Source organism: Leucopleurus acutus (genome assembly GCF_964270905.1).
Source record: "Leucopleurus acutus genome assembly, chromosome: 11".
Lineage (NCBI taxonomy): Eukaryota > Metazoa > Chordata > Mammalia > Artiodactyla > Delphinidae > Leucopleurus > Leucopleurus acutus.
Window position 1 is genome coordinate 87,005,564 of NC_139152.1, and position 144,179 is coordinate 87,149,742.

At 39.0% G+C, this 144,179-nt stretch overlaps 2 protein-coding genes across 4 annotated transcripts; one reads left to right on the top strand and one right to left on the bottom strand.

The window, feature by feature from the left end:
* Nucleotides 1-765: 765 nt before the first annotated feature.
* WASHC4 (WASH complex subunit 4) lies at nucleotides 766-52,925 on the top strand. 3 transcript variants are annotated; one of them, XM_082850643.1, is made up of 34 exons: nucleotides 766-884; nucleotides 4,091-4,230; nucleotides 5,169-5,222; nucleotides 5,319-5,384; nucleotides 6,141-6,186; nucleotides 6,655-6,722; nucleotides 9,950-10,032; nucleotides 11,660-11,702; nucleotides 12,148-12,251; nucleotides 12,843-12,963; nucleotides 14,381-14,504; nucleotides 14,609-14,736; nucleotides 15,587-15,747; nucleotides 20,599-20,725; nucleotides 24,646-24,771; nucleotides 26,805-26,912; nucleotides 27,427-27,573; nucleotides 27,698-27,777; nucleotides 29,120-29,225; nucleotides 29,782-29,898; nucleotides 31,050-31,218; nucleotides 31,495-31,649; nucleotides 33,352-33,426; nucleotides 35,123-35,227; nucleotides 37,804-37,938; nucleotides 39,831-39,939; nucleotides 42,032-42,098; nucleotides 42,599-42,685; nucleotides 44,616-44,763; nucleotides 47,071-47,167; nucleotides 47,752-47,948; nucleotides 48,286-48,385; nucleotides 50,317-50,392; nucleotides 50,728-52,925. In XM_082850643.1, the coding sequence occupies exons 1-33, from the start codon at nucleotides 824-826 to the stop codon at nucleotides 50,382-50,384; spliced, it is 3,522 nt and encodes a 1,173-aa protein (XP_082706769.1). In that variant the 5' UTR covers nucleotides 766-823; the 3' UTR covers nucleotides 50,385-50,392; nucleotides 50,728-52,925. The 3 variants fall into 3 exon arrangements, with proteins under 3 accessions (XP_082706769.1, XP_082706770.1, XP_082706768.1); XM_082850644.1 differs by having other exon boundaries at nucleotides 51,622-52,925; XM_082850642.1 differs by having other exon boundaries at nucleotides 50,317-52,925.
* A 6,211-nt stretch (nucleotides 52,926-59,136) lies between these two features.
* Nucleotides 59,137-112,319, bottom strand: APPL2 (adaptor protein, phosphotyrosine interacting with PH domain and leucine zipper 2). Its single transcript, XM_082849888.1, has 21 exons — nucleotides 112,180-112,319; nucleotides 105,586-105,684; nucleotides 94,959-95,018; nucleotides 94,340-94,411; nucleotides 89,514-89,601; nucleotides 85,953-85,994; nucleotides 85,778-85,836; nucleotides 84,520-84,666; nucleotides 81,073-81,155; nucleotides 77,236-77,394; nucleotides 75,581-75,769; nucleotides 74,408-74,450; nucleotides 74,268-74,324; nucleotides 74,079-74,167; nucleotides 68,799-68,954; nucleotides 68,584-68,636; nucleotides 66,421-66,595; nucleotides 62,717-62,753; nucleotides 62,361-62,501; nucleotides 61,515-61,562; nucleotides 59,137-60,239 (listed from the first exon to the last, which is right to left on the bottom strand). The coding sequence occupies exons 1-21, from the start codon at nucleotides 112,231-112,233 to the stop codon at nucleotides 60,105-60,107; spliced, it is 1,986 nt and encodes a 661-aa protein (XP_082706014.1). The 5' UTR covers nucleotides 112,234-112,319; the 3' UTR covers nucleotides 59,137-60,104.
* Nucleotides 112,320-144,179: the final 31,860 nt, after the last annotated feature.

The window sequence follows — 144,179 nt, forward strand, 5'->3', positions numbered from 1 at the left end:
ATTACTCCCTATTCATGGACGTTTACCTGGATTCTTACTAGTATCTATTAAAAACCATGCAGCAATGAACACTGCTGTGCAAATACTTGTAGACACGTAGCCTTACTGGGTAACACGGATCCTTGTTCACCGAAAAGCCAGTTAGTGGGTAGGTACCTTTTAGAACCCACTTAAACAGCGCTTCTTCTTCCCCCCTGCCTTTTTAAGAAGAGGTGGGTAGAGAGCCGGTGAGCGCAATATTAGCAGAGAAGTAAAATTCCTCGCTTAAGGTGTTCGTAAAGTAAACTCCTCCTCTTGCACACCGCTTTTTTTCTCAAGAACAATCTGCATAAGGCGTGCAGAACAAGAGGTCGGACGGTGACTACCGGGAAGACGTAGGATAAACGGGCTTCTGGGAAGAAGCGCCTGGACGGCGACGTCCTAGAGAACCGCATCTGCTGAGCCCCGACCCCATCAATTTTGCCCTTTTTAGGCTAGACTGAGGGAGCACTTCTCCTAGTATTAAAAATGGCTCGAAGATAGCAGAGCGAAATTGAAGGTATTGATGTGGCGTGAAAAGTGAACTGAACGGTGGCGAGGCCCAAACAGCAACGGGAGGACACCGCGAGGACCACCGCCGGCGCCGCGGCAGCCTCCTCGAGCCACCACGGAGGACTCGCTTTCCCAGCGGCCCCCGCGACCCGCCGGGGCAACGAGCCCGGCCGGCCCTCGCGAGTGGGGGCGGGACTGAAGCCGGAAGTCACGTGCGGTTACCGCCGCCCGGTTGAGGCCGCCGTCGTCGCCAAGGCTGTTTGGGGCTGTGACTGTGGGAGGCACCGGAGTGATGGCGGTGGAGACTCTGTCCCCGGACTGGGAGTTCGACCGCGTTGACGACGGCTCACAGAGTAAGGGAGCGGCAGGCAAGGGTTGCGGGTGGACGCTCCCCGGCCCGCCTCAGCCCCGGCAGCGCTCCTGCGGGAGGGCTCTGCGTCGCTGTCGGCGCGCAGCCGTCCGCTTCGGGACATTTTCTGCGCCCCGGGGTGTGAGAGGGACGCGCTCGCGAACCTAACTTTCCGGGTTGGGATCCCCGGCGATGCTGGGTCAGGCCCGGCCACGGCTCGGCCTTCGGGGCGGTGACTGTCCTGGGGAGCCCGCTGTGGTCCTGGGGAGCCCGCTGTGGCCCGGGGGGCGCGGCGTCCACTTTGTGCAGCCGGGGGCTCGGGCGGGGCGCGCCCGGGGAGGGCCCGCAGCCCGGGGAGCGGAGGCTGCCTTGTCTCTGGCCGCCCGGGGCTTTCGCCAGATCTTCAAAGCGTGCAGTGGTAGGTGAGGCTGAGGTCCAGGTTCCTGTTTCGGTTTCCTGTCTTTCTTCGTTTTCCTCCCAAACCAACTTTTGGAAGTCTGAGTGTTTTTACCTTCATATTCATATGCTTATCTTCTCTAGAAGATAGCGAAAAAGAACTCATTTCGCGGTAAAAAAATAAACACGTGAATGTCAAGTTTATCTCCTCCCGTGCCTTTTATTTACGTTAAGTGGTATTTTTCAAAAGTGATGTCCTGTAGTTTCCAGCGCACCTAAAAAGGTTTCAGAAATTACAGCAAATCTGCTTCTGATTTTACTTAATAAAATTGGATTGTCTCATTTTAACCTAGCAAATTCAGTTCCACGCAGCAAAATTTAGAGGCCAAACTATTTCAGTGAAACTTTACCTAAGATGAATGCAAATTGGTGATCTGTTTCTGACCTTTGGTGATATGAATCTGCGTAGGTGATATAAGAGAGATTGGAACATACTGCTTGTGAATTTGTTTTTTTAATGTAGTTTTCTCAAAAGGTGAATGTAATTTTTAAAAATTAGGGGTAGGGCTTCCCTGGTGGTGCAGTGGTTAAGAATCTGCCTGCCAATGCAGGGGACACTGGTTCCATCCCTGGTCCGGGAAGATCCCACATGCCGCAGAGCAACTAAGCCCGTGCGCCACAACTACTGAGCCTGCGGTCCAGAGCCCGCGAGCCACAACTACTGAAGCCTGCGCGCCACAACTATTGAAGCCTGCGCGCCTAGAGCCCGTGCTCTGTAGCAAGAGAAGCCACTGCAGTGAGAAGCCCACACACCGCAACGAAGAAGAGTAGCCCCCCACTTGCTGCAACTAGAGAAAGCCTGCGCGCAGCAACGAAGACCCATTGCAGCCCAAAATAATAATAAAATAAATAAATTTATTTAAAAAAATTACGTGTAAATTTTGCATAATTTTACAAAAGACAGGCACATTAGATGTAATTAGGTTTTATTAGCCTCTCAAAGAAGCATGAGCTTAATTCAGGATGGTTAGCAGTTTTTCACAAAACATTCCATAAGTTATAAGCTCCTATGCAGCATGAAAAAATGATCCTGGTGGTATTGAATCTTTCAACTTGTTTACAGAGAAGATAACTGTATTTACTGTTAAAGTGAACTGCATCTTGTCGTGTATGAAGTTTTATGGACAGAGGTTCCCTACTTTAGTATCTGCAAAATATTGGAATGAAAATATGTTTTGGGTTTGAAAAATGGTTCAATCAGAATGATCTGATTCACTCAAAAGACTTTCCACATGCCAGGAACTGTGGTAGGTATTAGGGATACAAAGATAAAACAAGGAATTAAGTCTGTTGGAAGAGATAAGCATGTAAATAGGTTTTTGCATTTTTTACTCTTGAAGAATCATTATGGAGTTCTTATTTCAAATCTTTTTATTTTAACTTTTACCAACTTAAAAATTTATCAGCAAGGAATGTTAATGTTATTACAGGTTTTCTCTTGCCTGCTACTTTATGAATTTCCAAACAGACTAAATGAATAATTCATTGGCATGTTTTTCTAGCATTGCGATTAAGAACTCATTTGCTGTTTAAACGCAGCTTTGGTCATTTCCCACGTAACTGAAAATTAGACATGTACTTGGGATTTCGAGAATCTTCATGCAGTTTTAAAAATTTAAGCTGTAGGGAAGAGTGGACTTCTCTTCTCTGTGCCTTGTTTTCATTAATTTTTGGAATATGAATCATATCTAGACTAATTTTTTTCCAGAATTGCCTAGATGAATACTATAATGAGATGGGAACCTTAATGAACTAATTGATCCACCTGATTTGGAGCATTAGTTGCAAAATAGGGGAGAATGTGAAGCTAGGTCTTTATCCTTAATGAGTTAGAACATACCTTATCTTAGAGTTGCTTGGCATTGCTAATTTGAGGAGAGAAAATTTTTATTTTTTTTAGAAGACAGCGATGGAATAAAGTAATTCATATCAATAAAAGAAACTGAGTTGGAGTTGAATTTGCTGCCTTTGGAATGAGTAATGAATTCTTATGTTTAATAAGGTGGAATATTTACTGTCATTAACTTTGCTGAGTAGGCAAACTTTTATTGTCCAGTTTATTCCAGTGAGTTCCTAGAGTCATCTATTAATGTGTAAATTCTGTAAATATCAGCACAGTATTCTGTACTCACTGTCCTTTAGTGGCTTTTCCAATTCTGTTATGATAGTTAAATAATTAAAACAAAATATCTTGGTAAATTTGAGGCATTACAGGAATAATATGATGAAGCAGGTCTAAAACCATTTAAAAAACAATATTTAGGTGTATTTTTAGATGTAGTTTACTGTGTAATTAAGCATTACATTTTAAAATTTTGCTTCTATGACAACACAGATTTTTGCACCTAAATCAGGTCATGATTTTTTTTTTTTTTTTTTTGCACAAAAAAGTTGTTTATGACTGAAACATAGAATCAGGACATTGAGTTGTCTAAGGCATTATTCACATATTTTAGATTTTGGAGTAAACGGTATAGTAACTTTTTCCTAGTATTTTAAAGTTGCAGTTTTAAGATGATATCTCTAAGTGGTAACATCTACTGTTTTTTACAATTATCGTATCTGTTTGGAAAAGATTGAAAGTTCAGTTATTGTTTAACTTTAAAACTTTATTTTCAAGAAGTCCAGACATTCCGAAGTGATACATTAACAATGCTTAGTATCTACTTTGCTGTGACTTTTGAGATTATTTGAAGTAAATGTCTTGTAATTCATTACTTATACTTCTTACAAACTTTTAAAATTTAAATTTAGAAATTCATGCTGAAGTCCAGCTTAAGAATTATGGGAAATTTCTTGAGGAGTATACCTCTCAGTTGAGAAGAATTGAGGACGCACTGGATGATTCAATTGGAGATGTTTGGGATTTCAATCTTGATCCTATAGCATTAAAGGTTTGATTTTGTTTTATTTTTTAATTTATGTATACTTTTTAAGGACATACTGTATCTTGAAAACAGTTTTCAAAATTGGGATATGTATTTTTATTATTTGGAATCTAAAAGAACTAAAATAAACTTGGAGAAAAATGGTTAATTTCCGTTTCTCTAAGCCATGCATGTGTTTTTGTTTTCCTTTTCAAAGAATGACACAAACTCAAAGTCTTCAGTGTCAAAGAATGACACGAACTCCAACTCTTTGAGCTAACTTGTTTTTCATTATCAAGAAAATGAAGAGGATTGGAATAGCATATTGAAGCTTTACTTGTTTTTTTAATTGAGGTTATTTTACATACAGTGAGAAGCATAGATTTAAAATACTGTTCAGTGAATTTTACCAAGCACCTATTCCCATGTATCTCATATCCCAATCAAGATACTGAATATTTCCATGATTTCCCAGAAGCTCCCTTATGCTATTTAGGGGACCTTAATATGGGAGTGATTTTTTTAAGATATAAAATAAGTCACTCCTGCTCTGTTCCATTTTGAGGTAGTTCTGTTTTATCTTTGAAACTGTTGGCGCTTAAGTCATAGCTAACATTTATTGAGTACTTATTATGTGCTAGACAACTGTCCTAAGTCGCACGTTGACTTACTTTAATAACAGCTTTCCTGAGATGTAATTCATATATCGTACAATTCTTTGGTTTTTACTGTATTCATAGAATTGTGCCACCATCACCAGAGTCAACTTTAGAACATTTTCACCAGCCCAAAAAGAAATCCCATAGCCATTAGCAGTCACTGCCCATCTGGTGTGGTGCTAGTGCTGAGTACAGGGTCGAACACAAATTTCCATAGAAGAGAGATAGTCTCTCAGTTCGTGTATTTAGAATTTTCATGATTTTTTTCAAATTAAAAAGAAATTTTATTTTCCTTTGTTTCTATAGCTTTTGCCTTATGAACAGTCTTCCCTTTTGGAACTCATAAAGACTGAAAACAAGGTACAGATTCCTAAACCTAAAAATCTATTTTTAAAATGCTTTAGTTATCTGCTATAATTTACTTTTTTCCTTTTGTGTTTTTACTCATGAAACTAGGTCTTAAACAAAGTCATCACTGTTTATGCTGCACTTTGTTGTGAAATCAAGAAATTAAAATATGAGGTAATTATTTGTACTCTTAAGACCTTAAAAACATGATTTAAAAGCAAATATGTGCTTATATGTGTACAGTGTGCATAAATATTTAGTGAATGTTGAATGAACTGTATATTTATAATAGTAGTAATAATGAGTACCATTCACTGGGTGTTTACTGTGTACCAAACATCATGCTAACCCCGTTAATGCTAATAACCACCCAGGAGGTATGTGAGGAATAGATGAGGAAACCAAAGCTGAAAGAGTGTCACTCAACCTAACATTTTACTGGTAATAATGGTTTGAGTCTGGGTCTGCATTCCTTCTGTGTTACTTGTCATATATAATGGCTTTCTGGATATAACTGATTTTTTTTTTAAAGCTTTGCATTTTTAATATGTTCTGTGTTTCCTCACCCATGAGCCATTAAAACTCTGGTAGAAGATGGTAAACTTCATCTTTTTTTCTCTACCTTTTTGATACTATGTGGTTGCTTTTTCTCTCATGAACTAGTGGGAGGATGTGGGAAATTACAGAGTGGTCAGATAAGACAAAGTAAAGGCTAAAGAAATCAAGAAATAAGGTTGAGTATCAGTAAGATCTTTGGTACTCTAAAGATAAATTACATTTACCTATATTGCAAGCAGTTTTTGACTTTAAGTGAATTTATGTATGTGATGTAGTCATCTGCTTACTATTAAATAGGGATAACTAAGAGAGCTTAGGAATTTAAAAACAAAATAGCAACCTTATAAAATTATTTTAATTTTTTTTAAACAGGCTGAAACTAAATTTTACAATGGTCTCTTGTTTTATGGAGAAGGAGGTAAGTTTTAAAATTTCACATTGTAATGTTGTGATGCTTTTTTTTTGCGATTGAAATGAACAAAAAGTTAACTGGCAATTCTAGGACTGTCATGATCATGTGAAGTATTAGTGTGAGAAAATTAACATTCAGATTTTTTGTCGGTTTATATTTTTGTTTGGTAAACAGGTAAAAAAAACCTCAGTGATGAAGCAGCAGCAAATTCTGTATGAAGTTTATTTTGATATTTTTATAAATTACAAAGCACTGTAGCTAGATGAGGATTTTCCTTGAATTCATTAAATAGTGAAACAGATGGTTACTTTTAATTGTGTGATTAATGATTGTTTCATTTTTCTCTTCAGTGTAAAAATTCTGTTTTCAATACTGTGCAGATTAGAAGATGTCCTAATGAATAAAAATCACATTTTTTCTTTTGGTGTTGATTAAAATAAAAAATTGAAATATTCTTCATGTTGCCTTTTAAAGCTACAGATTCCAGCATGGTGGAAGGCGATTGCCAAATTCAGATGGGGAGATTTATTTCATTCTTACAGGTAAATGGTTTTTACTTTTTATTGAGCCTTTTCTTTGAAAAGTTTGAGTAAATCACACATAATCAGAAAAGAGTTATGAAACCTTCAAATGCTAAGAATGTGTACTGTGAGGGTAAGATACTTAGTTGGAGATGGATTAAATTGATAGTTAAGGAGATTGTAATTCCTGGAAGATTTTCATAGCATTTTTAGTAAGATAAGCTATCAAAATAAGTTTCTTCGTATAATTTCATTTATGGACAGTTTATCACCATGCCTTTTAAAATAATTTAAATTTTGTACCTGGTAGGAAAGGATACTTTATGTTTGAAAAAGTTGTTAATGGAGATCATTAAGCTGTTATGTGAGCTATGATGAGGTTTAAAAGCAGCAGCACATGATGCTTCTAACCAGATGTTTCAGTTTAGATATGCTTTTCATCACTGCAAAGTTTTAGTTATTCTAGGTCTTTTGGTTTATCAAAAGAATGAAATAACTTCTGTTTCTCTGTTATAAAAGCAATGCTTATATAATATGACAAAGGCAAAAATTGGAGATAAGGGAACAGTACTCATAATCTCACTTACCTTCTGATTGTTGGATATAAGATTTGATATATTTCATTGAATCACGCATGCTACTATATTCAAATCTTTTATATCTTTACTACTTTTTTTGGTCTTCTTACCTAACAGAGCATTTTGTTGAAAGTATCCTCTATGATGGTTTGTGTCAGTCAGGGTTCAGTCCAGAAAACAAATCACATGAGGTATTTCAAAAGGGGAGATTTAATAGAGCTACCATATGATCCAGCAATGCCACTCCTGGGCATATATTCTGAAAGACAAAAACTCTAATTCAAAAAGATACATGCACCCCAGTGATACAGCATTATTTATAATTGCCAAGTTATGAAAGCAACCTAAGTGTCCATCAACAGATGAATGGATAAAGAAGATGTGGTACATAGATACAAAAATGGAATAATACTCATCCATAGAAAAGAGTGAAATAATGCCATTTGCAGCAACAGAGCTGGACCTAGAGATTTTCATACTAAGTGAAGTAAGTCAGACAGAGAGAGACAAATATTATGTGATATCACTTATATGTGGAACCTAAAAAATAATACAAATGAATTTGTTTACAAAACTGAAACAAACTCACAAACATAGAAAACAAACTTATGGTTGCCAAAGGGGAAAGGTGGTGGGGAGCGATAAATTAGGAGCTTGGGATTAACAGATACACAATACTATACATAAAATAGGTAAACAACAAGGATTTACTGTATAGCACAGGGAACTATACTCAATCTTTTGTAATAACCTATAATGGAAGAGAATCTGAAAAAAATATATATAATTGAATCACTTTGCTGTACATCTGAAACTAACTATTATAAATCAACTATACTTCAATTAAAGAAAGAAAGAGAAAAAAAAAAGGAGGAGATTTAATATAGAGAATTGGTTCCATAAGAATTGGAGGGCTGAAAGAAAAAACAGTGAGGTAAGCCAGAGGAAGCAGATATCACCTCTACATCTAGGGTAAAAAAGGGAAAAGTTTCGGGTTGCCAGAGTCTGGGAGCTATAGGAGGAGGAGCCCTAGGGAATTAGTATCATACCTCTGAGGAAGCAGTGCTGCCTGGTTGCTGCTGGTAGAGTTTAAAATTGAAGATTGGTTCTGTAGTGCTGAAAGAAGGAGGAGCCTGGGGCAAGCTGCCATTGCTGGGGTGAACTGTTCCTGCCTGGATTATGTTGATAAAAACAGCAAGAAATAGGAAGGATGTCCATTTTCTGCCTTCTAGTCTGCTTTTAATGCCACCTGTTGGCAGAACCTAACAGGAAGCCTGCTGGGCAGGAGTCTAAGAAATGTTAATTTACAAGGTTGAAGTGAATGTGTCAGTTTCTCTAGTTTTGTCAAATTTTGCATTTCTTATTTTGAGGATGTTTTATTTGGTGCATACAAGTTTATAATTGTTCATAATTTCCAGTAAATGGAATCTTTTATTGTGTGGTGATCTTCTTAAGCTGTGATAATAATTATGTAGGTAATAAATAGTTACATATATGGTCATTAGCTATAGTAATGCTAATAAAATCTGTTTGATATTAATATCATTGCCCCAGCTCTGTTTTAGTTAGCATTTTTTTAAAATTCTTTTTATTCTTTCAGCCTTTCAGTGTTATTATGTTTTAGTTGTGTTTCTTTAAAACTGCATCTATCTGGATTTTGCTTTTTTATATAATCTGAAAATTTCTGTGTTTTAATTGGTTAATTCTGTTTCTATTTCTGTCTTATATAAATAGTGTATTATGTATCTGGACTTATTTCTGCCTTTTTGTTTTGTGCTTTCTATTTGTCCTGCATTTTCTGTTCTTTCCTCTGCTTTTATTAGACTTTTAGAAGTTTAATAAGAAATGTAAAACTAGAGCTGTTTAAATAAAATTGAAATGTATTATTTTCACTTTCAAAAAATTTAAATTGTGGATCTAACAGCTGCATATGATTCCATTTTTAAACATTCAACAAATGTTTTATGAGCCTAGCATATGTTAGAAACTGTTCTTGGTGCTTGGGATACAGCAGTGCACAAAACCAACAGAAATTTCTGCCCTCATAGAGCTTACAGTTTAGAGCAGCCATAAGTTTAATTAGGTTCTAAATATTTTAGGATAGATGTGAGTTAACTATTTAATGACAAACATATTCCTGGGATAATTAATATTTCACTTGATGTGTGCCAAGCCTGTTCATAGATAAGGTTCAAGGTAATAAACATTTGAAGTTATTTCAGAGTGACTTCTGAAGACCCCTTCCCCTCATTGTCATACTTTCTAAACTGGCAGCTTCTGAGCTTCTTCATTCATTCAGATGTTCACTCATTTATTCATTTAATAGGCAGACATTTATTGAGAAGCAGTTGAGGGTTAGCCACCATACTGGGCAGTGGCCATTCAAAGAAGGAATAAGACAGTCTCTGTCAGTTAGGAGTTATATGAGTAATGAAAACAAGACTTAAAATAGAAGGATGAATGAAATGCTGTAGGGGCAAAGAGGTAGAAATAACGTTGGGAGGTGAATTAAGAACTGATTGCTTGAAGGATGCTTGAAGTTGTCTTTCTGCAGGTTAACTGGAGATTTTTAGTAGAAAACTATTTTGTTTAGCATTGTTACCATAAAAATTCAGTCAGAAATAGTGACATTTACTCAACTTGTAACATATACTCAACTTGTCATTTCAGGAACTGTCTTGTTTTGTTACGAGGTGCTATGAAGTGGTGATGAATGTAGTCCATCAGTTGGCTGCCCTCTATATCAGTAACAAGTAATGGATTTTAGAAATGTTTTTACATTTTTAATAGAGATGCAGGAAATGTTTTTCTTAAACTAGCTAAATATCTGAAAGTTTTTCATTTGTTCACTCACTTATTCACTCATTCCTTCATTCACTTATTCAGCGTTCTTTGAACACTCATGATGTTTTAAACACTACTTGATGTGTGTAATCCATAGGTTAGTAAGACAGTTTCTGCCATGGTGAATGAGCCCATTATCTGTCTGAACGAGAATGTTGACAGAATAATCTTAAAGAAATCTGATTGTATAGAAAAGGCTAATATAGAATTAGTATATGTACCAAGTTGTCTCTACTTATTTCCTCTTTCCTTTACATTGAAGGGTCCTTGGATTAGAATCATGTGACACTTTTCTTAAACTACAGAATCTTGGGGAGTGGGGCTAGGTAATCTACCCTGAAAAATTTTTGTGAGTAATTCTAATGCTCTTCCAAGTTTGGAGACCACTGCCCTAAATCAAGAAAAAGACCACATTTTCATAGAGCCCTTAGTATTCTTAACCACCACAAAGTAATATCTTGCATTTGATTAAAACTGTATATTTAAAAATTTTCCCATTTATTACTTAATTATAATGTTACAAAACTTTGTTTAGGTATATGACTAGGGAGTCTCAATTATGAGAAGAGAGATAACTGAAGCCCAAAGGAATTATTTGCCAAGATTCCATAGCAAGTTAGGTACTGCTTTTTTGGTCACCAGTCCATTCATTGTTGTTCTTACTATACCATGCTGCATCTCAACTCTCTTTATAAAGTGAAAGACTGTGTTAACTGTTTCTCATTCTCATGTTTTTCCAGTCAGTCAGTTATTTATTTTATGTTCGTGCTCTCACTGAAGTTCTCCTCATGGCAGAAGTGAATGAGAGCACAGCTCCCCCCAACCCCTGCTGTACTTGGTGTGTAATTCAAAGAGACTCCCCACTACCACACTGCTGCCCTTGAAAGAGGAAATTTGTCTGAATTTTGTGTTTAATTTTTAAAATATTCTATCTTGTGGGATATTTATATATGCTTTGATAAGTATTAATTTATTTACTGTTGAGTAGATTGACTCTCTAGGAAGTAAAATTGAATTATCCTGGGGCTTTTGACTTTGGTATAATCCCATTTGTATGCATTGTTTTTTCAGTAGGAATGAGAATGCTAGCAATAAATCCAACTGAAAAGAGGTCTAGTTCCCAAATGCCAGTTTGGGTGGGATAAAGATTCTAGTTGAAAATTGCGAAATTCTGATAGTTTAGAAAGAAATAAATACCAGTTTTGTTATTTCTTTAGCTCCATCCCAAGTTAGATCCTTTAGGTTTGAATGGCTAAGGGTTATTCATGGGTTGCCTATTGACATATACCTACCCACTGAGGAGTTGGGTGTAGGCAAGGAGAGCCCAGACTCTGTATGTACAAGTTATCTGCTTGGGAAAGTGGAATACGATAATAATTCTTTGGGTCGTGTAAATTTTAGTGACTAAAGCCTAAATAAAAATAAATACATATTAAAATTCCAAGAGCTTCTGCTGTTATGTGTTTTCCTTAAACATGAACTGTGACAAAAAAGGAGATTTTTTTTTTTTTTAACTTGGGTGTTATTTTATTACAGGATTGCACCCAAAATTATAGAGACAACTGGAGTTCATTTTCAGGTAAAAGTAATTTAACTTGACCTGTAAAATTGTAATTTTTAGTATATTTTACTTTGGAGTTTGTATGATTGGGGAGTACAACAATTATTGCAAGGCTCTTAAAGGAGTTCTTTTTTTTGCTTTTGTTCTCTTTTATCTGTGAAGTTGATGAGGCATTACTGACCCACTATCAGTGTAACTCTTCCTAGTATTGGCCCAATGCAGACTCTCCAGGTGGTCTCTTCAGAGAATCTACAGTATCACGATCAAGGATGAAATATTGGGTGAAGGGTTTCCCAATTTAAGGTTGATGGTTCCATCTGAGGATTAACAGTTTCATCTGTAGTTTAATTTACCCACTGCTTTAATTTAGTAATTAGCCCAAGTGTGTTTAACTTAAAAAATCCACATGAAGCTTAACTTCTAACTAGTGATTAAATGATAATCATTTAAGGTTTTTTGACAGACTATGTATGAGCACTTGGGAGAGCTGCTAACAGTTCTGCTTACCCTGGATGAAATTATTGACAATCATATCACACTGAAAGACCACTGGACTATGTACAAAAGGTGAGCCAATTACAATGTTTAAAATACTCTTACTTTGTATAGGTAATGTATTAGTAAAAAATGAATAAATATAAATAGTACAGATCCGTTAGGAGACCTGAAGATCTGTACTTAGAAGGATCTCATGTCAGATTTTCTTTGAAGACAGTAACCATTCTTTTAATTTCAGGTAGGCTTTTTGAGCGTATGATATACTTGTACAAAGCATCCTAATTCTTAAAGTGTAGTTGTTAATTTGACTATCTTAGGACTCAGATTCATTTTTTCCTTGTTCTATACGAATGATAGTTGTTTGTTCTCCGCTTGGTTTTATTTTATACTCCAGAACTTTTAAAAGTCAAGGCATTTTGTTTTATTCAATCTATAAGCATTCACTAAATGTCTTATCTAGAGAGCACCAGATATCTGAATTTAAGATGATATAAAAAGGTATGATTAGAAAACTAAATATGTTAGGATTGTTTTTGTTCAAATTTTCAAATGTGTAGAGCCAAACAAGTGATACAAATATAAAACTTTGATTTCTGGGAATATTTTTAATACAATAATTTATTAGGCAAATCAAAGGTCTTTCTCCTACTTTTCTACAAGGTTACTGAAATCTGTCCATCACAACCCTTCAAAATTTGGAATTCAGGAAGAAAAACTAAAGCCATTTGAAAAGTTCTTGCTGAAGCTAGAAGGACAGTTACTTGATGGAATGATATTTCAGGTATGAGTGCTGTATCAGGCTATAGTAAATGGGCTTATATTAGTAGACCCATCTCAGAATTGTTGTGGGTCACTTTTATAGCATATTGTTGTGACTATATTTTTCTTTAAAAGTGCTTAGGCTTAAAACATGGTTAATGTACTAAAATATAGTTATATCAGTATCTAGTAGGAAATGAAATTAATAGTATACTGGTTGTATTTGTGATAAGTGTTTTTTAAATTACGTAAAAGGATAAAACTGTTCAAGGGTTAGTATCTGAGTAGTTGTGTCAAGCATTTTGTTTATTGTTAACCTCTAGATTCAGGTTTGTAAGACAGCCTTTTATAAGTCTGTTTTAATTTCCTACTCGGAATATAATTTGCATCTGCACAATCCAGGTAGCTTCTAACCACGTGTGGCTGTTTAAATGTAAATTAATTAAAAAAAAAATTCATTTCTTCTGCTACACTAGCAACATGTCAAATTCTTAATAGCTGCATGTAATCTCATTATCACACTGTGCACCTTAAACTTATATATGTTATATGCCAGTGATATCTCAGTAAAGCTGGGAGAAAAGCCAGCTGTGGCTAACAATCGTATCAGACAGCACAGATATAAAACATTTTCATCATCACAGAAAGTTCTGTTGGATGGCACAGCTTTGGGTAGCATCCACCAGAAATTGCATTACAGTACCCTTGAACAATATGGGTTTGAACTGCACAGGTCCACTTAAATATGTATATTTTTCAATAGTAAACGCTATAGTATTACACAGTCCACGGTTGGCTGAATGCAAGTGTGCGGAGAAACCGTGGATGCAGAGGGCTAGCTCTAAATTATACGGGGATTAACCCCCACTTGTTCAAGGGTCAACTGTGTGTTCCATTTAAAATCTGATTCAAGGTTACCTTTAATTTATATTTTAGATGATCACAGTTTTTACAGAATGATCACAACTCTTGTTTATACCAACGTAACTGTTAATCTGTTAATTTCAGAAGAATTTTTTTGTTGATTCTTTTTCCAGGAGCCATTTCTACACATAATGTAATAAAGTGTTAGGAAAGTAATTGTAAACAGAAAAAGTCTCCTCTTAAAATTGCAAATTAAAATAATAAAGCATGCTTTCCCATGCTTCATCAGATACACCTTCTATAATCACTTGTGTGTATCTCTTCATGTAGAATTATAGATTTTGGTTCGGTTTTATTACTTTCACATAAGGGGTACTCAAATATGTAAGTACATATACATTTCCCATTCAGAAGGATTTAGATATTAGGTTAAGGTTAAAAACCTGAGCCTCAGTGTTAGTAAAATCAAAATGATGAATGTAGGAGTTTATCACTCTATATTTAAATCTGTTTAAAGCATATTAAGTCATAATAGCTTATGAGAGTGTAAATTTCTCTAAATGTTTCCTGTCTAGGCCTGTATAGAACAGCAGTTTGATTCTCTCAATGGAGGAGTATCTGTGTCAAAAAATAGCACTTTTGCTGAAGAATTTGCACATAGTATTCGCTCAATTTTTGCAAATGTAGAAGCCAAACTTGGTAATGTAACATGCATTTTTTGGTTTTCATTTAAAAGTTTTCATTTCCTTTAAAGCAGAATTTTAAGTATATTCTGTTTTTCTCTCATGTTATTGTTTTATAAGGCGAACCTTCTGAAATTGACCAGAGAGACAAGTATGTAGGAATTTGTGGACTCTTTGTATTGCACTTTCAGATTTTTCGAACGGTTGATAAAAAGTTTTACAAGTCTTTATTGGACATTTGTAAGAAGGTAAGAACTTGGAACTTCTATTTTTTTCAATTTGAATAGATGGAAAAGATTTGGGATAAAATTGGGTATTTTAAAATGTATTTTATTCCTGCTTACAAAAATAATAATTTTTATAATATTTTGTAATAATAATTACAAAAATAATATCATAATATTCATTTTAAAGAATATTTAAAATATTTAAGCAGTCCAGAAATAAGTAACATAGTAAATATGTTATAGAAAATACCCCATAATTCCACATTGTATAAATACATATTAGTGGATGCTTTTCCACATTTTTTCCTGTACATTAACTTGCTATTACTACTTCTTCCTCTTTCTTTTCCTTCGCTTTCTCTTCTTGCCACCCATTCTCATTATTGAAGTAGGAAGAAATTTAAAACAATTTTTTTCTCTGTCTTTGCTGTTTCCATGATGTGGCACCTTTTTTCAAAATTGAAAATTTAGATGGTTTATATAATCAAGTGATATATGACCATGAGAACCCAGCCATCTTGGATATTTATTTTGTATTTTTTCACTAAAATAGAGTGAAAGTAAAGGTCATGAAGACTCAAGTTTCTGTTTAATTTTTGCATATTTTTGTTCATCTGAAAATCTGTGAGAGTGTGTGTGTGTGTTGTTTAATATTTAGACAGAATAAAATTAGTGTCATGCTCCACACCAGATATAGGAATGCCTTTACTCTGTGCCACATTAACATAATTTATCTCATATTAATGAGTATCTTTTTATCATTATTTTTCTTGAAATAGGTTGTTTTCCATTGCATGTTGTAGGATTATTAAACAGTTTGTTGCTTAACCTGCATTTAATGATTTTCCTCCTCTTTCATTTCCTGTTTCAGGTACCAGCCATCACTCTGACTGCTAATATTATTTGGTTTCCTGACAATTTTTTGATCCAGAAAATACCAGCAGCTGCCAAACTTCTGGATAGAAAAAGTCTTCAAGCCATTAAAATCTACAGAGATACTTTCCTACAGCAGAAAGCTCAGTCCCTTACCAAGTAGGTTTTATAAGTACCCATAATGTAAATATTTAGATAGTTTATATTTTCAAATTTTATACTGATTCTAAATATGCAGAAAGCATTTGAATTATAAGATCAGACATAGTTACTCATTACCAGAGAAAACGTTGGGCAGTCTCAAGGAGATTTATTTTCTAGGAGTGTTTTTTGTTTTAAATGTTGTAGGCTTAAACTCAATTTAAGATGTAGGCAAATTATACTTTATGGAAACATAGATATGTGTGCATACATTCATATACTTTTTGTCAGGTGCATTAAATATTTTTGTGTGTAAAGTGAAGTCTCTGCAGTAGATGCCAGTTGATGACATTTAGAACATTGTGTGTACATGACTCAATGTTGATTTTTGCAGGAGTTGACTTTAGTTTAATGCACTCCTTTTTTTTATTTTTATGAAAGTAATGTATGCACATATTTAAGAAGTTAAGAAGTACTAAAGGTTCAGAGGAAAAAGATGATTGTCCTCTGCCCCATTCCCCCCTGTGCCTTCGTCCTGCTTCCTAAAAGAACACTTTTAACTCTTAGTTTCTTCTGATACTTACATCTTTTAGCTTATCTTACTGTGTAAAATTTCAGATATACACAAAATAGAGAAAATAGTATAATGAGCCCCCATGTTCTCATCACATAGCCTTAACAATTAAATTTACTGTACATTGTCACTTGAGTATACTGCTAAAATTTCACGTTGACTGGGATGAAGATTTTAAGTGAAGCGACACAGGACTCTGCCAGTGGCCCTGTACTGGACAGTTTTTAACTGTAACATGGTTAAAGGGTAATAGGGATATTTACCTACTTTCTGTTAATCTTGACTATTGAGGGGAAATTGGGTCACTCCTGTACAGTGGGGCAAAGAGGAGTATATCTGGAATATACGAGATCCCCTAAAGCACCTCTTAGTACTCCCAAGTCCTATAATTAAAGTAGGTGGAGAGTGACAAGTCAATTCAGGCAGGACTACTCATGGCAGAGATTTCAGGGCTCTCCAATACACTCTGAAACAGAGTTGAGGAGGGATAAAGACATAAGTTTGGATTTAGATTAAAGAGATGAGCTCAGTAGGATGGAGAGACAGGACCAGGCTTGGTAGCAGTAATTTTAAAAAACGTGTATGTTTTAGTTATCAGAGACTTCATATTCTTTAACAGTATGATGCAGTTGCTAAAACTGTCAGTTTGTACTTAGATTACATTAATAACTATACCCAAGTTATGGAAGCTAGTAGTTATAATATCTAGGCTAGGGGAATTGGTAGTTCCATTAAATTCTTATTGGTCAGATTATAATGAGTGTTTGGTGGTGCCACATTTTAAGAGTGTCACAAACGGTAGCATCTTCAGATGAACCTGATCAGGATGTTAGATCTGAGAACCATGACCTTTGAAGACTCACTGAAAAGTCTCTATATAGTTTGGCCTTTAAAAGAGAAATCTGAGGAATGATGTATTAGATTTCTTTAAATATTTGAAGGGCATTCAGGTTGAAGAGGGAACAGATTTGATCTCTGTGGCTCCAGGAAGTTGAATTAGAACCAAAAGATGAATGTGACAGATATTAATAATAATTGCCAACATTATCAAGCTTGTAACTATGTAGTAGGCATTATGCTAAAGCTTTAAACACATTGTCTTTTGTAAACCCTGTAACAGTCTTATATGGGAAATAACAAAGTCACAACTAGTATTTACCCTATGCTTTCTATAAGCCAATAACTATTCCAGGAACTTCATGTGTATCATCTTTTTTAATCATCAGAAAATCCTATGAGGTAGGTACTGTTGTCATGTCCATTTTATAGGTGAGAAAATTGAGACACAGAGGGATTGAACTTACCCAAATTGAAACAACTAATATGTGGCAGAGCTGGGAAGTCTAACTCTAGAGCACAAGCTCTTAACACTACCCTATAGTGTTTCTCTATATTTTTATCCCATTTTCAGGTAAGGAAAATGAGGCTTAGAGAAATGAACTTTGCCAGGTCACACAGCTGGGTACGTATCAGAGAAGGCATGCAAACCCACGCCCGTCCTACTCTAGAGCCTTTGCGACAGAGTTGTGTAGGCTGCCCTGAGAGGTAATGTACCCTTTCACTAGAGCTACGCAGGCAGAATAGAGATGACCATCAGTCCAGGGTGCTGGAGGAACTGAGTCTTATTATGTAAAAGATTGAATAAGTTGACTTTCAAAGACACCCCCCCTCCCCCGTTTGATAACATTTCAATATTTCTAAATTCTTTAATTTCAAAAACATACCTCTCTGCAGTCACTATAGAGCTCCTTTGAGCTGAAGAGGGCAGTGTCTTTTTCATTCTCTTCATTAACTGCCAAAGAAACCTAAAATTCACAACACTAAAATGAAACCCAGGAGAGAGGAGGTGGTGTGATCAGCATGAGCTTTGTCTGACATTTTAGAAGAAGTTGAGGAAGTGACTAAGGGCTGTCCCAGTCAGGCTCCAGAGTTCATCATGGAGGAAGAGGAAACAGTGGGGGACAGTTTTCCTGCCTCTGCACCATACATTAGACCCCACGTGGCCAAGTGCCCCCAGCCACCTCTTTGACTAGGGTCCAAGGTTTGTAGGTTGCTGCATTTTGCTTTTTGTTCACAACCATTTTGATGCTGGGGATACTGCCCTTGGAGGGTAGAGGTATGAACCTTTGTTTCAAACCCCCAGTTGACGTACAAGTGTTGACACTGTTGAGTGCTTTATATTAGGACAGGAGATTTGTTCTTTCTCCCTAGTGTTAGTCCTGTTTGTACTTTGAAATGAAGCTGACAATCTGACAGGACCCTTTTTGGACTCACTTTGTCAATTAACTTGGCTTTTTAAAACTTGAAGCAGTTTCATTTTTATATATTTACAGGAGATAAAGATTATCTGGTGTCTGGATGTAGGAATGATGGGTGGAGTGACAGACCTCTGCTTTATCCCGTGTAGTGTGACCTAAAACTCAGTGATTCTTGACTGCCCTTGACTGTGTATTAGCCGCCTTCTTAATGTTACTGACTGGATTGCCATCAACTTGATTGCTGTTATAGGCCTCTTCCTTCTGTCCCTGCTTGTGACTTTACTGTTCCCTTCTGTACATGGTATCCCTGCTTGGGTCCTGATCACAGCCTCTTCCTTAAAGTGCAGGCATTGCCCTAAGACTCTGCTCTTACTCTGCATTCCAGACTTCTAAATCAAATCATCCACAAGTCAAATAATACATTTTAGTGCCATTTGAGGCAAAGCCAGAAGTGCAGCTATTGGTTTCTTTTGTATAATGGAATCCTGGCTCAGAAGAAATAATTTTTATCAGATTTGATTGAATTAATTAAAATTAAACTTAATTTTTTTTTTTTTTTTTGCGGTATGCGGGCTTCTCACTGCTGTGGCCCCTCCCGTCACGGAGCACAGTCTCCGGACACGCAGGCTCAGCGGCCATGGCCCATGGGCCCAGCCGCTCCGCGGCATGTGGGATCCTCCCGGACCGGGGCACGAACCCGTGTCCCCTGCATCGGCAGGCGGACTCCCAACCACTGCGCTGCCAGGGAAGCCCAAACTTAATTGTTTTTAAAATAAAAGAAGTATAGCTTAAACAGCTTGTGGGCTAAAAGTTCTCATCTTGAGTAATTTGAAATGCATTGATACAGTGATTTAGTGTTAGTAAGCAGCCTGCATAGTAGAATTATATTATTGATTTAGTTTTTCCACGATGGGAAAGCTTCCTAGGTTTGGGATGAAGTCCTGGCTCGGCTGTGACCTAGTTATATGATGTTGGGCACATTACTTCTCTGTGTGTCAGTTTCCTCTTCTGTAAAATGGAGATCGTAATACTTAACCTCATAAGGTTAATGTGAGGATTTAATGAGTTAATTTGTGTAAAGTGCTTATAACAGTGGCTGGGCATATAGTAAGCATTCAGTAAATGTTAGCTTTTATATTCAGATTCTGACAGCTTCCATTCATCTCTGGTTCAAGCTGTCATCCCCTTTTTCCTGCATTATCACAGGAGCTTCCTAAGTGGTTTTCCTGCTTTTACCATTGTCCCCTTTATAGTTTATTTTCAGCATACCAGTCAAAGTGATATTGATCCTCTTCAGAGTTAGAGTAGGTCACTCTGCCCAAATCCTCTAGAGGCTTTCCACTGAAGTCTTTACTGCCCTACCAGGCATTACACAAACCCCCTTTCCACTCTCCACTTTCCTATTCCTCCACCCCCGCCAACCCCTGTATCTCTCTGATCGTTTCTGTTCTCATCTCTGCCCTCTGTGCTCCTGTCATACTGACTTATTTGTTATTACTTGAATATGCCAGACAGACTGCTGTTTTGGGATGATTGCATTTGTTATTTACTTTCCTAAAGTTCTCCTATATATTTGCATGGATTACTTATTCAACTTCAAATCTTGACTCAAAATCAGCTTTACAATAGGCCTACTTTGATCACTGTGTTTAAAATTGTACTTACCACCCCAGTGGCTCTTTTCCCTGCTATATTTTTTCCATAGCACATATCTGACATCTTACAGATTTCAGTTTCTGATTTCTTTATTATACAAGTCTCCTTTCTAGAATGTAAGCTTCGTGGGGGCAGAGATTTTTGTTTATTGTGTTTACTGCCCTTTTTTGTTTTTAGTACTGAGAAACAGTGCCTGGCATGTATAGGCATTCAGTAAATATTTGCTGCTTAAGTAAATTATATTTGTATATATGATATATGTATATATTGAAAACCAGAAAGATGAAGTGGCTGCTGCAGAGAAATACTCCATCCAGTATGAAGAAATGGAAGTAAATTTTCTTTCCTATGCTGAATAACCTCAATATTTTCCTTTGTTAGAGATGTACAGTCTTACTACGTCTTTGTGAGCTCATGGATGATGAAAATGGAATCTATTTTATCTAAAGAGCAGAGAATGGATAAATTTGCTGAAGACCTCACCAATAGATGTAATGTTTTTATACAGGTAGTTGCATCTTCTTACTTAGAATATTTGGGGTGGGGGTCATTTCTTTGTTAATCCAGTGTACAGAAGGTGCACTTAGAAAAAACTGTAAAGGGTAGGATGTGTTTTTGTTTTTAAAACTGAAAATTGATTTGGTTATGTATGTTTGGATCTGTTTGACTTTAATTAATGAATTTAGATTTTCTAATATATGCATTTAAATCTCTACACTCCCTCCAAGGCATGACTTTTTTGCTGTATCCCATAAGTTTTTTTTTGTTTATCCCATAAGTTTTGATGTGTTGTATTTTTATTATTCTTTAGTTCAGAATATTAAAAAACATTTATTGTGATTTTTACTTTGCTCTCTTGGTAATTTTGAAATAGAATTCTTAGTTTCTAAATGCATGAGGGTTTCCTAGTTATCTTTTTATTATTGATTTCTAGCAGTACTAAGATACTTGCAGTATTTTAAAGTTTGTTGAGGCCCATTGTGGCCCAGCCTGTGGACAGCTTTGGCAAACATTTCATGTATACTTAAAAAGAATGTAATTTGCTTTTTGTTGGTTGTGGTGTTATATATATATCAAGTAGGGTCATGTTTGTTAATGATTTTGTCTGAATATTCTATCAGTTACTGAGACAGCTGGGTTAGAATCTCCCACTATTATTGTGGATTTTTCTATTTATCCTTCGTAGCTTTGTCAGCTTTTGTTTTATATACTTTGAGACGAAGTAAGTGCATAACATTTAGAATTGTTATAGTTTACTGGTGAGTCAAACCTTTTATCATTGTGACGTGTCCCTTTTTATCTCTAGTAATGCTTTTTGTCATAGGTCTTTTGTGTGTGATAGTAACATAGCTGTACCAGTTTTCTTTTAATTAAGGTCTATATGGTCCATCTGTTGTCATCCTTTTACTTGCAGCCTGTTTGACTTCTTTATTTAATGTGGGTCTCCTATAAGCAGCCTGTATTTCTCCCCAATAAAACCGTTTTCTGTATATGTCAATACTGATATTTAGATTTAAAATTAGCACCTGATTAGTTGTTTTCTATTTGTCTCACTTGTTCTGTGTCCCTATCCTTTTCCTTTCTTGCTCTCTTTTGAATTATTTTTATTATTTCATTCTTCCTTCTATTGGTTTGTTAATTCAGTATTTTACTCTTTTTTTAGTGGTTAATGTAGAGATATTAAGGTGCATTATTGAACATTCAACTCCAATATAAATTAGTAGTTTCACCACTTTCCAGACAGTATAAGGATCTTAAGCCACTTGAATTCTATTTATCCCTCTCTCACCTGTGCTGCTGCTGTGTATTTTGATTCTGTATATATTTTAAATCTTATAAGGCATTGTTGCTGTTGTTTTTAATAGTATTCATTTAGATTTACCCATGTATTTACCCATTCTGTTGTTTTTTATCCTTCCTGCATCTCCTCATCTTTCTACTTGTAGTATACCTGTTAGTATTTCATTTAATTTTGTTTTTGTTGAGAAGTCAGCTGTCAGTTTTGTTGCTTTTTCAATATGTGTCTTTGTGTAATTGCTTATAAGATTTACTTTTTGGTTTTTAGCGATATTATTACTTTGATGAACCTATGTGTGGTTTTCTTTGTGTTTGTGCTGCTTGGGATTTGTAGAGCTTCTGGAAAATTCTCAGTCATTAACTCTTTAAGTACTATTTCTGTTCTCTTTCTGTTCTAATTATTTTTTCAGTTACATCTAACCTGCTATTAAACCCATCTGCTGACTTATTTTTTTCTGAGTTCTTAATTTTAATTATTTTACTTTTCAGTTTGTTTCTTTTTTATAGTTTCCAGTTGTTTTCTGAAATAATTTTGTGTTTTATTTCTTCAACATATTCAACATAACTGTTTTGAAGCCCATGTCTAATAATTTCATTATCTAGGTCTTTCTGTTATCTATTTTTTGTTGTTGTTTGTTTTTGGATATGTCTTATATCTTTGTATGCCTTGTTATTTTTAATAACGCATGTTGTACATGGAAAAACTGTAGATATAATTGAGGATCTGGGTATTGTTTTTCTTCCTCCAGAGAGGATTTAATTTTTGCTTCTGATACACAGCTAGTCTAGGACAAGCAGCACCCAGATCACCTCAGCCCAGTCATAGATTGAGATGACTTAAAGTGGGACCTAAATTCTATGATGGCTGTCTTTTCTAGTTCATGCTTACTTTCTAGGGGGAGTTTTTAAGAACCCAACTCAGAGCCTAGGTGATTTGCCAGGACCCCGTCCCCTCCTTGATGGGCCATGGACTCATATTTTTACCCTCCTTCCCTTGTGGGTTTGGCTTCTGTCTTTACTACTCTCTTTGGGAATGGGCAGATGCCTCTGTGGGAAAGCAGCCACAAATGCCAGGCTCATGTCTTTGGGTTTCTGTTTTCTCCCAGGTCTTGGCCTTGTATTTTCTTATTTTCTTGATAGCTCTTTGATGCTTTTCAAGAGATTTTAAAAATGTTTTGCCCAGATTTCCTAGTTGTTTTCTGTGGAAAGGTTGGTCCAAATTATTCTGCAGTTAACGGAAACAGACCCCAGACCTCCCCCCTCCCCATTTAGATGTTTAAAATACATCTTTTGTCAATGTCCTTCACAAATTAATGACCATCAAGGAATGGTGTGGTATTGGCCCGTGAGTTCTCTGTCCCCTTTCCCCCACAAAAAAGAAACTCCCTTTTTTTTTTACCTGCCTTAGAGTTATACTTTTGCTGTTCCTTGTCTCTGCTTTTTAACTTTTCCCAGTGCTGCGCTAGGGCAGAGTCTGGTGTAATAGTCCTGTAGCTGACAAGGTAAGACTTGTGGCTCTTCCCTGCATGTATGCCCCAAGCTTTGGTCTTATTGTCACCTCTTAGGATGCTACCTTCTCTCTCATTTCTTAGTTCTCTTAATTTTATCACATCTCTTCACCACAGAGCTATTACTGGTTCACAAAAATCCCCTCTCTCCCCATTGGGTATCACTCCTTTAGTGAGCCATTGTTACTGATGGTAGAGCAGGAGAAAAAGGTTGAGAATCACTGGCATATAGCTTCTGCCCTGGCTCATTGGATATATTCACAATAACGTAGTTCATCTCTAAACTGTACATGTATCTTTTTTTGGTCCTTCTTTATAAACCTAAAGAATCTCCATTGTTATGTTTCTCTGTGTCCTTTTTGGATCTAAATGAAAATATATGTGAGAGGTAATACCGTTTTTCCTGTTTTGTATTCTATACTGTTTCCCTGGGTTTACTAGCACTAAATTTTTTTTTTTAAACCTTAGAAGACCTGTGGCTTCCTTCATAAGTAGAAGGATAGGAGAGAATCTGTTCTTATTGGGCTGGAAAGAGAGAAAGACTGAATAGCACCAGCATAGCAGGGACATGGTAGCAGATGGCTAGTAGGGATTGTCCTGGGTGAAAAAGAAACGGGGATTCGCTTGGAACTGAGAAATACTGTTGGATATCTGTACCGGCCAGAGAGCAGCTCTCTTTCTCCTTCTCATTTTTCAATTCCTACTTCCTTAGAGTCCTCAGCTCTTGTCTTAAGCTGCAGCAGATAGGAGTCTTTATCCTCTTGCCTGGCAGGTAAGATAAGGATGAATAGATATCTTCCTGACATCCAAATCGTTCCTGTGAAAGTCTTGTTTTAATGGAAAGATTCTTTAACTGTGGTTATATGCTGTAATGTCAACCTTACTAAACTTCTGGTAAGTGATAGGTTACATAACTTTTAAGGGCTGCTTTGAAACTTAACAACCATGAATAACATTGTGTAAGAAAGAATATTTCAAAATCTTAAGAGCTGACTTTAAAATGAACTTTAAAAACACTAGTTATTGGCAAGTTGAAGAATTATTATTACATAGAGAATGAACTCTTGAAGAAATGAAACCTTTTCTTGTGATTATAATCAATGTTTTATATTATTTTTTATAGGGCTTTTTATATGCATACAGTATTAGTACCATTATTAAAACCACAATGAATCTCTACATGTCCATGCAAAAGCCAATGACCAAAACATCAGTTAAGGCATTATGCAGGCTTGTTGAACTTCTCAAGGTAGGTTTTAGATTATGTTACCTTGCCATTATAATTGAGAAATGACCCGAGCTTAAAGCAGGATTTTTTCTTTTGGTTAAGATTTGACTTCTTGATTATGAGAATAAAAAAATTATGGAAAAGTGTACTCATCTCTCAGTTGGATAACGGAACTAGCCACTGAAAGAAATTTCTGAGTAGTTTTCTATGAATGGCCAATAAACTTTATTAAAAGTTAACATGTAGTGAAAGAGAAAAGAAGGAAAATGAAAAGGTATTAGCCTAAGTATTGGTAAAGTTTTACTCACGGAAGTTTTAAGCATGTTGCATGAGTTTTAAAAATACATGAGACAGGCTTCCCTGGTGGCGCAGTGGTTGAGAGTCCGCCTGCCGATGCAGGGGACGCGGGTTCGTGCCCCAGTCCGGGAAGATCCCACATGCCGCGGAGCGGCTGGGCCCGTGAGCCATGGCTGCTGAGCCTGCGCGTCTGGAGCCTGTGCTCCGCAACGGGAGAGGCCACAACAGTGAGAGGCCTGCATACCGCAAAGAAAAGAAAAAAAAAACATGAGACGTTAATATTATTCTATAGTATTCTAATGCATATGAGGCTAGTCAGCAGAGGCTGTTTATTTTGTAATTTAGAGAAAGTGTTATAGTTTTGGGATTTGAATACTTTTGAAAATGTGGTAAAATGCTTCTTAGCATACTCTGTATAAATAAAAAAAAGAAACTCCTTACAGGCAGGAGAGCCCACTTTTAACCTTTTGTAAAAACTGAAATAAAGATTTGCTAGTAAATTTCTGCTAATAGTGGCTTTAGATTTGCTTAGGAAATAAAGATAGTTTGGAGATTGTGTCTTTAGATTTTTAGCATTTTTTTCTTTAAGGTATTACCAGTTATATTTATTTTTTATGAAATACAGAAGTATATATATGTATAGATGCATATATATCTTATATCTAATATATAAGCATAATTTTAAAAATAATAAACACTTAAAAACCTATCATCCCACTTAGGAAATAGAATGTTACCAATATTTTCAAAGCCCCTGTGTTGTCCCTCCCTGATCGCATCCTATCCTACCTCCTCAGAGGAACCACAGTCCTGAATTTTATCATTCCCTTGTTTCTTTTTAGTTTGCCACATATGAATGAATCTGTCAACCATTCATTGTTTAGTTATGTTTTTGAAATTTGTATTAATGTATTCTTCATGTATTCTTTGGCTTGGCTCATTTTACTCAAAATTTTTTATTTGAACTTAACCATGTTGGGATGAATAGCTGTAGTTCATTAATTTTCTTTACTGTGTAGCTTTCCTGGGGATGGACTTTTGGGTTTTTTTCCAGTTTTTGCTATTATAAAAATGTTGCCATTTTTGTATATGTCTCTTGGTGTAATTGTGCAGAAGTTTTTCTGAAGTATTGTATATCTGTGAGTGGATTGCTGGGTTCTGTGATATGTACATAATCAGCTTTTCAAGATGATGCCAGATTGTTTTCCCAAGTAGTTCTATCAGTTTACACACCTTCCACAATATATTAGACTTCCCATTGTTCCCTAACTGACCAACATTGGTATCATCGGCCTTTTGTGTGTGTGTGCACGTGCACATTGGTGTTTATAAATGATTTTATACTTAACATTCATTTCTCTGATTGTTAATGATGGTATCTTGTCTAATACTGTTAACTGTGTTTCTTTTGTGAAAAATATATTCATGTCTTCAGTTATCTATTGAAATTTTTGCCTTTTTTAAAAAAAAGTGTTTAATTTGTTTGGTGTCTTTACATATTCTGTGTACTAATCCCTTGTGTGTGGCAGATATTTTCTCATACATTGGCTTGTCTTTTAATTTTCTTTATAGTGACTTTTGATAAATAGAAATCATTAATTTAATATAGTTGAATTTACCAGTCTTATCCTTTATGGTAGTGCTTTTTGCATCTCATTTACAAATGTCTTACCTAGCTCAAGGTTATAAAGATATGCTATAATTTTACCTAAACGTTTTGAGTTGATTTTCATAAAATCACTTGTGATTCTTTTTAGGCAATAGAACATATGTTCTACAGGAGAAGCCTGGTTGTGGCTGATTCAGTCTCACATATAACACAGCACCTTCAGCATCAGGCTCTTAATTCTATTTCCGTGGCCAAGGTATGAAAGTTCGTATGTATTCAGCATAATTATATCATCTTTCTATTTTGCCCTTCCTGTTGTTTTATTTGTGTTTTCTAGTTAAACCTGTGTACTCCATTTCTTCAAATACAGTATTCTTGGTTATTATCTCCATGGTATTTTATGATTTTACTTAGAGTGATCAGGGTTATCTTTACTCTGAACTTGTAGCATTAACACAGTTCTATTAAAAAATGACATATTATGCATTTTTAAAATATGATGCATCTTCTTTTAAGAAATGATTTTCTTATTACATCAATACGGTAATTTTGAAGTATGCCTAGTAATTTGCTGTCCCTGACAGTGCTCAGCGATAATGTTATGGCAGTAAAGCATCTAACATTATCACAAGAAGCTGAACGGGGAAAGTATTTGTCTAAGTGCTCTTAAATTGAATCATGGAAAAGATAACTGAGAAATTTTTCTTCTGCATCTTTTGTTATTGCCTCGGATTTAAAGCTGATATTTCCTGTTTTCTTTTATCTTTAAGAAAAGAGTAATTTCTGACAAAAAATATAGTGAACAGCGTCTTGATGTGCTCTCTGCTCTAGTTTTGGCTGAAAACACTCTAAATGGACCAAGCACAAAGCAACGACGACTTATTGTTTCTTTGGCACTAAGTGTTGGCACACAAATGGTAAGTGTATTGCTATTATTTATGGAATAAAAGTGAGATCTGAGGTTTCACACTTCCCTTATTACTGACCTAAGAAACCTGTCTTACAAGTGCAATTTCTCTGCCTTTTTCCCCTCCCTGATAGAAAACATTTAAAGATGAAGAACTCTTTCCACTTCAAGTAGTCATGAAAAAGCTGGATCTTATCAGTGAACTTAGAGAAAGGTAAGTAGGTATATGTAATGATACTCAAAAGATAGGGGTAATGGAAACATCAGGGCTTTTTTTTTTTTTTAAGGATAGCAAGACAAGGAATATAACTTAGGTAGACCATTAGTTCCTTTTCATAACTTCTTTAGCGTGACTAAAAGTAGACTGTGACAAGCGATCATATTTCTTTAACTTTGCTTCTACAGCAAGGATGTAGCTTTTGGAAGAACTCACATGAGAAAATATGATATAGCCCTTAGAGCATCTGGCAGACCCTGGAACATTATTGTGATTGTTGTGATGTGTATCTGTGATGGACTTAAAATTGCTGCTTTATAACAAGACTTCATCTATTTGTGAGAGACTTAGAGCCATCTGACATAGTCTTCTGTAATTTTATTTGGGGCATGAATTTGAATTACATTGTTGGGTAGCCAATCACTAAGATGAATTAGGTTTTGGAAGCGTTATTTATATAGCTCCTGTGGCGTTATTGTTTTCTTTTTATTAAGCAAGCAGTAAGTTTCTTAATGGGAAAGTGGGTCTTCTGAATTTTGATTCCCAGCCGAATTAAGGTTTCAGCACAATTTGTATTTAATGCTCATATTTGTAACATGATGTTTTTGTTGTTCTGAGAAGCTCAGATTTTTGTAGTTAGTGGCATTTAACTTTCCACCCTTGGTAGAAATACTGAGCCTTCTTTACTCTAAGATACTTAATGATCATTTTGTTGCCTGATAATGTGTGAGATAGTCACTTAACACAGATTATAGACAGGTTGAGTGCGACTGGTTTTTGTTGTTGTTGTCATTGTTTTGGTCACAGTTTTTTGAAAAGTCTCCGTTTCAGCTTTGAGACAGGTGCATGTGATGCAGGTCTTGTAAGTCTAGTCATATCAAATAATATTGAAAATAAATTTATTTTAAACTCAAAGTTATCTGTATATATTTTTTAATACCTTTATTGGAGTATAATTGCTTTACAATGTTGTGTTAGTTTCTGCTGCACAACAAAGTGAAAGAGCTGTAAGTATACATATATCCCCATATCCCCTCCCTCTTTAGCCTCCTTCCCACTCTCCCTATCCCACCCTATATTGTTTCTTAAGTATGCTTTAAAACTGAAGTGTATTTGCAGAATTCTGACAGTGTCGGGTATTGGAGTGTTTTGTTACCGTTGTTCAATTTGAAAAATACTTATTTTGTTGCTTTTCTATACTAATTTTGGGTTAAATGATGTAAGGAAAACAAAAGAGTAAGACAGAGCTTTTACCCTTATGATACATAATGTCATTCCTCTTATTATTTTTTGGGGTTACTTCAATTTTGGTACCACTAATTATTACTTTACATTGTAGAGTACAAACACAATGTGACTGTTGTTTTTTATACTGGCATCGAGCTGTCTTCCCAATTTATTTAGACGATGTATATGAAAATGCTGTTGATGCAGCCAGATTACATGTAAGTAAAGAATAATGTAAAGAATAAACCCATCATTTTTTTGTCACTGTGTAAACCACTTTAATTAATTTTAAAATAGATCATTTAATAAACTGTTTTAAAACTGCTGATGCTGTTTTTTAATAGTGCTATGCATATTCAATAAAATTTATATAGTCTTAGATAAATTTTATATTACTACTAATGAATTAATATATATTTCACTCTTCTCATATTCCTAATCATTCTCATTGCACTGGGTTTTAGTTTGTGTCAAAATAATATGACTTATTTGTCAGTAAGTTATATGTTGTTCAGATCTTTCCATTTCTTTATGGAAATGAGTGTATTTGAATGATCAAGGTAGGAAAAGGATAAGTTAATGTGCATTTTTTGTATACTTAAAGTATATGCTTCTGAGAATAAAATTCAACTCTTACTTAGGAAAGTAAGATAGTCATGTGTAAAAAAGCCTTCAGATTGAGGTTTTGTCTTTTAAGGCAGGTGATTAACCTTTGTAATATAATTTAGAAATGTAATTTTTCTAAATTCATGTACATTCTACTTTTCATCTTAGTACATGTTCAGTGCTTTACGTGACTGTGTACCTGCTATGATGCATGCAAGGCATTTAGAGTCCTATGAAGTACTTCTGGATTGCTATGACAAGGAAATCATGGAAATTTTAAATGAGGTAACATATTTTGAGATTGAAAAGCTTAAAACATGTCTAGAATGCAATGTTTAGAAAAACTTTTTGGATTGAAGCAGGCTTTCACAAATTTAAGATTATTATTGTAAATCACAAAGGAACTATCACTATTGTGCTAAATTGGTCTTTAATTCCTAATTTTTAATATAGAAATCCAGGAATTTGGAAAACTTTTTTTACTTTAATAAGTAGTATATTTGAATTTAAAGTTCTGTTTGTTAGAAGAATACAAATGGAAAAGTTGGTTTGACTATTGTCTGCAGCTAATGGTCATATAGTTAAGGTATCTTAACTATTAATGTTTTATTGAATTTCATTTGGAAAGCTAATGACTGAAATATTTTATCTTTAAAAATATAAAGCCTATTACTTGTGTAACAGATAATTTGCAATATAGTACATCCGTCCCTGTTTTAATGAAGTGTGTATTATAAACACTGATATCTTTAAAATTAAATTTCCAACTAGCAGTATTTTTATATGGAGGGAGGAATTAAAAATGAGTAAACTTCACAATATAAACCTTATATAGGTTTGATAAAATTGTGCAATTTTTAAATATAATTTCTCATATTAAATACTTGTATTTAGAAAATAAGATACATGTCTGGCCAGTACTTAGAACCCCGTGGTACACGAGAAAAAATGATTAATTTCATTGCCTTTAGCTCAATGAGTTTTGTGATTTTTTTTTAATGATTATTACAAGGAAGCTTTAAAAAATTTTTCTCTCTTGCGTATTCTCAGGACCTTTCCTCCTTTGTTGCCAGTTTCTATAAATTTTTTGCTTTAAATTGTATATTCATATTCCTTGTAATGAAGCCATCCGACGTTAGCTTTTGATTTCTTTTTCAAGGGTGTTATACTTAAAATACTAATGAATTCATTAGAACTCATCTAACTGCTCCCTGGTCAAAAATAATCATTGATTTCAATAGATAGCAAAATAATTTCACTCTCCCAATAAAATAATATTTTACCATAGAGTATTTAGACTCTTAAACCAGTTTGACACATTTTTTCATCATTGCACAGATATTAAAGCTCTAACAGTGAGAACATAGACACCTAGAAGAATAATACAATTAGAATATTACTTTGAAAAATTAAGATAGCAATTCTTTTGTGAATAGCATTTGCTGGACAAGTTGTGCAAAGAAATAGAGAAGGACCTGCGACTTTCTGTGCATACTCATTTAAAGCTGGATGACAGAAACCCTTTCAAAGTTGGCATGAAAGACCTGGCCCTTTTTTTCTCTCTGAATCCAATTCGGTTTTTCAATCGTTTCATTGACATTCGAGGTGAGTGTTCTGGTTTCCTTCTTAGGGTCATATTCTATATCTGTTTGCCCTGTTAAAGAGCAAATAACAAAAACGAAACCTTGAGAAAATCTTTCTTTGTATTAGTGCATTTATTCTTGAATTCCTTTTTGTTTCTTCATTTTTATTTTCCTAGCACCTTATTTTAAAGGAAGAAATTTAATGTTCAAAGACAGGTTGTTTCCTTTTTAGTTTCATTTCTCTTCCTTTCCTGCTGTTCATGAATCAGAAAAGTTTTGATTGGTTTTTTTTTTTAAGCTTATGTAACTCACTACCTAGACAAGACTTTCTACAATCTAACGACAGTAGCTCTTCACGACTGGGCCACTTACAGTGAAATGAGAAATTTAGCTACTCAGCGTTATGGATTGGTTATGACTGAGGCACATCTTCCTAGTCAGACTTTGGAACAGGTATAGTATAAACTGTTCTTGGTATAGTCTGATTGTAGCATGATAACAGTATTTCTCTAAGAAAAATTCTTTCTTTTTATTTTATTTAGTACATGTTTATATTCCAAGAAAAAACCTCACACTTGAGAGGAATAAAAAATTAGATGGTGCTAAATTGCTTTATGAAAGAATTTACCACAGCCTTCCAAATGTTTATACTTTTCCTTTTGTTGAAAATTTGAAATATACATAGATTTATATACAGCTTTTCGGAAACGTGTCGGGATAGTGAAGTGACTTCTGCCGAATTTTAAAAAGTTTAATCAAGGTGACAGTTAAGGATTTTAAACCTAAATACAATATATAAGCTTTAATGTCTTAGAAAATTGGTTAAATTTATGTAATTGTATTTGTCTTAAAATGAGGAGTGCAAACAAGTATTTAGGTTTACTAATTCAATAAGCTGATTTACAGTATGGCAGTATCTCATGAGTGCAAAGGTTTGTTTTCAGTTAATGTGCATCTAATTCTTTCTAAGATAATCCAGATAATATTTACCAAGAAATCGTAATTCAGTTCCAAAAGTTGAAGATCATAATTTTTCATTCATCTTACTGCATATATAGGGACCAATTGCAGGATCAGTTTGTATATCCTTTCATTCATTTATTTATAAATTTAATATTTACTGAAAACATGCTAGACACTGAACTACATTTAGGGATACAAAAATAAATAAAAACAGTCTCAGCTCATGTGGGAGAAAAAAATGAGTAAATGAATTTTTAGATTAAAACATGAGAAAATTTATAATAAAAGCTTAATCAAAGGGGTATTGTGATATTACTTTGACCCCCAATTAGAAAAGCTGTGGAACAGTTTGTATGATACCATTAGGTATTAGAGTAATAACTGAAGAAAGAAGGATTCTTGTTAGGTAACTTGTATATTAAAAGTGGTCTAGTATGATTAAAAGAAGCATAAGGATTTGGAATTAGATTTTTTTAAATCCCTGGGTTCTGCCTCTTCCTAGTTTCCTTGCGGAACTCCCTTAGCTTCATTTTCTTCAGCTGTGGAATTAAGAATAATACCTTATATTGGTGAATTCCATATAAAGAACCTTGCACAATGCCTGAAAAATAGTATATATTTTATAAATGTATACTGTTTATATATAATACACATATTCTGGCTATTATATATAGAATAATAGCCAGAATCTGGCTGTTATTTTAGAACCTTTTAGAATCTAAAATAGAATTCTAAAATAATTAGAATTCTATAATAGAATTTTAAAATAATTAGAATTCTGAAATAGAATTCTAAAATTCTAAAATCTAAAATAGATTCTAAAATCTATTTTTATAATCTGGCCGTTAGTTTACTTTGCAAAAAATATAGAAAAGATCCTTGGGAAGACAAATATTCTCAAGAGTGGTGGCAAAATGATTGTGAGTCATGGATCTTTGAAATTTTAAATTTAACTGTTCCTGTCTACACAAAAGGAATAAGATAACAAGCAGTCAGATTTCCCCAAGCAGATAGTCCTAACTGTACATGTCTGAAGGCTCTTTTTAACCTTTGGTTGTACTTTTTGTATAGTTGTTCTTTAAAATAATTTTAAAATATTGGGAGACTTGGTATAAGCAGTAAGTCACTATGTTGATATGTCTGATTACTTTAAACTAATAATAATAGAACTTCTTTGTGGATTGTTTTGTAGGGCCTGGATGTCTTGGAAATTATGAGAAACATTCATATATTTGTGTCTCGATACCTCTATAATCTCAACAATCAAGTGAGTGAGTTTCAGAAAAAAATTTTTTTATATCTTTATTGGAGTATAATTGCTTTACAATGTTGTGTTAGTTTCTGCTATACAGCAAAGTCAATCAGCTATGTGTATACATATATCTCCATATCCCCTCCCTCTTTAGCCTCCCTCCCACCCTCCCTATCCCACCCCTCTAGGTTGTCACAAAGCATTGAGGTGATCTCCCTGTGCTATGCACCAGCTTCCCACTAGCCATCCATTTTACATTTGGTAGTGTATATATGTCAGTGCTACTCTCTCACTTTGTCCCAGCTTCCCCTTCCCCCCACACCCATGTCCTCAAGTCCATTCTCTACGTCTGTGTCTTTATTCCTGCCCTGCCACTAGGTTCATCAGTACCATTTTTTTAGATTCCATATATGTGCATTGGCATATGCTATTTGTTTTTCTCTTTCTGACTGACTTCACTCTGTATGACAGAGTCTAGGTCCACCCACCTCATTACAAATAACCCAGTTTTGTTCCTTTTTACAACTGAATAATAGTCCATTGTATAAATGTGCCACATCTTCTTTATCTATTCATCTGTTGATGGAGATTTAGGTTGCTTCCATGACCTGGCTATTGTAAATAGTGCTGCAGTGAGCATTGTGGTACATGACTCTTTTTGAATTACGGTTTTCTCAGGGTATATGCCCAGTACTGGGATTGCTGGGTCATATGGTAGTTCTACTTTTAATTTTTTAAGGAACCTCCATACTGTTCTCCATAGTGGCTGTATCAATTTACATTCCCACCAACAGTGCAGGAGAGTTCCCTCCCTTTTCTCCACACCCTCTCCAGCATTTTTTGTTTGTAGATTTTTTGATGATGGCCATTCTGACTGGTGTGAGGTGATACCTCACTGTGGTTTTGATTAGCATTTCTCTAATGATTAGTGATGTTGAGCATTCTTTCATGTGTGTGTTGGCAATCTGTATGTCTTCTTTAGAGAAATGTCTGTTTAGGTCTTCCACCCATTTTTGGATTGTGTTGTGTGTTTTTTTGATATTGAGCTGCATGAGCTGCTTGTATATTTTGGAGATTAATCCTTTGTCAGTTGCTTTGTTTGCAAATATTTTCTCCCATTCTGCGGGTTGTCTTTTTGTCTTGTTTATGGTTTCGTTTGCGGTGCAAAAGCTTTTAAGTTTCATTAGGTCCCATTTGTTTATTTTTGGTTTTGTTTCCATTACTGTAGGAGGTGGGTCAAAAAGGATCTTGCTGTGATTTATGTCACAGAGTGTTTTCCTCTACGAGTTTTATAGTGTCTGGCCTTACATTTAGGTCTTTAATCCATTTTAAGTTTATTTTTGTGTATGGTGTTAGAAGTGTTCTAATTTCATTCTTTTACATGTAGCTGCACCACTTATTGAAGAGGCTGTCTTTTCTCCATGGTGTATTCTTGCCTCCTTTGTCAAGGATAAGGTGACCATAATGTGCGTGCAAGAAAAATTTTTTTAATGTAGAAAGGCTGAGGGGCAAAGAATTGATTCTCAATAGTGCAAGTTAGTAAAATAAAGAAGACAAAAAATAATTGTTTAGAGATCATCTTGTTTATTCTTTTGCTTTGACTGTATTATCATTTTGAATGACTTTTCAATTATCTTTAATAAAATAAAATTGTAAAATTCTTGGGTTAACTGGCCAGTGTTTGCTACTGATTGTGTTTGTTTCATTACAGATTTTTATTGAACGAACAAGCAATAACAAACATTTGAACACTATTAACATTCGGCATATTGCTAATTCAATTCGAACACATGGCACAGGAATCATGAATACAACAGTAAGAACCTTCTGGGAGGGAGGTTGTGTGGGTAATAGACCCCTGTTGAATTTGGTAGTTTGAAAAGTAGTTTTTTTCATCAAATATTCTGGTAAATATACATTATTGCTTGTTTATATTATACCTTAATCTCCATTTTTCTGTTTGGTATAACTAAAATGTCTGTCACTGAAATTGTGTTAGATGTCATGGAAGCTTTGTAATTCAAAAGGCACCTTAGGGACTTCCTTGGCGGGCCAGTGGCTAAGACTTCTCCTTCCAATGCAGGTGGTGTGAGTTTGATCCCTGGTCGGGGAGCTAAGATGCCACATGCCTCGCAGCCAAAAAATCCAAAACATAAAACAGAAGCAGTATTGTAACAAATTCAATAAAGACTTTAAAAATGGTCCACATCAAAAAAATCTTAAAAACAAAAAAAGGCACTTTAGAATGTTTTACTGTCTTAAGATCATCATTATAAATAACATTGGAGATTTGAGGACATCAGCATTAAGTATATATCTGGGTGGATTGTTTGATATTTTCTGTAAGTTGCTTCTGAAAGCAAATCATTGATAGTTTATTTAACATCAGTCATGTTCTTTTTTTGGGAGGGCGTTTACTAGTTATTTGATATCTATAAAAATAGCAATTTTCTGAAAAAATATCTTGAATCTTCTTAGAAATGGGCATTCAGTCACTTGCAAGAATCATTTGAGCTTATATGCTATGTTTCCTTCAATGGAAAAAGAGAAGTCTTTAAATTTACCTGGTTTTCAGGCCACAGTTTCTCCTTGAGGAAAGAAGAATGCAAATGTTTAAACAGTAAAGTGTTCTTAAGCATATTTGAGTAAGGGAATAGGGAGAAGTTACATGACTGGAAAGTTACATAGGGACCATTTTAGTGTAGTGGGGAAGCCATAGAAGTCTTTGAGCTGATAAGTAATGTGATTGGAGCTCTGTTAGTGGTTATCAATAGAGGAAGGGGCCATAGGTAGTCAGAGTTTCAAATTTAAAACAAGGAGTTATCCATGTAGAGATGTCTGAGCCTTTCAGGATGAATAAACTCTGAACCTTTAAGGATCAAACTCTTCTTTGACCTCATCTGTCAAACACTCATTCATGTAACAGATATAATTATGCTCATATTTTATGTGTCTCAGGCACTGTGCTGGGCACTGGGATAAGAAAAACAGACATTTCCTGCTGTCATAGTAATTGTACTCTAGCAGGAAAAACAGTTGTTAATCAGTTAACCACACTAATGAATGTAAATTCCTGATGTCTGGTGATGATGAGGTGAGCATAGAAGAAATAAGAGTTACCTGGCAGAGTTACCCACTCTTAAGAATGGAAAGGGTATGGGCTTCCCTGGTGGCGCAGTGCTTAAGAATCTGCCTGCCAGTGCAGGAGACACGGGTTCGAGCCCTGGTCTGGGAAGATCCCACATGCCGCGGAGCAACTAAGCCCGTGCACCACAACTACTGAAGCCCGTGCACCACAACTAGTGAAGCCCACGCACCATAGAGCCCGTGCTCGGCAACAAGAGAAGCCACCACAATGAGAAGCCTGCGCACCACAACGAAGCGTAGCCCCCGTTCGCCGCAACTAGAGAGAGCCCGTGCAGCAACAAAGACCCAACGCAGCCATGAATGAATAAATAAATAAGTGTATGGAAAAGAATGGAAAGGGTAAAGAAGAGACTACTAAGACTACTACTGCTGAGGAGATCAAGAAAAAGCAATGTTTAAGCCACAAGAAAAGTTCTGAGAAAGCACGCATTTATATAACTGGGTGATGAAGACTGTTACAAAGGGCATACTTGTGCAAAAATAATTAGTAATATTTGAGGGTGGTGGGGATGGAAATTAGTACAAGGCTTTCATCTATAGGTCAGAATTAATCTTGTTATTTTGACTTTAATCTCAGCTCCAATCCTACTTTTTCCAGTGTTTTCTGAGTCTAGGTCAGGGCCTTTTAACCCATTCTCAGAACACCTATACTTCTCATTTTAGAAATTATTGCAGTTGAGATATAATAGTTTATTTAACATATACTTGTCTTAAAATGCCTGTCCTGCTAGAATATACACTTCATGATGATGACCATGTCTAGCATGAGAGCAGGTACATTGCCTTGTACATAAGAGGTGCTCAAAATATTTATGGATAAATAATTGAATGTTTACCCTCTTCCTTCAGGAAAGGTCTCTTGCACCATGTTTCTTACTTTAGTATCGTTTTAGACATGTAGATTAGTAATAAGTAATCTTATGAATGGTGGAACATAGAAGCTTCTGAGTGTGGTTTATGACTTGAAAACTAGAGCGTCAAATCTGGTTTATGATTCTCACTATAGCTCTTAGTCTTATTATGAAAGTATTTTCCATTTTTTTAATTTCTTTTTTCCTTTTGTGTCATAAAAATAAGGGGAGCTTTTAGAAAGCTCTGTAAACTTGGGCAAAAAAAACTTCATTTATTTAAATAATTCAGGTCCAACATGAATTAGACTTTATAAATAGATTATTTTATTCAGTAATATTGATTTGAAATTAATTTTCATAACATTCTCCAATTTTTGAAATTTTAATTTTATAGGTTAATTTCACCTACCAGTTTTTGAAAAAGAAGTTCTATATATTTAGCCAATTTATGTATGATGAACATATCAAATCCAGATTGATTAAAGATATTCGGTTTTTCAGGGAAATCAAGGACCAAAATGATCATAAGGTATTTTTACATCTTCTTTTTAAGGTAGTTTGATTTAACTGTTGAGTATATAAGCATACCTTATATTACTGTGCTCTGCTTTATTGTGCTTCTCAGATACTTCCTTTCTTACAAATTTGTTTGTGGCAAACCTGTGTTTTCAGATGATGGTTAGCATTTTTTAGTAATAAAGTATTTTTAAATTAAGGCATGTACATTTTTTTACACATAATGGTATTGCACACTTAATAGACTGCAGTGCAATGTAAACATAACTTTTATATGCACTGGGAAACCAAAAAATTCATGTTACTTTATTGCGATATTTGCTTCATTGTGGTGGTCTTGAACCAAACCTGCAGTATCTCCAAGGTTTGCCTGTATGGCAAATGTTTATGCTAAAATTCATTTTGGGTTTTTCTTCTCTTGGGTTGTTTTTTTCTTTATTATTTTTCACATAACGTCTCCTTGATTTGGCTTCCTATTTTCTATATTTTCCCTTGCAATTTCTTACTCTTTGCATTCACTGTAAACAAAAGTGTAAGGAAAAATTAAATGATCAATGTAGTCAGGTGTTACCTTTCTTTCTTTTAAAATAATACACAAGCAGAACATACTCATTTTGAAACATTTAGGCAATATAGAGTGCATAAACTAAATCTCCTCCTTCATTTCTCTTTCCTTCCAGTTCCATTTTCTGGAGGCAGTTGCTATTAACAGTGTCATGTGATGCCCTCCAGATGTCTGTGTGATAAACATGTATTTGTGCATTACAAATACTGCTTTTTTTTCTTAACAAAAATGGACTAAAACTAAACATACTGTTTTGTGGTGTGCTTATCACATGTCAGTACCTATAGGTGTACCTCATTCTTTTAAAGAGTTGATAGTAAAGATGTATACTGTAACTCCTTTAACCTTCTCCTACTGAGTGGATATTTAGTTTTTTCTGTGTTACAAATGGTGCTACACATAACATCTTCGAACATTTATCTGTGTGTTCAAGTATTTTTGAAAGATTCCTTGAAGAGGAAAAGGGCAAAGAATATGAGTATTTAAAATTCTGATACATATTGCCAAGTACTCTAAAAATACTGTACCAACTGACAGTCCCATCTATAATTTATAAGAATGTCATTTTCCCTTCACCCTCAGGGCTAAGTTTTCCCATAGTGAAATGAAGAATTGCAAGTGGTAACAGTACAGAGGCATATAGCCATGTGGATGGAGAACCAACAGGCTTAGATGGATCTTAACGTTTGATGTGCCGCATCCAGAACTGTCTTAAGCATCACCTAGTTCCAGCCCTTTTATACACTAGTTTAGTTCTTTTCAGTGTCAGAGCGGCAAAATATTACTTTCTGGTGAAATAATTATTAAAATTACAGATTACAGTTATCAGTACAAAATTATATTCACTCATCTTTATTGGAACAGAAGTTACTAGTGTTTAGAGAAATAAATAATAATACTGTTGTTGGATAAGTATTGTTTCCATTTTTTATTAATATAAAATGATTAATTTTCTAAATCTTTTAATGGGCTAAGACTTGAAAAATTATAAATCCCTGATACTTCTCAGGCCATGGAAACTTGGTCACACATTTCTGAACAAATGTTTCTAGGAGGAATTGATTTCTTTTATCTGTCTGACAGAGTTGTTGGGTCTAGGGAGACAAATAATGTTGGTGGAAAACCTAAAGTTGGTGGCATTAATAATTATTCTCCTTATTTAATTTGTATTTACCTTGAATATTGGTAGTTTTTGTGCTATAAATTTTTTGTCATTAGACTTCAGTGACTTTTTTTAAGCACAATGGAAATACAAAATTAGAAAGGACAGTGGTATTGGTAGGCATTTTACGTTTTAGGGGTCTTTGTTAATAATGGTAGTCTTCAAATTATCTCTCTAGTATCCTTTTGAAAGAGCAGAAAAATTCAATCGAGGCATCAGAAAACTTGGAATAACCCCAGAGGGACAAAGCTACCTTGATCAGTTCAGGCAGCTCATCAGCCAGATTGGTAAGTTATTGTAAAAGTGTTGTTGGGAAATAAAGTACAAACCCCAAGAATCTATCGCATATTTTAAGTATCTCATACGAATAAACTTCAGTATGTGAGTGCCTGAGTTCAGCTTTATTCCACTAATAATTTCCTTTTCTTACTAAAAGTTTTTCAAGTATGATTAGACTGTTGGTGCATAATAATTAAGAGATTGTGGATTAATTTAAATAAATGAAATATTTATAAATAAAATAATATAAATATTTTTGTGGATAAGCTCTTCAGTTAAATTAAAAATATAATAACTAACTCATCTCAAAGGCCATACTCATGGTAAATAGTCAACTGGTAACTATTTATTGGGTACCTACTCTGTTCAAGGCACTGTTTTAGACTTTTAAAAGTTAAGCCTAAATGCAAAGGTGTAAAATGTTTATGTGAAAAGTTAACTAATAATTTTTCTATGCTACATCATTTCATATTTATATATAATTTCTTGAGTTGTCCTTCTGCTTACAAGTAGAACTTGTCTTCTGAAATGTGTAATACTATATTTAAAAACAAGAACTGCATTTAAAAATAATCCTAGATTAAAAAAACTTTATGCTTACTAGAGCTTTTCACATGTATTATCTCTATTAATATCCACACAGTAACCCTTGAGATTGGCACGTAGTCATGTTTTTAAAGATGAAAAAAGAGAAACACAAGAGAGATAAGTGGCTTTGCTGGGACTTTTTTGGCTCCAAGTCCAAAGGTGTTTTGTATTCTTCACAGTTGCAGACACCAAGCAGTTAGTAAATTCTTACTGACTATAATTTGGTAAAATTGTGCCTCCTGAGATTCATTCATTCATTTATCAAACATTTATAAAGGCTCTGTTATACCAGATATTTTTCTAGATGCTGAGAATACAAATAGCCTTTGTTCTAAGGGGCTTTAAGTTTACTAGTGGGAAGGGTGTTATAAGCATTTAGTTAGGTAGTAAAGTCAGTGAGCACTAGCTTAAGTTTTATAAATTAATTGGTTTACATATTAGGCCTTTCTATTTTGTATTAGTACAAGAACTTAGAGAATTTTACCTTAGTAAATTTTTAATTTTAAACAATTTAATAATGAAGTATTTTCAAATAAGTACTTTTTTATTCATAGTAATATTTGATGACAGATTGTAAACGCTTGGAGCAATAGTTTTTAACCCTTTCTGAGAATCTGATGAAAACTCTGGATTGATTTTTGTTTTTCCCAGAACAATGCCCATATGCACGTCACGTACATTTTTGAGTATAGTATACTGGAGTTCAGATGCTCGAAGTCAGAGTCCATGGGCCTCAAATTAAGAGCTGTTTTTCTGGAGCAGTGTTGCTTAAAACTTCACTTAATTCATATACCAGTATGAGTTTTTTCCCCCATGTGAATACTGCCTGGCTGGATTCTGGCTACATTTTGAAGGTAGAGCCAACATAATTTGCCCATTGATTAGATATAAAGTGTGAGAGAAGGGAAAGAGTCAGGGATGACTTCAGCGCATTTGGCCTGAGCTACTGGAAGGATAGAATTGTCAGTTTCTAAGGTAGAAAATATAATTGGGGGTGAAGATCTTGAGTTTGAGTTGAACTTACTAAATTAAAATTTCTCTTAGACATGTAGGTGTAGGCATTGGATAAAAAAGCCTAGAGGAGTAGCCCAGATTGGAGATATTAGTTTGGGAGGCATCAAATAAGGATTTCTGAATATCACTTCCATCTGTGTGTGTGTATGAGAGTGAGAGAGAGACACAAACACATACTTAATGTGAGTGAAGAAATTATTGATATAGTAATAAAGTGATTTTTTAAAATGTAGTCAGCATTTAATGACTTTACAAGTGAAAGTTACATTTATTTTAAAAATATTTAATATAGATGTATATATATACCTTTATATTTTAAGTGCACAAATATGTAAGTTTTATTTTTATGGAGCAAAAACTGAAGTGTAAAATACAGCAAAATTTCTTGCTACTTAGGAGTGGAAACCTTGTAATTGCTATAAATAACTGTATTCCTGATTATTAGAACTTAGAGTTATTTGTATAAACATCTGATTTTTTTTGTGTGTGGTTTTTAAGGTAATGCTATGGGCTACGTACGGATGATAAGATCTGGTGGGCTTCATTGTAGCAGCAATGCCATTAGGTATGGATGCAAACATATTTTTGCCTTGTTTATGCCATTTAGAAATTTTATGTCATTTAAATATGTCTTTTTTATAAGTAATATTGTAGAGAGGGTTTTTTTCTTTTCTGTTGATACATTTTGAGGTCAAATATGGAAGAAAATCATTAGTTGTACTAGTTAAATTTTTTCTCAAATTTTAAGACTACAGCAGACCGTTGAAAAGCTTTATTTAGTTAACTTATAAATAAAGCTTATAGTTAACTTAAAGTTATAATTTCTTTTATTGGTACAGTTTGTGAGTGGTTCTATAGATTACATGATTTTTAAGGATAATTTGATTATTCATATATCTAAAATTCAATTGTGGAACTAAAGTGGTTATATTAATAATATAACTGAAATGCAAAATTCTTTCCAAAGATACAGTTGAAAAATTTAGAGTCTTATGGTACTGCTTTCATATCTGTGTCAGTTGCACATATTTAAGTTAATAAATTCCTTCCCAAATTCTTATGTAGATTTGTACCTGATCTTGAAGATATTGTAAATTTTGAAGAACTAGTAAAAGAAGAAGGTCTTGCAGAAGAAACATTAAAAGCAGCTAGGTAATCTAATTTTGGAATAATTTAAATTTGGAGATTTGAAAAGTGTATGTTCATTTAAATGTTAAAGACAAGACTAGAGGGTAATATATAAACTTATATGTCAGTGTTTTTACTCTGCAAGTAATGGTCTCAGTTTATGAAATACAATTTTTTCAAAACTACAGTATTCTGATGCCTTTCCAACTTCCCTAAAAGGAATCTTCTAGACCATGGGTTTCTAATACATGTGACTGTTGAACACTTGACACGTGGCTAGTCCGAATTGAAATGTGCTAAAGTGTAAAGTTCATAACTGATTTTGACGATTTAGTGTTTAAAAAAAGAATGCCAAATATCTCATTAATAAAATTCATTTCACTTATTTCTTTTTACTCTTTTTAAATATTTCTATTTGCCAACTAGTATTTCTAGAATACTAGTCCTTCCTTTCATGTAATCTGTAGCAGCAGTGTCCAGTACAGTAGTCACTACCACATGTAGCTGTTGAATACTGGAAATAGGGCTAATGGGACTAGGGAACTGAATTAAAATTTTTATTTCATTTAAATTTAAATAGCTAATGACTATCTTATTGGACAGTGCAGATCTACAGACTTGAGTAAATGGTGATTTTGGAAAACAATTTAAAACTTGAGAGAGGCATGCAGAATTGTTAAGAAAGTCTTTAGAAAACTAAGTTATAGTATTAATAATTGTAACACTTATTGAGTCAGGCATGAAAGAGCACCCCTGGGCAAAGTGGAGACAATTTGAATATCAAAAAGAATAATGGTAGAAATTGCTTATAATACATTGAATTTAAAAAAGAAACCGTGAGTATAGTGATAATAAGAAAAGTTGGAGAAGCAGAGGGAAAGTTCCTTTTTACAGTGCTAGCCAGCTAGTAAATACAGAAGGGATGAGAAAATTTAGGAAAAAAAACAGTTTTGCAACCATCACTGTAATACTTGAAATGAGACAAATCGTCAGTGGGTTCTAAAACATTTTTGGAGAACAGAGTATTCATTCACTATGAAAAAATTATCTCAGAAATTGATTATTAATCACAAAGGGAAAAAACATCTTCACAATGCAGAGACTGATGTATTCCACCTTAACCAAGTGATCAAACTTAGCATCACCAGTAATAGGACATGCTGACATTATAGGGCCCCCTGATGTAATGTAATGGCAAGTACCTATTTTGTATTCTCGCCCAAAATATTTACTCATCAAGTGAAGGAAAGTTCATGGCAGGTGAAGTCATGGAGTTATGAGGTTATGATAATGAGTTGATTATCTAAGTGGACATTAAGTCTTCCAGAATGATGAGGAGAACTGGAGTAGGTCTCATAGTCCAAGATAAACACATGTAGAGCAGTGGTTAAAACTGTTATAGATGCCTGCTTTCAGGAGGGGGTAGTTGGATATAGTTGGATCATGAGTCTCAAAGGAGAGATTTCTAAGACCGTCTAGTGGTGGGGGAATAATAATTTGAAAGTGGTAATAGCTATACATAAGGGATGTAGGAGAAAAAGCAGTTAATGTTTCTGAAGGTTAAGTGGGAAGCTAAGTTCTTCAAAAGGAGATGGGTTTCAGTTGAGGTAAGGAGGTATAGAAGAAGTGTTAGTGAAGAGATTTAAGATGAAAACGAACTTATTCACAATGAAATGGAATTCTACAGGGCTTATTGTGAGAAGAAGAAATAGAAAATTCTATAAAGTTCCAAGAGGCCCTACATATTCTGTTTTAGGGACTAAGTTAATTAAATCATTGATTAGCCTCTGTCCATAAAAAAATGAGTTCATTCTGAACCCCAAGGAAGTTTACTTAGAGATGTCTTATATTTCACATTTTTGAGTGCTCTCATCTAAACTAATGAGAAGTGGATTTTAAAAGCCACATCTTCTTTTGAGAAAGGAACCAAGTAAATAATTTTTTTGCATTTTAGGCATTTGGATTCCGTCCTCAGTGATCACACACGAAATTCTGCCGAAGGCACAGAGTATTTCAAAATGCTTGTGGATGTTTTTGCTCCAGAATTTAGAAGGCCGAAGAATATACATCTCCGAAATTTCTATATCATTGTTCCACCTCTGGTGAGTATTTTTAGTACCCAAAATGAATTTTTTGAAAAAGTATTAATAAATAGATCCAGTTTTTATTACAGCAGGAAATGCAAACAGACTATATTGTTGACTTTCTGGTTGTAGATAAAACTAAATGTGGTCTCAGTGAATGCGGCCTAGAATTTTTACTTATTAGCTATGTAGAATGAGACTTATTCATAGTTCAGATAGATTCTTATTTGTTCATAACAGCCAGAGAAATCCTAGTGTGATTTAAATTACTTGAGCATACACTATTTTACACACACACACACACAACACACGCACACACACACACACACACACACACACACACACACATAATCTTTGGGCTGAATTATACCATATAGTCATTTTAAGTGATTAGTGTAGACTGTTACAATATGAAGTATTTCTTAAAAGCATACTATTTGAGGACAACTTCTTTCTTTTTGGTAGTAAATATGAACATCTAAGCTAAAATTTTAGTGCTTTCTTGTTGTAGTATATGGTATGTTTTGCTCTAATTCTGTAGTTGGCATCTTAAAAATAGCTCAAGTTAACCAAAATTGCAATATAAAAACAATTGTCACAGTGGGGAAAATGGAGTTAAGAGATGAGAGAGGTATATATAGCAATAAGAGTTATTTTTCTATAAAGGTTTCTATAACAAAGCTCTTTCTTAAAAAATTTGTAAATGGATAGCTCTAAAATCTAAATATCACTGAGCAGATGTAGCTTTTGATTACATCTAACTTTGATCTAGTTATAACTTCACGTTGCTGCCTGAATTAACACATATGTTCTAACATATTTAAACCATTATTATCCATTGAAAGCAGCTGATGGTCTATGGACAGCTTTTTTCTTCACGGATTTTCCTTTCTACTGTTTTTTTTTATACGTTAATTGTTAATGCTCTCTTATAATAATTGTTACGTAGCAAAAATGTCCACAGTTATCTGATAGGCATTATCTTTTCATCTTCAGATATGAATAGAAGTGTCAGACTGGAGGCGAGTCTATCTTAGTTATACTTTGATAATAGTAGTTAACTCATGGTGAGTTCTCACCATCTTTCTTTAATTTGAAGTCATGGTAAACAGCAATGGCAAACCGTTGTGGGATTGAGGAAGAGTCTAGTTTTGCAGAGCTGCTGTCAGATTTCAGTTAGTGATGGAGAAAACAAGAGGGATTACAAACACTACAAAGAAGAGAAGTATAGGACACTATTCTTGTGTCCTTGAGTTTATAATCTAATTCCAGAAAGAAGACAAACAAATGAGATATCTAAAGATTTAAGTAACAGTTGACAAAGATTTTATAAAATGTCATTAATTGCCAAGTAAGTTTTACAGGCAAAATAAGTGGAACTTGATAATCTTGTTTACAGTGTAGGCTATTATAGTACTTACCACACTGTACCATAATTAGTTTTAAACAGGTCTCTCTATATCCCAGTGCTGTGCTATCCTTCTGTAGCCCCTAATGGCTACTTAAATGTAAATTAGTTAAAATTTTATGAAGAAATTCAGTTCCTGAGTTTTACCATACACATTTCAAGTGCACAGTGGCCATTATGTGGCTGGCTTACTGTATCGGACAGTGTAGATACACAGCATTTCTGTCATTGCCAGGAGTGCTGCTCTGTAGAGTGTGAACTCTTTGATGGTATTCATTTTTTTTATTGTAATTATTTAATAATGCCTGGTATTATTATTAAGTTTCAGTAAATATTTGTTGAATAAATGCTATGATTAGGTAAGGTATTTCAGAGGAGCTAAACTTTCAGGGAAGTGCTATTTTTGGGGGGAATTTGTTTATCCAAATGACTACTAAGCCTTTTAAACTGAGAATATGGTAAGAACTACTATTGTAAAATGAATTGGGTGGGCAGAAGTAAGGACTGCCATGCTTAAGAGTGCTTAAGCTTTTAAGTAAAGCAGGCCTACTTTTCTGACTACAACCTTGATTTAGAGTATGACTTTAGGCAAGTTACTAAACCACTCAAGTCTCAGTGCCTTCATTTGTTAAATGTGCATAATATTTTAGAATGAACCATACACAAAAGCGCTGTGCTTGGGTTAAGTGGTGATTGAGGGAGTGCTCATATTTAAAGGACTTGGAAAGAAGAGCCATTAAGAGATACTTACACAGATTATGACCTCACCAAGAGGCTATTTATACGAGGGAAATGTTTCAAATCAAAAGGACAGGAGCTTAGAAGAGATCCTGTTTATAATTTTTGAAATGTCTGTTTTAGGAACTGAAGATTTTTTAGCACAATTCTTTCTCTAATATGTTGTTATATCTTTTTAGACCCTCAACTTCGTAGAGCATTCCATTAGTTGCAAGGAGAAATTGAATAAAAAAAATAAAATTGGAGCTGCCTTTACTGATGATGGCTTTGCCATGGGTAAGCTTAGTGGAATTGTTTTCTCATGAATTTTATGTTTACCTTACAATGGATTTTTCAGAATGTTTGCTTGAGAATAGAGCTGTGTGCTCTTTGTAGATCTGTTTTTCATGAGCAGTGTTTACTGTATTTTTTGGCTGGGTCATCTGACTGACCATTATTTATACTGTTGTTCATGCTCCTTTGGTATTGCTAATCATTTAGAGTGGTTGGACCTAATTATTTAGGCTTTGTTTTTGTTGTGGTTTTATTTACAGTTTGAGCATCTTGTATTTAGTTTCCTGTAGCTTCCTAGTTGTTGTCTATTCAGCAGTGGAAGTTTTTCCCCACCTTTACAGCCATGTTATCTCCAGGTGATTTTCATAGTCATGTTATTTCTTCTTGATTGGCCTTTTTTTTAGTTCTTTATATGTTTTTAAGGAGGAATTAAGCCATGTTGCTAAACTTATTCATTTGTGCTGTAAAATGTAATTTGAAAGAGGATTAATTCAAAATGGTTAGCTTAATTTTAGGAATTATTGGTGGAGTAGAATATAACTTGTCTACACATTGTAATTTCGTTTTGGTTTTGCTGGTGACTCTAGGTGTGGCTTATATTCTGAAGCTTTTGGATCAGTACCAGGAATTTGACTCACTTCACTGGTTCCAGTCTGTTAGAGAGAAGTACCTGAAGGAGATAAGAGCAGTTGCTAAGCAACAGAATGTGCAGTCAACTAGTCAGGATGAAAAACTACTACAAACCATGAATCTCACTCAGAAGCGACTGGATGTTTATCTACAGGTAGACGAGAGTAACAGTCAGATCTGCTTTGACTTTTTTTTTTTGCTTTGACTTTTTAATATCCATTACTTGATCATTGAAGAAACATAAATCATATTGAAACTCCCATTTTAACAAGTGAGATGAATAGTGGTCATAAGAGTATATTTTTAAATGAATGGTATTTGGAAGCCATTTGACTCATATCTTAAAAAATGGGTGGATTACACAGTTCAGTTTCTGTATTTGCGATTTGCACTCACTAGAGCTTTTTAGAAATAATGAGATATTAAATATAAATTTGATGTTTTACTAAAGTATTTTCAGCTTTTATTTCTAATTTTTTTAATTTACTTAGGAATTTGAATTGCTCTGTTTCTCACTGAGCAGTGCAAGAATTTTCTTCAGAGCTGACAAGACTGCAGCTGAAGAAAACCAAGAAAAGAAAGAGAAAGAAGGTCAGTGAGTGGCTTAAATTTGGAAAGACCAATAAATCTGTCTTTAGTAGTAGACACGAATACCCCATTTTATCTAGTCAGACTTTTATTTTTGAAAAATAATATAGACCTAGAAATGTCTTTTTAAAGAAGTAAAGCCTAAGGGAATCATTTGTGAAACTGAAAAGAAATTTAACATAGATTATGCATTTCATTCTGAGATAACTCTTTATTCAGTTCATCTCTTAATTAAAAAAAATTTACCAAGTTTAGGGTTTTTTCTTTCACCCTTCAACTGTATCAGATAAGAAGGAACAAATTAGAGGAGGAGACTAAATGTTGGCTTAAGTCAGAGCTGCTGATGACTAGACACTGACTGAATGTATGGGACAGGTGATTAAGGAGACATAAAATAGGGCCATTTTAGTGTCACAGTAATAGCCTCCTGTGCTCCTCCATAGCCATGCCTTGGAGAATTAGAGAGCAGTAGAGCCATAATAGCTGATAGTCATTAAGGAGAGGATTCTGTCCGTTATATTCTTTGTGGGTGTAAATCGTTCAGCATTTCATACTTAAGGGACCCTCATGGTACATTTCTCTCAAATTTGAAATTTAGCAACAATTGTCTTCCCTGAAGAATGGATATTTCCTTTTTTTCTGTTATGGAAATTATGTAACTTAGGTTTCCTCTTTAGAAGCTTAAAACTAGGTACAGCAACATGACAGGTTTCATGTTTGCTCTTTTTCCTTTTTCTTACTTGTATTTCACAAATCAAGAATAAAAGATACTTCATAAAACGTGATGTTTTTATTAATCTTATTTTGCCAGTTAGATTTTAAAATAAATATGTTTTTCACACTGAATAGAGGTGATTCATTTGGGTAGACTACTTATATCAGTTACCCTATTCCCTGTTGATAATGTTCCATCAGTATTACTTATTAGCATGTGCAGGCATTTTTGGAATCTAGACTGAATAATAATCGTGTTCTTGAAGAATGACTGCCGGCTGTTACCTGGAAGATACTAAATATTTATTAAATAAAAAAATATGTGTGTTATGTTTGGGTTCATTTAAAAATAATATTTAGCAAAGCCATCTGGAAGAATCTGAGTCAGTATAATCTAAATTGTGAAGAAACTGAGTTATTGCTTACGTTCTGCTCAGGCCTTTCATGATGCCAGAACCTTGTCTCCAGCCTAGGTAACTGGGAATATTCTGCAGGTGGATTGGCCATTTACTTTAAGGCCTAAAGCATTAAGACAAAACAGACATTTCAGTCTTAGTGGAGCTCCTTGCTTTGGACTGCTGTTCTTAAGGAGCTTTCTAGGGTTTTGGGTAGTGTATGTCACTCACGTGCCTGATGCTGGGTGGTGGTTCTGTTTTAGGACTCTCTTTTAGCTAAAATTTGCTCAGAGATGTTGTCAAAGTTGCTGAAAACATTAGTTTTTCTCTGTTAATGAAATATATATATATGACATTTTTCACAAAAGGCAGAAATTCATTTTATCACAGTCATAATAAAAACTGCATTTAAAAATAAATTATAAATACAGTTGGAAAGTTATTCATTCTGGACAATTTTATATGTGAATTTGTAACCATGTTTCTATCAATAATAGCACTACAATTTCTTGGCCCAGCTGGGGGAAGGTGCAGTGTGAAACCCACCTCAGATGCAGTTTTGCTCTCTCACAATTCTCTACCACTATTACAAACCAGTCAAAACAATTACATTTGCAATATTTAGCCTAGATTTCTAAAAAATTAAGGTAAATAAACTACATATAATTTGTGATATTAGAGAAACATTTGGTGGATGTAGCATTTTCTTAATTTGAAATTTAGCAGTATAGTCCTTCTTAATTTTTTTTTTAGTCCTTCTTATTTACTTAATTCACTTTTTAAAATGAACATAAATATGTCCATTATTTTCACTCATGCTTCCAGAAGAGACTAAAACAAGCAACGGAGACCTGTCCGACAGCACTGTGTCTGCAGATCCTGTTGTCAAATGATACTGATGGTATGCGTTGCCCCTATGAAATCAGAATTGTATATGAAATGGATGTTAATAAGCTAATAACCAAGTGTTTCCTGGGTCACATCTCTGGGAAATATTTAGATGCTGCAACTCTCTAAGGCAGTGCTCTAAAGTTAAGTCCATTCTTCTTCTGAAGGCTCTACTTTTCAAAGGTTGAGAATGAGATTTTAAAATCAGATTTTTGTCTGGACTTTGGCTAGATGTGCCTGGGAACAGTTATTTGAAATGAAGTTTTAGAAGGGTTAACTTAAATTCCTAAACTGCCACCTCAGACCTCTTGTAATCTACATGAATGTTTATAATTTGTATTTGTATAGGTCTTTGATCCATATTTGTCTCAGTCATTGGAAATTCAGTGCATATACTATGTACAGCCAGTAATGTTTAAACAAAAGGAATTGAGCCTGAAATTCATGAAGCATACATATCAATATTCTTATAAAAGGGATATATGAAGATGGTTTTGATACTAGAGGTGAGGCATAAGTGTTATGTACCCTTTTTGTACAGTGTGAACTGATTCATTGTTAATTTCATGTGGCTCACTAGAGCTGCTGCTGTCTGTGGTGAGATATTTTATAACTAGTTTACATTGCTTTGAGAACATTTAACCTCCAAAAACTGCTTTAAATTTAAGATTTACTTAATACTCAAGGGGGAAGAAAATACAGATAAAGCCATAGAGTCCTGCTTGAAGCTTTACTTTTGGCTGAAGGCATTATGTATGATAGCAGAGAAAATTGAATGAATTCTTATTTCTACATCCAAACTCAGGTTTCTTCTACATTAGGTTGAACTGAAGTCTTGATGATGGTTTGGGCAGACTTTTTCTTTAAACCAAGTATAATCTAAGAAATCAGATTAAGCACTGTGCAGGCTTTTAAAAAATTACCACTGTGAGAATAAAGTTCTAATAAACTAAACCACTTACTGATTTAAAAGGTACAGAAAGATTTTGAGTAAATTTAGTTCCTGGCAAGCTATTAGCTTTATTTTTGTAAAGATTATATCAGTTAAATGGTTAATCATGGCCTATAATCTTTTAATATAATACAGTGATACCTTTACAGTGAAAACAAAAAAGTTTAAAACTTTATGTGTAATACTAACATCATTTTAGGAAACACTTGATTTTTCCATTGCACTTGCCTATTAAGCATTTCTTTGGGTAAATCCTGCAAGTAATTCTAACATTGTTGTTTGATTTCCAGCTTTTGGAACGGGTGTACAATGCCCTGTCTGTATTCATTGATCACGGTCAGGGTAACTTTCCCAGCTCAAGATAACACTTTCATTGTTAAAATTCAGAAGAAACAGAATAGGTAGGAAGTGTTTTTTGTTTATTATGTAAACATGATTTACAGAGTTATGTACAATGGATGGATTAAAGGCATTTAATATTTGTAATATGTACTAACTGTAGAAATGGCCCTAAAGCATGCTGCATAATTAATAATTTATATTTTCATTATTGTAAATGTTTATATTAATGATCTTGCATTTGATTGTATCAAATTGGTCACCATTTCATAGCAACAGTATTGTTTTTTCTGTTTTTCTTCTCTAACTTCCCTAAAATCATCTCCTTTAATAGAGATAGAAATTCTAAATAGAAGAGAATCAGATGTCTCTGTCATTATCCCCACACATGTCAGTTATTTTATCAATACTAGATAGAGTTCACATGCTGACTGCATGGATACCTACAATTGAGAAAAATGTGACAGATTATTATTTTGCCTTTAGTTCAAAATAATGTCACTGCAGTCTGGATGAGGTATAATAAGTTTACTTATTTGAAATAAAATCTCTGAAAAGATTAAGCATATTTAAATGCTGTTAAAAGTGCAGAGCAACAGGGCTTGAGTGTTTTACACCTAAGTTGATGTACACATTTAGATGACAGTTTTCCTTGCTGATGTATTGTTAATATTCTCATTTTTTTCAGACATACTGCAGTTTAAAAATCAGTGTGAGCATTTGTTGTAAACTCACAGAAAACTTAATGTTCAAATTCTCAGGAATTAAGGACTAACCATAACATTGTCAGTTCTAATTAAATTTTATAAAAGATGGCAAGTTTGTTATCTCCGTTAAGTGGGGCTTTCCTCTTCCCCAGTTCTAAGAGAATACAATATGCATTGATATAATAGAACATTAATAAATATAATTTCAAAAATTTACTTCCTCTGGATGTTTATGTTCAAAATTGAATGTCTTAACCCCAGTAGTTCTTATATTGATCTTTTTGGAGTTCCTTTTATCTAATAGTGTGTGGAATCTCTTTAAAAAAATACTTGCGTGCACATAGGCAAAATTTCAAGTATAAAACTGGTACTGGCTCCTCTTTGTGTATCCCAGGTGGACTTTCGTTTTCTTTCCTTTTTATATTCTTAATCTTTCTATTGCTTGCTATTTTCAAATAAAAGAACCCACATGAATGTTTAATTTTAAATCTTAATCCTGGGAAGGGATCTTTAGTTTGCAATGCTGTAGTGCCGTTTGCAGTCATGACTTGAACTGAAACAGTCGTAATAAAGGAAAGCCTTTTAAATACTGTGCTGGAGAAAAATGTTCTTGCTCAGAAAGTCTGATTGCTGCTCCTTCTGAGGAGAAAAGTTTGTAAGGTTGTGGGAAAGATGAGACAATACCATCACATACATTGTCACGTTACTCTTTTCTGTTGGATTGGCCAAACGTAAAAGGTAGACTTTAACCAATTTTAATAATTTTAGTTCTTCTTCCAGCTTAAGGTGCAGAAGTTTCAGACTGATGGTATACCTTTTCTTAACAGAGACTTAATGCTACAGTTTTTTGTTTTTAGATATTAGGAACAATTTAACAGGTTGTCAAAGACTTCAGTTTTAAAAAAGGAATCCAGAATAAGTGGGTCTATAGAGATTACATGAAGTCATAGGACTGTGCAGTGAACTCAGAGATGGTGACAGCAAAAGGAGAGTTTGGTTTATACGAGAAGTTCTTATATACTGTATGAAAGGTCGATTTGGACAAGTATATGGATATTTCCCTCTATTGTAATAGTTTGGTTCTTCTTTACCACCTAGTTTACCGGATAGCGCCGGTTGTTCCTATGAGTGGAGACATACTCAGGAAAGTAGATGAAATTTATCTCCCAATCAGTGCAGATCTGATGTCGTAATTCTGGGACCACCTTTAAGGACTGTACATTCTGTAGTGCAGGTAAGATCTGTGTGTATTGACACATTCTTTGGTAGTGCCCTCATTGTTATTAACGTGAGGGAAAAAAAGTTAGCACTTCTGTACCCGGAAGCACCAACTATATAAAATTAGTATTACAGTAATCATTTCAGAATGTGTACAAAAGGTAATAAGGCATTAAAGATGCACTTTTAAGTTGATGTGATTACTGAATATCAGAATAATCTTCAAAGATTAATGTATTGAGAGAAGCATTTGGAGATCGCTTTGTCTCTGGTTTTCTCTGTGTGCTAGTAATATAGCACATAGTGGTTAGAAGTGTAGATTTTGGAGCCAGACTGATTTGAATCCTGATTTGCTGCTTACAAGGTTACTTAACCTTTCTGTGCTTCATTTCCTCAGGCATAAAATGGTGTAATAATATAGCTCACAGATTGTTTGAGGATTTAATTTGTATAAAGTACTTTATTAGGAAACTACTATAAATATTAGCTATTATTATGATTGCTCTTACAAGCAGAAATATACTTGGCATATAATTATTAGCTGTTGAAAAGTTTGAAGATAAACTGTCTGTATTTGAGTTGGTCTCATAAAAACTATTTCTTTTTAAATGGCTCAGCTAAGTGTTGACAATGTAAGGCAGGTCCTGCTCTTCCCTAACGGTAATTCTGACAGGTGGCTAAACAACCAAAGGCAATGCTGGGAAATGAAAATTGGTGAGGCTAGCTTATTTATCCCAGGGATGCAAGGATTCTTCAATATATGCAAATCAGTCAATGTGATACACCATATTAACAAACTGAAGGAATAAAAACCATATGATCATCTCAATAGACGCAGAAAAAGCTTTTGACAAAATTCAATACCCATTTATGATAAAAACTCTCCAGAAAATGGGCAAAGAGGGAACCTAAACATAATAAAGGCCGTATATGACAAACCCACAGCAAGCATAATATTCAGTGGTGAAAAACTGGAAGCATGTCCACTAAGATCAGGAACAAGACAAGGATGTCCACTTTCACCGTTCTTATTCAACATAGGTTTGGAAGTCCCCTAGCCACAGCAATCAGAAGAAAAAAATAAAAGGAATACAAATTGGAAAAGAAGAACTGTCACTGTTTGCAGATGACATGATACCATACATAGACAATCCTAAAGATGCCACCAGAAAACTACTAGAACTAATCAATGAATTTGGTAAAGTTGCAGGATACAAAATTAATGCACAGAAATCTGGCATTCCTATACACCAACAACGAAAAACCAGAAAGAGAAATTAAGGAAACACTCCCATTTACCATTGCAACAAAAAGAATAAAATACCTAGGAATAAACCTGCCTAAGGAGGCAAAAGACTTGTACTCAGAAAACTATAAAACACTGATGAAAGAAATCAAAGATGACATAAACAGATGGAGAAATATACCATGTTCTTGGATTGGAAGAATCAATATTGTGAAAATGACTATACTACCCAAAGCAATCTACAGATTCAATGCAACCCCTATCAAACTACCAATGGCATTCTTCACAGAATTAGAATAAAAAAATTTCCAATTCGTATGGAAACACGAAAGACACCCCAAATAGCCAGAGCAATCTTGTGAAAGAAAAATGGAGTTGGAGGAATCAGGCTCCCTGACTTCAAACTATACCACAAAGCTACAGTAATCAAGACAGCATGGTACTGGCACAAAAACAAATATAGATCAATGGTACAGGACAGAAAGCCCAGAGATAAACCCACACACGTATGGGCACCTAATTTACAACAAAGGAGGCAAGAACATACAATGGAGAAAAAACTGCGTCTTCAATAAGTGGTGCTGGGAAAACTGGACCAGCTACATGTAAAAGAATGAAATTAGAACACTCTCTAACACCATACACAAAAACAAATTCCAAATGGATTAAAGACTTAAATATAAGACCAGACACTATAAAACTCTTAATTAGAGGAAAGCATAGGAAGAACACTCTTTGACATAAATCACAGCAGCGAGATCTTTTTTGATCCACCTCCTAGAGTAATGGAAATAAAAACAAAAATAAACAAATGGGACTTAGTTAAACTTAAAATCTTTTGCACAGCAAAAAAAACCATAAACAAGACAAAAACACAACCCTCAGAATGGGAGGAAATGTTTGCAAATGAAACAATAGACAAAGGATTAATCTCCAAAATATACAAACAGCTCATGGAGTTCAATATCAAAAAAACAAAAAATCCAGTTAAAAAACGGGCAGAGGACCTAAATAGACATTTCACCAAGGAAGACACACAGATGGCCAAGAGGCACATGAAAAGATGCTCAACATCACTTATTACTAGTGAAATGCAAATCAAAACTACCATGAGGTATTACCTCATGTCGGTCGGAATGGCCATTATCAAAAAATCTAGAAACAATAAATGCTGGAAAGGGTGTGGTGAAAAGGGAACCCTCCTGCACTGTTGGTGGGAATGTAAATTGATACAGCCACTTTGGAAAACAGTATGGAGGTTCCTTATAAAAACTAGAAATAGAACTACCATATGACCCAGCAATCCCACTACTGGGCATACACCCTGAGAAAACCATAACTGAAAAAGAGTCACGTACCACAATGTCTGTGCAGCACTATTTACAATAGCCAGGACATGGAAACAACCTAAATGTCCACTGACAGATGAATGGATAAAGAACATGTGGTACATATATACAATGGAACATTACTCAGCCATAAAAAGAAACGAAATTGAGTTATTTGTAGTGAGGTGGATGGACCTAGAGTCTATACAGAGTGAAGTCAGTCAGAAAGAGAAAAACAAATACCGTATGCTAACACATATATATGGAATCTAAAAAAAAAAAGGCTCTGATGAACCTAGGGGCAGGACAGGAATAAAGGGGTAGACGTAGAGAATGGACTTGAGGACATGGGGAGTGGGAAGGGCAAGCTGGGGCGAAGTGAGAGGGTAGCACTGACATACATACACTACCAAATGTAAAATGAATGGCTAGCAGGAAGCTGGTGCATAGCAGAGGGAGATCAGCTCCGTGCTTTGTGATGACCTAGAGGGTGGGATAGGGAGGGTGGGGGGGAGGCTCGAGGGAGGAGATATGGGGACGTGTGTGCATATGGCTGATTCGCTTTGTTGTGCAACAGAAACTAACAGTATTGTGAAGCAATTTTACTCCAATAAAGATCTATTAAAAATAAAATGCATGCTTAAGTCTTCAAAAAACTCATTTTCCACCCTCCCACCTTTCATTTACATGGCACTTATTTTCAGAGGGCCTTAATGTGCATTAACACACATTTCAGTTAAGTTGAAAGTCACCCACTCTTTCTAAACTTAAAAAATTTATTTAAAAACATGATGCATGTACAAGAGTATATAATATGTACTGTTTAGTGAATGAAAATAGAATGCTTGTGTAGACACCAGGTAGGTTAAGAGCTTATTGCTACCACCTTAGGTGCTCCCATCATTCCTCCTCAGGTCTCGGCTCCCCTTTCTACTGCAGAGGAAACCACAGTGCACTGGGCTTTTCTTGGGGGTTACAACCATCTATATTTTTAAAAACAATATGATGGTGTTTTGCATGTTTTTGTAAAGTTAATATAAATGTATTCTGACTTCTTTAATTCATTGTCATTTTTTAAATTCATCAGTGTTGATGCATATAGCTATATAGTTTATTTAGCTGTATTTCCCTCATATTGTGTTACATGAATACACAGATATTTAGTCTGTAGGTAAGATTTGGGTTATTTCCAAATTTGGGATACTATGAATAGTGCTGCTGTAATCGTCATTGTACATGTCTCTGGGTACGTGTGTTGAGTTTCTGCAGTGTGTGTCACAAGTGAATCTCCTAGGTGGTAGGGCCAGGTGTACCTGCAAGGTCGTTGGAGAGAATGCAAAACCGTGCTCCCATCCCAGCGGTAGGTGAGGTTATTCCTCATTGTTCCCATCCCTACCAGCAGCTTAATTTCTGCAGTCTGTAGTCAGTATCTGTGTGGTTAATTTGCACTTCCTTGATTTTTATATGATTGAGCATATTTCTGTTTAAGAGCCTTTTTTATTCTATAAAATGCCTTCATGACTTCTATTTTTCTTTCAATTTATCTTTTTCTTACTAATTGTAGGAATACTTTGTATATTCTGGATACTAATTTTTGTTGGTCATATGTGCTTGCTGAATATGCTCAGTTAATTTTGTGTTTTCATTCTGTGTTTTTTTGTGAAGTTAGTTTTAATGTATTGGATTTCAGTCTTTTGGTTTTTCATGATTTGCAGGCTTTGTGGCTTAGTTAAGCCACAGTTTTGTTTTTTTTTTTGGTAATACAGTCGATTTACAATATTGTGCTAGTTTCAGGTGTACAGCAAAGTGATTCATTTATATATATCAATTATTTTTCAAATTATTTTCCATTATAGGTTATTACAAGGTATTGAATATAGTTCCCTGTGCTATACGGTAAATCCTTGCTGCTTATCTATTTTACATATAGTAGTTATATATATATACTAGTATTTGTTATTCCCATATTCCTAATTTGTCTACCCCACCCCGCCTTCTCCTTTGGTAAAGTTTGTTTTCTTGTCTTAGTCTTTTTCTGTTTATAGATTTATTTATTTTTTAGATTCCACATGTAAGTGATACCATACGATATTTGTCTTTCTCTGACTGACTGACTTCACTAAGTATAATATCGTCTGGGTCCACCCATGTTGCTGCAAATGCCAATATTTCGTTCTTTTTTATGGCCGAATAATATTCCACTGTGTGTGTGTATTTATATATATGCACACCACATCTTTCTAAGCCAGTTGTCTGTTGATGGCACCTGCGTTGTTTCCGTGTCTTGGCTATTGAAAATAGTGCTGGCTGCATGTATCTTCTAAAATTAGTTTCCATCTTTTCCAGATATATACCCAGGAGTGGGATTGCTGGATCATATGGTAGCTCTGTTTGTTTAGTCTTTTTGTTTTCCATAGGCCACACATTATTAAAATTTTTTTAATTAAAAAAACTGATTGTAGTTTCTAACAATGTTGTTCTCCTCCCATCCTGAACAATCCTAAGCAAGAATTCAGGGGACTGTGGCTCTTGAAGCCTGTCAGAACTTACTGATCTACTATGATTACGATATAGAAATTTATAAGACATTAGTTAACACCGAACTGATGATTTTATGGTGTATAATTTCATACTGTTTTGACTAGCTCACTGTGTCTCTGACAGTGCACACATTATAGAAGTGGATTCCTCAGTTAAACCCTTTAACCTAATTTTGAATTGCAAAAGTTATTAATCCACCATTTTAAGAGCAGCACCTTTTAAAAACTTGGCATTGAGATCACGTTATTCCACTCATGTTGCATAGTACGTCCCCTCTGCTGTGATTTCATTATGATGTCCTGGTTTTCTTTTGGGAATTAACTGTTAAAGGTACAGAACCAACTTTAGTTTTTTTTCAGGGATGTTCTAGAAAATAACCACAAAAAGCAAAAGAAACAGAAAGATAGTTTTTATTTGCTAGCTTTTATTGCTAGGTTAATTTATTACAAAGAAAGTGATATTACTGTTGAACTTCGTTATAATTAAACATACTGTACCAATTAAAGATCATTATACTTGTTTCCTAGTGGGCTGGGATGCCTGGAACCGTCTGTGTCAGGATGGAAATTGGAACTTTTATACCAAGCCCCATGGCCAGCTGTGCTTCAAGTGAGTTTTAAAGTTAATTGATCCCTTCTTTAAGGAGGGTCTGGCTCAGAAGAAACAGGAATTGGTAGAGCTGCACCCTGTCCATGGTGATCCACCCCTAAAAACAGTATCTAAAGGACCATGAACTTCTGAATGCTGGTTCATTAAGGTTCCACTGTAAAACTAAACATCTTTTGTGGTACTCATCTGCTTGTCTTTTTATTGCATGATGTTTGGACAGTCACCAAAACTAGACCTGCATTTCTGCCAGTGCTTGAGCCTCAAAGCACAGGGCTCATCACCTAACTGCACAAATTAATGCTGTTAGGTCCAATTATGAGACAAACTTGATTATAAATATACAATTTTCAGAATGACAGGCACTTAAAGCTCATTAAGTAAAATACAAAAATAGATTATATTAATAGGAAATATTTAGTGTTTATCAAATTATAAATGTAGGCTTTTACCATTTTTTGAAAAGATACTGGAAACTGAAAAGAGATGACACTGAAATAAAGTGAACAATGCATTTTTCCCATAGCTTTCATTCTGAGCGCTGAACAATGCAATCTAAGAAAAGGACTTACCACAAAGCACCTAAAATAACATTTGTAGATGGGTATGTTGTCAACCATTTCTTACTGTTTCCCTCCCAAGTCTCAGTATCAAGGCATCAATAGTACGTTCCACAAGCAGCTGTCAGCATTCTGAAACCAAGTGGTGTGCCTGTATCAGAGAAGTTGAAAACCCTTAAGGAGGTAGCTCTCCTTCCTGGGTGCTCTTCACCCAAAGGCGCAAGAAGGTTATGCTTCAGATTCTGCGCCTCTATTTTCACTTGGACTTCCATCATTGTCATCTGGTTGATCGTTTAACAGTACATATTTTCCATCATTGGTTAGTGGTATGGACAGCATTAATTGAGCCAATGCTTCTGGATCCTGAAGTTACGGGAGTTTAAGAAAGAAAAGAAAATGCTTAAAATGCACTTAAAACCCCTTTGGCTTGGCTGTCATTATGTTCTGTAATCTAGCCTCATTCCTTCTGACTCGTCTATGTGCGCCTTCAGGTGGGTCTCCTTGAATCTCTAAAGAAACCCTCAGTTGAATTACTTCCTCCAGAAACTAGGCCAAGTTTCTACCTCTAAGCCAAAATATCATTACAGAGCCAGCTCAGAATCATCTTTCTGGAAAGAGTCCAGAGAGGAACTTCCCTCACAACTTTGACCTTGTCTTTAAACTCCTTTTCTTCCTTTTACTCTATACCAAGAGTTGGCAAACTATGGCCATTTGGCTCACCGCCTGTTTTTATAAATGAAGTTTTACTGGAACATAGCCATGCCAATTCATTTACATACTATGGCAGCTTTTGTGTTAACAACAGCAGAGTAGGGTAGTTGGCAACAGAGATAGTAAGCTGAGAAAGGTTTATTATCTGGCCCTTTACAGAAAGTTTGCCAACTCTGATCTACACCATAAAGTACAAACTTGCAGGGCTTGCTATGTTTTCATTATGTTGGTCTTAGTCCTTGATCTGTCTGCCCCTCCCTGATAGATTAGAACTGCACAAGTATGATACCCACTAGCTATTCAATACATGTTACTATTTACATTAACTAAAAATTTAAAATCCAGTTCCTTAGTCACACTAGCCACATTTCAATCTGCATATTAAATAGATCCTTTCCATTACTGCAGAAAGTTCTACTGGACAGTGCTGAACCAGAAGCCCCCTGTTCACTGCTGTAATTCCAGGGGTTTTCTTGTACAAAATTTAATCTCAAAAATTAGTTGGGTAAATGAAAGATTGCAAACTGCTGATAGGTCTGAGAGTCTTCATTTCCAATAAGCTTCCAGGTAACGTCTCAGTGTTGCTGGGCCTGTGACCACTCTGAGGAGGAAGACCTTAGAGCGTGTGGTAGATGCTGAGGTTTGTACCAGCTTCATTTGAAAGAAAGGAAATCTAGCCAACAACAACAGCAACAAAAAAACTGATAAAACAGTAGGAGGTGCAGCAGTGATACTTACTAAGAACTCTACGTGTTACCAGCGACCATGGAACTAGCTGATCAAAAATGCCTGGTAGTTAGAAGGCTTAAAAGGAAATCCCAAACTTGGCCACCCTGCCTAGTGAGCACCATTTCTCTTTTTGAGAGCTATCTAGGTGTAAAGATAGCCTTTGAGTTGTTGTTAAACCAGCACTAAAATGCACCTTACCTTCTGAACCTCAATGATTTCTTTTCCCAAGTTAATAGCATAACATATCTGCAAAAGACAAGAAAAGTAGTGTTTGGCAAAGGCAGAAAAGGATAAAGAATTTCAGAAAGAAATGTGATTATGAGAGTACAACGAGGTCACTGTCTGCTCACGTCAGCATGGGGACAAAGGACCTGGCTGTAGGAGACTCATCACACAGGGCTCTGAACACTAGCGTCCACCCGTCCTGGTCTCCTGTTGCCGGTTTGTGCGTACAAAGAATATCCAGGTTAAGTGAAAACTGAAGGTATTAAATCGTTTAAAGTTCTTACCGGGATACTTTTTTCCTTTCTCTCTTAACCATATTTAACCACTGCACGTTCATACACAGTGGTAAACAGATACTTCCTGAAAGAAGGGTTGATTCATTTTGATTAATTCTAAGTAGTGAATGCAGTTTTTCACACTAAAGAACAGTTTAGATATACTTTCCTGACATCTGCTTCCTTGGTTTGCTCTCTGAGAATAGATTTTCTCCATTGTAACTTTTGCTTTAATTTTTTAAAAAAGAATAAATTTGAGGGGAACTGCTTTAAACATTTCCGGATAGCTCTACTAAACACTTATATTTCACCATTAAGTTCTTCATTCACTCTATTTTGGTTGATATGTATTTTCCACAAGGAAATTATACTCCAGTTTTCTTTTGGTGGGGCCTTACTAGGAGGTATTATTATCTAAACTACTCAATGGGGACCTGAAGAATAGTCAACTAAATATCCAAGGAGGTTGTGTAAAATAACCCTTTAAGTATCTTTGTTTGGGCTGAAGTATTATGGAATCTTAAGATGAAGAAAATAACAAGACCTTTTCGCCTTCTGAGTTGCTTTCAAAAACATATGTGCTCAGGGACTCTCCGCCTGTGGATTCGGGCATGCGGACCACAAAGCCAACCAGTCTCTTGTTTTCTTGATGAGCAGCAAACTGGGTGACACTGGTGAGTTCAAACTAGAAAAAAATAGGAATAGACCTAATATCACACAACAAACTGGAATTAAAAAAGACAAGATCATTTTCCATGGCAAAAGTCATGAAAAAAGTACACTATTAGTGACATTTAATTTGGCAAATCAAATTTACTAAGTGCCTACTTTGTATTTCAGGTGGCTACAAAGGTGAATTAAGGAGTAATCACTAAAATTAGCATGCATGAGGGTACTTACATTGGCCCTTGTTACTTGAGTCTGAGGATCTATCAACCTGAAAATTTAAGAGATTCACTGTATCACAAATGTTGGGTAAAATTATATCCTTAGATGAGTTTGTACAAGTTCAGAATAAAATCACACAAAACCCCTCGAAATATGAAAATATAAGACCTAGTTGAGGGCGAGGTGAGATCGCTCCATGTGACGATCCAAAGGGAGCATGTGCCATGATTTCTGCCTTTGTTGAACCTGTGTAGTTAAACCTCAGGGTATCTTTAATGGAAGATTATAGCAAATAGAGAATTTCACAGTATTTTAGTGCTTAGCCAAAAAGGCTGCATTATAATTCTCTAGAAAATTCTCCAGAAAATTAATGTGGATGGATCTTATTCCATATAGCCTCCATCTCAGCACTTACTATCAGTCTGTTTCCCTTAAAGTACTGGATAAATGGATACTTTTAAGTTTAACATTTTTTTTTTTTAAACATGGGGTAGAGGTGAGACAACAGTGAAGGGATTTTAACAAAACTATTCCCTATCAGTTTGGGTGTAGGAGGAGTAACTTTAAGAAGGTATTCTAGATAAATTCTTTAACAACATTTTAAGCATCATCAGTGTCTCTGAGAAAATTAACTGCATTAGAGAATTTACTGCTGTTTTATATATAGATAAAAATTTCTACTTTCTAACACATGATATTGTGTATATAAATTATTATTGATTCACTGTAAGTTTCGTAAGTGAAAGCAAAAAATCTGTTAAAAAGATGGTTATAATTCTGTTTAAATGAAATGTCCAGAATAGGCAAATCTATAGAAACAGCAAGATTAGTGGCTAGGGCTGAGCAGGTTGCAGGGGAGAAGGGAATGACTACTAACAGGTATGGGTTTTCTTCGGGGGGATGATGAAAATGTTCTAAAACTGTTTGTGGTGATGGTTGCACAAATCTGAATATACTAAAAAACACTCTAAAGGGGCAAATTGTACAGTATGTAAGTTATATCTCAATAAAGCTGTCCCCCCCCAAATGGTTACAATTTGAAAGGTATGCAGTTATACTTGTTAAAGCATGGTGTATTTTATAATCAGAGGGCTTAAGACTGAATTCCAACCTGGCTACTTATTTATGATCTTGTGTAAGTCACCCTGACTTCTCTCAACTGCTTTGTAAAATTGGGATAAGAACCTCCATATTTCAAAGAGGTGGTTAAGAAAACGAGAAAATGTGTATGGAATTTTAAGCTACAAAGCTAAATAAATAAATTTTTATGTCCCTATAAATGAGTATGAATTTAATGAGTTTTAAAATTTACATCATCAATTTCCCTCGAGTTGGGATAACTTTAAATATTTTGTAAAATTTTTCTATAAATGAAGATTTAAACCATTCATATCATTTTGTGAGTAACTTTTAAGTTTGCTGTCTACATCAGGTAACCTGGATTTGCTTAAGATCTGATTTTCTGTGTGACTTCTAAATTGTCTCAAAACATAAATTCCCATACAAGGATATGTATGGTAAAATTTACCATTGTTGATATTTAACACATCACAACGTTGTACAACCGTCACCACTATCTAGTTCCTGAACACCTTCAGCACCTCAAAGGGAAATTCCATCCCTGTTACAGCATCGCTTCCCATTCAGCTTTCTTCTCAGCCCTTGGCAGCTTCTCACTGATCTGCTTTGTCTCTATAGATCTGCCTGTTCTAGATATTTCATATAAATGACCGTACAGTATGTGGCTTTTTGTGTCTGTCTTTCAATTAGCATAATGTTTTAAAGGCTCATCCATGTTGTAATATGTACCAGTACTTCATTCCTTTTTAAGGCTGAATAATATCCCACTGTATGTATATACCACATTTTGTTTATCTATTCATCTTTTGATGGACGTTTGGATTATTTCTACCTTTTGGCTACTGCGAATAGTATTACTATATGAACACTTGTTTTCAATTCTTTTGGGTATCTACCCAGGAATGGAATTCTATGTTTAAGTTATAGAGGAACTGCCAGATTATTTCCCACAGTGGCTGAACAATGTTATATGCCCACCAGCAATGGGTTCCAATTTCTCCACATCCTTGCTAACACCTGTTACTTTCTTTAAAAAAAAAAAAAATCCATAGCCATCCTAGTGGGTGTGAAGTGGTTCTGGATTTGATTTGCATGCCCTAGTGACTCATGACACTGAGCATCTTTCCATGTGCTTGTCGGCCAATTACATATCTTCGGAGGAATGTCAACTCAAGTAGACATTCTTCCATTTCTTACCTGGGTTCTTTCTTTGTTGGTTTGTGAGCGTTCTTTATACTGGGCACTGTGCCTCTATTAGGTAAATGATTTGCAGATGTTCCCTCCCGTTCTGTGGGCTGTCTTTGCACCTTCTGGGATAGTGTTGTCTGGTGTACGATGGTTTTTCACATTGCTTTTACATACATTTACTCTGATCTTTTTGGTGGTGATTTTAAGAAAGATTATCATAAGCTTTGTAGCTTATGAAAGCTTTCAATGCCTATGAAGGGTCCAGGACATACTTAGAGAAAATCTTTAAATAAATATAAGGCTTTATTCATAAGAACCTCATTCTCAGCAAAAGGTTTATAACAAATGAAAAGGACTGATTTTAATAAATGGAAGAAACTATATTCTGATTTTTGCCAAACTGCTAATTAACTTTTTTGAAACTATCATTTATTACTTTCTGTGCCCATCACAGCTGTAAGTGTTTTACATGAATTAACTCACTTATTCCTCATGACAATACCATGGGGTGTGGATATGGTGGTTTTCATTTTATAGCTGAAGAAACCGAGGCACAAAGGCTAAGTAACTTGCTCAAGTTCATACAGCTAATAAATGCCAAAGTCAGGAATAAGGCTCTAAAGCAGTGCTGCTCTGCTGTCCCACAGAAATTTAGTGTAAGCCTCATATGTAATTTAAAAATTTCTAGCAGCCACATCAAAAAAAGTGAAAACAGCTGAAATTAATACACTTTAATAGGTTGAAAATATTACCAGCTAGGTGCATTATTAATTTAAAAATTATTTTGCATTCTTTTCTGGGGGGGATAGTATGAGATCTTAAATGTTTGGTATGTGTTTTACACTTAAAACACTTCTCAATTCAGATGAGTTAGGTTTCAAGTGTTACATGTAGCTACAGTATTGTACAGCGCAGGTCTTAATGCCCATGGCAGCCACAGCTTGACTGTCGTTTGCCATCATTCATATGGATCTTATTACTTGAAACCACAAATCATGTAGCTGACATGACTTGGCTTCTTTATTTTCAGCCCAACAAACATTAATCAGATTTTCCTTGTGGTGGTCTAGTTATCTCAGGCAGGCTCATGTTCTGTTTTCATAGTTTTTAATTTTTATAAATAGTACTCTCAGAGATGGAAGAGAAAAAACAAAAACCCTTCCACTTGCAACCTCTGAGATACAGAGAGTAACTCTCGAGTGATGGCGTCTTTACGCCCAACAGGGTAGAATTCACTCACCACTAAAGATACCAGTTGCTAAAAATATCAGCTCTTGTCTTTAAGGGCACTTCGTCTAGCCAATGTATCTTATAAAACCAAAATGTAAAAAACAGCAGAAACATGAGTAGCATCTTTACTTACTGTGAACATTCTAGATGGTTAAACGTGCTTTCAAAGGGGAATCAGTCGAAGCTGTAAGAAAATCTGAAAACGAAACTGAATGTACCTCAGAGCTTGACTGGTGACCATCAGATGGGATTCTGTCATACGGAAGATGTTATGAATAGCCCGAGCAGCCAATACTTGTCTCATCGCTTCGTAAATCACTTCAGTAGTGTTGTCTGTTTTAACTGCCATTGATCCCAAAAACCGAACTATAAACATCTGTTGCAAAAGAGAATCTGCAAGAGAGCATTTTCTGCTCAGGATCATTTCACTTCCTGCCTGTCGATGCGCATACCAGAAGCACATGTGCTGGTCTGAGAATAGGCTGAAGACCTAGGGTTTGCCTTGCTTTCTGGAGGGCTTTCTACCAAAACTTCTGAATACTCTGCTTTTATATAAGCCACAAATTGCCAAAGCTCTGAATCTCCTATTGTCCATATTTTGTCTGTTTGGAACTATTCATTAGACTAGAAAAGCACCTCTTTTTCTTCATCTATAAAATGAAACCACACGAACATCCTTCTAGCATGAAAACTCTAGGTTGACTACACGTAAGTGGCAGTATATGCATCTTACTTTTTCTCTGAAAATAAGAGCTTTTCCACTAGACAATAGAAAATTCATTCATTACTTTGGCCTGCTGTAAAGTCCTCTTACAGAAGAAAATGTATTTGAAGAAATAAGACCTGATGTTGGGTTTCGTTCAAATCATGCACATCATTTATTACTGAAGGGCAGTGATGACGTTCCATAAACTAATGGAGACTGCAGAACTATTAGCTTATTTGATGCTAATGAGCTGGCAGTATTGGCTTCTTGATAATGGCACGTAACCTGACAAACTGAGTAACAGCAGCCACACCTGGAAGATCATGAAGAAGGTTTAAAAGATCCTTTTTTTTTTTTTCTGTAAGAACAGTAATTCACTTATCCACCATTTGAAACTAAGAACCTACTTTTTCTTCACTTGTCCTCCCTATGAGTATCCTTGCCCCTAAAAAATAAGGGTTAAAAAAACTTATTAGGAAAATATAACTGATATGTTGTAAATGGTTACTCCCATATGAAGCTAGTTTTTACAAGTCAGAAAGTTTTTTATGTAGACAGTTAAGAAACTGGACTGTGTGAGAAGTCAGCTAGATAGAGAGTCAGATTAGATGCAGAGCCTATTAACATCATTTTTTCTTTTTTTACCTAAAGCTGTAAGGAATGCCAGTTCTCAAGTCCTACTTTTAAATTTAAATAAGTGGCATTTCATTCCAATGACATTCTCAGGCTTCAGTCAAGGGCTGTGTTAAAATGAGGTCTTGCCCGCACTTCTAAATTGCCTTGGCTGGGAAGTGTAGCTCTTGGGAGTAGCAGGTTTTGGTCATTGTAGCTCTTGGGAGTAGCAGGTTTTGGTCAGCTCTACTGAGTATGTTCTTACGTACCTTGTAAGAATGTAAATCAAACACCAAAAATCAGAATCTGAATTTGAACAAATTAAATACCATTTTTTTTTCATGTCATCTTCAAATTTAAGAATGAGTTATTGGGACTTCCCTGGTGGCGCAGTGGTTGAGAATCTGCCTGCTAATGCAGGGGACACGGGTTCGAGCCCTGGTCTGGGAAGATCCCACATGCCGCGGAGCAACTGGGCCCGTGAGCCACAACCACTGAGCCTGCGCGTCTGGAGTCTGTGCTCCACAGCAAGAGAGGCCGCGACAGTGAGAGGCCTGCGCACCGCGATGAAGAGTGGCCCCCGCTTGCCACAACTAGAGAAAGCCCTCGCACAGAAACGAAGACCCAACACAGCCAAAATAAATAAATAAATTTATAAAAAAAAAAAAAAAAAAGAATGAGTTATTTGTGTTTTTGGTTTTCTAAAATGAAATAGCAAGTCTGTGACTCACCCAGATTTTATCCTCTTGGACTTTGTTTTGCAGTAATGTTATAGCAAATTTAGATTTGGCAGCATTTCTCTGCAGGAGCTACAAAAAGGGCATGGATGTGGCTGATGGTACGACAGCTGCAGGAAATCTGTCAGCCTCCCCTTAGTGTTTATGCCAGCATGGTCCTAACTGCATGTGTCCTAGTGAGTCTGCAGAGAACACACATCTGTGCATCATAATTTCAATTCATATTTCAAGTCAAAGCTCTTTAGAACATGACTTCACATCTTATTTCAACGGCCCTGGTCATTTTGTGCCGGGGAAAGAATAAGTACACAGAACTAGCCACTTACCTTCTGTTTCTGGAAACGTCTCATCCTCAGTTTCACCAAAAGGGTTGATACGCCTAGGGGAATAGCCAGAGTCAAACATCCTGACAGTTTCAGCTAAAGGGACACGTGACACTTGAACTCTAAGTCAGAAGGTGATAGTCTCTGGAGGTGGGTAGGGACACGAGATGTTAAATTTATTTTCAGTTCTCCCAGAGATAAACCCCCTTAGCCCATACCTGCTCCCTCTGTTCTGATCAAGGAATTCTGTAGCAGGAAGTACAATGTCAAACTGAATAGGTGTTCCAGGTGCAATTAGTTGTTCAGCTTCAGGTATGACTGCTGCTTTGGGAACAATCTTGTCATTTTCCACCTCTGAATTTTTCATGTTCTGGCTGGAGTACAAAATAGGAAAAAAAATTTTTTTTAAATCCCTTTTAACCTTAAGCTTTTACAATCAAATGAATACTTGTTGAATGCCGATGTAACTTTTACAAGTAGATAAGGGAGAAGATTTAACCCACTCTACCAATAAATCTTCGTAAAATGTCGTTCACGTCCATGGTTAAAATCCCTCAGATCTCCACATTACCTATAGCTTGTTCTGGTGCACAGCATTCTGCATTGTTAAGACTACTTATTATATTACCTGTTAATTTCCTGTTTGTATCTTTCTCTCGTTGAGACAGGTTTTTGAGGGTGGGAGCTATATAGCTAAATCATATTTATTACTTGGTATGTAGTAGGCACTCAAAACCGTTAGCTGAATGAACAATACATCTTGGCCTAGCATTCAACCACCTGGCTGTCCTTTCTCCTGAAGGTCTCCCTCTCCCCTCCCTTAATGCATCCTCCACTAGAGCTACACCAAACACCCACGTGCTTCTCATTTCCAGCTCCATCGCAGGTCTGCTGCTCACTCACTCTCTCCTGCACGTCAAACACCAGCTCAAATTGCCACTCATCCGCTAGGCCTTTCAAGCCAGCCTGACCCTCTCCTTCCTCTGCAGTCCTGTGGTTCTTCTCAGTAGGCCACGAGGACAGTCTTGGATCTCTATGTGCCTCCTGAGCTTAGCACTGTGCCCACATGTACTGTTTTGAGACTGTGGCACGTAAAAGGAGAGCACGGTCTGTAGTAATTAATGTGCCTCCATGTTTCTCTTCCAGTGTCAGAATGCTGTAATTTAACCTTTCATGTTTATAATCTTTTCTCCCCAGCTAGAGTGTAAAAACCTTTGAGGGGCAAATCATGTAAAAGTATTTTGATTTCTTACATTGTTTGAACCATAAGAAGACTCTCAATATCTTTCCATTCATTTGATATTTTGTATATCAGTATTGCAAATTTCTCAAGTATGTCAATAAGTAAATAGGTTGTATGGGGCTTCCCTGGTGGCACAGTGGTTGGGAATCCGCCTGGCAACGCAGGGGACACGGGTTCGAGCCCTGGTCCAGGAGGATCCCACATGCCGCAGAGTGGCTGAGCCCATGTGCCACAACTACTGAGCCTGCGCTCTAAAGCCTATGAGCCACGACTACTGAGCCCACGTGCTGCAACTGCTGAAGCCCGTGCGCCTAGAGCCTGTGCTCCACAACAAGAGAGGCTACTGCAACGAGAAGCCGGCACACCACAACGAAGAGTAGCCCCCGCTCGCCACAACCAGAGAAAGCCCATGCGCGGCAGCGAAGACCCAATGCAGCCAAAATAAATAAATAAATTAAAAAAAATAGGTTGTATGGAACTGTTATAGTATCAGCTGACGAATGAGCATAATGAATGGAAAATGGATACAAGCACAATAGACAGAATGGTAGATGGTCACTGCAAGGAGAGATGCTTAGTTTTTACCTCCGTTATTAACAGAAAAGGAAACAGGCCTCTAGAGAAGTTGAGTGGTAATCCTGAAGGCACTCAGTTATCTGGGGTCAGCTAGATTAAGAACTGAGGTCTCCTCACTGCCAGCACAGCGCTCTCCCACAGTGTCACACTGCCTCAGTAACCAAAATCAATCACATCTGCTCTATGAACCAGTCTTTAAGAGAGGAGTATGATACAGTAAGTGAAGCACTGGAGGAAGGGGTGAGTAGAAGCTTCAAGGGAAGGAAGCGAGTCCCAAGATTTTGGCTCCCTAGTGGGTATGAGGGGAGATCACACAAGGAAGACAGGACGGGGCCGGGCTGTTAACACCATCGGGTGAGGTCTAACTGGACTCTGCATGTAGGCGGCCACTGAAGACTCTTCGAACAGAGGAGTGAAATGATAGAAATTAAAGCATCACGTGTGATCTGCATGTCACCAACTCGAATGGACACTTTGGGATCATCATCCCGTTTGATCTCCCGAAGCATCTAACATAACTGACCTCTCCTCCGTGAGATTCTCCTTCTTGGTTTGTGCTGATGCCACACGTTATAGGTTTTCCTCCTACTCTTCTGCTGTTCCTGAAGTGTTTTTTGCAGGCTCCTCCTCTAATCCACATGTTGGAGCTCTTTAGACTTCTGTCCCAGGCTCCACTTCCCTCCCTCTACACTCTCCCTAGCTGACCTCTTCCACCACCACTTCCATGCTGATGGGCTCCCAATTCAGACTCAGCCCAGACATTTTCTTTGCCCTCCAGACATATATCAGTTGACTACTTGACAATTCACTGGAATGTCTCACAAGCCTCTCAAACTTATGTCATAAACCGAACTCCTGATACTACCAACTCTTCATGTCTTCATGGTGGTGTCATATCGCCACCAACTGCCAAGGTGTTCAACCCAGACTGTGGTCATCCTTTGTTTGTTCCTTTCTTTCCACTCCACATCTCACATAACAAACGTCCTACAGATTCTGCCTTCAAAGTAAGTCCCCAATCCACCTACTTTTCATCTCCTCTGCCATGATCCGTTTAAGACACCATTGTGTTCTCCTGGACTATTGCTACAGACTCCTCACTGGACACCTGCTTGCCCAGCTCTGCCTTGTGTGTCCTCCACAGCAGCCAGAGCTGACCTTGGAAAATGTAAAGTGGATCATCTCTCTTTCTCTCACTCTCTCACACACACACCCCTACCTCTAAAACCCTTCCAGAGCTCCCCAAACCCCTGCCCTGACTTCCTTCATGATCTGTCCCTACCCCCCTCCCTCCCAACCTCGTCTTGCTCTATGACCTCCCTCTGCCGACCACTGTCTAGTTACAGTGATCTCCTTTCAGTTCCTGAAAGACACCAAGCTCTTCTCTGCCATTCAGCCTCCACAGCTGGGATCAGGAATGCACTACCTCTGGCTCTTTGCAAGAGAGGCTACTTCTCATCTCTTACTTCTCAATTTAATTATCTCTACAGACAGGCCCTAAATAGGTCTCCTCCTCATTCTCCATGACAGCACCCTCATCTTTAACATAATAGTGCTTTCCTGTATTTTAACTCAGTATTTGTTTACCTTTTGCCTGTCTTCTCCTACAAGTCTGTAAGTTTCACGATCTAGCTCAGCGCCTGGAAACATACATCTGTTGAACAGCTGGATAAGTGAATGAATATTACATATAAGTAACCGCAGAACGAGGGAAGGCCACGTAGGAAATCTGCTTGGAAGTGAACGGCAGTTTGTTCCCAAGAACAGAGTTTCTCTGCTTCATTCTCCCACTGTCATCAAAACACCTCTTTATTCCTAATGAGCTGACCCTAAGAGAGATGCTAGCCCGGCCCTCCACTGCTCTGGGGCCATCATCTGGCAGCCACATCTGTCACCCTTCCGATCTTTGCATTGATTCAGCTGTCTGGCTACACTCATTTTTTTTCCCTAGGGATTCTTCTGCATCCCTTCTATGGGTTCCTTTCTAAGAATGTGATTTACTTATTCTATTGTAGAACAGAGGAGAAAAATCAGTTACTGAATAAATAAATCTGAGCTGCAGACTGTTTTTTTTAGAAAACCAATCACACCTTCTGATTACACCCCAGAAAGACAGCATTTTAGAGCTGGAAGAGGCCTTGGAGGTGGTCTGATTTCTCTCATCTTATATCACAAAGTTGAGGAGACAGAGGCCCAGAGTGCTGACGACCCACTCAAGGACATCTAGCTGTGTTCAGAGCTGTTATTAAGACCATGTCGCCTAACTCCAGGTCTAGTGCAGGGTTCTCCACTATGTCCCTTTAACACTTGTGTGGCTTTACAGAGAGAAGACAGACACATTTAGCCAGTACAATGCTCACAGGTTAGCCCCACTGGCCGGATCTGTATTTCCATTTCCATTTATAAAGTGCTTTCCTTAAAGCTGCACTTAGTAAACATGCTACTTTTGTGTAAACTGTTACCCTTAAATTATGGCACTGGAGTGTTCTCAGACTTGTTGCCTCGTCCCCATTTTTGTTCCCTTTGCTCAGGTTCTCATGTTCTGTTTCACAGCTACTATCACAGGGACATCCCGTGGGGCCTCGCTGCCCTCCCTTCTCCCGCCCCACCCGCTCTCTCCCAGAAGGTGCCGCCCAGCAGTCTTTCCAGCCGGTTCTGACTATGCCTCCCCTCTTGTCAAAGCCTGCAGTTCTGTTCCCCTGCCTGTGGCTCCTCAGCAGGGCACCTAGCTCTTTCACCATCGGACTCAGCCTATTCTCTGCTTTCTCTCGGGCCGTTCCTCCTGGCGTCCCAGGGCTGGGTGTGCGAGCGCTGGCTCCACACTGCACCGCACTGAGACCCTGGGAAGTTACTCAACCACTCTGAGCTTTCTGACAACTTTCTTCTGGAGTCATTAGACAGTATCTGTAAAACATGTAATGGGATTCTTTCTACCATGCCACTAAAGATGGAGGCCTAATACAGTCATGATTTCAACTTGCACTGTGATGCCATGCTTTCATTAGCATAACAGATAATACAGCCTTCTATTATTTAATCAAATGGAAACTCCCATTAAGATGGCATTCCTGGAATAAATCCTAAAGCAGTATTCAAAACGAGGAAAGCTGTATGTGTGAAAATGCTCACTATAAACGACAAGAGCAAACAAAGGAAGGGGAAGCAAACTAAATATTCAAATAGTCAATAATAATAAATGATGGATAGTGTGTAAAGGAACAATTACGAAAAATGTGAAAATATGAAAAATATATATGTGAAACAAATGCACATATGATAAGGCCTGCACCATAACATGGACACACAAAAGGTGATTTTCTTCCTTATTTAAAAAAAATTTTGTTTTGGTTTCATGATTTTGTTGATGCTGATACGAAATGTGGGGAGAACTCCTGACTAGCAGGATACTCAATGCATGTCCTATGTGCTCAGGCTGCAGCTGCATGGTCCAGGGGAAGGAGGTGGACATGGAAAGCAGATAGCTTTGAATTCTGACTCGGCCCCTCATTTGTGGTGTGAACATGGGCAAAGTATTTACCCTTTCCTGGTCAGAGTTACTGCTTCTGTACAACAGGGCTGAACACCACGGTGCTGTAAAGATGAAATTCCTAGTACAGGTGAAATCCCTACTACACAGTTTGGCTCCACGAAAGCTAGTTTTTTTCTGTCCTTTAGTTACCTGGGGCAAGGGCTTTCTTGTTTTTTTGCAAAACTTGTAACTGGAGTCACTGCTTGCAGAGCCGTCTGATTCAACTTGATGGCGACTGCCTAAAAATCCAGAGGAAGACAGGCTCAGTTCCAAGAGGTGGACGCTTACCTTTCACATTGAGAAAAGAGCTGAGACGCATGTAGGGCAGCTGTGAATTACCTCTGGGTTGTCAGTCAGGTAGATCTGTCTGGAGATGTTGTTTATTGCACATATCCACTGTAGATGACATTAAAAAAACGTGCTGAATCCCAAAGTCACCCACTATACTAGAACAGAAGTGAAACAAACAAAACCTTTACCTCTTCGTTTTCCTTTCTGCTTTCCGCCTGGAGGATTATTCCCCTGAAATAAAGTACATCTAAGTAAGTGCTTCCTGGACCTCAGTGACTGAATATCTGCATGCAGCGGGCCAGGAATAAGATACAAATAATTCTGCTCTACTTCTGCGAAGGCGTCACTCTTAAAGGGACTCCACACCTGCCAGTCCCTTTGTTCCTCATCTCATCTGTGGGAGGTGGGGAACATGGATTTTATCCCTATTTCTTATCTGAAGGAACCAAGGCCCAGAGGAGTTAAGTAACTGCCTGGGACTGTGACTAGAGTCCAGAAGCTTCGTTCCCAGGTCATTTGCCATCACCCAGAGAGGAAGGATGATGTCTAAAAATGCTCTGCCATTCTGGGAGAAGAGATGGTCTACATCATACCAACGCTGCCCCCTCCCCATGAATGTGCTATTGTTCAAATAAAATCTCAACTCAGAAGCCCAACAGAGAAAGCAAACGCAAGCAGGGCAGCTCTGACTGAGAACAGGGCCACTCCTCTCCCTCAAGCAGGTGAAGCCTGGAGCACTTCATGGGGCTCCAAACTCCTTGGAGCAGTTTGAAACCACTGCTCTAAGTGAGAGGGGGTCCCACTGGGATGGGATCTACTGTGATGATACACGGCTGCCATTCTGCAAACACGGCCTCTCCTGGGCCCAAGGTGCACGGCAGATGTGGGGACAGAGTGCTGACGAATAACTCTGCTGCAGCAGCATGTCCTGTTCACATCTCCTGTGTCAGCTGGGGAAGCGGACTCCTCAGGCAGGCACCCACTCTCCCCATCAGCCCCCAGACCCCGTGATGTGGACACAAAGGCTTGTCTAGAACAGACGAGGAGCGGCTATGGCCCCACCCCTCTCTGAGTCTCTGCTGACAAACAGCTCCTATTGCCGTCTTACACATGGAGGTCACCTCTTCTCCATAGCCACAGACAAATCCTCTCTGGGACCTCTTAGATAAGGCAGGCTGGATTCCATATGGTCATGTGTGCTTGCTTAAAGAGGACATAAAACCACCCTCCCGAAAGGTCAACACCACCCAGAACGGGGCCTCCCCTGTCGAGGGCTGGCACAGAGGAGTGACCTAGGAGGCCCTTGGCAAAAGTGGGGTCACTGCACCTGTTTCCTCCCACATAAAACCCGTGTGGCCTACGCTTTTCCATTGGGAGTGGTGATCTGGAAGCAGTATCGTCGGTCTTCACAGTCCACCGCCATCACTGAGCAGTTGTCCAGATCCTGGATCAAGCCTCCAGCCACGGCGCCCCTGGGCTGACACATGAGATTCCCGCCTTGGGTGAAGAAGTAGAGTCTCTCCCAGGTGGTGGTGACCAGCCCTGTTTTACTGTAAGAATTGTGTTGTGAAAAGCTCATTAGTCCTAGGAAGCATAAGAGGCACCTCAGTCTTACTGCCTCTTTATGGGTATTGGTAGCATTTTAGAAATAATGTGTTGCTTTACATTAAAGCAAATCTTCTTTGAAAGGAATTCAAGTGCAAAGAGTAGCAGGAGAGGCACAGGTTAGCCTGAATGAGCTGGGAGCTGATGGGCTCTGCTCAGACGGGAAAGGCTGGTCCACAGCCAACTCCAGGGTGGGGGCAGGGGGTGCCCACCCCCACTGCAGCCAGTCTCTGGCTTCTAAAGCCGGGATCTGGAAACAGAATTAGTCCATCACCATCGGGAACTGAAAACCTGGAAGATCATTTCTCTAAGACACAGAGCTGAACTGCTCTAAGTCTAGTTAGAGTGACCAGGGTTACCCTGGCCACAGCGCACACCCCAGAATCCTGGGCACTTTATACCAGATTGGGTTCTGCTCCAGCTACATGTTATGCTTCTTCTGTGGGCTGTTTACAAGAGAAAAATCTAGTTCCTGGCAAATAAAACCAGAACCTTGTGGAGTTTTCTATCTGTACAGAACTAAAGGAGACCTCTGGCTTGTGATCTCAATGCGCTTTACAGACCTCTGAAAGGCTCTAACCTGGTAAGAAAACAGCTGGCAATTCCTCTTCACACATCTTCCACTTAGGGGATATCAAATGTATTTATTTGATTCGGTATTTACTGAGTAGCGACTATGTATGGGGCACTAGGTTTCCTGCCTCAATAATGGTAACAGCTAACATTTGAGTACTTATACCTGCTAGGAATTACCTCACTCAATCTTTGAGACAACTTTATGAAGTAGGTGCAATCTTCAGCTCTATTTTACAGATGAAATGCCGGGGCAGCGGGGCCCAGCTGGGCCAGGATGTCTGACCAAAGTCAGAGCTCACCACCACACCTGACAACAACCCCACCTGCTCTCAGACACAGTCAAACCTGGGCACCTCTTTAATTCATAGTGAACATCTGAAACCTGAGGGTTAAACATGGGGTTCAGTCTATATGAACCTAGATGATTCTGGAAGCTTCCTGGCCCTCAGACTCTGGCCTCAGTGCTGCATCACCGGCACACTGCTCTCTCCCATCAGGGGGTCTGGGGAAGGGTCTCAATGGTGTAGGATGATGACAGTTAAGAGCAGTCTATGTCAAACGGCCAGGGTGACCAGGGAGGGGCGGCCTGTGGTGTCTGGAGAGTCTACGCACTGACTGGGTTCTTACTCACACGACTGTTTCAAGCCCCATCTCTCAGTGCAGTTTGGGACCTGGGCCCAGACACTTCCTATGTCCCAGGCAGGAGGGGCGCTGTGGCGGGAGCTATAACCCAACCTCACACACCCCCGCCCTCTGATGGGGCACTTAACAGGTGCTTTTTAGCCACTCCCAGGGAACACAGATTTTAGAAAAGGAGGCAGGCATGAACTCTCACTTTCTAAGGTTAAGGTAACCAGCCTTCTGGATGAGGTTCCTGTTGATCTGGGGTGCAGCCACATCGAAATCTGGAGTGTAAACAGCTTCCTCAAGAGAAAGTAATTCTTGCTGGGATGCCTGCATCTTCTCCGCTTCCGCTTCCAGTTCCACCTGGATGCTTGAGACAGAAGGTGTCAGGTCAGTCACTTGTCACAGCAGATGGTGGAGCCTCCCCATGGCTTCCTGCCTCACACAGGGGAGCACGACACTCCACCTCCGAGGCTCTGAAAGCTGGAGATCACAGAGACTCCGGTCTGTGCTACCAAATTGTTTATATGACTGTTGTTTTCGAACAGAGCATAACGAATACCACTGGACGATGCCTGAACCCAGCTAAATAATTTCTCTGTTGACACAGTGGTATCCAGGCACAGACTTGTCGATGCAAGTTTTAGAAGATGAACCCATCCTCAGGAGCCGCGTGTGCTGGCAGCCTGTGAAAGAGCCAGAAAGGCAAGAAGGAAATGGCAGTCATTCGTGGCCCCCACCCCCCGGTTTAGGCAGGAATGGTGGGGACGGCCACTGGAGACCGGAAAGTGACCAGGAGGTGGTACCAAGGCGTGACAGCAAAGCCAAGAGCAATGCTTTTCCTTGTATGAGAGCCACACAACTGCCCTGAGACGGTGCAGGCTGGCCGGCCCGTCTGCCCATGGTCTGAGGCGTGGAAAAGCTGGAAGCTTTAGCTTGAAATAAGCAGCTGCCCTTTCTCCCCATAACGTGAGGCCTCAACAGCTACCCCACCCAGGGGTGACAGCCTGGGTGACAGTCCTAAACACAGTCTGCCAAAATGGGCCCTCCATCCGAGAAAACAAACTCTAGAGGCGTTGTTCCACTTCTCCACTGTGTAAAGGAGGTAGGACTGAATTCCGATGTTGAAATCGGGAGGAACCCTAGGGGCTAGCGAGTCTAGTGTTTTACAGAGTGAGCTCCTCAGCATTTCCTTTCAAAAGCGTTCTGTAGGTGAGTGAGATTGGGCTTGTGTGTTCCAGATGCTCCTCTTAGAGGTTCACAGTGTATACCACCTGTATCCTGTTTAATGCAACCCTAAGGCAAGCCGTCAGTCCAAGTTAATTTTGGCTATTTTGATGTTTGAATGCAACGATCTGGGGCTCCACCAACAAACTTCATTAGTTTAACAGGGTTGTCATTGCCAAGGCTGAGAATGGAATGAGAAAAAAGAAGTTAAGCTGTACAGAAGTGGACAGAGGGAGCCAGAAGTATACAGAACCGCTTAGGTCCTTCAGCTTTTGGGAGAAGCCTCTTTGAAGATCTGATGAAAGGTAAGGATTGTCTCCCCCAGAAAAGCCCTCATGTGAACCAACGTGACACCATGCACACAACTCCAGGGAGTTTTTAGTAACTGTACCCCCTCTGCTCCCCGATCCATACAGGGAGGCTCAAAAACTGAGCTAGGGCTTCCCTGGTGGCGCAGTTGTTGAGAGTCCGCCTGCCGATGCAGGGGACGCGGGTTCATGCCCCGGTCCGGGAGGATCCCACATGCCGCGGAGCGGCTGGGCCCGTGAGCCATGGCCGCCGAACCTGGGCGTCCGGAGCCTGTGCTCCGCAACGGGAAAGGCCACAGCAGGGAGAGGCCCGCATACCGCAAAAAAACAAAAAAAAAACAAAAAAAACCAAAAAACTCTGAGCTAATCCAAGCCTCCCAGAACTCAAAGAACAGGGTAGAAAAGTGACTGCCTTCAACTGTTCCCTTCGAAGATTTTTATTTTAAATCATGTTTCATTTAATTAAAAAAAAAAGCGTGTGTGTGTGTGTGTGTGTGTGTGTGTGTGTGTGTGTGTGTGTGAGAGAGTGAGAGAGAGAGAGAGAGAGAGAGAGAGAGAAGGAGCCAAGAAAAAAGCCTGAAGTGTATCACTGTGAAGTAGGGACTGAAAGAAAAGCCCCTGGAACTGTGGGGTGGTGTGAAATGCCACCCATCTGGGTTTAGGCTGGGTTCTGAATCCTCTCACACCCTGACGCAGTGAGACCAGGCATCCACCTCCCGGGGAAGGACTGCAGAGCCCAGAGCCACCACTAGACGTTGTTCCTTGGCCACTCGGGCTGGCTGGCTGCTGATGCCAAGCAATGTGGCAGCAAGACCCCACCTAGTGGCACAGGCGCAGCAGTATTTATCTACTCACCAGGATACAACGTAAGGGATAAGAAAACTAGAATTCTTAGCTGAATGCTTCAGCCGTTTGAACCAGGAGGTTCCTGTGCTCCCAGGTTCCACTGGGAGCTCTGCCTGCTGCTCCTGTAACAAGATGTGCCTGGTCAGGCAGCAGAAGCATGACTCACAGAACTAGACCTGGCCCTCGGGAGCAGGCTGTGTGGCCGGGGCTTTCAACGCCAGTCACAAAACTGTGGGAACAGCTGGTGCTGCACTTTGGTGGCCTAGTAACGGCTCAGAGAGACACTGACAAGGAGAGAGGACACAGGCTGCAGGATGTGTGGAAAGATACACACTGCAGCATCTCGGAAATGGGCATGAATGTCCTGCCACCAGTTAATAAAAAAATCTAGTACATGAAAAAAATTTGAAGCACAGGTAGTTCTCTCAGAAACAAAAACCATGGGATTCTGAGAGTTAAGGAAGGTAAGAGAAAGACAGTGAGAGACAAGGGAGAGAGGGTTTTTAAATGACAATTTAATAGGCTCCCTTCTCTCACTTTCTCCTAACCCTCCAGGGGCTAACAATCAAATTAAAAGGCAGGAAACTGAGCTCGGATTTCACAAATTGCCTTCTAGCATAATTATAAATCTAACCTGCAACCAACGATCAGGAAGAAAACAGCTCAGGGACTTTCAGGAAGGAATATATGCTTTCCTAAACCACAACTCTCCCCTAGGGCCTGTATGATGCTCAGCACTGGTCTTCCTTGGGATTCATTCTCTATCTTCAGCATTTTACGGAAACTTCTGTCTAAAGAAATTTACTGCTTGGCCTCCTTAAGGTATTTTGAAATGCAACATCCTCAAGAAAATGAACAACTTTCTCTTCATTTTTCCACACAAAATCCTATACTTATACTTGTTTTGTATATTTACCTATCAACTACACACGTATATACAGAGAGACGTTATTTCTATACTCCAGGAATCATGAGGAGTACACGTCTGCGCTGTTAATGAAATAAGCCTGGTGCTGGCAGCGCCTGGGCGCCTCCCGCGAGCTCACTACCGCAGACGCTGATGACAGGAAGCAAGAAGACTCAGGGCAGCCCCAGCCTTAATTAAACGTGGGCAGGACAGTCTGCAGAGATGACACTGTATTTGTTAAAAATAAACATTTGCAAGGCTGAACTGCAGTTTGTTAAATTAATTCAAAAAAAGGCTTAAGGCCTTATTTATCTATCATAAATCAATGTGATGTTAAGTTTCCTGAAAAGTTGCAGCACTTCTGGCCGCTAACCCTATTAGGTCTCAAAGAAAAAAGCAAGCATCTCTTCTAAACTGGCCTCATAGGCTTATAGCATGTGAAATGTGAATATTAACAAAAGGAGATCCTAAGAATAGGAACTTGGACTTAATGGGAAAGTACTCCTGTGGACATTATAATCTTTTATTTAGTCTTTTAATGTAGTAGATAGGACTCTGGCTCCACACGGGTCAAGAACTGCAGAAATCATGACTTTTTAACCACACCAAGAGCAGCAGCTAAGAGGAGGGCGCTGTTCTGAGCGTTCATGGAGTGGAGGGGGCAGGGGGCTCTCTGGGGCCCTCTCCCCACCTCCCAGAGAGACTGATTCAGCAGGAGAGGCAAAAGGCACACGAGATGCAAACCGGAGCGCAGCATTACCTTTGAACCATGTCTGCAACGGAGGCTAAGAAGCTGTCCATACTCTGGGAAAACATCTCTGCTCCCTTCTTAAAAAAGTTAATCTGAAAGATATAATTATGATATTCTGAAAATTGTCTAAGAAAGGCGATCGATGAATTCATGACATGTGAGACTAAGAGCACAGGGGCAGCAGACACTGGCTGGCCCCTCCTCACGCACTTGCTGCCTCTCTGCTGAGCCCCACCTCACTGGCTGAGATTGACTCCCAAAGCCCCTGGTGTATCTGTAGAGGGAGGAGGGTGAAGCCTCCTACTTTGCTGCCTTGCTGCAAGGCAGTAAAGACCAGGGATAATATAAGTGCTTGGTACATACCACCTCATCCATAATTGCTACTGATAATTATTTTGATATTATCATCAGCAGCGTTTTTCCTGTGTGAATTCTAGACAGTAAACGGTTTCTTGAGGGCAAGGATTAGGTCTTGTTCACCTTTGCATCTCCAGGGGCTAAACTGGTGACCAATGACATGCACAGCACCAGCAAGGAGCAGACAAGCAGCGTGCGGCTCTCAGTGAAGTGAAGGCCACCACCGACTGCCCCTGCTCATCGAGCCACGTGCGGCTCTGAACACAGGCTGTGTGGATGGTGGTTTGGCTGCGATCTTGCAGAGGGAAGACCGGGCAGAAGATCCTTAAAAGGCTCTTCCAACCCAGACATCAACTTCAAAGTGACTGTGTATGAGAAGGACACAGCAGGACTGCACAGGTGCTGGACACGGGGGACAAGGCCCCTGCTGCTCCCCAGCATTCTGATCTGGAAGCAGCCCTGGCCCTGGGTGGTGGGCATGGAGATCGACCTCTCACCTCTAGAAGGCTAGTAGGTGTCATCAGCACAGTCTGACTCCTTACAGCTGGCTCCCCAGACATCCTGGGGAAGTATGTACACCAAGGTACTTAGTTTTCACAGTACAGAAACACGATGATCATGATTAACCTAATGCAAGGTATACCTGCAGGGAGATGTTCTGGCCCCATGATCTTTGAACCATACAGAGATCAACACTGTAAATGCCATCCTGAGTCCCTGAAATGTTGAATATCAAGGTCTGTTAAACAAGCATTCTACATTTCTAAGTGCACAACATCAAGGTGGCTTTTTCTCTCCTTTCCCTCCCTGACCTCCTTAGAATTTATACTCTAAAGTCCATGTCTTAGCTCCTCCACTACTCTGTAAATGCCTAGGGCAGGGGCTCATGCAATCCCTAAAAAAAACCTGATGAATGAATGGATGAAGGAAGGGATACGACACTGGCTTCTACAGCCACATTATGTAGTACTTACCCTGTAAATGAGACACTAGAGTTCATTTTTGTGTTCTCATGAACCTGTACACAGATAACAAAACCTCAGTTTGTATGAAGGCCTGAGGAATGAATCATGGTCTAACTGGAAACCTCTTTAATGAGGGCCACGGAAGGAAGAAATGGAGTCAAACCACCTCCACTAAGGTGGGTGGTGCTGAGAAGTCTCGTTCAGTGCAACATCATCCAAAGACCTAAGTTCATGGCCCTTTGTGAACAGCAGGAAGTACTACGGTCATATGATCATCAACTGACAAAGTAGATGCTCAATGGGCATTGGTTAAAGAGGGCTGATGAGGCAGTAGGACAGCAAATGCTTTAGAATCATCCCAAAGATTCATGGTGTCAGACAACAACCTGGTCTTTAGGAAGAAACTATAGTTTTCATCAGGATTAAAAATCCTCACCCTCTGCAGGGTGAGATTTTTATTTGGTCTTCTGTCTTGAAATCTGCATACTTTTCATATGAAAAATGAAACATGCCATCCTCGGTCCTCAAAAATGCTGCTGCCACCACCCAACAATGACGGTGTGCTCTGTTCTGACTTCCTAGGCACGGGGGCTACACTGGTGCTAATGCACCCAATGTCTTGTCCTCCCCACTGTGTCCAGGCTGGGAGAGGTGGTGGAGTCCTTGGCCATGGAAGCGAGTGAAACCAGCCAGTATCAAACCCATCCTTTAGGACTTGTGAAGACCCTCCTCTAAACAACCAAGCTCCCCAAGCACTGATCTATCAGGCCTGGAGCAGTTCATCCTTCTGAGATGCTGAGTCCAGGTCCCTCCCTGACTCAGGGTCTCCAACTGAGCAGGAATTACTGCTTCAAAGGCAAGAAATGTCAATCAGGGAGGACAGATGTGAAAGGAGGTATTAATCACAGAGAGCAAAGGAGTACTGGCATTCTCTAACAAAGCAAGGACATCGGCAGGGGCACAGGTGCAACAGGAGAGGGGAGGGTGACGGAGACTGAGCGAGTATACACGTGTGGACACAGTGCCCATTATGAGGAAGCAGGGGAAGCTCCCAAGGATTTGCTGAAGACTGAAGCCCACAGCTGCACAGTGCTAGTTTTTGGTTTAATCCAGCTTTACTCAGCTGACACAGAAAGATTTTATTGCTCTAATTAAATACTACCTCTAAAGACACCAAGCTGACCTTAGTGTCCCTATCACTCAACAATAAAATAACCATATGAAGAAGACAGACAGCTGAGCTTAGATGTTTAAAGATCCTCTCTTGTTCTCCTTTTCCCTGAATGAAACTGATCCTGTATTCTTTTGTAATATATGTATTTTTAAAATGTATTTAAAAAAATAGATGCTCACATGTGGGTTTTTTTAAGTTGCTTTTTTTCTTCTCAACATTTTGCTTCCTCACATTCCTTTCTGTTCCTAGATTGTCAACTGAGAGAAGGTTCCCAGCTGTGTTTCTCACATGCCCAAGTGAGGTTTTGGAGTCAACCTAAGTGGGGCTAAAGCAGGGCAGGGATGGAGGGTGAGGGCTAGTGCCGCACGGTCAAGGGCCCATCCCAAAACTGGAGCCTCCCTGCAAACAAACGTTCAGTAGCCCACGAAATGGGAGGAAGCAGCCAGATAAATATTCTACAGAGACTTCACCAGGCAATGGCAACATTTCCCCACGCCCCAGATGCCCAGGTGCCAGCAATAACCTCAGCAACTTATCTTTAAAGAACAGCCCAGCTGAGGGTGACCCTTACCACACCGAGCAGCAAAGGATCGTGCGGAGTCCTGGGTTGTAGGCCTAGCTCCACCAACCTGGGAGTCAGCTGCTTCTCAGGAAACTGGACCAGGCCTGGCTTTCATCTGAATCCGACACAAAGGGTCATGCCAGCTCCTCCCCACAGGAGTCTTGAGATCAAAGCCATCATTTCCTGCACGTATAGCCTAGTAAGTCCAACTAATGATGACCCAGCCCCTCTGGAAGCTCTCCAAGTGCTGAATCTCAGAAATTTCTAGGGAGGCTGTGCACCTGTGTTTCTTTCTCTGATGATGCCTCAGTATCTCCTAAGGGCTACGTCAGCAGAATGCCATGCTGTTCTCCACAGCTGGCTTAGGTCTGACGCCTCAGGGAAAGGGATCACCCTACCTGTCCGTGGGCAAAGCCTAGCATGGGCTCCATCATGGCCACTCGCTTTCTGTACTGCAGTGCGTTGAGAGCACAGTAGTACTGAAGGGATGAAAGATGCTGTTTCCGCCGGGCAGCTGCCACCTCCTTTACAATTTCAGTCTTCACCTGGTTAAAAGGGGAAAGGAAAACAAACATCAAGTTGTCCAAAGCAAGTGGCAATTCTGTAAGAGCATGCAACTTCAAAACATGTTTGTTTATTCATTAGAACAGTTTTTTGTGACAAATAAAAAACAGATGAGATTCCACCTCAAGTTTTTAAAAATTCCAAATTAAAAATACCAAATTAATGGCATCTCAGCGTTTGTGAGGCTGCACTGGGGTGAAGACAATACTTTCTGCTGGTAGCACTACAAAGAGCTACAATCCTTTAGGAAAACAATATGGCAGCGTGCATTCGAAGCCATAACTATTTTGGTTCACTCATAAGACTGTACTCCCAGGAAATCATGGAACAGGAGTAAAAGCTATATGCCTGAAAATATTCGATATTATCTGTAGCAGCTAAAAAGCTAGAGAGCGGGAGTTAAAAAATCAGAGTCAACATTCAGGGCAAGGAGTTCAAGTGCCCAAGTATATGTGAGTCAGATAACCATATGAGCTGTCAAGCTTAAGTTAGAATCATTATGTGATTGTCATTTTACAATGGTTCCAAGTTGACATTTAATAAACCAGTTTGAAAAAAGCTAGAACAGAGAAGAAGTCTACTTATGAGATTTGGAATAAATATTTTAAAAATCCAGGGACTTCTCAGGTGGCAGAGTGGTTAAGAATCTGCCTGCCAATGCAGGGGACACAGATTCGATCCCTGGTCCGGGAAGATCCCACATGCCGCGGAGCAACTAAGCCCGTGCGCCACAACTACTGAGCCTGTGCCCCAGAGACCGCAAGCCACAACTACTGAGCCTGCGTGCTGCAATTACTGAAGCCTGTACGCCTAAAGCCCATACTCCACAAAAAGAGAAGCCACCACAATGAGAAGCCCATGCACCACAGCCAAGAGTAGCCCCTGCTCGCCGCAACTAGAGAAAGCCCATGCGCAGCAACGAAGACCCAACGCAACCAAAAATAAATAAATAAATATATTATTTTTTTAAATCCATGTACAGGAGGAAAAAAAGAATTCATCAGGACACCCTCAATGCCACAAATTCACAATAGGGCAACATAAAAGGAGCTTAAGTAAATGAAGTGAAAAATGGAAGGTAGGTATTCGTACCTTTTCATTCTCCTTTTTTTTAGGAAGCCTGCTATATTTTGCCATTGAGAGGTCATGCTCTAAAAATAAAGAGATATTTTAGCACCTAGATGGGCTGAAAGGCAAGAACATTCATTCAGCATCTCCTCCCACAGACATACTAAACTCACATACCAAGAACAGAGAAGATGCTTACCATTGCTGGCGAGTCCAAAAAGATCCTTTAAAGTGCTTACTTCTGAACAAGAGAAAAGAAACATCTTAAAGCAAAGAAAAATAAAATATGCTAACCTGGAGCTCTGTGCTTTCCCAAGAAAATAAAGGTATGTGCGTGGAAGGGGGAACCTCTGCCAGCACCCTCGGGTCCTGGTGCCTGGGGATGCTTGTTTTAATGAAAGAAATATGAAGCAATCTAGTATACTGTACTTGCAACAAGCCGACACCAATAAATATTACTCCATGTGGGTGCCACACCCATCATGCACAAAGACGGCTTAACAAAGTCTAAGACCAAAAAAACAAAAAGTTAGTGAGAGCAATGACTGTCCGAGGTTAAAAATTTAAAAACACAGAGATATTTAAAAGGAAGTGACTCTTCGATTCTAAAACAATCCATTTTTTACTTTGTCAAACAGAGCAAAGCATTTTCACATCTTCTACATTGTTTTTCGATCCGTTTCAAAACTGCCTCCAGCTTTTAAATTTCTCGTCACATTTTTCTTACTCTTTCTGATAGGGGGCTGCTTTCTGCCTTTCTCTTCTTTAATTTTTCATTTCTTTCTCATCTTCTACTTCCTGATGGAGCAGTTTTAGAGTTTCTTCCTCATCAATTTTAAATAGCTTCCTAAATAACTCTTGTATTCTCTTCATTCAGATTATGTACTTATATTGGTGGGTAAACAAAAAAGGCAACAAAATGTAAAATAAAACACCACTCCCACTACTGGGCATATACCCCGAGAAAACCATAATTCAAAAAGAGTCTTGGGGCTTCCCTGGTGGCGCAATGGTTGGGAGTCCGCCTGCTGATGTGGGGCACGTGGGTTCGTGCCCCGGTCCGGGAGGATCCCACATGCTGTGGAGCGGCTGGGCCCGTGAGCCATGGCCGCTGAGCCTGTGCTCTGCAACAGGAGGGGCCACAGTGGTGAGAGGCCCACATACAGCAAAAAAAAACCCCCAAACCCCCAAAAAACCCAAAAAGAGTCATGTACCACATGTTCACTGCAGCTCTATTTACAATAGCCAGGACATGGAAGCAACCTAAGTGTCCATCGACAGATGAATGGATAAAGACGATGTGGCACATATATACAATGGAATATTACTCAGCCATAAAAAGAAACGAAATTGAGTTATTTGTAGTGAGTCTGTCATACAGAGTAAAGTTAAGTCAGAAAGAGAAAAACAAATACCGTATGCTAACACACATATATGGAATCTTAAAAAAAAAAAATGGTTCTGATGAACCTAGGGGCAGGCCAGGAATAAAGATGCAGACATAGAGAATGGACTTGAGGACACGGGGAGGGGGAAGGGTAAGCTGGGATGAAGTAAGAGAGTAGCACTGACATATATACACTACCAAATGTAAAATCGATAGCTAGTGGGAAGCAGCTGCATAACACAGGGAGATCAGTTTGGTGCTTTGTGACCATCTAGAGGGGTGGGATAGGGAGGGTGGGAGGGAGGGAGATGCAAGAGGGAGGAGATATGGGGATATATGTATATATACAGCTGATTCACTTTGTTATAAAGCAGAAACTAACACACCATTGTAAAGTAATTATACTCCAATAAAGATGTTAAAAAACAAAAGCAAAACAACAAAAAAAAACACCACTAAGCAGAGGGGATGCCAGATTCTAATTTGGTTCTGATTCTGACTCAGGTATGACCCAAGCCAGATACTTAAAATTTCTGTCTTGGTGTCAGCAGAAAAGTATACCTTGATTAACTTTTTTCATAAATACTAAGAGCTTCTCCTTTTACTACTACTAGACAGTTTTATTTTCTTAAAAAAAAAATCATCATCCTGGGTAAATATCACTGATAGCGGCTGAGCCCTTTTGGACGAACAAAGGCCACATCAACACGACTGGGCATTCTCAATCCTAGGTTCCTATAAACAAACCTGAAAGACATCAATCTGACAATACAAGTCTTAGGGGGTAATTATTTTGTTTCTAAAAGACTTGGAGTTTGTTTTTTAAATGATATCCCCACACATTTCTAATGTTTTCATTTAGAGAAAATCTTTTTTAAAAATGCACTCAATGAGGCTTTCAGTTACTACTGGATAATCAGCACATGACCGCATTGAAGTTTGGGTTTTACATGCGATTACAGATGAGCAACACTAAAAAACACTAAAAGCCCTGCTCAATCAAGGTTTCTCTTTATACAAGCTTACATATTATTTATTATTTTTTATTTATCAAGTGTTAGTGCTATCGCTCTGCCCTTGGGTAGAGTTTATGCCAGTTCTGCTATTTCCCCCATAGGCTGCAGATGACATGATCACAGGGGATCTCAAAGTGAGGGGAAAAAAAGCTTCATATTTAAGATTTGGCCTTCCATTTACTGCATCTTTTCTGCCTAAAAAGAAAGTTTTAAACTTTTTGTTTTTAAACAGGAAGTACTATACTGAACAACAGATATTTCAGCACTCAGGTTTAGACTTTTTTGGTCTGCAATGTTTTATAATCAGTGTTCTAGAAAATACAATTCTTTATTCTCTATGCAATGAATATTTTCAAAGACATAAGAAAGGACTAAAGGACTAGAAAATCTGCATTCCCTTTTGTAATATCAACTAAGTTTTTTCAAGATTATTTATTTATTTATTTTTTTGCGGTATGCGGGCCTCTCACTGTTGTGGCCTCTCCCGTTGTGAAGCATAGGCCCCGGACGCGCAGGCTCAGCAGCCATGGCTCACAGGCCCAGCCGCCCCACGGCATGTGGGATCTTCCCGGACCAGGGCACGAACCCATGTCCCCTGCATCGGGAGGTGGACTCTCAACCACTGCGCCACCAGGGAAGCCCTTATTTATTCTTTATATTTAGTTTTTGACTACCTTGATTTCAAATGATATAAAATTATTCTAAAGTTTTATTTTAGGTGAAGAATCAAAATTAATCCAGAAGATCAACTAGGCTCTCTGAACTAGTCACAGATACTCCCACTCACTAAAATGGAGCTCCATCAGAACAGGGACCCTATCTACCTTGTTCACAGCTGTACCCCCAGAGTCTCGCAGAGATAAAGCATGGTCCCCACTCTGTCCTTTCTTCTCCAAGCCTCCCACTTTACATTCCAAAGTGTTCATGGCTCCTCAAGAACAGCATGCCTTTACAAATGTCCCCTAACCTGTAATATAAGCCTGCCGTCTTTGTTTACTTGGTAAACATTTATTTATCAAAACCCAGCTCAGAGATCTTCTTCTTCTCTGGGAAGCCTTCCCTGGCACCTCATCCTCAAAGGGTAATCACGCCTTACTGTGTGCCATTTCTATTCCTTGTACATCTCTGTCCTGCTGCCCTCATCACACAAGATTACAATTGTCTGCTTCCAAGTCTGTTTTCTTATTGGCCTGTGACTTCCTTTAGGTGAGCCAAGAACATAGTGAAGATTTAATAAAAGCTGAAAAAGAGGGCATTTCTCAATGATCCACACAGTTAAACAAATAATTGCAGTAAAAATTACTATTAAATGAATTAATATTCTTAAATTATATGGCACTGAACTCAGTTACTTTACCTGTAAGATCCTTTTCTCGAAACTGTATAATAGGTAGAACCATTGTGTCTGCCAACTGTTTAGCCAGCTCTGTATGGAGAACATTAAGCTGAAAGAAAGAGAAATCTACTGAAGAAAATTATACCCACTATTACTGACACTGTCTTATTTCACTGAGGGATCACACTGAACACATCCATGTGGTTAAAGAGCTCGGTTATACTTCCTTAGCAAATAAATACCCTTCATAAAGCAGTAAATGACATAAGCTAAGAGGTATTAAAAACTAAATGCAAGTTTCCAGCTGACCGGGGCATCAGTTAAGTTTGCTAAGAGTCTCCGAGCCCACAGTTATTGTTTAAACTGTGCAAGATGTGGCTCTGTGCTCTTGATGTGAGCCACACCCACCTAGACAGGGAGAAAGCTCTGATGTGCTGGCAGCACAGGTCAGCACTTTGCCGGGCCTCTGTGTGCTCCCACCTAAGAGGGGGCTGAAGTCACCCCTGAAAGACAGGCCTGCTGGGAACCTACTAACCCTGCAACTACAGACACTGGGGGCCCGGGAATTGCCGTGGAGAAAGAATGTTCCCCGCAGAAATAACTCAGCCAGATTTCAGACATCTGACCTTTCTAAGCACAAGAAAGCTGTATTCAAATGTGCTCCTCCTCACTAGATAATTTTAACAGCCCTTGATTCTTTCTCCCCTTCTACCTCAAGGCCTTAACTAAATCCTGTCTTTGTAAATCGTCTAGGAGAAATAAAAATGATCGCCATCAGCACTACCACTTTTGAGCTCTTCTGTGTGCCGCCTTTACATGCTTTATACCACTCAGTTCCCACCTACTCTGTTAGATGGGTGTTAGTTATTATCCTCATTTTTACAGGAGGGCAAATAGATCGCCAAATCCAGCGAGCAACTAAGTGACACACCTGGGATTTTAATCCTGGGCTACTGGGATCCAAAATCTATGCTCTTTCCAACACACTGTGTGGGATACAGAGTGTGTCTTTCATGCTCACAAAGCTGCCACAACTTTAAACATGTGGTAGTCAGTAATGAACACAGTGCAAGGCCCAGACTTCCGGATATTGTGAGGGTGCTCTGGGATTCCTGCTGGGTATATAAGGGGAGGTCACCCAGCAGTCATCTTGTGGAGTAAACATCTGGCAAAGTTTTCTTTCAGCAGTGATAGCAGTCACGTGTCCGAATCCCCCTTCTGCACACGGATCTCCCCGCAACAGATCCGGTCCTTCAGGGTTGTGCTTGCAGAGGCTGCTCTGACAAGCTTAAAGACTGGCTTCAGGTCAACCATCTGTCGGGCCAGGGAGTGACAGGCCAAGAAGTCAATGCTCTCCCTATCTTTCAATCAAGCCAAAGAATGGCAGCTTTTTCTGAGGGGAACACATGAAGACAGCCATGCCAAAACATGCATTAGGATATAATGTGTTAACTACTTTTCCTGAATAGCTTCAATAAGAAATGTACTGTTTTTTGTTTTTTTTTTTTTTTTACTAACAGTTAATTAGATGAATTGGCTCTGCGCCGAATGCTCTGATATAATTATTTAATTTAACCTTTATAACAGCCTAATTTTGTGGGCTGTCCTGCTACTGCCATTTATGGATGAAAAAAACAAAACTCAGAGAGGTTAAATGGTTTTCTTTCCAGTGGTTATGCACTTCAAGAATGGCAAACTTCCTAGCTACTCTACTACTGCTTCTTAAGGATCAAGTGGTCTGTGTCACCAACTTTTTGCCTTGGGGCTTTGAGAGGTAAGGGATGATCACTTCCAAACACAGCACCTTTGCTGAGGAGAGTGCGAAGAGCACAGACCACCTCTTGGCACTTCAGTATCGTCACACGGAAAATGGGCATAACAGCATCTTCCTTGCATGGCTCTTTTGACGATAAAACAAAACATGAATAGGAAACACTCAGAGCACAGGGCCTGACACATAGTGGGCAATGAAATCCATAATGTCAAAGATTTCCTGTCTCAGATGCACTAAAAGGAAGTAATCTAGAAACCTTGCTTTTGGTACAATCACCAAGGATAAAAAATCTCTGTATGCCTAGGACATCGAATACCTGAATCTAATGCATTCTATTAAATATAAGCAACACAAATCTCTACTTTTAGTTGGATTTTTCAATTTCTGAGTCAAGTTACTTCTCTTGAAAAATTTTCAACCTGATGCAGGCCCACCTTTTGAGAAAACCACCTCAAAAGCTACTCCACTCTTCCCACCTGAGTTAACTGCTTTCACTGGCTTAGTTCTTGACATCAAGAGGCTTGTTTAAAAACTTAGTGTTAGGCTTCCAGGAGGCCATGACACTGCCTTTAAATCACAATTCTAGGCTTCCATCCTTCTGGAATGATTCACCCCCCACTAAAGGAACTGTCATTAGCTAATAGGCAAATGAAAAGATGCTCGACATCGCTAACTGTTAGAGAAATGCAAATCACAACTACAATGAGGTACCACCTCACACCGGTCAGAATGGCCATCATTAAAAAGTCTACAAACACTAAATGCTGGAGAGGGTGTGGAGAAAAGGGAACCCTCCTACACTATTGGTGGGAACGTAAATTGGTGCAGCCACTAAAGAAATCAGTATGGAGGTTCCTTAAAAAACTTAAAAACAGAGTTACCATATGACCTAGCAATCCCAATCCTGGGCATATATCCACAGAAAACTCTAATTCGAAAAGATACATGCACCCCAATGTTCACAGCAGCACTATTTACATGGCCAAGACACAGAAGCAACCTAAGTGTCCACTGACAGATGAATGGATAAAGATGTGGTGTGTGTACACGTACACACACACACACACACACACACACACACACACACAAAATGGACTACTACTCAGTCATAAAAAAGAATGAAATAATGCCATCTGCAGCAACATGGATGGACCTGGAGATTATCATATTAAGTGAAGTTAAGTCAGAGAGAGAAAGACAAATATCATATGATATTACTTATACATGGAATCTAAAACATGATACAAATGAACTTATTAACAAAACAAAAACAGACTCACAGACATAGAAAGCAAACTTATAGTTTCCAAAGGGGAAGAGGGGAGGAATAAATTAGGAGTTTGGGATTAGCAGATACCGCCTACTATATATAAAGTAGATAAACAACATGGTCCTACTGTATAGCACAGGGAACTATATTCAATATCGTGTACTAAACTATAACAGAAAAGAATATGAAAAAAAGATACATATATCTGAATCACTTTGCTGTACACCAGAAACTAACATTGTAAATCAACTATATTTCAATAAAAAATTAATTCAAAAAAAAGAATCATCATTCCCACCCATGAAAATACAGCTCTGAGTAAATATCTTAAAGTAGAAATCCTGGTTTAGGGTTTTGACAACTAATCACATCTCCTGAGCAAATCTCCTCTAGTCAAGAAAACACATAACTTCAGTGGGTGTAGACTACTGCTTCTCCCCCTGGGTTATTCATTCACTGTTAATTAAGAAAAATTCTTCTCCCCACCTTCAAAAAAATTTACTTTCTGCTCCTCTCTAATTCCATTCTCCATTCATCCTCCTCCTCTTCTGGAATAGATATGCATCCATATTATCACACACTTCAAAAAGCCACAGCAGTGGGACAGAGGACAAAGTTCACAAGGAAGTGGACAGTTTGTATCTATATCCCCGGTGCCTAGAATTGCATCTGCTAGATAGTAGGTGGTCAGTAAATGTTTGCTGAATGAATAATGCCTCGGTGAACTGATCTGTTGAATGAATGAACAGGCACCTGGTACAATTTCATATGAACGTTATTTTCCATTTTATGAACTGAAGATAGCGTTACGTTCATATCAATGATTGCACAGTGAAATGGCATCTGTACATTGCCTGTTTTGCTTATTCTCTATGGTGATATTCTACTGTAGGTACTACACACTCCTTGGAAGGTGAAACAGTTCATACCTACCTAATTTGGCAGAGGGTTCTGCCCAACACCTGTAGCATCTGAGCTCATGTTTTTTACAATTATGATTTATGTACTTTTTCTACAACAATACCTGCTTTTCACAAATATTCCAAATGTATTATACAATACAGCTACAAAAACAGTTGTAAGAAATCTCTCTTTAGTGGGTTCAATCGCACTCCCCCCAAAGATATGTTTATACCAAACACCATGTGAATATTTGGGAAAAGGGTCTTTGCAGATTCAATAAAGGATCTCAAAAAAAGACCACCCTAGGTTATCCTGGTGGGCCCTAAATCCACTGACAAGAGCTCTTATAAGAAGAAAAGACACAGACAGAAGAGAAAAAACACGAGGGTGGCGTGGGGAGAGAAGGCCATGTGAAGTCAGGGGCAGAGACTGCAGTTATGCTGCCACAAGCCAAGGAACACCCAGAGTCACCAGATGTTGGAAGAAGCAAAGAAGGATTCTCCCCTAGATCTTTGGAGGGAACGTGGCACTGCCAACAACTTGATTTCATACTTCAGGCCTCCAGAACTGTGAGAGAATAAACTTCTATTGTTTTAGGCCACCTACCTGTAATTTTATTACAGCAGCCCTGAGAAACTAATTCTCCCTCCTTAGGAAACTGAATTCTTAGAAGTCTTTCTTTCAGTCTATTGTTCATATATATACCAAAGCCTTTCCCCTCAAACCAGAAACAAATGGAACAGCATACAACCTCTTTTATGAAATGAACCTTGGAAGATAAGGTTGAGATACCTTCTCAGATATTTAAGTAGATATCTAAAAATAAAAAGTGGGCCAAAATAAAGATGAAAGAAAGTTCAAAAAAGAATCAAATAAAATGTTGCCATGTGGCTATCTTACCTCATCCACCACTTTGGAAAAGTAGTGGAGTGTAGAAATTACTTCTTCATCGCCTTTGCCAAGAGCAAAATTCTACCACCAAAGAAGAAAAGCAGCAGGTGTTAACTGAATGCTAGGGAATTCAGCACCATAGCGTTACCCCACAATACCCTGCCCTCCACCTCGACTTCCTCTCTTCTCCCAAGAGCACATCATGTCAGAGCATCTGCAGAGAACTAGAGCTCTCCCCTTGTTCTGCCCCAGCCACACGGTCAACCGCCCTTCCCAGGCTATTCCTTTATCGGTCAGCACCCTTCTGTTGAGATATAACGGTATCTTTCAGTTTATTTCCTGGAATTCTTAGTGTTGATTCACTTGTAGTCCCTCGGAAAATATGAACCCTCAGGGCAGTTGATTACTTCTGTAGGCTAATAAGAATACATCATAAAAACTTTGGGATAATCATCAGAATTTATCAGTGGATAGGAAAAGGCAAGACAAAAGAAAAAATGGAAATTGCCTATGGAAAAAAGAAAGGAAGGAAGGAAGGTCTCTAAAGGTTGCCTCTAGAGAATTCCTTTATAAGAACTCCGCTTGAGTCCTAAGCACAGCATTATATGCCACATATATATCAAGTTACCTGTTTTTCATATGCCAGCAGTTGCTTAGAAAGCTGTTGAGTAGCCAGGCACATTTCATTCTGTAGGGAGAAGAGAAAAACAAGTAAGATTTGTCCAGTGCATACAAAGTCACTGAAAAATGCCACCTCAGAGACTCATTTAAACATAATATGTATGTATCTGTAAAATAATAAAATATTTTGTTCAGAAATTATTTGGAAAACAAGACCAAAACAAATTAAAAGGTTAAAGCTTGCTTTTTCCTCCCCATCATTTATAAACTGACGTTCCTTCTGGTCATTCAGTCAGTAAACAAATGTACTGAACAACTAACATGTGCCAAACCTCCAGCAAAGACGTGGTCCCTGCCCTCATGGGGTTTACTGGGGAAGCAGACACTAAAAAATAGTTACAAGCATGAGAACCACAAAGGAAATACTGCGTGCAGTAGGAGGCTCTGACTGGAGGATCTACATGGTCCTCAAGAAGACCATGGAAGAGATGTTCTAAGCAGACCCCTGGAGAAAGACCAGGAGCTAGCCATGGGGATGAGCTTTCCAGAAGGAGGGACAAGCATGTAGTAAAAGCACCCTGCCTGTCTGAAGAGCTATAAAGCAGGGCATAGCTGGAACATGGGGTGCAAGGCATGGAAATGAGACAAGCCTGGCAACATAGGCAGAGCAAGGGCATGCGGGGCTCCATGGCCCAGTTGCAGACTTTAAGTGCAGTGGGAATTTAAGCAACATTATGACCCAGTCAGATTCTACCAAACTTATAGCACTAGGTCAGTAATGATGGATGGTAACACAGAAGCACAGCTACAATGCCTGGGAAGGCCCTTTGTGTGTTTTTCACTGACCAATACTGTCCACTTTCTTCTTCTCATATTTATCCCTCTGATCTCTGGCTATACAGCAGCCGTCTACCACCATCCTCCCATCATCAACACATCCAGCCTAGAAAACGTGTCTTATGTTTCTAAAGCTCAGTTAAGGATTCTTTTTAAGTTCAGGGTGTATTCCTAAGAGAGGGAGGGAGCTACTGGGTCTGACCTGGAGCAGATAAGGGGAGGGCACTGGCCAGCCTTGGCCTCCACTTCCTTTCTAATTCCCCTGGGTTTGCTGTTCCTTAGGGGTAAGGCCTGAACTCTGCTGGAGCTTGTTTTATTTTTCATGGGCCTCCTTTGCAAGACCCATCAGAGCCTAATCCTATGTTTTTTGGGCCTTCTTTGCAGATAACTGGTCAACCTGTTCCCTGACTTCCTTCATCTGCCCCAAGAAACAGCCATCAGTAGACCCTGAAACGTGGTGCTCTCTCTTCTCCCCCAGAATAAAGTCAGGCAAACATAATGATAATTCCTGGCTTTGGCATCCTACTGAGGTGCCACCACTTTGAAAACTAACCAGAGCTGGCAGTCACAAAGCCAAGAGGAGGGCAAACAAACAAATCCAGAAGTACTATGTCCTGGATCTAGACAAGAGCATGCAACCATTACCTAGCACACAGCAGGCACTCCACAAATGTTTGATGAATGAAGGAACAAACAAGGTTCGAAGATTCATATAAATTTCAAGTTTTTAAACAATACCTGGAATCATAGTGTGAGGGGAAAAATACTTCCTAACCCTGTAAGGCAACATCACAAATGGTGGGAAATAAAATACAGAGTGGACCGGCATAAAGCAGTCAGCCAGGAAACAGCCAGTTGACCATCTTTAGCAGTGCTGTTTTGAAGATCAGGGCGCATGGGAACAAGGGTCTTAGCCCATTCACTGAGCTGCTACCCTGCTGTATCAGAAAATCCCCATCTCCTCTTCTCTGAGTTAGCAGCAGTGCGTTTAAGATGGATTTGTTCAAGTTACCTTGGCATCTGCCTCCCCAAGCAGCCCCATGTAGACTATGACTTGCAGACCCACAGAATCATCCTAACAATAGCAGCTAACATTTACACAGCACTTAATTCATGCCAGATACCAACTAACTGCAATCCAGGCATTATGTCATTTAATTCTGACAACCCTGTCAGGCATGTTCTAATTAGTAACTCAATTTTACAGAAGAAATGGAGGCACAGAGATGTTAGGCCACCTGCCCAAGGTCACACAGCTAGTTAGCAGCAGGGCTGGGATGTGAATTCATGTCTGTCTAAAATCCACACTCTTAAACACTACTCTCTAAGATCCCAAGTCCTGCTAAGAGAAAAGACCTGAGAAGGCCATTGCCTTAGGCTAGAGTTGACAAACTTCTCCTGTAAAAGGCTAGATAGCAATTATTTTTGGCTTATGGGATATACAGTCTCTGTCACAACACAAGAGCAGCCATAAATAATTCATGAACAAATGAGTATGGCTTTGTTCCAATAAAACTTTATTTACAAAAATAAGAGGCCAGTCCAAGGGTTGTAAAGTACTGATCCTGCTTTAGACAGTAACTGTCTCAAAAGAGCTGTCCTCTGCCACAGCTCCCTCAGGAGGCTCTCCATGAAGCTACAATCCTTCAGATTCAAGGATTGAATTCTACTCTTCTAGTTTCTACTCTTCTAGTCCATTCTTTTCTTTATTTTAGCTAAGTCTAAAATATTACTCCCCCATATCTGTATTCTTTAGAGACCGGTCAACAGATACGATAACTGCCCTCCGTGCTTTCTTAACAAGCAAGTGCCACAGGCTACTTGAATTCTTCTCTCCTTTAGAAGGTACTGGCAAGCACCCCACGTGTAGTGGACACACCTGCCAGGGAGCTGCTGGCATCCGACTGTGCCCAGGTCAATGGGGGGCACTCGTGTGCCATGCGCACAACTCCACTGAGGCCAGGAAGAAGGGGCACAGCACACAACAGACAACTGCTTCCAAAATTCCTGTGTACAGTGGACTCTGCCGGGTCTCCCCTAGAAATACTTTCTGAAAGTGCTATGTATTTCAGATGTGTGTGATTTCAGGCAGCAAGATTCTGTTCTACCAGCATGATTCCACTGGGTACAAACAATACATGTACAAAATGGCCTGTCATCTGCCCTGAAAAGAAATGAACCTCTCCTATACAGAGCACATGACATGAAAAGTCTTTTAAACTAGACCAACTTTAATCTTACTCACTGTAAGATTCTACTGTACACAAAGGTTTTATGAAATGCTTTACCTAATTAATACACATCCTGTGAGGTAAGCCTGCTTAATTATCTCTTCAATAAGACTTGCAAAACTGGAACTTGCGTGAAGAGTAAATATTAGCAGTAACAATAATAAAGATAGCTGCTAACATTTACTGAGTCTTTTTTAGGACCTGACATTGCTGTTAAGCACTTTTTATATATTATTACATTTAATTCTTACAAGGCACTTATGAGGTAGGGTATATTCTTACCCTCATTTTACAAATGAGGAGAAAAAGGTTCAGAAAGGATAATACCTTTCTATAATTACACAACTAGTAACTGGCAAGGCAACGATTCAACTCAGATCTGTCAGACTCAAAATCTAAAGTCCAAGTGCTTAACACCATACTATTCTGATCTGAAATCCAAAACTGTATTTAATAGTACTGTACTCAGTGAGCAGGCCTCACAGGCGCTACAGATACCAGCATAAATCCCATACTTTTCTAGCTGTAGTCCAGCAAAAGTGGTGGCGTAAAATGTAGATTCTAAATGGAGTTCTGCGAGTAAGAGTCCGACACCCTGGAAAAGCTCTCTGGTTACTATCTATGCTATTGGGTACCTCATAGGAAGCCTTAAGAGATGACCTGACGAAGGGTTTACCGACAGAGTATCTATGTTCATCAGAACTTCCCAAGGCTGGTGCCAAGGCAGAAAGACCAGTGGTTAACAAACCCGGAAGGAAAACTGAGCTCTGGGCAAAGGAATGTTTACCTTATGGTGGCACAGAGCGCTCGCTAACTGCAACTGTCACCTGAAACTACCCAAAGGCCTCTGGGCAGGAATGGAGAGGCCAGGAGCAGAGGCAGAGGAAATCCACTAGAGTCCAAGTCGCAGTGTAGGCACTGCTTTGATCTAGGCTAAACAACTGGCCAGAAATGTTACCTAAAGCCAAGTGGCTGAGAGTCTGATTCATCACAGCACTACCCCAAAGCTGGGGTCAGGGGGTCGCACTGGATCAGGAGCCCCCGGGGGGGGGGGCTGCGCACAGAGGGAGTGGTGAGGAATGTAGCAAGGACAGAGGCTGGAGAGCTGTGTTTGGGGCAGGCCATGTGGGGATGCTTGCTGAGGACTCTGACATTATTCTGCCAGCACCAGGGAAGCCCCAAGGAACTTTGGCAGGAGAATGACAAGGTCAGATGTGAGCAGAAGAAAAATCATGAATGGCTGTGGTGGAAAAAGAGGATGACATGAGGGTCAGGAGACCACCTGAAGTCGAGTGAGAGAGAAAGAAGGCTGAGCCCGAGCCAGAAAGTAGCAGAGATATGCCTGGTATTGCTGAGGCAAAAACAACAGGCTAGAGTGAATGAGGAAGGAGGGGGAGTCCAAGACGAATGGACCCTATACTGGATGACCCATGATGGCAGTGGACCGAGCTAGGGTGCTGACAAGGGGACACAGATCTGGGAGGGACAATAAATCGCACAGAGGGGGTGTGCCGACGGTCTGGTCGAGGTGGCCCGGATGCAGTCTTTCATTTAACACCTATTTATCAAACACTGAGTGGGGCCACGGAAGGTGCTGGCCATTGGAGACAAAGACAATCTGCTCTCAGAGCTCACAGCGCACAGGGAGGAAAGAAAATCCCCCACTGTCCCTCAGTGCTCTGACCAACAAGAGTGCAGGGCATCTGGGCACACGGGTGAACGGTGCTTTCGTCCGAAGGGAGAAAAGGAAGAAAGAAAAGGTGTCAGACACCTCGGACCTGAGGTCAGTCTTAAAAGCCATTTGCTGGGAAGGCCATTTGCCAGGGCAAGGGGTCCATGTGGAGTCCTGGAAGCAGGAAGGGCATAGCAAAGTCTCGAGATGTGCAGAGGGCCTGGCACATTCTGGAACAGCCAAAGACGAAGCTAGAGGAGTAGGCTGAAACCCAGCTCACGAAGAGCTTTGCGCGCCTTGATGAGGAGTTTTTACCTCTGCCTGTGGTTACAGGGAGCCACAGAAGCAGGTGAAGACAGGGAGGGAAGGGAGGTTTCCATGTGGCAGCTCGAGAGTAAAGGATGGATTGAAGGGGAAACAAGCCCCTGACGACAGGAAGACTGCTTAGGACGGTGCTGCAATAGCCCAGGTAAGAGCTGAAAACTCACTCTCCACAGTGACAATAGGCAAAAGTCGTTTGGAATAAGGACCTAGAGACGAGGGCTAGAAATAGATTCTGAATGGCCAGGCTTTGCTGAAGAAGTGACCTTGCCCAGGAAACGAGTAGAGACTAACCAGAGAAGGACTCCTGTGGAATTTTGGAGAACACCAAGACTTAAGGGGCAGGCAGCATAAGGGTGCCAGGAAAGGAGAAAAATCAAGAATGGTGGGTAGAGACTCGGCACAGACACTGTCACAGGAACCAAAGAAGGACAGTTTCGAGGGGGTCATTGTTAATAGCATCGGGTGCTACCTGGGATGGAGGGTGGAGAGAGGCTATGAACCAGGCATTAAGCAGCCTGTGCTGCCAGTGGGGGATCGAGCCCAGACTGAGGTGCCTGAGGAGCAAATATCAACTACGCAGTGAGGAAGTGAGGAATGTACAGACTGCTCCTTCAGGAAGTTCAAGATCAGAGGACCAAGCTTCTATTTAACCCAAGTAGCAGTCCCAGGGTACAGTGCTATCATAACTACTATTATTCTAAGGCTTAGAAGGTGGTTATGTTAACAGTGAGCACTTCGTGCCAGGGACTGATCTTATACTTTACAGGTATTAGTTCTAATAACAACCTATGAGGTGGGTATTATTATGGCCTCTGTTTAACCAACAAGGAAACTCAGGCAATCATGTGACTTGCCCAAGGTCACATAGCAAGTGGCCAAGTCAAGACTGGAACTCAGATCTGATGCATCTAAGGTCTCATACTTAACCTCATACCTAATGAATGAGCCTGGCCCGGAATAATCTTCCATACTAATCTGAAAGCCTTCAATGGCAGAATGAGGGAAGGCTGTAGATCCCACATGCAAATCAAGTGCAAAAACTCAGGTCTCTGAAGGTGCTTCCAGAAACCACTCAGGGGCTCTCTACTCCCAAATGCCTTAAGCTACACACATATTTCTCTGTCCCTGTCACAGAAACCTCAATTTGACTGTTTTTGAGAGCTGTTAAAATGCACTGATTGAAACCATTATGGATAAAAACCAATTAAACAAGGGAAGTTACTCTGGGATACAAAAAGGAGCTGGCTCCCACCCATAACACACTACAAAGCTGTTAGGCTGATAAGTGTGGGTGTTCTATGGTGAAAAGAACAACCTTTGAAGACTCCCACTTCCTTAGCCTCTGCTGCCATTTCTAGAGACCAGTATGTCAAAAGAGTACAGCAAAGGGGTTCAGAGTGACAGTGGAGGTTTTGGAGTCAAAGGCCTGAGTTCAAATTCTGTTCCTGCCACTCATCAGCTGTGTGACCACAGGCGAGTTATATAACCTCTCTTATATAATAATACCTCTCCTTTATTGTTAAAGCTAAATGAGATTATACACAGGTGGTGCCTTGCCTAGTGTGTGGTATGTTTATGTGCCTAATAATATTTTTATTATTAAAATATACAGTTCTGATCCTGTCTGCCTCCCAAATCCTTCTCTCTCCCCTATCACAAGCTCACACTCCGGGATGCCCACTACTCTGTTTCCCAAGAGGAACATTAACTTATTTAGCTTGATATCTATATCTATTATCATTTCTAAAGAAAAATATTTTCTTCTTTATAATACCAAATGTATGCATATCTTCCCTTCAAGGTATTTTACTCCTATCCCCTCCCACGGTCTCACCCCAGTTTGAAAAGATACTACTCCCAACTCCAATGCAGGCTTTTACATTTTAGGATCAGGAGTTCTGCACTCCCAAAGGTCTGGTTCAGAGCAGCTGCAGAGATGAGACTGTGTTTGTGTAAGCCTGCTTCGCTGAAAGGAAGTGAGAGAGCCTGAACCACGGTTCTCACTTCGAAAAATTCCATCCAAAATGTACTTAAAAAAAAATCAACAAAACAAACAAAAAATTCCATCCAGACTGAAGGCACCAACTACAGAGGCTTGTCATCTTTTGGAGGAGAAAGACAGGTTCCAGGAGATGCCAGGTTTCACTAATACTGCTAGGAACATCATTTGACCTTCCCGTTTTCTCAATACAATGTCTGAGAGGAGAAGTAAGAAATTTACGTAAGTAAATTTCATTGTAAGACCCTAAAAAATCCATTTCGAAAAGATTTTTTAAAATTTTAACCTCTCTAGGAAAGAAACAAAATCACGGTAGATATACAGAATCAAAACAAGTATACCAAATGTATTAAATGCAAAATTTGAGCAGATTTTACTGAATAAGTATACCTATGCATCTATTCAGACACTATAGAAGTTTTAAATTTAGTCAATAGTTTGAAAGATAGCAGAGCTTTCTAAGTAACCCGTCTCTTGCTGCATGAGAAGTGTGTACGGCTTCCTTCATTCAGATGACCCATGATGGAGTACTCAGTTCCCCCATGTGCAAAGGCACATCTGACAATTAGGAGACCAGATGTGACCAGGGACTGCTGTAAAATGCTGAAAACAGCTTATAGCCTATAGCTTCATTCTACTGCTTAAGCCAAATAAAATTTAAAATCTCCCCCAAACTAGCCAAAATCAGCAAAACTGTTTGTTCACAGAACTTTCCTCTAGTTTTTTTTACTCTTCCTCTTTCTAAAACTAAGGTCCAAATACTATTCACTATATCAGAATCCAGAAACTTACCATGTGGCCTGATTTTAAGTATCTTTTATGAACATTTATCAGCAGCATAAATATGGTTTAAAAAATACAGTAATGAAAAACAACATCTTACTAAGTGCCTCTGTTTTTAAAAATGAAATTATAAAACTCTATTAATGCAATTTAACACAACTAGGTGTAAAATATTTAAGGAAGAATGTTAAATAAAACCAGGTAAACATAACTTTGGGGAAAAAAGTTGAATGAAAACATTGGTAACTCTTTTCTTTCTTTCTTTCTCTTTCTTCCCACCCTCATACATATAAACAAACTGATCAAAGAGGAGTTAGAAAGTTTTCTTTTTTATTTAATTGAAAAGAAACAAAACAAAACATCTTCAAATAAACCTGAAAAACAACTGACCCTGACCCAGCCGACCTGAATGCCACTGACCACTGCTTGTATCTGTCACTGAGTGGGCAGCACTAGCCAGACGTTCTTGCTAGCTTCTGCTGCAGGAAATGCCGAGGCAGAAGGAAGGGCTTCTGCCAGTAACCCATGTGATGATCATGTGATGTGAAGTAAAAGCTGGTTACAGCCTCTTGGAATGCAAGACCCACTTAATTTTGGCAAAATGCAGTTTTCTGGCTCAAAAGAAAAAAACGCATAAGAGAGCATCTGGACATCTCCAAGTAAATGATTCTGACAGACATGGAAAGGCAGAACAGAGACTCTTGGGAGTGGTGGAGTCACAGTCTGTAAGTCTTGGGACTCTTAAACATGAGAAAAATCATTTAATAACAATATTCAAACTACTAAAGAGCAGGTATAAGCTCAGTAAAAAATTTTCTGTTCTCTTAAATTTTGAATAGTTAGGGAAAAATACAAAACATGTAATAGAAATAAATAGGGCTTTAAAAAAATCGACAGACTATGTCCCAGTTTTTAAATGTTTTACCTAAACAAACGAGCAAAATCACAAATGTGCACATGATTCTTTTGGTCGTTAAAATTAGTTCCAATTAATCAAGTTACACTTCTATAATACAGTAGTTTGCAAATATCTATCTCCAGCCTGAACTCTGGACCTGAACTTTCAACAAGATCTCTTTCCCCACTCTTATGTCCCATGGACACCTCAAAATCAGCCTCTCAAGAAAGAATTAAGGGGAACTCCCTGGCGGTTCAGTGATTAGGACTCTGCACTTTCACTGCCAAGGGCCCAGGTTCAATCCCTGGTCAGGGAACTAAGATCCTGCAAGCCATGGTACGACCAAAAAAAAAAAAAAAAAGGAAAGAATTAAGATTGACATCCCTGCCATTCCTGCCACTGCCACACACACACACACACACACACACACACACACACACACACACACACACACACACACACACACACCCTGCTCCTCTTCCTGTATTCTCCCAACTATGCACCCTGTTATTGAAGTCAAAGACGTGGGCATCATTCTTGATTCATCCTTCACCCATCCAACCCCTTCACATAGACTCAGTCACCAATCCACTTCTTCCCAATTCCACTGCCGCTTCCCTAGCTCAGGCTACCACCCTTATGCTTAGTAGTTAATTGTTTGGGCTTTGGCTTCAGGCTGACTTGCTCTACCATGTATTAATGGGGTGGCATTGGAAAGTCATTCATCATCAGAATCCTTAAATCTCCTGACCTATAAAATGAAGATATAATAACAACAGCCACCTCAGAGTTGTTAGGGAATTGAAGTGAACTGATTACATGTAAAAGCCCCTGAAACTGCACCTGGAACCTATGAAGTATTCAATAAGTCTCAACTATCATAATCATCCTCCTTTTGGGTGCCCAGCACAATTCCTCCAGGTTAGGTGACCCTTCTCTCCTAGCGCCTCTAACACTCTTTGGTAATTATTTTTGTCTGTCTCCCAACCCAGTTGTAAGCTCCCTAATGGCAAGAGCTGAGTTTTTTCCCCATATAGGATATGAATGAATGATTAATAAAACCATGATAATAATAAATGATTATATATGAATATTAAGAGCTATGTAAAATAAATGAGTATACATGATTATTGATATATTATATTATTATTATACACTGAATGTGGTATTTATTTAGAGATCGTCAATGAGAAAAAGGAACATATTAACAGATACAGGCTTAAGTCAGCAAGGAATCAATAATGAAAAGTATCGGTTGCCATAATATTTTGATGTGTAACATAACAAATTTTATTTTTAAGTAACTCACAAGTTTTCTCTTAGAAAGTAACATACATGGGCATTTCTTGATCTTAAAAAGATCCACTTTTGCTACTCAGCAATTTATTTTCCATGGTTTTGCAAGGCAGAGATATTTGTTCCTCAAAACAAAGAAGCCACCCAACAGTTCCAGAACTGTGACTCAAGTCTTTTCAGAGGAAGCCCTTGAAAAAACATCTCTACTCGCCTGCACTGACATCTAAGACTGACCATTTATGAGAAAGACAAAGAGCCATGCCTTAGAATACTGAACCCACTCATTCACAAGTAGGAAGAGGAGACTCAAATGTTTCCCTTTGGAGTAGAATTTTTTTAAAAATTAAAAAGCAGTTATGTGGTACCTTTCTACTGGGTCTACTAGTTACAGAAAAATTACCCTATTTCTTAACCTGTGAAAATGAACTGTCCTCAGTTTTTTGAGGTGAACAGAAGAGAAAAACAATTGTGATTTTATTTCAAAAGTTTAAATGGTGGTCTTCTGACTCAAATCTCTCGACCTCCTGAGAGAAGTTCAAGGTGGGCAGAGGGCTCCCACTCTGTTCCTCTCCAGGTGAGGGGGCAGGAGGATACCTGGGCTCCATAGACGCGTTGCATTGCCTGGAGCAGCTGGTTGGTATAATCCGTGAGAGTGCCAGCATCTTCTTCAAATACACTCAGTAAAGAGCGAGTCTGCAAGAAAAGAGGTCAATTTTATTTTTAAGTGGAGAAGTTACAATGGAGGTAAAACAAACACACGCACACAGAGATATGGGGAGGGAAGATGTCTGTTGTCTGGCTTTACTTTTTTATTGCTAATACTAATATAAGCTGATTCCTAGAGCTTTAATTCAGAACTTCTTTTCTAATCCTTTAGACTACATTGCGAGGGCAAACTGAATACAGTTTGAGTACTGGGGCCAGGGAAAGAAAGCCAATTTTTAAAGGGTTAAGAAGACTCAAGGGCTATTATCATCTGTCTCGACGTTAGCCTCTACCTAAGTACCAGTAAAGTCCATCCAATAAAATAAATGTTAAAAAGGGCAGTCCTCCCTTCAAGCCCATAAACTGAACTCAATGTCTGGCCTGTCTGTATACCTGGGGTGTGGTCACCCAGCACTGCATCATCACAGCAGTTAACCATCTGTCCGGTTTTCTGCAATCCTGGAAGTCTTGCAGGGGTGTGTCATTCTTTCCACTTAAGATACTACAGTCAGGCTCCATGTCTTTCGTCATATTCTATTCAACCAATTTTCAAACTCATGACCAGGAAATTTCATGTACCATGGGCCCACCAGTGGAAGCTCTGGGCACAAAACTCAAATAGCAACTTAAGAATGCTAGCTCAGTTCCTTTGGGAAGACTACTCAGTGCTTCGAGAGCAGCTGAGCAATGTCTTAGATGAAAGGTATTTCCTCTCATTTTCATGCGTAGTGCCTGATACGCTGAGCACTGAAGAAATATTTATATATTGGACGGTGCCTAAAGAAGTATCAAGGGAGCACATAAGAGACCATATCTATTCAAGGGACTTTTGTTAATGTGTCCAGCACAGTGGGAATTTCAAATACTACATTAGTGATAATGGGATCTATATTTCAGAAAATAACCCATTAGGCATAGAATGGAGAGTAAGCTATAGAAATGTCTTTAATGAGATGATACCAAAGGCACCTTACAAAGAACAATCCATTAAGGTTCGTTATTTTCCTGCAAATGAATTTCAATTCCTTCTTTCTTTTTCTAACCTATCTCAGGTAAGAGAATAATAACTGACCCAAAAGCACCCCCAATAAACTGGAAGAGGAACCCCGACGTTTGAATCATTCTACCTTTGATTTTGTTGACAAACTCTGGTGGAATTCACAGCAGTACATGCTTATCCTGGTTTTGCCCGAGGTCTTTAAGGCTAAAAATACCTGCTCTCAGACCAATGTACTCTCTTCAGTACCAATTCTTATCAACAGAAGGATCAGAACAAACAAAACAAAAATCATGGATGTGACCCACTGGATCTCATAATCCATTAATGGATGTCAATGAGTAGGTGAAAAACATTGGTTTAGAATTCTTTATTACATCTCTTTAAAATACACTACTTGAAAAACAAAGATTGTTAAAAGACGTTTTGAGAACCTACAGTGATTGGTCTATCACTCTACATTCATTCATGTATATACTTCTGCCTTCATCCAATATTTGATGAAACGTTGTGTTGGGATCTGAGATTCAAAGGTGATCAGAACCAACTCTGTCTTCCAGGAGCTTACAGTCTACTGGGGCCTCTCAAAGGATCTGGGATCCCCTTGGGACTGTGTCAATCCTGGGTCCAAATTTAGGCTCTAACACCAATTTGCAGGGAACACTAGAGGTAATGAATTACATAAAGTGCCTACCAGTGCCTAATACCCAATGATAGCAGATGGTGCTGATTATGAAGAAGATAATGAACTTTGCTTATAACATGTTGGACACTAAGGGTTTCACATGTTACGATTTCATTTCAACACTAAAGCAACACTATTATCTACACAGTTATCTATAAATGTCATCTAATAGGAGAGAATCTTTTGGTATTTGTGGTGCCAATGCTGGAGAAGTCCTTCAATGTTTATGATGATTCTCGTTCCTTTCTTTGCTATAACAGTATATCTAAGAGAATGAAAAAGAGTGATACAACTGGATTGAGGATATTTAATTTTTTAAATACTACTGATGTCCATTTAGTTGAGTCCTATTTATTGTTTTTAATACTCTTAGAAATCAAATACATAGAATGGAAAATGAGCCACAGGATGAAAAGAGAGGGCTTATATAAATGTCCTCCATAAAGAGAGTAGAAAGAAAACTAAAACTACCATTTACTCTGTACTTCCTATGTGTCCGACACTGTGCTGAGCACTAAATATTACTTCATTTAATCCTTCCAACAATTTTATGAGGTAGACACCACAGTTACATTAATCCCATTTTAGAGATGATGAAACTGAGGCTCATCAAGGTTAAGAAACTTGCTCAACCTCCCACAGCTGGGAAGCAGCAAGGTTGCGATGTAAACCCAGGTCTGGCTGGTACCAATGGCCATGCTTTCTCCACCGCAGGAGGCTGCATCCACCACCTAGCAAAGGTGGGTCTCATCAGTGGGCATGCTCTTTGGCCCACAGCCCACCATCCTGTCTGGAGGCAGAATGCTGACTGCTTGGAGCTGACTTCTCTTGGGTCATCCTACTGTCATGCTCTCATCTGTGATAACTGCCAAAACTACATCACAAGTTTTTTTCTTCTTTATATTCTGAACATGTTTACCATGACATCCACTGGAACTGACAAAAACACTCCCGTCTTCCCTTTCTAACTTAACTAGGCCATGATCATCCTTGAAAAAAAATATAGCCAGCTATCTCAGACACTGTTTTAATATCCACATTTATCAGCTCCGCATCTGCTTAAACTTATATTTGGAAGAACAAGAATGTTCTGAGACCTAAAGAAGGAATAAGACCAAGGACCAGGCAGGTATACCAGTTGCTCGAAAGTTCCACAAAAAAATCCAAAAGACTGGTGCATATCACTTATAAAGACAATAACAGCAATCATTTATGGAGTTACTATAATATGCAGGCATGAAGATACTTTACATATGTTATTTATTCTTCATAAGAATTAAGCAACTATTTTTATTCTAATTTTACCCATGTTGAAACACAAGCGGTTGTGTTTGAGTAACCTGCAGAATCAAGATTTAAATTCCGTCCTTTTTCTACTACCCTACACTCTCAAGAGTATGCATGGACAGAAAAACGAAACCAAACACCTTAGCCTTAGCTCCACATTACCCTCTATCTTAGAATAAAGAAACTGGGTGTCATCTAATAAACTAGTCCTAGACATTTTTCACTCCTAAGAATAGCATCTAGTTATATAATGGCACAATTTTAACAGCTGTGATTGTAAAATATACACACGCACACACAAGTGTATATTTTATATATATTTAAATACATTTTAAATGTTTTAATACTTATCATATATAAGTATAAATATTATACATATATATATTTTTTAAGGTAAAAACAATTAAAACTCTTATTCCCATAGTGTGGGAGAGGGAGAGAAATGTCTCAGTAGAACCAAGCCTACTGAAAGGAAAATGTATCATAAACAAAGAGTACAGCAGGACAAAAGCCCTCCACAATGAAGACAAAACCACTAGGTAATGTTTTGAGGCATCCTGCTTGAGTTAAAAAAGGCCTGGTTTCCCAGCTGGACCTCTCACTGAATAATCTCAGAACTTAATCTTTAAATTCTCTGTGCTTCAGCTGTGCCAACTGCAAAGGAAACAAACAAATATCGTAACAAAACAGCAAGCAACAGTGCTACACTTTATCTCAAAAGCACACTACTTACAGGAAAGAGAATAAGCCCCTGGAGAGGTGTGAACTGCAGCAGCTCAAAGCAGCATTTGTGTTCCTATCACAGCAGCATTCACACAGTACTGCAACTGCTGCTTTCCTTATCTGTCTCCCAGAACAGACTGTGAACCAGCGGAGGGAAGGCATTCTTATCTTATTTGTCATTACATTCCCAGCATCTAGCAGCACCTAGCGAGGAGCAGAGGCTCGCAAACAGCAATGGAGACAAGTAGCTTAATCCCTAAAACATTTCATCTTTCATACACCAGAGGTAACCAGAAATAATACATGTATGCACAAAGACTTGTCTTATAATACACTGTGCAGCACTGTGAACTTAAAAGGGCATGAATAGATGTGTATAAGGTCAGTCAACTGCTATTCAGCTCTTCTTGGGTCACTGAGCTCAAATATAAAAGCTTCTGTGTTCATTTAATGAATCCTGTGCAACCAGGTTACTGGAGCAACCCTCATAAATACTCTACATAAAACAAGAGGAAACAATAGATGGTTTCTTAAGATCACTTCCTTTTAGTGAAACATTTTAGGTCACTGATGACAGAAAAGCCAGGTGCTAGGTAGCTGGGCTAACTTTAACAACATAGGCAGACTGCCTGGGTTCCAATCCCGGCTCTGCCACTTGATAATGTATAATCTTGGGAGCAAGTTATTTAACTTCTCAGCTCCTTGGTAATTTTAATACAGTACCTACTTCAAAAGACTGTTGAAAGGATTAGCTAAGTTAACATATGTAAAGCACTGAGAACAGGGCCTGGCACATAAAAATGCATGTATGACACAGGTGTTTGCTATTGCTTTTATTCTTTACAGATAAAACTAAGGAGTTGGATTAGATTCCTTCCAGTTACAAGTCTATGAATCTCGTTGGCAGTAAAGCTGCATTAGGCACATATCCCATACAAAAGAGCTAAATATGTTTTGATGGTTATCAAGGACCTTCCTGGAAGTTTGCTTCCATTCAAATCTCACCAAGAACCCTCACAGGGTGACACCCACGTCTCAAAAGCAATGACAAATTCCCTACATAAAGAGGAACATTAAATAGAAATGACAATGCCTCTTAACCTCTTCTTCCTCATACAAGCTCAGTTATAAATCATGCAGATATGTTAGACTTGTAAGCCCCTTAAATATTATCTGCTCCGTGACCCTCATTCTGCAGATGAGAAAACCCAGCCAGTCACAGGATGAGGATGAGTGACTCGCCCAAATCAAATGATAAGTTAGTGTTAGAGCCACAATTAGGACCCAAGTGGCCTGACTCGTTTGCCAGTCCGCTGTCTCCTACCTCACTGCTGAGCACATCCTATAAACAACTCAGAACCAGTGCCTATTCACGGATGTGAGAGCCAAAAATTCCAAATGTAACTCCTCGGTGAGCGCAACATGGAGAATCAGTTAGTGCCACTTCTTTAACCTGGCTCAGCCATCACCATATCCAGTTAGGAAAGCAATATATCTTTGCACCTCAGTTTCTCCAACTACAAACCAAGTGGAAACCCCTGTTCAAAATGATATCATTAGAAATTCCACAATATTATCTTCAGATCGCACGCAACAGGTGTGAGGATGGACAAAATGACTTCTACCCAGGGTTTTGATCCCATTAAAATGCCAGAAGTTTAGAGGCTTCAGAGAGGCCTTTGAGAAGTCAATCAGACCAGCGGATAACAATTAAAAAAAAAGAAAAAAATCACAGCTTGCTTACACTTTCTTACTTGCCTATGTAAAGAAGATCACAAAGAAATGGGCACAAGGCAACTAAGCACAGTCCTTTTGACTACTAATTCTGAACTGGAGAGATGCAGAGTGGGTGTAGGTAAGTCCATCAGAGGATCATCCCGGGGAGGCACAATTCACTAAGAAGAAAATGGAAAGGAAGCACAAAGGGATGAGAAACGGTGAAAGGAAAAGAGGTTACTCTTACTCTAATTTTTCAAGAGTTGAGATACTAGGGAATAAAGAGAGGTATTTAAATAACCCAAGGGTGCAGAGCCTCTAGGGCAGATATGAAGCTGGGGAAATGTTAATGAAGAACGAAGGTTCCCTGGGGAAAGGTGCACTGACTTATGAAGTAATGTCATTCTGCATACATTTACTACATTTGCACACCAGCTTTCATCTGCAGAGCTCAAAGGGCTTGATTCTCACCTCGGGTGCGCTAATGAAGTTCCCCTGTGCGGCAAATAGGGCAGGTATTGTAATTTCCTCTTCACGAATGGGAAAACAGGGCCAAAGGGAGGTCTGACACCGCTTGGGAAGAGGTCTAGGCTCTCTGCATCCCACTCCGGTCCTAAATCCACCAGGTCCCATCATATCAGTAGTAGTAATAGTAAGTAAGACTGACTTCTTATTTTGTACCAGACATTGCCCGCGAACAACTTGACAGGCATTTCCTTATTTAATTCTAACAACTCTAGGAGACAGGTACAATTATTCCTATCTTACGACAAAGCTGAGGCAACCCGGGGCACTTGGTGGAGCCCAAGCGTAGGCCGAGCAGCCTCGGTTTCAGCTGAGTTTGGGAAAAGGGTCGGGACACAAAGACTCCGGCCGCGGGGGGCTTTCCCGACGTCTCCAGCCCTTTCTGAGGGATGCCGGCTCCCGGAGCATCCCGGACTCAAGACACAGGGCCGGGCCCGCCCCCTCTTCGCCCCCGAGGGGCCCGGCGTACTCCCAGCCTCCACCCTGGGGCTGGTAGGGCCTCCTCGGCTTCAAGCCCTCGGGCGAGGGGGACCCGGGCGGCGGGAGGTACCTGGGGGCTGTCCTGCAACGCCTCCTCTAGCAGGAGCTTGTCCACGGCGGGCATGGTGCCGCGCGGCGGGGCCGAGGGCCGGACGAAAGCACGGAGGGCAGGTGACGCGGCGGCCGAGAGTGCTCGAGGCTCAGGCGACGAGGCGGACGACGTTCTGTGCCCAGGGCGGCCCCGCGTGCGCCCACGCCTGGCCAGTGAGTGACCGCCGCCCGCCCGCCGGCCCTCCCCTCCGCCCAGCCCTCAGCGGAGCCGGATCAACAGGAAGTGTGGCGAGCGCCCGACCCGACACCGGAAGTGTGGCGGCCCCGCTTTCCCCCCGCGCCCACCTCTCGCGGGAAACCGCAGACCCCCACGGGTCAGCCAGGCGCCAAGTGAACGTTTAGGGTGTTAGGCTCAGCAGTTAAGGGGCCGAATCTTATGCCGGTCAATGCATCTAAAGCCCAGGAGGGGGAACTCAAGAGCGGAAAGATAAGGTTTTATCTACTTGTGGCTATCCAGATTTTTTGAGTCAAGGAGATAGGAGCTAACAGTTTTGCTGATTTGAAAATCTGTGAAATGCTGTGTGAAAATCCCGCGCTTCCCGCGCCACTTTTTCTACGTAAATCTCAGTGCCCTCGTAACAGCTCTGAGAGCGGAGAGATCAGCTAGTTCTAGGGGAAAAAAAGGGGGTCACTGAATCATCTGTGATATTTAGAAGTAACCTTTTGGGAAACCACAGCTATTTAATTTGGCCAATATGATTAGGGCTCGTCCTCGTCGATTGCTGTGTTTTGTCATTTTGGAAAGTTTCATAATCAAGTTTTTAGAAGTGGAAGGGGTAGATAATCTAGTTCAGTGTTGTCATTTAGAGATTAAATAATAATAATAAGGGACCCAAATAATGAAGTGATTTGGTCAGAGTCTGTTAACGAAAGAAAGCTAAAGAAAGAAGAGAAGGAGGGAAGGGGGAGTACTTGACATCTTTTAATACCAAAGGCAAGGGTTTCAGAATCTCCTTCTTTAGGAATCTGTAAGATTTGCGTAATAGGACACGCAACCAAAAACAAACAAAAACGGTCAGAATATGGTAAAATAATACAAATTCTGTGTTTTATAGAAACACTTAGGTATATTAAGGCACAATCTGAATTGCCAACACCTCTGAAAGTCTGATCACATGCTGCCTGATCACTTGAAAACTCCAAGGCCATTCATTATTCCCTGTCTGGCTCTAGATCAGCACTAACCTTTCCTGAGCCATCGTGTAGGCTCCATGGCGAAATCATCCAGCATCCTTTCCCCACCATATTCTTTCTTCTTCTTGGGTAGAACCATGCTCACACCGTGTTTCATCCTTTTTCTGTATTTTATTTTATTATTTTTTTTGCAATACGCGGGCCCCTCACTGCCGTGGCCTCTCCCGTCGCGGAGCACAGGCTCCGGACGTGCAGGCTCAGCGGCTATGGTCCACGGGCCCAGCCGCTGCGCGGCATGTGGGATCCTCCCTCACCAGGGCACGAACCCGTGTCCCCTGCATCGGCAGGCGGACTCTCAACCACTGCGCCACCAGGGAAGCCCCTTTTTCTGTATTTTCTATTAAGTACCATTCAGTTAAGTTCACCTCATATACTCTCCCAACTCTTTTCTCACTGAAATCCTCTTGCACAAGGTCAGACTCAAGCACTTCCTGCTCCCTTCCTGGCCCCAAAGATCACTGAACAGGCATCGCCTTGATTGTCATCCAACATGACTTACCCAGTAGTGCTTTTTCTTTCTACGTGTGGGTCTTACTTCCTGTATAAATAGTAAGCCTCTCTGTGTCACCTTCCTTCTATTCTGAATACTGAGACACATAATAACAAATACAAGTTTGCTGTTTATGACATGTTCATTTCTTCCAACTCTTTTCCAATTACTTAAGAGAAATTTCCCTCGACCTTCCATCTTGCTTTGTTCCCACCCTTCCATCCAACTGGAAACTCAACATTTGTTAATTGCCTACCAAGCAAACAATAATGATCATGCTGATAAGAATAGTATAAGACTGTGCCAAGGGAGAGAAATGCATGCATTTTTATTTGAAAATAGATGTAAAAAGGAAACAGTAGGGCTTCCCTGGTGGCACAGTGGTTGAGAATCTGCCTGCTAATGCAGGGGACACGGGTTCGAGCCCTGGTCTGGGAGGATCCCACATGCCGCGGAGCAACTAGGCCCGTGAGCCACAACTACTGAGCCTGCGCGTGTGGAGCCTGTGCTCCGCAACAAGAGACGCCGCGATAGTGAGAGGCCCGGGCACCGCGATGAAGAGTGGCCCCCGCTTGCCACAACTAGAGAAAGCCCTCGCACAGAAACGAAGACTCAACACAGCAAAAATAAATAAATTAATTAATAAACTCCTACCCCCAACATCTTCTTAAAAAAAAAAAAAAAAAGGAGATAGTACCCTCCAGAACACTTGAAAGGTCTCAGAAGTCCCCTTTGGAATTACCACATTTTTCATGCACCACCTCATCTCCTAATTAAAGTTACTTTTCCTCAATCACCAGTATTCCAAATTGTTTAAACCACATTCTGACACAATGACATTACTTTTCTACACTTTATTGCTACACTATTGGCTAAACAGCCTTAGTGGGATTTCTTGGCACTTAATTACCATTTATAAAATTGTTTCCGTGGGAAAATGCATCCCAAATTCAAACCAACTAAGTTACAAAACCAATTCTGGGAATACAACACACTTGCAAACTTAATTTAATTAATTTCATTCATTCATTAATTCATCCATTTAATAAATATATTAAATAATATAAATAAATATATATTTATATATAAATAAATATAATTTATAAATATTATTCATTCATTTATTTATATAAATATAAATTTATATATATAAATAAATATTCATCCAATTATTCATTCATTTAAATATATAAATATATTTTTTAAATATAATATTTTTTTAAAAAAATATGCTCGATGTTAAGCACTGTATCTCTCACTCATTTTACTGTCTTTATTATGACCCTTATTTAAATTCTGAAGCCAAATATTCTCCTCTTCAACAGAAAATCTGTGCAAAACTATGTAAGAGGAATTTTCATGTAAACATGAGAAATTTAAAAAAATGTTTCATTAAAAATATTGGTCCCTATTAAACTATTGTGAGGGTGGATTTCAAACATCCACACAACTATATCTGAAATCCCTGGACAGCTGTGAGGTTGGTGACAAGAAAGTACACAAATGAACAATTTAGAGTTGCCATGTCCTCTGCAGAGAGAAAGGATGAACTCTGGAGCTATACTCTTTTTACCCATTGAAGACGAATGGGGAAAAGTACACTGGCTGTTTCCATAGGTACCTATCCATGTGTCCTGTATTAATCAGGATTTTTTCAGTTGCGACTGACAGAAACCTAACTCCAGTTTGCTTAAAGAAAACATAAAAGTCTGGGAGAAACTGAGGGGTGAGAAGACTGTATTTCTTAGATTATTTGTACACTGATGAGGATAATCCAATAGAGTAGGGAGGAAAATTGAAGATAAAGGAGGGTGAAGGGACAATTGCAGGATGAATGTCCTTGAGCAGACAAAAAGGAGTGGGATACAAGTCACACATGACGGAAGCAGGGACAGTGCATTCAGGCTGATACATGAGACAGTAGTTTGGTGGATGAAACGGAGGAGGCTGAAGGAGTTCTTTTCTGATTGCTTCTGTTTTCTCAGTCCTTATTTCATACATCTTTATTTCTTTAACACCAAGCTCAGGACCTGGCTTTTAATTGACTTTCAATGAAAATTTGCTCAGTGAGTGAAGGAATTCAGTAACGGTATCAGTTAGGGTTAGATTTGGCTGTAACTAATAAGAAAAAGATAATAGTGTCAAGCACCATAGAAGTTTATGTCTCTTCCAAGAGGGTAGCATGGCCTTCCATGGTGTCAGTCACAGTTTCCTTCTATCCTGTCCTCTGGCTTTCCTTCCCAAAGTCACTCCATGGCCCAAGATGGCTGCTGGCCTTCCAGTCATTAAGTCGACCTTCCAAACCAGAAGGTTGGAGGAAGCGACAGAGGACATGTTTCAACCAGAAACTGCACATACCACTTCTGCTTACATCCCATCCTATAAGCCAGAACTTAGTTGTGCAGCCATATATAGCTACAAGGGAAGCTGGAAAATTGACCTTTTCCCAGGCTTAGTATGCCCAGCTAAAAACCAAGGATTCTCCTCATATACTGCTGGTGGGAATGTAAAATGGCACAGCCACTGTGGAAAATAGTTTGGCAGCTCTTCAAAATGTTAAAGTTATCATATGACCCAGCAACTCCCTCCTAGTGTAAACCCAAGAGAATTGAAAACATCTGTCCACACAAAAACTTGTACATGAATGTTCAGGGTAGCATTATTCATAATAGCCAAAAAGTGGGAAACAACCCAAATGTCCATCGACTATAGATGGATAAACAAAATATGGTATTATGGTATACCCATACTATGGAATATTATTTGCCAATAAAAAGGAATGAAGTACTTATGCATGCTACAATGTGAATGAACCTTAAAAACATACTAAATAAAAGAAGCCAGACACTAAAGATCACCTAATATAAGATTCCAACTCTAGGAAATGTTCAGAATAGGAAAATCCATTCGGATAGAAAATAGATTAATGGCTGCCAGAGAGGATGGAGGGAGGAGAGAATGGGGAGCAACTGCTAATGGGCATGGGGTTTATTTGGGGGGTAATGAAATAATTTGGAATTAGATAGCGATGAGGGTTGCACAACCTTGTGAATCTACTAAAAATATTGAGTTGTATACTTTAAAACACTGAGTTTTATGATATGTGCATTCTATCTCAATAAAAATAAAAATTTTAAAAAATTCTGGGGTTCTATTATTGAAAGAAAAGAGACGGGAGTAATAATTTGGGGACAATGGTTTCTGCCACAATTCCCTAGAATGAGTTAGTCAGAAAAGATTCTCTTTAGGCTACGCTTAGGTTAATGAAATAGAAGGAAAAGAAAGTTCTATAAAGAAGAGTATGTGCCACCTCACACCAGTCAGAACGGCCATCCTCAAAAAGTCTACAAATAGGGCTTCCCTCGTGGTGCAGTGGTTAAGAATCCGCCTGCCAGTGCAGGGGACACGGGTTCAATCCCTGGTCCAGGAAGAGCCCACATGCCACGGAGCAACTAAGCCTGTGTGCCACAATTACTGAGCCCACGTTCTCGAGCTGCACACCGCAACAAATACCATATATATCACTTATATGTGGAATCTAAAAAATACAACAAACTAGTGAATATAACAAAAAAAAGAAACAGACTCACAGATACAGAGAACAACTTAGTGGTTACCAGTGGGGAGAGGGAAGGGGGGAGGAGCAACATAGGGGTAGGGAATTAAGAGGTACAAACTACTATGTATAAGGTAAGCTACAAAGATACATTGTACAGCACAGGGAATATAACCAATATTTTATAATAACTATAAATGGAGTATAACCTCTAAAAATTGTGAATCACTATATTGTACACCTGTGACTTACATAATATTGTACATCAACTGTACTTCAATTTTAAAAATAAAATAAAGAAAAATAAAATTATTGAGAATTTCTAGACAGCCGACAGCAGAGCATTAAACCAATGGGTGAGTTCAAGCTGCTTTAAATGAAATACCAGACCCTTTATAATCAATTAGGCTGAAGCCTCCTTTCTTTCCTTTCTCCATTCACTCTCCCACTTATTTGCCCCACAGAATTTATTCTCCTCCAAGGATGAACTTATCATTTTCTCTCACACCAACCTCATTGCCTGAAATGTCTGAGATTCTCCATGCATCTTAAGTCTCAGTTCAAAGGCTGCCTCCTCTGTGAAGACTGCCTTGACTCTCCCAGGAAGATTAAGACCTCATCTACTTTTGCCTGCACTCTGATATAGCCTGTGGTCATTATATATTGCATCGCCATTGCCTGTGGGTCCGTGTCCCCAAGACTGTAAGCTCTTTGAAGGCAGGAACTGTCTCTTTTCTTTTTTGAATTCACAGCATCCATCAGAGTGTCTGGCAAATGATAGGAGCTCACACAGTAAAATATTTGTAAATTTAATGAAAGAATGAGACAGTGCCTGGCATACAGTAGGTATTCATTAATTAATTGATTCTTTCAAAAGTAGTTACTGGATGCCACTATATAATGGACTCTGTGCCATATCTGTCCCTCCTTCAACAAATAGTGAGCGAGTGTCTATTGCATGTCAGGGCCTATGACAGAAGCTGGGAACACACTGGTGAACAAGATAGGCAGGCCCCCTTCTTTCTAAGACCTTATATTCCAGTTAGCCCTCGAGAAATGTGATTTCACTTCCTCTCTCTTCCTCTGCACCTCCCAAGAGGTAACCAAATCAGTCCTACATATTTTAAGACTTTCTCTGCTTCCACCTTCTGCTGGGGATTCTCTTTCTCTGCTTTGCTCTCAGGTACCAAGAGATGGATGCTTGATCTTGCCAGAGCTGTTTTGTTTTGTTCTGTTTTGTTTTTTTCAACCACTGCAGAGATCAGCTCTTTGGCCCCTGCACCAGCTCAGGCCTTCTCACTAAATTACTCCAGAGGTAATTCCCCTTAGGCTCAAGGAGATCACTCAGTGCAGACCAATGTTTTCAATCTCTTCCCCTCCCCTAATTGTTTCTCTTACAAATTAGAGGTTTATTTCCTCGTAGCATATATCATGTCTGGTAATCAAAACTGTGTGTGTCTCGTTTGGAGTGCAGTTGGCTCCAGAGCTCAGCTCAGGCTAAGGAGCGAGAGAATAGAACTGTTTGGATGCTTGAGTTCTGGGTGACATAGGCCAATTTTCCATCCTCCCTTCACTTCTCTGTGACCTTCTGCCCTCGTGTAATTTCTAAGTGTTCTTCAGGAGAGAGGAATGTCACAAAGTGTCTGTATTAGAGAAGTCTTACTCATACAGAGCTGATTTTCCCCATGTTCTCCTAGCTGAGATGAAATGTTTCACACTTAATCATGGCTAAAAAACAAATTTTGGGGAAGTCTGACCAGTCTCACTTTCAGCAACTATTTATGACTTAGAGAATTGTGGAACTGTTTAAGTGATGAACTCTCGTAAGGGTCATACTAGGGACCCAGTAAGGCACCCATTCATATGTTGAAGCCCTGACCCCCAGTGTGATGGTATTTGGAGATGGGCCCTTTGGGACGTCATTAGACTTAGATAAGGTGGGGGTGGGACCCTAATGATGGGGTTAGTGGCTTTATAAGAAGAAGAGAGAGAGGTCGCTCCCTCCCCACCATGTGAGGACACAGTGAGAAGATGGCCTTCTGCAAGTCAGGAAGAGGGCTCACACCAGGAATTAGCCAGTACTTTGATCTTGGACTTCCTAGTCTCCGGAAGTCATAATTAATTTCCACACACCTCTGTTAAGTGCTAGTCACTGTTGAATAGTTTGGGTCCCTCCAGGGCATGTTAGAGGCTAGACTGACCACATCAACTGCCTCAACCTCTCACTGTACTTTTTTTTTTTTTTTTTTTTTTTGCGGTACACGGGCCTCTCACTGTTGTGGCCTCTTCCGCTGCGGAGCACAGGCTCCGGACGCGCAGGCTCAGCGGCCATGGCTCAGGGGCCCAGCCGCTCCGCGGCATGTGGGATCTTCCCGGACCGGGGCACGAACCCATGTCCCCTGCACCGGCAGGCGGACTCTCAACCACTGCGCCACCAGGGAAGCCCCTCTCTCACTGCACTTTTTAAATTCAACTGATGACCCCAGCTGAACTCTGACAACTTGGAAGTGGCAGTGGGTTGCTGGATCCAATGACCACTTGCAAACATTCCCAATCCATGAATAGGATGTCATGGAATTCTTGTTCCTGAATAAACTGCTGTTAAATCATTATTTTTGACACTGGAGGACTCAGAATCCTCACTGGAGAATCTCGACATGGAGGACTCAACTCTCAGTCACAGCATTTCGGCGCACTCTGCTCTCCAGGAGGTCACTGAAGACTTAAATGAGGCAGATGGGCTGGTCCATCTCCAGCTTGAGACTGCCCTGTTGTAATGGGGAAGAGCCAAATCTGACTACATGTTGGATCTGTTTCCTTTACTTTAACCTTTGCTTCCCATTGCTTTTGTTCACTGAAAGGATACTGTCTGTACATAACGGCCTGCCTCTGGGAACCCTGCCCCTCTGCCTGAAGGTTAAACCAAAATGCCTTTGTTCAGGGAAACATCCGGACCCTGTCCACCTGTGGATGGTTACAAGAAAGAAGAAATTAACACATCCCCTCCCCGAGGCCAGGCCGGCCATTCCAGGGGATAGTTGCAAAACTTATGGCCTTTTTACTTTACTTCCTCATCTCCTCCCCCTCTCTGTTCTATAAAAGAAACTGGCATCCCAACCCCAATAAGATGGCTCTTTTGAGACACTAGTCCGCCATCTTCTCCGCCTGCCGGCTTTCCGAATCAAGTCGTATTCCTTGCCTCAGCACCTCATCTCCCGATTCATTGGCCTGTGGTAGGGCAAGCAGAGTGAGCTTGGACTCGGCAACACTACAGCAACTTCACTTATCAAATAGAATATTTTGGAATACCTGGAACGACAGCAACAATAATAGGTAATGATAGCTCCCATAAATGGAGGCCTAATATATGTCAGATGGTGTGCTAATACTTTATAATATATTACATGTAATTGAAGTCTCACAGCATCCATGCAAGCTATGTACCATTATTCCTGTCTTATGTATTTGGAAAGAGAGGCACACATAGCTAGTTTGGAGGTAGAACTAGGATTTGGACTCAGGTCCACCTGACTCCAATGCATTTGCTTTGCTCACCACACTGCACTCCCACTCCCACCCTGCAAATCAAAAATGTGATTCTATACCTCAGCCTTACTTTCTGGGAAAATCTATAATTGACTCAGAGTTTGATAGTTAGAAAAGTCCAATCCTCTGGTCCAGGAACCAGTGAAGAGGTGTCTTGAAGTGGGACTCTTCTTGCAAAGATTCCTTTGATCTAGCATTTTAGGAACAGGATGTGCTTCCCATGTCATTGAATTGTCAGTTTGTTATTAAGAGAAAACTTTTTTGAGGAGGGTCAAAAATCTTGGGAAAAAAAAAGAGACTTTGGTCTTCTTTGCCTTATTAAACAGAGTAGATTGGACATAACTAATTCCACTCTTGGTATGTCAAGACCATTTTTTATATAAGCATGTAATGTGAGCATCTAACATAAGTAGTGTCATCCCTGGGGCTACTGCAAGCTGCTTTGTAGGGAGCTCTTGCTTCTATATTAACTGGCATGAGCTTTTGGTTTTGTTTCATTTCTTTTTTGGTTTTGTTTCATTTTTGGTTTTGTTTCATTTCTGTTTCTTGTTTCTCCTTCCTCTTAGGCAGTAACCTGTCACTTTTTCTGAAGTCAAAGGGACTTGTTCTGGTAGTACCTCCCCACTCCCCCAGTTTCCAATTTCCTTTATCGAATCTGTTATTCTTTGAAAACCATCTTGAGTTAATTGAATTGGGAACTTTAGTTTTCAAAAAATTTCAGTCAACTGTGGGTAAGGGTGTGTGGCCACCTCTTGACTCTCCCTGTAGCCAACGCGTGTGGATTCATGATGGTGCTGATTCTTATCACTGTCTCTTTTGTTTTATTCTGGGTTTGTGACAATGTTTTAGGTATCATAGCTTCTTGTGAGTCTGGTCTTTGAACAAGATGGCATTACTCATATAGCAATGATGGATGCTATTACTTCCAAGGAAGAGACAGCCTTACTCCAACTGGCTTAAATAATAAGGAAATGTATCATCTCACATGACACTAAGTCCAGAGATAGGGCAGACTTCAGGGTTGCTTGATTTTAATAGCTCAACAGCATTATCAGCGACCCAGACTTTCCATCTCTTGGTTTTGCTGTGTCTAGAACAGCTCATTGTTATAAGATGGCTATTAGCAGCAGCTGAGGCACCATCTGAGAGCAGTGAGGGAATCATTGTTATAAGCTTGAAATATGAATTCTTCTCTTTAATCTGATGGTCTAATGTAAGCAACAAGCCCACCTCTGGAACAATGCCATCTGCCAGGGGAATTCAATGCTCTGATTGGCTTAGACCAGGGGTCAGCAAACTTCTTCCGTAAAGGACCAGGCAGTAAATATTTTAGATTTTGCCAGCCATACAGTCTCTGTAACTCAACTGTGCTGTTGTATCACAAAAGCAGTCATAGGAAATGATGGGTGTGGCTGTTTTCATATAAATGTTATTTACAAAAACAGGTAGCAGGACCATTGGTAGTTCACCAATCTCCGTAGACTAACCAGCATCCACCCCTGAACCTACTGATGAATCAGCATCTCCAGAGTCATGCGGGATAGGAGTGGACCTGTGTGAAGAACGAGGAAATGTGGTCTGTTAGGAAGGAAGGGGGATGGATGCTAGTAGCAGACAATGTGATTCACTGCATTGTTTTTGGAAAGAGGGGAGTTTGAAACCACCGCCTTTTTCAAATACCATGAAAAGCAAAGGAAGGAACTCCGAACGCCTATCAACCAAAAAAATGTAAATTTTTTACAGCTTTTCACAAAGCTGATCACTTCAAGTGCTACTCTCTTTCCTTACACCTGGGCTCCAGCCTTTCTAAGAAAGCACAATTCCTGGAAGGCGACAGCTTCTCTTGAGCCTTGGCACTTGCGCTTCCCTTCCTTAGGCGTGTACACTCCCATCTTTGTCACTTGTTCCTAGTCATCCCTCCTGCTCTGTCTTGGAGATCTTCACTGACCCTAAGGTGGGATGCTTCTCACTGTGCATACCTCCATGATAGTGTGTGGCACCCTGCACTGTAAAGATCTGTTTACAGATGGGTATCCCACCTAATAGCGCCATCCTGGAGGGTTCGGCATGTGGGATCTTCCCAGACCGGGGCACGATCCCGTGTCCCCTGCATCGGCAGGCGGACTCTCAACCACTGCGCCACCAGGGAAACCCCGTATTTCTTGAATGCATGAGCATTTGTGCCTTGGATGATGAAAGGAATCACTGTCAACTGAAAAAAAACAAAAAGCACAACGTGAGAGGTGTGAGTTAAGTTCTTTGGGGGCAAAATGAGGACTATACCCCGGGAGACAGCATCTCAGATAGCTCTGAGGAACCTCTCCAAAGAGGTGTTGGGACAAGGTCAGTATTATAGACGATTTTAGTGAAGGGGCGACGGGGGGGGGCATGCAGTCAAACACATTTTGGCAGAGGCCTGTGGCTGGTCACGAGGAGCAGATGTCACTGCGAATGATTTTAGTGTTTTCCTAGATATGCGAAGATAAAAGAATTGGGCTCATAAAATCTTCTCCTGAAAATATCTAACTATCGGAAAGACTGTTTTGCCAGTTTTTCCCAGAACACAGAGTGCCTCATTCCTAATCTCCACCCTGAACTCCTTTCAGGGTATGTTAAAGGTCAGTGACTACAGCGGCTAGTGACCTAATCCTTGTAGAGGTAGATGGCAGGTGACAATTTTTAGTTGGCATTACTCTTTCCGTATGTTTGGGGTGTTAACCCCTGTGGTCAGAGTAGCAAAAGGTAGAAATCATTTTTTCCTGAATGCCTTTCTTGTTGAATATGAGTTTCAGGCATTTGACCCTCTAATCTTTAAATATGGAGCTGATTTGATGTTTTTTTCTGTGTGCCTGTGTCATTCTGACTTCAGACTTCATTTCCAAATGAAGCAGCAAAATGCAATACAATATCTGTCTGTGCTGTGAGACCCCCTCAATCCCGCATTCACCTCCCACTCCCCCCACCAATTTACTCACGAAGAGGTAAGTGTCTCTGGCCTCTGGCTCTCTAGAGAGGTCAGCAGATGGATTCCTCGCTCTTCAGTTTTCTCTGGATCTCTCCCGGGAGTGTATCCAGGTCACCTTACTGATAGCAGAATTTCACTCCTGGAATTCTTGGTATTTGCATTGGCGCTCAATGGATTTGCAGATAAAGATCTCTGGTGGGCGGGTGGAGGAAGGGTCTCTCCTCAACCCCTCCTGCAGCAAGTATCCAGTGAATACATGGGCTTAGAGGGATGACTGCCTTGCCTTGGTTACCGGCCAGCTCTTTACTTAGCTTCTCTAATCTACAACTTCCTCGCTGATAGGGAGACGATAATAAAAGTCCCTACATCATAAGCTTTTTAAAATAATTAAATAAAATTATACATCTAAAGTGTAGCATTGAATCTGGCATACAGTAAGCTCAATAACAAAAGCTACTAATTGATGTCCCAAATGCATGTGGGTGTATAATTGATGATATAATAAATTTAATTTTCTAGTCTAGAGATTCTAGATATGATTCATCTAAACCTCTGGGGGAAGGTTTCTAGATATTATTACAAAACACGCCAACCTGGAAGCAGCAAAATGCAATACAATATCAGGATTAGGTTCAGCGGTGAGTAACAAAGACCTCAAATCACCATGGCTTAAACAACATAGAAATTTCTCCTTTACATAAAAGCTCAGAATTGGCAGTCTAGGGCCGGGATAGCATTTTACTCTGCAAGGTCCTCAGGGATCTAGGTTCTCTCTAATTCCCACCCCCAGCTTTACTGCGGTATAATTGACAAAATTATATATATTTAAATTGTACAACTTGATTATTTAATATATGTATACATTGTGAAATGAGTAACACAATCAAGTTAATTAATACATTCATCATGTTACACAGTTACTTTTTTTTTTTGGTAAGAACACTTGAGATATATTTTCTTTTTTTTTTTAACTTTTATTTATGTATTTTTGGCTGTATTGGGTCTTCGTTGCTGCGCATGGGCTCTCTCTAGTTGCGGTGAGCGGGGGCTACTTTTCGTTGAGGCATGAGGGCTTCTCATTGCATTGGCTTCTCTTGTTGCAGAGCACGGGCTCTAGGCACGCGGGCTTCAGTAGTTGTGGTTCGTGGGCTCTAGAGCTCAGGCTCAGTAGTTGTGGTGCACGGGCTTAGTTGCTCCACGGCATGTGGGATCTTCCCGGACCAGGGCTCGAACCCGTGTCCCCTGCATTGGCAGACAGATTCTTAACGACTGCGCCACCAGGGAAGTTCGAGATATATTTTCTTAGCATATTGCAAGTATACAGTACATTATTATTAACTATAGTCACTATGAAGTATATTAGATCCTCAGAACCTATTCATCTTATAACTAAGTTTGTACCCTTGAACCAACATCTCCCCATTTACCCCATCCCCAGCCTTTGACAACCACCATTCTCCTCTGTTTCTATGAGTTTGACTTTTTTTTTTAAGATTCCATATGTGAGTGGAATATACAGTATTTGTCCTTGTCTGGCTTATTTCACTTAGCATAATGCCCTCCAGGTTCATCCATGTTGTCACAAATGGCAGGATTTCATTCTTTTTTAAGTGAATAATATATCTTTAACTATTTCACATTTACTTTATCCATTCATCCATCCACAGACAGACACTTAGGTTTTTCCTCTATCTTGATGCTTCACCATACAGAGACTCCAAAGGTCACTTCATGATCCAAGAGGGCTTCTCAGCTCCATCCATCAAATCTAAATTCCAGGCAGGAGGAAGTAAAAAAGGGGCAAAGAGGAAAGAGTAAATGGTGCAAGCCTGCATTCTTTTAAGGAGGATTCCTGGAAGCTGTCACATGACACTTCCACTTAGATCTCATTGGCCAGAACTGAGTCACAGGGCCTTACCCAGCAGCAAAGGAGGCTGAGGAACCCAGCCTTTCTTCTGCATTGCCATATGCCCAGCCACAAATCAGGTGGTCTATTACAATGGAGGAAAGGGAAGATGAAGATTGAAAACAATCTCTGCCATGAAAACCTACCTTTCTCCTCATGATATTTATTATAATCAGGGACATGAAGTGAGGTCCCTAAAACTTCACTGTATTATTTTTAATAAATTCAATAATAAATCCCAACGTTATGCTTGGCACTGATATACATGCCATAAATCTTGGCACGGGGGATACAGAGACAAATAGGGAAGAGTTCCTCCCCAAATAAAAAATAGTACAATGTTTTAGGTGCTGTACTAGTGGTGGTTACAAAGTGTCACTGGATTTGGAGGAAGGAATGATTAAACCTTCTGGGGAAGAGTGTCACGGGGGATGTCCTGAGGAGGCTTCATAGAAAACAACTTTTGTTTGGGAACTTCATAGATAAAGAACCTTTAGATAAAGAGGATAGGATAAAAAAAACCTTTAGATAAAGAGGATATCCTCTTTATCTTTAGATAAAGAGGATAAAAACCTTTATCTATCTCATAGATAAAGAGAGCAGATACAAGCCTAAAGCCAACTGCTGGGAGCATTCGCCACTGTAGGCAAGGGATGCTTGGCTGAAGAAAGTGCATTCAAGCAGAGTTAGAGAGAAAGGGAATGGATAAGGAGAACCCTCCCCCTCCCTGTTTTGTGCACCCCAAGGAACCAGAAGGAAAGAGTGGAATACAATGATCATTCCTTACTTTCAATGATGAAACTTGGCTAGACCACTTATGGCCCTAGCCCAATTTTTTCCCCCTGAAATATTGGATACTTTTCACAGAGAGCTAATTTATCGTAATGTGAATGGGGCGGAGAGATCCTTTTTAGAGACAGATTAAAAGTATTAAATTGCAGACTTAGCTGATGTATGCCCAATATGAAATTTCTGCTGAAATAATAGAAAATAATCTCATTGAGAGAGTAATCAAAGCTCTGGGGGAAAAGCTTCAATGATGGCAATGAAACCAATCTCAGTTTATAATTACCAATGAGGAAATGGATTGATAAGTTTAGCTAGCTTTCCCAAATCATGGGGCTTTATCGTGGAAGGAACTCAGATTTTCTCCTTCCTGGCAATGTCGGGTTCCCTCAGTTACTAAGCCTCTTTTGAATACAGACATGGAGTTTTCTATACTGCATACATGGGATGACAAATTGAAATAATAATATATATTAATATATAATAATTATAACAATTGTATAATAATATATAATAATTATATATATAATAAATAATATATAATAATAATAATACTCCATTATGGAGTAATCACAGTTCGGGCAGACAGAAATGGGCGACCATTGAGGATCTGGTCTCAGATACGTCTCTGTACCACCGAAAACTTGAACTTTCTTTGTACTATACCAGACCCAAGGACACCACCGGCCATATTCAGAACACCACCTGACAGCTACAACCTTATGGTCTCAAGGTCTCCCCTTGTATCGATGCAACCATTTCAGACCCCAACAAATCTTTACTTAACAAACACCCTTACTTCTTGCCAGCTCCAATTATAATTTTTGGTGAATAACTCATGTAACTAACGGTAACCTTGTGATTTTTGCCTTCATAAGCCTCCCCCATTTCGTAGTCTGGCAGAACACAATTCAAGTGCTTCTTGAATCTGTGTCCTGGGCTGCAGTCCCAGCAAACCCCACATAAACACCTTTTTATTTCAATCAGGTCTCTGTTTCTAAAATTCTGGTTAACCCATATGACGTTTCAAATTCCAATTTGTTTTCTATTTTGTTCCAGCATGCATACATTCTAACATAAGCTCACATGTACAAGCTGAAAAAAGACCTATAGTTAACCGTGAAAAATGTCTTGATAAAGCTTTCATCATGCATCTGGGTAACAAATTAGCATAGATTGTGATGCTACAGAACCATCACTATAAACGTAGAAGCCATCACATGTCAAAACTGGATTCAAAATAATTTGAAGACACTTCTTTCTAAAAGAGCATAGAATGACTCCATTTCATTAGAATCTAGGGAAGAAGAGAAAAAGTATTCAGCCATCCAAGGCACTGCTAAGTGTGACATAAGCCTCCCTGCGGTTGGGGTGGGAGCCTTTGAGAAACCCGGAGTCCATCCAAGAGAAAGATACAAGGTGCCGTGTGCAAAATATGCTGCTCTCAGCAGGAAAAATAAGGGCAAAGTAAAATTAAAGTAGCGATGGTGTTAGGCTGTTTTGTTCCACGTGAAGGAGGTTTTTTTTTTTTTTAGTGCTAATAAACTTGAATGGCCTATTGTGAAATAATTTCACTATGTAATTGTCAAGGAAATGCAATAAAAGTTACCCAAACATTAAATGTCACCTTTAACTTATAAAACTTCTTGTTGCCCAGTGGTTTTGTATTCTAGATGGTTTAATTCTCTTTCTCTATCTTTTAACTTACTTTTAATTCCCTTCTGCTTTTGCATTTTTTTTTTTTTTTTGCGGTACGCGGGCCTCTCACTGCCGTGGCCTCTCCCGTTGCGGAGCACAGGCTCCGGACGCGTAGGCCCAGGGGCCATGGTTCACGGGCGCAGCCGCTCCGCGACATGTGGGATCCTCCCGGACCGGGGCACGAACCGGTGTCCCCTGCATCGGCAGGCGGACTCTCAACCACTGCGCCACCAGGGAAGCCCTGCTTTTGCATTTTTGAGAGAACGATTGCCATTCCATAAATCAGATACAATTTTACTCTCACTCTTTTGGACTTTCCTTGGGAACTTTTGTTTTTGACTCTTAAGAACCCACCAACCTCCTGGCCAGGGTCTTCCTCTAGCTGAGCCACACCTGGGTTTCCAGCACAAGAGGTTGAGAGGTGGCAGACTCAGTTAGCCTGAGGGGCTGTGTGTTATTAAGCATGCAGATCCTGGGTTTGAATACTGGCCCTGCCACTTTCTAGCTGTGTGACTTTGGACAGATTATTTAACCTCTCTGTGTCTCAGTTACCTACCTCCAAAGGTTGCTGAGAGGATTAAATGAGTGCCTAGTGCATAGTGAGTGCTCAAAGAAATGTTAGCTATTATCATTATTGTGTTCTAATACTCCATCAAGATATTTATGTTTGATGCAAATGCTTCTTTAATGTTTTCTTTAATATAATATGTCCTAAAGTGGAGAGTCCAGTTATTGAAGTCAAAAGATCTTGGTTTGAAGTTCAGCATTGTCACATTCTAAGTGTATGACTTTGGGCAAATCAGATTTTTGTTTTGTTTTTGTTCCTCAGTTTTCTCAACCATAAAATGTAAAGGGGGATGGAGAATGGGATGATTTCTCAGTCATTCATTTAACAAAGTCATTCATTTAGCACTTTATATTCATCTTCAAAATCCATGTGATTGCTTTAAGCATTTTATATTTTGTGTCTGCCTAATATTATCCCAGGTATTACTTTTTCAAGTGGAGTCATTCATCAAGGGTTCTCCCACACCACCTCCTTCCCCCACCTCATATCAGCTTTCCCAAATGCTGAGCATTACCTCATAAGACTGAAGCCTGCCCTCCCAGGAGTTCTTAACCCTCCCCATGACACTACGTACTCCCACGTACTAAGGAAATTTTTAGGTCCCTTGAGTTTAGCTTCAATTCCATTCCTTTCTCTCTTACTAAAGAAAGCACTTTGGAAAACAAGTGAAAATGCAGTTATTAGAAGGATAATCTTGAATCTTTTAAAATTTAAAAACATAAGTGTAAGTCATTAGAAAACTTGGTCATCTCTCAAATGACACAAGATAAATGAGATTGAGAACCACTGGCTTTCATGGCATACTGAGCAAGAAAGGGATTGAAAATGAAATGAAGAAGAAAGCCTTGAGCAGTAACTTCTGTGGTGCCAGGCTATAGCTGATGATATTACCTGGAATCTGGTCCCGGAGAGGAATCTTTCCTGACTTCCATCCAGGAAGTTACACTGTCTACCAAAAGTAATGGAATTGGATCTCTTCCCCTCCACAGGGAAAGTGCCAAACTTCCTGAGCAATTGACTGAAAACTGTATCTAAGATAATGCTTGAAAATGTCCATTAGCAGAGATCAAGAATAAGTAGCCCATAAACCCAAAGCTATCAGAAAAAAGGAACTAATAAATATTAGTGCAGAGAGAAACCAAATTGGGAATAGAAAAATGTTAGAGAAAATCAACAAAACCAAGAGCTGGATCTTTGAAAAGATCACCAAAATTGGCAAACCTTTAGCTAGATTGATAAAGAAAAAGAGAAGAATGAAATAACTAAAATCAGAAAAGAAAAAGTGGACATTACTACTGATCTTACAGAAATAAAAAGGATTATAAGGGAGTACTATGAACAACTGTACATCAACAAGTTGGATAACTGAAATGAAATAGAAAAGCTCCTAGAAACACACAAACTACAAAGACCAACTCATGAAGAAATATAAAATCTGAACAGACCTATAACTGATAAAGAGATTGAATCAGTAATCAAAACCCTCACAAAAAATAAAAGCCTAGGACCAAATGACTTCACTAGTGTATTCCACCAAACACTAAAAGAAGAATAAATACCAGTCCTCCTCAATGTCTTGCAAAAAATCGAAAAGGAGGGAACACTTCCAAACTCGTTTAATAAGGCCATTGCTCTTATACCAAAGCCAAACAAAAATGTTACAAGAAAACTACAAATGGATATCCCATATGAATATTTATGCAAATATATTCAAAAATACTAGCGAAAATAATTCAATAGAATATTAAAAGGATTATATACTATGAGTAAATGGAATTTATTCCTGCAATGCAAGGATGGTTCAACAAATGTAAGTCAATGTATTACACCACAGAAACAGACTGAAAGGATAAAAAAAACTTGAAAAATTCAACATATTTTCATGATACAATAACTCAACAAACTACTTCAACATAATAAAGTCCATATATGAAAAGCCCACAGCTAACATCATACTCAATGGTGAAAGAATGAAAATGTTTTCTCTAAGAGCAGGAACAAGACAAGGATACCTGCTCTCCCTACAATTATTTAACATAGTATTGGCAGTCTTAGCCAGAGAAATTAGTCAAGAAACAAAAATAAAAGGCAAGGGCTTCCCTGGTGGCGCAGTGGTTGAGAGTCCGCCTGCCGATGCAGGGGACACAGGTTCGTGCCCCGGTCCGGGAAGATCCCACATGCCGCGGAGCGGCTGGGCCCGTGAGCCATGGCCGCTGAGCCTGCGCGTCCAGAGCCTGTGCTCCGCAACGGGAGAGGCCACAACAGTGAGAGGCCCACGTACAGCAAAAATAAATAAATAAATAAAAGGCAAATTGGATAGGAAGAAGTAAAATTATCTCTCTTCCAGTTTACATAATATTACATGCAGAAAACTAAAGATTACACACACACACACAAAACTGTTAGAACTAATAAACGAATTAAGCAAAGTTGCAGGATACAAAGTCAAAGCACAAAAATCAGTTGTGCTTCTTTGCACTAACGATAAATAATCCAAAAAAGAATTAAGGAAAATAATTCAATTTACAATAACATCAAACTACATATTATTTACATATGGTACCCAAGGTCTTACACCCTATTTTCTTCAGAGAAATGACCAGAAAATCTGAAGTTTAATGCTTTCCACTTACAAGCTTACCTAAGCCCTACTAAAACGGGGCTGAGATTTCTGAATTGTTTCTCTGCTTTGACAGAGCTTTGATTTTTAATCCCGGTCTGTTTGGTTCCAAAGTTCATGCATTTTCTTTTATATCAAATACCTATCTAGTTGGATGCAAAACTGGAAAAAAAAAAACCCTTCATCTTTTCTGATACTCATATGATGAATGTTACTGGTGTATCAGGACCAAGGAATAGGAAATTCATAACCAGCAGATGTTCATGGCCAGCAGTAATCAATTCTAAAGTGCTTGAAACTGGTTGGGAGAAATTTTCATAATCTAACAAAACTTTTCACCTACCTCCTTTACCCTTTCTAGTCACTTTTGAGTTCCCTAAGATAAATGTTTAAGATATAAAAAACATTCTTTATTCATTGTATTTGCTTTTATATTTACTTTCATTACCATCACTGAAACATCTTGCTCCCGCAATTTTTCCTGCAAATAGAATTTGAACAACACCAAGGCATAAATAAGTCTCTGGGGGTTGATCTGGGAGCCCTACCATTTAGAAATTGTTTCTATGAGAAAACATGTTCCAATTCTAAACAAACAAATTGGAACACAATCCTTTTGTACATTGGACATGGCTGATTTGTGCCAGGTTAAAAGCATGGATTGGAAGTAGGATTAATTGAATTCTAAATGCTGGCTCTGCTTCCACCTGGGTTTGTCATCTTGAGCACGCTTCTAAACCACTCTGAACCTCTGTTTCCTCTTTTCTAACATGGGGGAAATAATAGTACCTACTGCAAAGGGTTGCTGAAAGATAAGAATGATATAATGTATGTAAAGCACATTGTAAAAATTCAAAAATATTAGCTATTATGATCATGTTCTTAAGGTGCCCTTTAGACCCCAGACTACACAAGTTGGGAACTAGAAAGATCAGGGCTCAGGCCCAAAGTCCCTTCTAGCATGAAATCCAGTGGTTTATTACAGAGAGATTACTCTCTGTAATATTAATAATAATAATAATAATACTCACTATTACTGGTGAGGATTCCTTGTATCAATATAACCCTGGAAAGTTTCACAATATTCTGTACCTGTGTTTTCTTCTTTAGGATAGAGGTAAGTAATAACAAAACCTGCCTCTCCTTTGTTTTCCCTCCAGTTTTATTGGGATATAATTGACAGGTAACATTGTGTAAGTTTAGGGTATACAACATGATCATTTGATACATGGATATATTGTAAAACAGTTAACATAATAAGGTTAGTTAACCCCTCCATCACCTCACATAGTTACCTTTTGTGTGTGTGTGATGATTACATTTAAAATCTACTCTCTTAGCAACTTGCAGATATATAATACACTTTTGTTAACTATCATCACCAGGCTGCACGTTAGATCCACAGAACCTATTCATCTCGTAATGGAATTTTGGACGGTTTCACCAATATCTCCTCCTTTCCCCCACTCTCAGCCCCTGGCAACCACCTGTCTATTCTATTGCCTATTTCTATGAGCTCAAAAACCCACCTCTCCTTAACTCACAGAACTACTGAGAAGATGAAGGAGATGATCTTTGCTCTCAAGGTCTTTGAACTAAACAATGCCATGAATAAGGTGCCACGAATCTCAGACTTGTGCAACTTTACACATACAGTCCTTTTTCTTTGGTGAGTAAAAAGGTGGGAGACCAGACTAATTCACAAGCTTCGGTTGCATTGAAGAACTTGGGAAACAGATTGACTTGAGGTCTGGTCGTAGCTCTGACCCTTGCCTGCTATGTGACTTTGAGCGAGTCACTTAATTGCTTAGGGGTAATATCAGTATTTACCTCAGAGGACCACGCTGAAGATGAAATGAGATGTTACACATGGCATACTTGACACAGTGTCTGACACAGGCTCGGTGGTCAGAACATTAGAGATGATGAAGATGGTGATGATGATGGTCGTGATTATGATGACAATAATGATGGTGAGGATGATGGTGGTGATGTTACTGATGATGATGGTGGTGATGGTGGTAATGAGGATGGTGATGGTCACGGTGACGATGATGATTTTGTTGATTTACTGCTTAAAATGATCTACACTGACATATCACAGCTGTTCATTTTTCTTTTCAGAGGTGCTGTTGCAGCCACAGGTGCTTAAAATACAGACCTGAATTCTCCAAAGGTACTCCCTTCTCTATTTTCTAACATAGTCTTTTTGAAATTGTTGCCCTGGTCAAATTACCTTGTTGGTTCCATATCTACTTTTTGTCCTATAAGCCACATAATTAGAGAGAGAGAGAGATGATGCTAGACATATCTTTCTACGTTTTCTTTTTTCATTTAGTTTAATGAATTTTCTGCTTGTTTTAAAGAAGTAATGATGTCAGCACAGTGTGCAGATTGTCATTTTGGTGGATCTTTGTAGTATTTGACAAGATTTGACAAAGAGTTTTCAAAAATTGTTAGGTTTGTCAAAATTCTAGTCTGTACTTTGTCAAGACCCATCATCATTTATTATAAATCAGAGACTGGTCGGATAAAAGCACTGTCATAGCAGAGGTTGTCAGTCTGTGCTCCTCAGGGCCCCTGTACCACCTTCAACCTAAACAGCCACAATTTTATATCCTAGAATTCCAGATAAGATTTCATTTGAAAAGAGGTTGCACAGCTAAAATGTTCGTGCTTTTTTACATGCATGTCTTCCTGTAGACTTAGACAGGAAATATATTTTCAGACAAGAAGAAAATTATAATTAGTCATCTTAGTGTGTCAGAAAGGTAATGGAGGAGTGACAAGAAGTATAAGGGAAAAAGGGAGGTAAATAAAGACGATAGACAAGGCACATTTGATTAGGAAAGTGAATTTTAAAAACATTTTTTGTTTGATATAAGGTTAACATATCCATGAATCTGAGTTCAACCACCAGCTCCTTGAGGATACGAGCTGGGTTTTAAATTGGGTTTTGTACATCATTAGGAATTGCAGAGTTCAGGTATGGCCAGATCCAGGAGCTCAAAAACTGATTACTTACTGGTCTCTTTCTTTTCATCACTCTGCTTTCCTATGTTGACTTCATGTTCAGACAGGATTTTGCCAGCATCAGTGATGACTGCTGCCATGGTCCTAGCTAGTGATCCTGGGGGTGGGGGGTTAAGGTGTGGAAAAGTACTCTACTAGAGCTTGACCCTCATTAGCCTGACTTGAGTCATGTGCCCATATCTTAGCCAATCACTGTGGTTAGGGGAATGAAGTACTCTCATTGGCCATTTCTGGGTCATGTTCATTGCTAGAGCTAGGGCCAGGAGGTAAATTCTATTTGATGTATGTGGACCTTAGAGTAAGGAAGGGGTGTGATCCCAGAGGAAAATTAGGGTGCTCTTCCCAAGAGGCAAAGCAGTTGATATATATTACACCCCTGAGGCTACCTCACCTCTCTCCTCTGGTTCACTCCCAAAATTCTCAAAAGCAAATATTGTAAATATGTAAAGTTAAGATACCAGTTTTGAAGTAAGACATCCTGTGTTTAAATTCTGTTACTGCCACTTACTAACTTGGTGTGTCCCTGGACAAATGACTTAACTTCTTTGAGCTTCATTGGTTGCTGAGATTAAATGAGATAAGGCTAAAGCAACACTGGGATGCTTGGGCCTAGTAAGAACACAACCAATGTTATATTTCACAGAAACTCTGTTAACCGCCATCTACCTAATTCATCCATCTGATTAAACTTCACTCTCCATTCTCTCTTAAAACATACAGATAGACACCCAGGACACACCTATGGCTTTCTGGACACTTCTGTTCCCACCTTTTGAGTTGCAATTGTTCCTAAACCAAACCTGTATATCCCACTTGTGCTTGTTATAATAATCACATATTTATTACTAAACCAATGCCATAGAAGTGCAAAAAGAGAGTTGTTTCTGTGAAATGTCTTTTGAATGCTTTATGAATGCTCTGGAAAGATTTGATAAAAGTGAATTACTAAAAAGAATTGCTACAAAATTAGAGATGGGCAAAACTAGTGTAAAAGATTGGGAAAAATGGTAAAGTTCTAGAAGGATTCTGCCCACAAAATGGTTTATGAGTGTGGTTTATTCAAGAAACATGATACAGAACTCTAATCACAGACCTTTCCTTTACTCAAGTAAAAATTTTGGCTATAGTGTATCAGTTGACTGTTGACTGTATACACAGTTACGTGTTTTAAATTCAGATAATGCCTAAGGCATCTATGAACTATTTTTCTTTTTTTTTTTTTGCGGTACGCGGGCCTCTCACTGCTGTGGCCTCTCCCGTTGTGGAGCACAGGCTCCGGACGCGTAGGCTTAGCGGCCACGGCTCATGGGCCCAGCTGCTCCGTGGCACGTGGGATCTTCCCGGACCGGGGCACGAACCCGTGTCCCCTGCATCGGCAGGCGGACTCTCAACCACTGCACCACCAGGGAAGCCCTCTATGAACTAATTTTTATGATTCCATGCTTCAGTTATTTTTTTAACTGACTAAACAATAACCAGCTCTAATTGCTTTATATAGTTAGAAAATGGCATCTACTGTATTATTATTATTATTATCACTAGGACTACTACTTCACTCATTGTCATCACTTTTTTTTTAACATCTTTATTCGAGTATGATTGCTTTACAATGTTGTCTTAATTTCTGCTGTATAACAAAATGAATCTGCTGTATGTATACATATAACCCCATATCCCCTCCCTCTTGCGTCTCCCTCCCGCCCTCCCTATCCCACCCCTCTAGGTGGTCACAAAGCACCGAGCTGATCTCCCTGTGCTATGCGGCTGCTTCCCACTACCTATCTATTTTACATTTTGTCATCACTTTTTAACCTCCCATTCACTCCTCAACCATTTACAATCTGGCACCTATACCTATCACTCTCCTGGAACTCTTGTCTAAGAAATTTGTAAATGCAATTCTTTACTTATTCTTTAAACATTACAGTTTCTCGGAATTCTGCCTCCTCTGAAATATTCAGACTCCAGGGGACTATTTCCAAATGCCTCATGAAGCTGAAGAACTAGAAAATCTAATCAGTCTATTTAGGATCCAATTTTCTGTATTATCAGTACCACCACTGATGGCCCACCTGGGTCATGGGGGTCCTTGTCCACTGCTGTAGGACACCTCTGTTGTCCCAAGTACCTGCACAGGCTTCTTTCATGGTCTCCAACATTCCAGGTCCCAGACTCACACTCACATACTCCGTCTCCATTCCTGCAGCATGTCCACCATGCCAGGGGTCTCCAGAGCAAAGGGACCACTTCTGCCACATGCTGGGACCAACACCTTAGACCTGGCTGTTGAGCCTATGTCTCCTGTTCCCTCTGGAGAGCTCTTTCTTGGGCCTTTGTTGCTTTTCTCTCAGTACTGAATTCAGTCAGGACAATCCCAGTGTCCTAGAGTTTTGTAGGGAAAATTGTCAAAGTCATTAAGATGAACCAAAAGAGTACTATTTGTCTTCAGTGAAAAACAAGGTGTTTTCTGGCACATCTTTCTGGATTATCTGATTGTATGGGAGCTCTGTGCCTTCTGCTGTCTTTAAGGGATTTTATAACTGTAATCTGAAGACAGTTAATAGCAATGTAAACTATACTTTTCCATGGATAAAGGCAAATTCTCTCTGCTGTAAGGACAATTGTTTCCCCTTCCTCACCCAAAGAAGCCTGTTTTGCACCTATTTCTAAGTTTATCTTTGCACTCATGATTGACCTATGTAAGTGGGATACTTTGAATTCTCTTCTGAACTGATTGCAACATCTTATGGCTACTTCATTAATTAATGAGTTAACTAAAATCTTTGACAAATGTTCATTATACGTTTGTATAAGAGTCATGATTATACCATCTTTAAAAAATTATTCATTCTTTAACAGTTTTTAGTACCTTGATCCTCCAAAGGGTAGCCCTTGTCAGACCAGAGTCCTGTTACACCCTCCCCCAGGACAACAGGTAACAACTTTCCTTCCATTTACACTGGTAGGAGAAGCCACCTACATAGTTCTTCCCAGAGCTGAGAAACTCTGCACCAAGATGATTTGCTGTTTCCATTTGGAGAAGCAGCTGACAGCTCTCACATGGCAACTTCTCTCTCTCAGTTTCCTTCTAACCGGGCTCCTCCCTACAGGAGTTCACAAACTCATTTTTCACGTTCTGCATGAACCTGTTCGTCTGTATCCTTGTGTCATCCACCTCCATCCACCCACTTTCTAGATCTTTTGGAGTGAGGACATGTCTTTTTCATCTCTGTAGTCTCCACAGTGTCTAAAATTGTGCCTTGCCTATAGTAGGTGTTCAGAAAATGTTTGCTGAATTTATATTATATTATAGGATGGAGAGAAATAAAGTGGCAGTCAGAGCAAGGATCTTAAAGTATAATATTAGGCTGATAGAATTTTAGAATTAAAAGGAACCTTAACCATCTTCTAGTGGATATGAGGAGAGGAAAACTAAAGTGGGAGTAGTAGCTGTCTATCGACAGTCGCTTCAGGTGCACCTTCATAATGCAAGGTCACTGGCTCCCTCCCTGCTCTAAGGGACCAACGTGCCCCTACAGACCTATGGGGCTTTTACTGCCTTTGAATCAAGAATAGACCTTTACACAAACAAGGCCAAAACTTTGTATCATTTCAAATCTGGGACATACTGAACTAACAAGGACAGAGTGATTATAAGGCAAATAATAACCTGGCACTTGCCATGCAGGGAATTCTAGATAAAGAGAAAAGTATTCTGTAATACCTTGAGATTCCTTCTTAGCCAGCACTCAGTGATCCCAGAGGAGATTAAAAATACCACCAAGATTTTTTTTTTCATGAAACTAACCTACAATGTTATCAATTTAATGTAGAACACACAGCCTTAGCCATTCTTCTGAAATTGATTTTTACAACAGCAAAATTTAAGAACAGTGCTGTACGTGGGCATACCAATGAGGTTTGGTCTTCATATATTTGTAAATGAAATAATATAGAATAAATTAATGAGCTCCATTCATCTCTGGGAGTGTCAAGTTCAGAATCACAGACTTTCAGAACCATAGAGCTAAGACTATCTTGGATTTTCCAATTTAACACCCATGAGAAACACAGTGTTTACCTTTTGTAAGCATGTTCCAACATCACAAGAGGAAGAGAAACTGACTCTCCAAAATAATAACTATCGTTAATTGAGCACCGTCAACATCCTTTAGCCAAAGGAGCTTCTTCAGTCCATCAGGAACACACCTGTGGTTGAACAGGCTGGGTTTACTGCTCATGGCAGCCGGGGACAATGCACACCATGGAAACCATGGGGCATCTCAGTAAGGGGTATTAGAAAGAAACTATGACAGGATTTGGGTGTTGGTTGGGTAATCTTGGGGAGGGTCTGATAAAGCAAGAGCCCACTCTAGATTGGGTGCTATCAGGAAGCAGGGACAATACCACGATTGGGCATTTCAATAAATCTTATCTCTAGGCAAGGCAGACCAGAGTCGGGGATGAAGCTGTATGGTAATTGGTAAGGAAGTAGCAGTCACTGATTTTAGCAGAGACGGGGGATGTTTGGTATTTTGTGGGCTACATGCAACCTTCATTTATCTTGCTTTATCATGGTCTCAGTGTGGCCTTGTCTGATGTTAATATCCTGTGAGATGGTTTATGTCCAGCAGGAGAGCACACCAGTGCCTGGATATCAAAGGCTGCTTTGTCAGCATTAACTATGCATTGAGTGCTTCACACATATTATTTCACTTAAACCCTACAATTCTATTAGGCAGATATTATGAGTCTCATATTACAAATGAGACATTAGAGATTTGGAGAAATTAACATTAGCAGTGAGTAAACGGCAGGCAGAGTCAGGACTGATATAAACTGGGTGGATGTAGGTGCCAGTAGTAAAGGTTGGGAGATTGGGACTTGGGAAGGATGAGTGTTCCTCAGCTCTGCATCTGCCCAGGGCTCTTTGGAATCTCTGTAAACCAAAGAAACCTTCCTTTCAGGTGGGTGAAGGCACTTGGTCATTAACTAACAAAGATTAATTTCACAAGAAGCCCATATAAGTATCCAATAATTTACTAGTGCGTTTTAAATTGGTGTGTCTTTAAAATGTAAAAAGGCAAACATTAACTCTCAAGTCTACTATGCTGTACCACTTCTGGCTCCTTGAGAAGTCGTTACTTATTTATTAAGAAATACTCTCTACCGCCAGCCGCATTCTTTAATTTTCTTTCGAAAATAGCAACCAACATATGCTGCTTTCAGTTGTTGGAATGAATCAGTGTCGATTTACAGACTCAGTCATGGGAACCGTTCCAGGGTTACTCGCTCTAAATAATCTATTAAAGGTAGGTAAGAAATGAAATGAAAGTTGATTTTTAAAAGTTCAGCCAGAAAAATGAAAAATTAGTCTCTCTGATAATTTTTAATTTGAAAAATACTTTCAATACTCTCCCTCCAATAATTCTTGAAATTACTCTGTCGATTTCAAAAGTATCCCCTACTTCTGAATACTACAGATGCCTTGCTTTAGAAACACACTAATCTATATAATAAAGGATATGAATATGAATCTACTATGCTTAAAAAGCTAGAAAACAATTTCAGAACAGTCATCAATGCTTTCCCTGAACTAATGTAACAAACTCTACAGAAAAAAATTAAATGATTCTCAGTATCCTGAAAAAGAGAAAAATTTACTTTTACATTTTGGCTGATGACTGACTGCAAATTTCTCTAACATCTATCTGGTTCTAGGTACTCCTTTTTTTTTGGTACTCCTTCTTTTTACTCAGTTGTTAAAAAAATGCTCGTTTCAGCAAATGAATTTTAAAGAAAGAGCAAAGCAAACACTAGAGAAGGCGGGTGTTTCTTTTCTGAACTCTAAAAGGAAGAAGCACCATTTTCACTGCTGGTGATCACATTCTGAGAAACCCAGGGTTGAAACCTGCTCTTCGCTTTTGATATTTTTATTTTTCTTCCTTGATTTTCATCATGTACCTTCACTGCTCAAAACCTTATTTGAAAAGCTGTATTTTTTTAAACGAGATTTAAAAAAAATTTATTTTAGTTTATTTATTTATTTTTGGCTGCATTGGGTCTTCGTTGCTGCGCAGGATTTCTCTAGGCGAGCCAGGGCTTCTCTTCATTACGGTGCGCTGGCTTCTCATTGCGGTGGCTTCTCTTTTTGCGGAGCCCGGGCTCTAGGTGCGTGGGCTGCAGTAGTTGTGGCACGCGGGCTCAGTAGTTGTGGCTCGCGGGCTCTAGAGCGCAGGCTCAGTAGTTGTTGCGCACTGGCTTAGTCGCTCCACAGCATGTGGGATCTTCCCGGACCAGGGATAGAATCCGTGTCCCCTGCATTGGCAGGCGGATTCCTAACCACTGTGCCACCAGGGAAGTCCCTAAATGACATTTTAAAGTCATAAAGAACAAAAAGGTATACAATACAGAGAAATATCTTCCCCAGTCACTTAATTCCCCTTCTCAGAGTCAATCCATGTTTTCAGTTGGTTGTGTATCCCTGCTTCCAGATGTTTTATGCGTTCACACATAAATATATATTTGTATGTGTACGTGTATCAATTTCTTCTTAAAAATAACTTTATATTTTGAACTAGTTTATGAATCACAAGAAACTTCAAAAATGGTATAGAGAGTTCCTACGTACACTTTACCCAGCTTTCCCCCCAAAACATCTAGCATAAGCATAGCATATGCTCAAAACCAAGAAAAATGACATTAATATCATTGATCTAATACTACCAACTTAGATACAGACCTTATTCCATCCATTTGTTTTTATCCATCCTATTTTCATATAACTGCATATTCTAATTGCATTATTATATTATAATAATATAGCATTATCTTAGCATAACAGTATTTATACATTCTATTTAGCATCTTGCTTTTCTACGTTTAACAATATAACTTGGAAATTGTCTCATATCAATACATACAGCACTTTTTCATTCTTTTTAAAAGACTGTAGGGTGTTACTACGTGGAAAATCAGTTTAACCAGATTTCTCTGGTACACTTTCAGGTCGTTCTCAATCTTTTTACAATTACCAACATTCTATAATCAATAATCAATACATATGTTAATTGCACATGTGTGATTATATCTGTAGGAAGAATATTCAGAAATAAGATGAGGGGATAAAAGGCTATGTGGATATGTAATTTTGATATTGCCAGATTCGTCTCCAGGAAGATTTATCCATTTACATTCTCTCCAGTTTTGTGGTAGAAAATTCCTCTTTCCTGAAACCCTCACTAAGATAGTTTACTAATCTGATAGAGGAAAAAGTATATCCCAATGTGGATGTGATTTTTACGTTTTAGGTTTAGCATATTTTTATATGTCTAAGGGCCATTTGTATTGTCTTTATTGCCAATGTATTGTGTCTTTTCCCGTGTCTGCTAACTAAATGTAGAGAAATCCAGCGGATTCTCTGTAGAGGATTTTGAAGGCCTGAGGGATGCAGGGCCGCGGGTGAAAGGGGTCTGGCTCCTGAATTACCATGTGGAAGGTAACCTACCAACCAAGAACATTCTCAGTAGGCTTCATGTGTCACACTACTGAGATTTGAGAGTATTTGTTCCAGCAGCTAATGTTATGTTAATCAGTCCTGAAAGAATACAGATGTTGGTAACAGCAAGATATGGGGTAGGCGTTGTGTTACCGTGTGCTTCTATGTGGGTGTCTGATCCAACTGGAGGTTTGGAAGAATATTGAAACATATTTGTAACTCACAAGGTTGGGGAAACCTGGAACTGGAAGCCTGGGGACCATCCTATTGAAGTCCCTGGAGAGTTATTTCAGACTGAACAGCTTAGACCAGGGCACGTACTGCTGGAGCAGGTGAGGAAACATGGGCGAGAACAACCTGTCCATTAGGAGATGTGATTTCCAAAAAGGTGGGGAGATAGATAGTCTCTTGATGGAGGCTTGAAGAAGGAGGCATCTCAGAAATGATGGCAGACTTGTGGCCAAGGAATAAGATAGGAACAGGGTGAGTCCATGTAGGAGGCCCTGTGAAGAGTTTACATGGGATGCTTGTCCTTTTGTCGGTGGGAAAAGTAGTATTTAGCAGACAGTTTATTCTATTTTATTATTTTTTTTTTAAATTAATTTATTTGGCTGCATTGGGTCTTAGTTGTGGCAGGTGGGATCTTTTGATGAGGCACACGGGCTTCTCTCTACTTGTACCATGTGGGCTCCAGAGCGTGTGGGCTCAGCAGCTGCGGCACGTGGGTTCTCTAGTTGTGGCACGTGGGCTTAGTTGCCCCACAGCATGTGGGATCTTTGTTCCCTGTCCAGGGATTGAACCTGTGTCCCCTGCATTGGAAGGTGGATTATTAACCACTGGACCACCAGGGAAGTCCCAGTAGACAGTTTATTTTAAATAAAGCATTTTATTTATTATCAGCTATTTTAAATCTTTTATGCTCCCCTCTAGTAAATCCTGCTACTTTTTTCTAAGGTAGTATTGAGAAGGGAAGTAATTGATAAGGTCCTAAATGGAAGCTCCATATTTATATGCACTTCCTGGTCCCTGCAAGGGGATTGGGTTGTAGACATAGCAATCACCCACGTTTGGGAGAGAGGGGCTTGGAGTCCATGAATTGTTATCTGTGAACAGCACAAAATAAGCATGGAACCACAATGAGTGAAGGTCAGTGAGAAGACCATGACATTTAGAGGCACAGTAATCAGGTGATCTCTCAGGAGGGGATGTAATTCAAGCCCCCCCATCCCTTCCTAAATAGATGCATAGACTAAAAGCACAGCTGCATCTACACAGAACTGTTAATAGTCATTATCTCTGGGCTATGGGATTGGGAATGGGAAGAATTTAATATTCTCCTTTTGTACATTTCCAAATTGTCTTAATTTTTACAAAAAATTAATATTTTGATATTAATGAGGTAAAAATGTGGTTTGAAAAGTAAAGGGAAGATAAACTCCTAGAGACAGAAAGTAGAATGGTGTTGCCAGGGGCTGAGAGGGGAAATAGAGAGTTGCTGTTTGATGGGTATAGAGTTTTGCAAGATGAAAAAGTTCTGGAGATGGATTGGACAACAATGGGAATATACTCAACACTACTCAACTGTACATTTAAAAATGGTTAAGATGGTACATTTTATGTGTATTTTACCACAATTTTAAAGAAAGTAAAGGGATCTTTTAAGATTTCAAGAAGCAGAATTTAATTCGCCATTGGAATGTAGCCAAGATCCAGATAAAAAGCCTTCCACATATTTAATGACCATGTATGGCCAGGCCCTGAGAAATTAGGATCATCTGAAAAATGTAAGCCTTACATTTCTCAGTAAGGGAAAATGAGAGCCAGTGAAAATACCCATGGCCATTTTTCATGATAATGCTTTTGGATATTGACCACAGTTTTAAGATATGGAAGGAAAAAATCTAGAGTTTGTTCTGAACATTATTCTCCCTCAAAATCCTGAAATCGTGAAGTCAGATAAGCTCTGATGTGCAAAACTTCATATCAGTTTATTGTTATGGATACCCTACCAACTAGATTTCTGAGCAAAGATTATATTACCAGGGGTAAAGAAGGTTAAAGGTAATTTCATAATAATATAGATGTCAATTAATCAAGAG

What these genes read in the sequence shown, in the direction of transcription:
- WASHC4 (XM_082850642.1), top strand. Translation starts at nt 824, where the DNA reads ATGGCGGTGGAGACTCTGTCCCCGGACTGGGAGTTCGACCGCGTTGAC. An exon ending in CTTGTTTTATGGAGAAGGAG is followed by an intron (nt 6,187 to 6,654) that starts GTAAGTTTTAAA and finishes TGCCTTTTAAAG; the next exon opens with CTACAGATTCCAGCATGGTG. An exon ending in GAAACATTAAAAGCAGCTAG is followed by an intron (nt 42,686 to 44,615) that starts GTAATCTAATTT and finishes TTTGCATTTTAG; the next exon opens with GCATTTGGATTCCGTCCTCA.
- APPL2 (XM_082849888.1), bottom strand. Translation starts at nt 112,233, where the DNA reads ATGCCCGCCGTGGACAAGCTCCTGCTAGAGGAGGCGTTGCAGGACAGC. An exon ending in TTTCCAAAGTGGTGGATGAG is followed by an intron (nt 89,602 to 94,339) that starts GTAAGATAGCCA and finishes TCTTTCTTTCAG; the next exon opens with CTTAATGTTCTCCATACAGA. An exon ending in TCGAGAAAAGGATCTTACAG is followed by an intron (nt 85,995 to 89,513) that starts GTAAAGTAACTG and finishes TCTCTTGTTCAG; the next exon opens with AAGTAAGCACTTTAAAGGAT.